This window comes from Alligator mississippiensis, chromosome 1, assembly GCF_030867095.1.
Source record: "Alligator mississippiensis isolate rAllMis1 chromosome 1, rAllMis1, whole genome shotgun sequence".
Taxonomy (NCBI): domain Eukaryota; kingdom Metazoa; phylum Chordata; order Crocodylia; family Alligatoridae; genus Alligator; species Alligator mississippiensis.
In genome coordinates this window covers 291,284,316-291,386,399 of record NC_081824.1, presented here as the reverse complement: position 1 = coordinate 291,386,399, position 102,084 = coordinate 291,284,316, and the positions used below count along the sequence as shown (strand labels likewise).

The following is a 102,084-nucleotide window of genomic DNA, read 5'->3' as shown; positions in this document are numbered from 1 at the left end:
AATGGAAGGGAAGAAAAAAAGAGAAAAGAAAAACAAAAGGAAGATCAGTCCAACATTCGCATGTTGGCAGCAGTAATTCAGCCGCTGAACCCTTACAGGACCAATCTGCCCTGTAGCCCGAGGCCCTTTGTACCTAGGCCACCGGGCCGCACCTACCAACCTCATGGGCCCAATGTGTGCCATTACTGCAAACAGGAAGGACACTAGAAAAGAGAGTGTAAGTTAAGACCTGAAGGACCCCAAGTGACAATCCTGAAAACCAAAAATTCAAGAACCCCCAGCTTGCTACTGTTGCCCCAGACTTTGCTCAGGACCAATTTAACAACTAACGTGATGAGGGAGATTCTACATGTCACCTTTTACAACTATCCTCTGTTCAACCTAAAGAAATTACCCTAAACTGCAATACTCAGGATCCCCTGATACCCTCAGAAATAGGAGGACACATCTATGAGTGCCTGCTAGACACAGGGGCAACTTTTTCCAGTATTTCCAAAGGACACCTTTCCCCAAGTGGAAAACAAGTCACAGTTATGGGTATCGAGGGCAGACCTTTCCGTTGTCCTTTTTCTCAAGCTGTTAATATCAAGATTAGTCCTTTTTCAGCAGAACACTCCTTTCTCTCAGCCAATAGTCCTGTCAACCTTCTAGGAAGAGACCTTCTCTGCAAACTACGTACCACCATACAGTGTACACCCGACGGAATTATCTTAACATTCCCGTCTTCTCAAATCCCTACATTAGCTGCGGTCCTTGTACCCACCCAAAACCCAAGTTTAGAGTCTCTTCCTTCTATTTTAAAGGAAAAAGTACCCTCAGAACTTTAGGGTCTCACCTCCAGCTCAGCAAGACTCCTAAAATCTGCGGATCCTGTTAAAATCCTAATTCGTACCAATGTCGAACCACCTAGAGTACCCCAATACCCTTTAAAAGCAGAGGCAATTAAGGGACTTAAGCCTTTAGTTAAAGACTTTTCTAAACAAGGAATTTTAATTCCCTGTCAGTCACCCTGTAACACTCCTATACTTCCAGGACCCAAGCCGGGTCCAGACGGAAAGCTTGTTTATCGTTTTGTTAAAGACCTCAGGCAAATTAATAAGTATGTCATTCCTCGACACCCCATTGTTCCTAACCCCAATACTATTTTGACTGCAATACCCCCTGACACTGATATTTACACAGTAGTAGACCTCTGTTCAGCTTTTTTCAGCATCCCCATCCACCCTGAATCCCAATATCTTTTTGCCTTCACCTGGGGCTCCTCTCAGTTAACCTGGACACAGTTACCCCAAGGATATGTAGAATCTCCCAGCATTTTTTCTCAAATTCTTCACAAAAATTTACAAGATGTTACCTTTCCTAACTCCTCATCCCTTCTAATATACATGAATAATTTACTCTTGTGCTCTACCTCACCCGAGGCTTCCACCCAAGACACCATCGTTTTACTCACTACACTAGCCGCCAAAGGCCACAAGGTGTCACCAAGAAAGCTTCAGTTCTGTAAATCCACTGTCAAATACTTGGGACATATTCTAAAGGAGGGACAACGATGTCTTAGTGATGACAGAATCCAAGCCATTCTTAATATTCCTTGACCTATAACAAAGTGCCAGGTTAGAGGTCTACTGGGAATGGTGGAGTTCTGTCGCTCTTGAATTCTAGCCTTCGGAAAATTAACCAAGCCACTTGTGCAGCTCACCACAAAAAATGCAGAAGAACCAGTCTTTTGGAATCATAAAGCCGCCCGCAGTTTCAGTGATATAAAGACGGCTTTAATTTCTGCCCCAGCCCTAGAGCTACCAGATTATCGAAAGACTTTCATGCTCTTTGTTCATGAGCGACTAAGAGTAGCCTCTAGGGTACTTACCCAACCCTTGGACACCACCCAACGCCCAGTAGCTTACTTCTCTGGACAATTAAATCCAGTGGCAAAGGGGGGAGTGAAATGCCTTCGTGCAGTAGCAACAGCTACAACAATAGTCGAGAAAGCCCAGGAATTAGTCCTTGGATACCCCCTTATCCTAAAGACTCCACACACAGTGGCCCTTCTCCTCCTCCAGAAAAATACCCAACATTTTTCTCATCAGAAAATAAATAAATATAAGACCACACTTTTAATGGCCACAAATCTAGTTATAGAAAGATGCAATATCCTGAATCCAGCTACTCTATTACCAATACCTAGTGACGGTGAACCAGACTCCCATGATTGCCTCCAAGTAACAGCATTTTCAGACAAACCGAGGGCAGATATTAGTGACATACCCTTAGAAAATCCTGACTTAATTTTTTATGTAGATGGCTCTTCAAAAATAGTTAACAGAGTTAGAAAAACGGGTTATGCAGTGGTAACTCCATTTAAAATATTTAAAGCTGAGCCACTGCCTGGGCAGTTAAGTGTGCAGGCATCCGAACTTACTACCCTTACACGAGCTTGTCAATTAGCATCAGGGTACACTGTAAATATTTGGACTGATTCTAAGTATGCCTTTGAAATCTGTCATGCCACTGGACAATTGTGAAAACAAAGAGGATTTCTAACAGCCTCTGGAACTAAAATATCAAATGCCAAACAAGTCCATGACCTCCTACAGGCTATAAAGTTACCAAAGGCCATAGCTGTAATGCATTGTCCAACCCACACCAAAAAGGGAGATCAAGTCTCAAAAGGCAATGCCCTAGCTGATACAGCAGCCCAGACAGTGGCCCTACAGCCACTCTCTGCTCTGGCCTTCCAAACTCAAATTCCTCAGTCAAAGGCATATTTGGGAATATTACTAGAGCCAAAAATGTATGAGTCTGCTCCGCCCTTAGAACAACAAAGATAAAAAGTGGCTAGAGCCACCTGTGAAAAAGATGGAATGTGGCGATTACCAGATGAAAGGGTAGTGCTACCTAAAGTAGCCCTTAGACCCTATCTACAGCAACTTCACCTAAATGAACATTTAGGTTGTAAAAAACTTGCTGCAGTCACTAACAGGCTGCTCTATGCACCCAGAGTCTACCAGGAAGCAAAAAGACTTTTAGAACACTGCAGTATATGTAAAAAGTTTAACATCAAAGGAGAAAAATCAGGACCCCCTGGAGCCCGCCCCTGGGCCTATACTCCTTTTGAAAGACTACAAATTAATTTTGCTAATATGCCTAAAAACAATAGGTACAAAAATCTCCTAGTAATTATTAATCAACTCACGGGGTGGGTAAAAGCCTTCCCCACCAGAAGAGCTACAGCACAGCAAGTAGTAAAAGTGCTCCTTAATAAAATTATACCCAGGTTTGGTCCACCACGCATCATTGAAAGCGATCAAAAATCACATTTTACTACTGACATAAACAAAACTCTGACCAGCTGCTTAGGCATAGAATGGAAATTCCATACCCCTTAGCACCCAGAAAGCTCAGGACAAGTAGAGAGAATGAATCAAACCCTGAAACAGAGAATTGAAAAGCTATGTGCTGAGACTGGGTTAAAATAGACTAAAGCTCTCCCACTAGCTCTTATGTCTATCAGAACTACTCCCAAGGGAAAACACAAACTCAGCCCATACGAGCTACTATTTAGACACCCTATTCCCTAACATTTCCCTTTACTACCGGCTCACACTTCCTCTCTTCTAGGCGATGAAAAACTCACTTCTTACGTTTTATCTCTACAGTCTCTGTTAAAATCTCTCCATAGGTACGCTGCTTTAAGCCAACCCTTACCTGCCAATGTTCCAGCACATCGCATCCAACCTGGAGACTGGGTGTATATAAAAACTTTAAAACAGTCTCCTCTTAAACCAAGGTGGCAAGGGCTGTATCAAGTCTTCCTCACCTCTCACACTGCCGTCAAAATAGCAGAAAAGGACAACTAGATTCATTACACTCGCACGAAGAAGAAAGAAGATTCAGCAGAGCCTAGGGTCAACTCCAACGCAAGCCTCCCTGACCAGGAAAAGGAGAGGCCAGAAGAAGCCAACGACGAACTTCGCGGGAGCACCACTTATCTGCCTGCCTGCGACAAGGGTAGACCAGAAGCAGACAAAATACCAGATAATTCATAAACTAGCAGCCCACTTTCGGGCATAAAACTCAAGCTTACCCGAAAAACTTAACAGACTGTCATTATAACTCTTGTATTATCATTATCTGTGTTCTTTTCTCTTTTAGGTATATTGAACTCAGCATTTATGTCTACCTGTTGTATTTATCCCCAAAACAAGCTTGCAACCCTCACTAAGGCTAACTATGAAGTCTCAAAGTCAACTATAATCAATGTCCACCTACATTCCATTTCCCCATGCTGTTTGCATCGAGAAATTATACTAAAATATAAACTCAGTGCTGGTACGGCAGTGATGTGTGTAAAGTCAGACCCAGAACTCTAGTTTACAATCCTCAAAAATTAGCCTTCAAGACTTCAATCCTTCACATCTACCAGCCCTAACCCATCTACATCTAGTAATGATCCTTATCTTTAGTTTAATAATAATGTTTACCTCCAATATATATCACAGGCTGCAAGGGCAAAAAACCAAAGTAACTGCTAGGCATGTAGCCATCTCCCTCTCCATGCTCGAGAAGGAATCCCTATGATTCCTACCCCCTTGAAACTAGTAGAATCACTCCTGAATCCATCTAGTAACCCCAATCTCCCTAACGAAACTTAGAAACCGAATAAACGAAAGTACTACTTAGTTGTGCCAGTAGTTGGAGAGTGGTGCTTCCACATAAACTGTTCAGGAAATTCCTGTTTAAACTTAGGTACTAGCACATGTCGTCATTATTATACTGATTCTACTAAAGGAGATTAGCGTAATAATCATACACAAACTCCTACTTTTTGCAGCTCTTACAATGACTTTTACAGCAAGGAAGACTTAACCAATAACATTAATCCTGAATGCAAACCTATCCCCAATTTAAAAAATGCCCTGTGATATTGTTCGTACCATGATACCTCCCGAGAACAGTGCTTTTTCAATAGCACTGCAAATCCTTCCTTTAAATCAAAAGGTGGACGAGGAGTGCTAGAATTAAAAAATAGTAGCCATATACCACCCAAGTATTCAGGCCTCACCGCTTTAGAGGGGCAATATTAAGTCTGTGGCTCTTACGCCTACTATAAAATCCCCGCCAAAGGAAAAGGTATCTGCTATCCGGCACTACTAAAACCCTCTACACGTCCTTCGCCACGCACCTTCCACGGGGCAGGTGGCAAAACAAGAAGAATTTGTCAGAAAGCAGAGATATGCTAGAAGGTAATTTCAAAGAACCGCTTACCAAAGAAAAACTTATTGGGTGCTCCCTAGCCGGTATACTCCCTAGCCGGTATACTCCCTAGAGTAGATACTTCGTGTCTTAGACGATACACCTTGCGCCTCCAAGCTGTAATTAAAATAATGGCCCACGAATACAGTGAAGGCCACAAAGAGCTTTCAAAAGCTGTTGCAGCTTTAGCTGACATTCAAGAAGAACTCCGACAAATGGTAATTCAGAATCGCTTAGCTCTTGATTTCCTCCTCGCTGCCCAGGGAGGTGCTTATGCAGTCATCGGACCAGAATGTTGTGTATGGGTTAACAGCTCTTTTATCATAGTTCAAAACCACCTCAATGATACAGCTGTACATATCCAAAACACCAAAGATATAGCTAAAATTCCCAAAGATACATCTCTTAACTGGCTTACTAGTTAGTTCCCTTCCCTTACGGGATGGCTTAAACCTTTTGTGCTAAGTATAATTAAAATAGCTATAACTATATAGTCTGCCTGTTATGCTGTTTTCAATGTTTATGTTCTTTAAGGCAACAGATTATGCAAAGGCAAGTAAAAATGTATGGTCAGTTCATACAAATATCCAACAACAATCGTCAAAGCCTAACTCCACTAGAGCTTAAATACCTAAAAGTGTATTCCAAAACTTCCTCTGAAAGTTTGGAACAAAGGGGAGATTGTGATGGGCAAGTTTGTTTTTACCCTGAAATAAAATAGTTTTCTGTAGCATACTGTTAGGTTAACAATAATTTAGATTATTAAAAAGTATTAGCCTTGTAGCTAAACACAAGGCATGACCTGTGGCCTAGCAATGCTGCTGACCACAAGGCAGAATGATAGCTAAGCCAGCCATTTTCTTATGCCAAGTGCCTTAACTATTTTGTTAAAAAAAGCAAAAATTAAGTCTGTGTACTGAGTACCAGTTGCAGCTAGAAGTGAGATAAGATAGGGGGGGGCCCAGAAGAAAAAAGATGGTACAGCGGAGTACAGGAAAACAGATTGGAATGTGTAAGATAACACTAACTTTTTTCTTTTTGGAAAAGTACTGATATTTGTAATGCACCATGTAAGGAGATGATTACTATAAATCTTGCATATTCAATAAGCTTGTAGTTTTCTTTGTTAGAAAAAGTATAAAAGACGGCCCCACCTTTCAGTGGGGGCCATTTTGCCTCTTTGCTAGTTTACGGTCATTTGCTCGAGCAAATAAACTGCAGTTAACCCTTTACCCGTGTTGTCTGGACTCTATGCGGCTAGACAACGGACTCTAGGGAGTTTTCTCCCACGACATAACATGTCCTTATTGTTTTATTTAATTTAAAAAAGCATACCTGCTGGGTCATATTTATTTTTTGTTCACAGAATGGTACTAAAGATTCTGTGATAAGAAGTGTTGTATAAATACAAAGTCCCTACATATATTTCTGAAGGTTTAAATAGTGTTATATTTAGTTTACTTTGTTAAAAAAAAGTAATTAGTTTTATATAATTTAGTTTTTCTGCACATAATTTTGAATTTTTATGCACATAATTCCCTGGGGTGTACCTTAACTTTGAGTGATCAAATTTCTCCACCATGAAAGCCTCCCTGAGGGAAAATGCTGACCCTTGCTTTGCCAAGCTGCTTTCTCTAGTCCTTTTAAAACATGGAGAACATGGTCACTTGCTTCTTGCTCTGACCCTCAGCCTCTACAGCAGCATTGCTCTTCATGGCTAGGGACAGACATTACACATAAACCAGTCTAAGCGACCAGAAACTGGCAAACGACCCTCTTTCCTTTTTCATGGTCTGGATGTTCTATTAACCAAGCTATCCTTTCTTCTGCAATTCTGCTCTCTGTTAGTTGCTTCTAGTAACATAGCCAATGGTGACACATCGGGGATGCATGGGCACCCTCGGAGACTGCTGGTGCACCCCCTGATAGGCTCAGCTATTATTTTAAATCCGTAGTAGCCTGTGCCCCTGCGGCTGGGAAATGGCAGCTCTTGCAGCCTCCCAGCCACCGAGGCGCGCAGTGCATCCTGCGCTGGGAGACTGCAGCTGCTGCAGCCTCCCAGCTCTGGGGCTTCCCCACAGCTGCCAGGGCTCAGTCCTGCAGCCAGTGAGACTCAGCCCTGGCAGTACATGGACGCTGGTGGGGACTGAAAGTCTCACCAGCCGCACCACTTGGAGCTGTGGGAGCTTGCTCTTTGATGGTACAGGGGGACCCCAAGATGGTAATCCCAGCAATAAGGTGTGATAGGATCTGATGCTGGATCCCACATGTAGCACGGGCGTGGCTGCACATGTGCAAGCAGGCCAGGCAGCTGCAACACGTGGGGCAGGAGGTGTCCTCGCCCCCCCCCCATGCTCGGAGCTGCCGCGTGGAGCTTTGAGGCGCCAGACCCCCTCATGCCGTGCCGCAGTAGGAGCGCTGCCCCTTTGAGTGTCTGCCCTCTGCGACAAGCGCATTCGGTTCCACCCCCCAGTCGCTCAGCTGAAGGGGGGGTGCAGCCGGAAGTGCTTCCGGGCTGGGGTCGCGCAGGCGCAGCGAGGAGGAACGTGGCCGCGTCGGGACGGTTCCATCCGCTCTCCGCGTGTTCTCCCCTCCGCCCCGCACTGTGGTACAGTCCAGTGAAGGCGGTGGCTGACCGTCCTGAGGGCGGGGCGCGTGCGCAGCTGTTGGTTTCCAAGGACGCGGGGTGGTTGCTAGGGGGGAGCGGCGCGCAAGGCCGGTAACTGCCGGCCCGGCCGCAGCAATGGTCCGGCTGCACGTGAAACGGGGCGACGAGAGCCAGTTCCTGCTGGACGCCGCGGCCGAGGCGCCGCTAGATGAGCTGACGCGCCTCGCAGCCGCCATCTACAATGGGAGGCTCAAGGTGCAGCGGCTTTGTGCAGGTACCGCCGCGCTCTGCCCGGCTCGGCCCGCCCCGTCGTCGGGGAGCACGAGGTTCCCTGGTGCACAGGCCAGATCTGTGTTCTCCGCTTGCGGGCCTCCCGGCAGGCCCAGACGTTTGGCAGCGGGGGAGCAGCGGCAGGCTCAATTGCTGTTCCCCTTTTGCCAACTTTCCAGGCTCAGGGGAGCCCTGTGAGCTGCGTGAGGTGGTCCTGGGCATTAGATCACACCTGCTGGCAGTGGCGGGGCTGGCATGTGGCATCGCTCAGCAGCTGGATTAGTGCGCAGGGCCGGACCCAGTAGGCCACATCACTTTTGCAGACCAACCCTGCACTGGGTCAGGCCTACCTTGCGTGTCAGGGTTCAGCCCACAGACCAGTCCCTGGCCACTCATCTGGCTCATGGGGCTGGGCTGGGAAGTGGAGTGGCACTGATCTAAAATTATTTCACGCTGGGGTATCATGGCATAATGGCTCTGTTCCAAAAAAGTGTCTTTTATCACGTTTTTCTGATTTTAAACTCTGACTTTTTTAAGAAATGGAATCCCTGGCAGAACATGGTATCTTCTTGCCTCTGAATATGCAAGGTCTGACTGATGAGCAGATTGAAGAATTGAAGCTAAAGGATGAGTGGGCAGAAAAATGCATCCCAAGTGGTGGAAGTGTCTTTAAAAGGGATGAAGTTGGAAGAAGAAATGGACATGGTAAATGCATCTTGATATACCTCTCTCTGTATATGAGCACAATTAAGGCAGGGTTTCATGAGCAGCGTAAAATTAATTGATATTTTAGCTAAATGCTCTTGAACATCGTACATGTGGACTTCTGATTTTGTCTCAGAGTTTTTAAACAAGAGAAAAGCAAATAAATATTAGTGTATGCTTTAACTTATACCAGTGAAGTATATTAACTGTTCCTGTTCCTGAACAATTATTTGTTAGCTAGTTGCATATAAGTCTATTTTATAAAAGATTTTATAAAAAGGCAGTTAGAGTGCCATTAGACAACAATTGGGGAGCAACAACCAAAACTACTTGTTTGGATGTACAGGTTTCCCTCGCTTTATGCTATACGTGTGTTCCTGCGAAACAGCCCATAACTTGAATTCGCATAAAGGGAACCCACTTTTATAATGTAACAAATAAGGATATGTTCCAAGACCTTGACTGTACTAACCCCCAGACCCATTTCTACTGGGGCTAAGGGGGCTCAGCCTCCCCAAACACGGGGCTGCAGGCTGCAGGAGGGGCAGAGAGAGGTGTGCACGCAGCTGGGATTGCAGCCCAGCAGAGGTGGCTGGCATTACACTTTGCCCCCAATTGCAGCTGCCCCAGGAGCGGCACTGCTGGGTTGCACCGCATCCCTGCCCACTGACTGGGATTCCACCACACCAATCGTGTAAGAGTGAATTTAACTTGTATAAAAAGGGTCATTGCATAAGAGCAAATTTGCACATACAGGACCTGCATAAAGCAGGGGAAACCTGTAGTCTCATGAGAAATTAAGCTACCATCTTGAACACTATCAGAGTGATGATGATCAAGTAATTATAATCTGAAATCTGTATTGCATCCAGACAAAGCCTTTGTTAAAGTTGTAAAGTTAAATTCTCAAAAAATTAAGAAATGTCAAGGCTAAAAAGCAATTACTGGGAAAGTCCCATTTAACCCTGTTAATCCTGGGCATCAAGGTGTTCCAGCCAGATGGAGTGTTTGGAAAACTCAGTAATAAAGTTGTAACAGAGCATATGCAAATTGTTCATTCAGAGGCTTGGGCAGAAATTCACAAAAATGGCAAAAATACATGTCTCTTGACTCATAGACCACTCCCTTTCAAATTGCAAGTTCCTGAACCAAAGTATAGGCTAGCACTAGAACTTCTCAGTGAACTGGTGTAAGGATTTTTTAATATTGAAAAGATAGCCTGTATATAGTCCGTTACCTTTATTCTCAGAAAAGGCTGGACCATTTTAACTTAGTTTTTGTAAAAACAAGAAAACCTTAGCGTGACATCTTCTCACAGCAGGAGGATTTCAGCCCACATGTTTAAAGTTCAGCAAAGTGGTAAGTAGTTCATTTCATTGGGTCTTAAAATGGAATAGGTAAGGCATCCTGAACTGGGAGTGCACTATCAGTGGATTGGCATTTGCTGCTAGGAGTAACCTTTTATTAGTACCTGAATTTGAAATCTATTAGAAATGTAGACTGTTACTCCAATAAATTACAAATACATTTTAGCTTTTACACTTTCATGTCTCTGAACTATGCACTCAGTTATTCTGCTTTGTACAAGTAAGAGTTAAATGAATTTTGGAAAGATTTTTTTAGGGGTGCACCAATAGATTTTTTGGGGGTCAATAATGATGGCTGATTTTTAAGGAGCCATATCAGCTGATACCAATCCAATTCCGATATGCAGCCAGGCAGCTTGGAGACCAGCGCTGGGCTGGTAAGTCTGGTGTGAAGGAAGGGGAGGGGGGGGGAGGGCAGATCAAAGTCTCAGTGGTGAGGGAGGGAGAGTGGGGCTGGGGCAGGTGCTGCACAGGTGGGGCACAGGATGGAGCTGTGAGCGGCTTGACTGGGTGGGGGGTGGCTCCTGCCGCAGCACACACCCCAGGAGGGCACGGGGGGGTATGTGCCCCTGGATCTGCATGCTGAGGTGGTGCTGGGCTCTTCCTGGCAGGGGGGGCTGGGCTTGGGCCAGGTGGCAGAGGTGCTTCTGTCCACCTCAAGCACAACCTGGCTCAACAGCCCCGCCGGGAAGAGCCTGGCGCCACCCAGCCCATAGTGACAGCACACCCTGCCCAGTGTGCAGATCTGGGGGCACGTTCCCTTCTGGGCTGCACGTAGCTGCAGGAGCTGCCGCGCCCCCCTCCCTCAGTGAGCTCTCTGCAGTGCCCTACACGGGCAGCGCCTGCCCCTGCCCCACTCCATTCCTCACCACGGGCCTCAATCTCTTCCTCTATAATCTTCAGATTATAATTACTTGATCATCATCACTCTGATAGTGTTCATTTATTGGCCACATCAGGCAAAAAAAGCTGATTTCTGATGCAGTCAGTTTTCCCTATATCAGTGTCAATCCGATATGGGACCAGTGTATCGTTGTACCTCTAGATTTTTTTTAACAGTCAAAATAGAGAATTATGTTTAAATATTCTATAGTTACTGGTTGATCAGGCATATTCACTTTATACCTTTATTAACTTTGCTTACATGTTTGTGTTTGGGGCCCCAAACATTTCATAATTGTGTATGCCATGTTGTTCAGATTATAAATTGACCACATATTTTTAGGTTCAATCTGAGGAAAAAACAGTGTTTCCCCCCTGAATATAAGTTGACTGCAGATAAAGTGTTTGAATTGCTGTTACTCTCACAAAATCCCAAAGGAAAGTTAAATAACCAATGAAAGGATGCAAAGGATTAAATGCACTGAATATATTAAAATAAAAACTGCACTGAAAAATAATTCTGATTTGGAATTTTTATAATGTGCCCAAAACCATGGCAGGTACAAAAGTCAAGACTGTTTGGGGCCTGGCTATACATCCACCCTGTGCATAAATCAATTGATTCTTCTGAAGAGGGAAAAAAAAGATTGATAAACAATAGATGCAGGCATGTGTTCTGTTTGATCTTAAAAGTCACTCCAAAACATCCAGTCATGAGGCAAAAACATTTTGTTTGTACACTAATCATTCATAGCTTTAAGAGAAAAATTCAACTGAATGTGTGTCCTACCCAAAGGACAGGTGCTATTACTTAGTTTGAAAAAGCCTCTAAGAAGAAATACGTTGGAAAACAATATGCTGTGTGTGCTATGTTATGTTTCTTTGACATCAAAAACAAGTTAGCCTTCCAAATATAATTACTGCCATTCCTGCATGGAACTACATATATTTATCTATTTTGAGAACTGATTTGTTGTGTGGGTGTATCCTTAACAATTTATTAACTGCTCTGTGGAGTTACCAAATTTACATGACAAGGTTCTTTTCCCCGTTTGACATGAAGGGGGACAAAAGCCCCGGTATCAGGTGGGGGTGGGGCAGGCAGGCACTTCTCTAGCTCCAGCTCTGGTCCCAGCTGCAGCTTCCACCTGTTAGCCTCACCCTCTCTTCCACAGTGCTGCTTCTTCTGCCCCACACCCCCTATCTGCCCTCTACTTCATCGTACCCCCACTGCTTACCCTTGTTCTGAATCTGGCCCTGCTCCAGCATGGAGTATGGAGTCTGTATTTGCTCTGGCCCCAACCTGGCTTAGTAGCAGAGGTGGCAGCAGCTCAGGCCCCAGAGCCAGAGCTAAAGCTGTCACGCTGCCACCACTGCTACAAGCTGCTGGGCTGGAGCAAATACATGCTCCATGCCCCAGCCTGGAGTGGGGCCAGAGCCTACCGAAGCGGAACAAAGGTAAGGAGGCGGGGAGTGGAGATGGCATGGGTGAAGGGGAACTAAAGTTCTTACATATAGAACCATAAAAAAAATGGGCTGGAAGGGACCTTTGGAAGTTATCTAGTCCACCAGGCTGCCTGAGGCAGAATCATCCCTATCCAAACCATCCCATACAAATCCTTGTTTAACCTATTACTAAAACCACACAGTCAACCCTGTCACACAGCTACAAGGCATAGCACCCTAACCTGCCATAGATAAAGCCAGGGTGACAGTGGTGGTCAGTGTCCTACTGCTGCAAGGGTTATTAAAATCTACTTGAGAGATCCAGGGAAGAGGGCCGTACCCTTTGCTACAGAGGAAAGCAAGAATCCCTACAGTTAGTATGGCCACAACTCCTGGATGACCAATTCAGGCTCAACATTGGGAAAAACTTCTTCACAGTCACGGTGTCCAGACTGGAATAAGCTCCCTCCAGAGGTGGTATAATCACCTACCCTGGAAATCATGAAGAGGAGACTGGACAGTCACCTTGCTGGGGTCACATGACCCCAGTTATCTTTCCTGCTTGGTGCAGGAGGCTGGACCCAATGATTTTCCAAGGTCCCATCCAGCCTTACAATCGATGAATATCAATCTCACCATGGGATAATATTCCTTCTCAATCCCAAATGTGGCAAGTGGTTTAATCCTGAGTGGAGGGGGTCTAGCCAGGAATCTGCAGGCCTAAATACCAGCAGATGCAAATCACACTCCAGTCACAATTCTCAGCCTTGGCTGCAGCCAACACCCAGTGCTCCTGAGGAAGGCAGAAAAGCCCACAAAAATAAAAACCTGACACTTTAGCAACAGGAAGGGGAAAAAATTCCTTTCTAGCCCTCTGTGGCAACCAGCAAAGTCCGGAAGCATGGGAAATACTTGTAGCATAGCAGCTACTCCTAGATTATCATTAGGCTGAAACGAATTTATTTACAGTAGGAATTTTTTTAGAATAACCTGTCTGATGCCTTACCGTGTTAAATATGCCTCTCTTATCTCTAAGCCCCAAATGAAAAAATGAAGGATGTTCTAAAAAAGACAATAGAAGAAGCTAAAGCATTAATCTCTAAGGTAAGATATTTTTAAATGACCCGTTTTTCAAAAATGTGATGAATGCTGCCTAGCTTTGCTATTAAAAAATGACTGACTTCTTCATTTTAGTGCAAAGGGCAGTAATTTTCAGTAGTAATGTATAATAAAAACTAGGAAAAGTACAATAACTGTGAAACTACTGTTAATCATTTTCTTAATGGCTTGTTGGCAAGCTGTTTCAGCAAGTGACAGAATGAGATATTAAACTCCAAGTGGATACTGGCAGCACATACTTCACACTAAATGATTAAACCCCATTTGCTTCCATCCACATATTCTTAATGTTTTTGTTGTTGATGCATTCTTTATGTGAATGCTTGTCAAGTTTTCAAGTGAAAAATTAACTGCGTTCCATGAGCTACTTAGATTAAAATGCCTTTTGCTCATTAATATAGGTCTATTGGAATTATATATATAATTATTGTTTCAAAATGTTATTTATGCTGATCTTTTCTTACCATGGGCCAGTCCATGTTAAGCTTTTGATTCTGCCAGAAATCTGTGTACGTGCTTAGCTGTAAAGCTATATGTATCGCACTGATTTCACGTGTGAAATTAAGTATGTTTTATGTTTTTTTGCAGAGCTGTAGCCTAACATACTTTGAATTCATTTTAAGAATATTTGTATATTAACACACAATTTGTTTTACATTGAGGTGTAAATTAAATAGCTTTTTATTCATTTACTCTTCCTTGTAAACCAGACATGCAAAAGTGTATATTTTCCTGTTTGTGGAATATTTCACATCTTTTGATATCAATGCTGTCTTATTTTTTCAGACTTTGGGATTGTTGAATCCCCCAAGTTTAACTCTTGTTATCTTTGCCATTAAGCTAGATCAGGTCTGGGTTAGTCTTCAAGTCTTCTGACTATGACAGAGCCACAGGTTCCTAACTCTCCCTAATCACATTAAATTTTGTTTTTTCTTTTGGGATTACCATCTGTGAGACTTGACCGCAGTCCATCTTGATTGTTTAAAGCAGGTGATGTGGCTGTGAATTAAGGAATTATGTGCTGGTTCCATAATGTCATATGGAGATTTTTAGGTTCCCACCTAGTAAAAGTTTTGAACATTTTCAAACATTTTTCCCTTCAAGAAATTGCAACTTAATAGACTTATTTTCAATTATTGCCCATTCATAAACCTTCTCAGTTTTAGCAATGTGATTTGGAAAGTAGTGACTATGCAATTCATGTTCTGCCTAGAGGCCATTGACGTCTTAGATGAGTTCCACTCTTGGTTATGGTCTTCCATTGGAGTTGTACCCGTGCTTACAGAGGCTGTAGTTTTAGATTGTTGTCATTCAGCCATTCTGACCATGCTGGAAATCTCAGCAGCTTTTAGTTCAATTTATTGCAAGTTGCTTCTGCAGCAAGGGGCCTCTCTGACTGCCCTCAGTAACTTGAGACATTTATGAGCAAGTTTGATCATTGTTCTGTGCATATATACAATGTTTTAGCAATATCATTTTAAATAGAACCAGTTGAAAGCAGGAGTTTGTAAGATGTTTGTTTGTTTTTGTTTTGGATCACTTCAGACCAAAGCAGTTTTTTCCCCCCTGGAATTTCTCACAAACCAGGGCCCCAGTTCTTGCAGCTGCTCAGTGGAATTGACAAATAATGGCTGTAAAATTAACATTCTTTTCAGTTTCATTATGCAGCTCCATGGGGCTTCCAGAGTTTCTGGCTCTGGGGCTGTAACCCACCTTGGATTCAGAAATGTGTCATACCTGAGGTGTTTCAAATGAAACATTTTGGGCTTGGTGAACTTGCGTTTTCTCTTGAACCATTGTGTCCTCAGATCTTTTGTGATTGGCTCTATTTCTAAATATAGGGAAAAATATTTTTATACTACTGATACAGGTTTCTGTATCTCTTGCTGAATTAAATACTGCACTTTTGGTCTCTGTTCTTCAGGAATGTATAAAAGAAATTTCTTCTTTGATACTGGATTGTCACTTCCAGTCCAAATTGTTACATTGTATTGCTGTGTTGTACCCAGAAGTTGCTAGACTTTAATAGTGGATGAAATTGTTTGGAAGACACAGCTTATTAAGTGCTCTGTTTTCCTTTCAGATTGAATTGAAAAATTGTTTTATTATTTTATTATATATTGTGTGGGCAAAATACCCAAAATATGGTCTGCTTAATATAAAAAAAGCTAAGACATCAAATCAAAGAATTGGTCCAGACTGATAAAAATAGAGAGGTGTATTCCAGATGACATTTGATCTTTGAGATTAAGGAATGGTGTACTGCATAAGCCTGTGATTGCAGAGCCAGTGGCCAGTTATGTTTAAAAACTCGTGGTGAGCAGAAGTCCCAGACCATTGGAAAAGGGCAAATATAGTGCCCATCTTTAAGAAAGGAAAGAAGGAGGATCCAGGCAGGGGCAACGCATAGGGGGTGCAAGCGGATGCACATGCACCCCCTGAGCATGGCAATGCACCCCCACTGCTGGTGGCATCTGCAGGCAGTCTGCAATCCCCACTTGCTGCTGCTGCCCCTTGGTCGGTGCTTGCCACTCCGCCGCCGCCATCAGTGGCGTCTGTGGGAGCTCCCCTGTTTTACGACCACCGCGCTCCTGCCATTGCCACAGCGCTCCCACCGTGTCCCCCAGATGCTGGGGGTCATGAGTCATTCATGGATCCAGGGAACTACAGATCAGTCAATCTCACCTCAGTCCCTAGAAAAATCATGAAGCAGGTCCTCAAGGAATCCATTTCTGTGCACTTGGAGGAGAAGTAGGTGATTAGGAACAGTTTACATGGATTCACCAAGGGCAAGTCATGCCTGACCGACCTGATTGCCTTCTATGATGAGATGACTGGCTGTGTAGATGTGAGAAGAGCAGTGGACATGATATACCTTGACTTTAGCAAGGTTTTGATATGGTCTCCCACATACCTGCAAGCAAGCTAAGGAAGTACGGGTTGGGTGAATGGATTATAAGGTGGATAAAAAACTTCCTGGATCATTGGGCTCAGAGGGTAGTAGTCAATGGCTTGATATCTAGTTGGTAGCTGGTATCAAGTGTAGTGAGGGGTTGGTCCTGAGTCTGGTTTAGTTCAATATAGTCATCCATGACCTAGAAGATGAGAGAGAGTGCACGCACAGTAAGTTTGCATATGACACCAAGCTAGGGAGAGTAATAGATAAGGTGGAAGGCAGGGATAGAATCCAGAGATACCTTGACAAATTGGCGGATTGGACTAGAAGAAATCTCATGAGGTTCAATAAGAAGTGCAAAGTCCTGCACTTAGGACAGAGCAATCCCATGCACTGCTACAGGCTGGGGACCAACTGGCTAAGCAACAGCTCTGCAGAAAAGAACCTGGGGGTTACAGTGCACAGTAAGCTGAATATGAGCCACCAGTATGCCCTTGTTGCCAAGAAGGCTAATGGCATAGTGGACTGCATTAGTAAGAGCCTTACTAGCAGATCAAAGGAAGTGATTGTGCCCCTCTATTCAGTACTGGTGAGGCCATATCTGGAGTACTGTGTCCAGTTTTGGGCCCCCCACTAGGCTTATTTAGTCTGGAGAAGAGAAGACTGAGAGGGGATTTAATAGCAGCTTTCAACTACCTGAAGGGTGGTTCCAGAGAGGATGGAGCTAAACTGTTCTCAGTGGTAGCAGATGACAGAACAGGGACAATGATCTCAAGCTGCAGCAAGAAAACTTTAGGTTAGACATTAGGAAGAACTGGAACTGGTTACCCAGAAAGAGGCTGTGAAATCTCCAACCTTGGAGGTTTTTATGACCCAGCTAGACAGTGTTGGGTGGTATGATCTAATTGGGGACAGTCTTGATTTGAGCAGGAGGTTGGACTCGCTAGATGACCTCCTGAGGTCCCTTCCAACTCTAATTTTCTATAATTCTGTCAACTAGTAATGTCCACAAGGAGGCATTATTCTCTTAGTCTCTTTTTTTAACCCACCAGTACTGAACACTGGAGATGCAATATTTATAAATAAAATATTTCTATTTCAGCTTCATTTTATTTCTTTTTATTTGTTTAAATAATTCTAGTTTTGCCAAGCATTGCATTAAGAGTATATCTTGTATGTATTTTGCTGCTACTTGTGTTTCATTTGTATATGAAAACTTATGTCCCTTGTCTAACCTTTATTTGACATTTACTGTTTTTTTTATAAGTTTCATCACAAAAGTTCAAAATAACAATTTTTCCACCCATTTTCTACTGGCATCTGTATACTTTCTTGATCTCTGCATTCCTTGGGTGCTCAGCACATCTAGCAGGCTGGATCCAGCCACAGACCTTCCCTGGATGCTGGCCCAACCTAGTGCACAGGGTGGCCTACAGAAATTCACACAAGTCTGGAAATTTGGTGGAGGAATGCTCCTCCACCCCCAAATTTAAAGACCTTTGGGGAGCCTCAGGGGCTGGCAGGCCAGTTTCAGCCCACAGATTATAAATTGGGCACAATTGCCCTAGATACTATAATTTTTGTTTTAAAATTGTATAGCAGGCATTTCATGGATACTTGAAATGGCCCACCTTTGCTAACCAAATAGAATCAAAAAACAAAAGTTTGTTGAAATATGCAGCTGTTTCAGGAATTAGTGTTTAAAAAAAAAGAATCAAAGGAGACATGCTTTTACTTAAGCTTCTGTTCAACCAGTTGGCTTTACTCAACTCAAATTTCATGAACGGAATGCAAACAGACTCTTTCCTCTTAATTTGTTATTTAAATGTAACAGTGGTTCTTTCCTGTATTTCAGAAACAAGTTCAAGCTAATTTGTGCGTTGGTATGGAAATGGTGAAAGATGCAGTGGACCAGCTCCGAGGAGCAGTGATGATTGTTTATCCAATGGGATTGCCTCCATATGATCCAGTTAGAATGGAGTTTGAAGATAAAGAAGATTTATCTGGAACTCATGTATGCAGCAACATATTTTAACTACTTTATGAGTATCTGGCTTAAGTTTATATTTTCCTAGGCAAGGAAGAAGAAATTCTTCATTTTTACTTAAACTTATTTGAAGTCTGGCCTGTTTACTGATAGTATTTTGTTGGTTTTTAAATATTTTGATTGTACAATATTTTTTTAATGTACAGGCAACTCGGTTAACTAAAAATTAGATGGGTGATCCTGTAATCAGTTAAATTGCCTAACTTAAATTTTTAAGTTCATACTGTTTTATTTGTTTGCCCATCTTTAATAGTTTCTGTCTTTTGTGAGGGAAAAGGAGCAGGGCACAAATCAGTCTGGATAGGCCCTGTATAAATTCTCTTCTCTTTAACATCTATTCTGTGAGGGTGAAATACAAGACACTGGGCTGGATGGACCTATGGTCTGATCCAGTATGGCGTTTCTTATGTTCTTTAGATCATCTGTGTGATGATAAAGTATTTTGAGTTCGCAAGCTGAACTGAGAATTGAGCATAGTGCTATTTGAAGGAAACAAGACACTACATGATTATCAGTGAGGGAGAGTTATGGTTTTAACACTGTTAATAAGTGTAAAATCAAGGGAATTACTTTAACTGGCCTTTTTTGTTTTCTGTCTCAGAAGGATGTTCCAATCGGATTATTATGGAGTACTAATACACAATTCTCTGTATACACAACAATTAAAAGTTTAATTTTTTTTCCTTGCATATTAAAATTATCACAGGCTGGACTTGAAGTTATTGCAGAAACAGAAGCACAATTGTGGTGGGCAGCAAAAGAATTAAAAAGAACAAACAAACTGTCAGATTATGTAGGAAAAAATGAGAAAACCAAAATCATTGTCAAGATACAGAAAGTAAGTACCATTAAAGTGCTTAAAGAATACTGTAAGGCACTACATATGATTCAGCATCAGTTGTCAACTTTTTTAATGATGAGAAGTTGCAGTAATTTGGAATGTGTATCAGGTTAATTTTTAACTGAGGTCTGTGAATAATATGAACCAACACTGATTTAAAAGTTCCAACCAGTACAAGTATTCCGCTTTGTGAATTCCTTTATTCCTCAGTGAATTATTTCCCTTATTTACTCCAGAATGTATTTTTGCTAAGTACAACAAAAATGGTAAGCACCAAAGCCTTAGCTAGCTGGAAAATTCAGTATAGCTTTCTAATTTTAAGGAAATTGCTCTGAAGTTTTCTTCACTGAGTAATCATTATTCAGCTCTGACTTCCAGTGCATTGCATCCTATATGCATGAAATTAATTTCTTTTGGACACCACTGTCCACTAACCATGCCTGCATCCTGCATGCTCTAATGCTACTGCCCCAGGGCATAAAGGATGGAGCAGACAGACTTAACTAGCCTTCAGTTCTTTTGTACTACCTGTAATGGCAAGGCCAGATCACTATATTGTTCAGCTCTCTCTATGCTGTATGACTTTCCTGTTTATGTAAGTAAGTACATGGATTTAGTGTTATACTTGTTCTTCTCAAAATAGTGGTAGGGTCTTCCCTGGTGGTGTGATTATGTAGACACTACGGATAAAACAGTTTCCAGTCCTCAAAATGCCAACACACACATGGTCTTGCAACGTCTTCTATTCAGTGATCTGTCCTCGTGGTTCCTTTTTTCTTTTGCCTTGGAGTTGGGCACATCCCTGATAGACAGTTAATTTGTTCCTCCTTCAAGACGACATAGAAGGTTAAAGAGGCTTAGCTTTAAATTCTCCCAGATCATTTAATAAATGCTTTCTCCAAGGAATAAAAAAGACTACTAGGCCTGAACAAACTTCTTCAGCTACTGCTTCCGTGAGTTGCATTTCAACCCTGAGCTCCCTAGTTAACTATTCAAAGAAATCAATTTTTTTCAGTTACTAAGACTGACAGAGTAGCTAAGTCTTCCTGTGCTTAGTCATATGAAAGAGGTAGGAGGGAACATTTTTTCCCACAGTGTACACAGATCTTTGTCTCCAGGGACTAATAAAATGAATAAAGGTTTTCCTTGGAGCACTCAGACAAAAGATTGCCTGTGGCCTTCTGACACCTTGGCAAAATCCAGTGGTTTTCTGAGCACAGTGCTGTCTGAGCCTTACTCAAGAAGTGCTAAAACCGGTGTACATGTTCCTGTTTCACTGTCCATATCTTGAACACTAACCCCTACTGAGTTCTAAGCACCAATTTTCTTGGCTCTATTCTGTACCAAATTATCTTGCAATCACTGTACAACCTTGCTCACCATTGCTTTCTCTAGCTCTTTTGGAGAAGGAGAACAAAATTGCCAAAGGAATCCAGATAAGGTGGTCTGATCATATGAAGAGTATTCATTTTCCTAAAAATAAGACCTATCAAAGTTAAGCTTCTTTGTCAAAAAGATTATTCAGTATCACATTTTCAAGTTCATGTCTCAGTGAAGGATTTTCAAAACTAAGTGCGTAAACTGAAGCACAAAAATCCAGACTTAAGTATGAGAAGGCTGACTCCCTGAGAAAATGTTGCTGCTGTCTTTGTTTAGCAGCTTCTTATGTAACTTGTTTAATAGGAAAATAGCATTTATAAATAACATTTACCACCTACTTTCAGAAAGGACAAGGAGCCCCAGCTCGTGAGCCACTGATTAGTAATGAAGAGCAAAAACAGATGATGCTGTATTATTATAAAAAGCAGGAGGAACTCAAGGTAAAATAAAATCACGTTATGTTAAGTGATATGCAAATACAAATAAATAGAAGTGGTGATTTTTTGCAGTATTTTCTTTAAAGCTTTCTTTTGTTACTTTTTTTGCAACAATTTTATTTGCAGAAATTAGAGGAAGATGACGACGACTCATTTTTAAATGCTGAATGGGCAGACAGTCATGCTTTGAAAAGACATTTTCATGGAGTTAAAGACATTAAGTGGGGACCGAGATGAAACTCTCCAAACATCCTTTGATTCTTTAAAAATAAAAATTGCCTTACATTAATAACCCTCTGTGTATTAGAATTTCTCCAACAAGCTGAGGTTTCCAGTCTTGTTTTTGGGTATCGTATATCTATTCAAAACTGTAGCAGCTATGGGGTAGCTGAATACAACCTATTGTGCTAATGTTCATAATTCTGCTTTAAAAGAAGTATGTAGTTAATTATTTAAATGCTGTAGTTTTAAAATATTTGAACTGTTTCATAGTAACATTCATATCTAATAAATATGAATTAGATGCCTGTGCTGGTAGTCTTCATATTTTCTTCTTTTTGTATTTGTTTCAAACAGTACAGTTTATCAAAGTTAGTGTGGCTGTAGAAAATCAGTGTTCATAGGCTGCATCTTAAATCTAATACAAAATCAGTGGGTTTGATTGCTGCTTTGCATATTAACAAGGTTAATATTAAGCCAGCAATTTTAGATTAATTGGTTTTTAGGCAATATTTTTATGTTTCACTTTTACTCTACATGCCTGTTTTTAATTTGGAATTACAAGCCAAGATACTAAGTCCGGCTAATTTTATCATTTGTTAGAATTATGAGATTTTTATGTATAGGCTGACAGAAATCCAAATTAAAAGGTAAACATTACTACTAAGTGAGAATGAGATAATGAAAATAACTCTGTGGAGGTGGGGGTTTTGAAATATAATGTACATGTAAGACTGGAAGCCAGATAACAATTCCTTGTTCAAAATTTTATAACAATTATATCTTTTTTTTTCTTTCAACGTTATTATGTTAAAACTAGCCAATTGCCCATCAAGAATGACTGGGATGGAGTCCTGGGCCCCACCCCATCTGGGCCCACTCCCCCCTTCCCTCCTGCTGCTTGGGGTCTGGGCCTGTTTCCCTGCTCCCTGCCGCAGCAGCTGGGGGGAGGGGAGGAGCAGGCCCGGGCCCAGGCCCAATGTGGAGGAGGACTGGGCCCAAGGATGGAGAAAAGCTGGGCCACTGTGGGGAGGGTGGGGAGCAGTGTGCCTGGGCTGAAACTGGTGGCGGCAGGAAGATGGGAGAAGCGGGGGAGTTGCCAACATGGGGGAGATGGGGAAGGAGTGGAACCAGGCCCGACGTGGGGCAGGAGGCCCACTCCTCCTCACCCCCCCCATGGTGGTGGTGGGGGAAGGGGAGGAGTGGGCCCAGGCCTGATACAGGGAAGGATCGAGGCTAGGGAGAAGCTGGGCCACCATGGCGGGGGGAGCAGCGGTCCTGGACTGACCTAGCGTTGGGGAGGACAGGAGGAGTGGGCTTGGGGCCAACATGGCGGCGGGGGGAGGATTGGGACTGGGCCCAAGGGAGGGAGGAGGCCCGCTCCTCTCCTGTCCTCCCTCAGCCACTGCCACGTTGGGCTGGGCCTGCTGCCCTTCTCCCCCGCTGTGGCGGGCCAGCTTGTCCTCAGGCTCAGTCCTCCTCCCCCCCAGGGCCCAGTTACACTCCTCTCTTCCCCCCCCCCCCCAATGTTAGCTCAGAGCCTGCTCCTCCTGCCCCCCCGGCCCCCACCGGGAGAGGGGGACCCCAGCAAGGTGACCGTCCAGTTTTCTCTCGAAGATTTCCAGGGAAGGTGATTGCACAACTGGAGGAAGCTTATTCCACAGTCTGGACAGCCTGTGACAAAGTTTTTCCTAGTGTTAAGCCTGAAACGGTCTTTCAGGAGTTTGTAGCTGTTACTCCTGGTTTTTCCCAAGGGTGCCCTGGTGAACAGTTGTTCGCTGAACCCTTGATGGTATTCCCCTGATTTATAGTGGTAAGCTGCTATCAAGTCCCCTCTCCACCTTCTTTTTTTTAGACTGAAGAGACCCAAGTCCCTCGGCCTTTTCTCATATGACTTGCCGTACAAGTCCCTGATCATACAGGTGGCTCTTCTCTGGACTCTCAAGCTTTTCCATGTCCTTGTTGAAGTGTGGTGCCCAGAACTGGACACAGTACTCCAGCTGTGGTCTCACCAATGCTGAGTAAAGCTGAAGAATCACTTGCTTGGTTTTGCTTGAGATGCATTGGTTGATGCATGCCAGGGTATTGTTTGACCTGCTGGCTGTAGCATTGCACTGACAGCTCAAGTTCATACTATGGTCTATTATTACCCCTAGGTCCCTTTCAGTCATGGTGCTAGTCAGTTTGGCACCACTGGCATATTAGGGATTGTTCGTCCCCAGATGGAGCACTTTACATTTCTCAGTGTTGAACTTCACCTGGTTCTAATCCGTGCAACTTGCCAGCCTGTCTAGGTCTGCCTGTATCTGCAGCTTATTTTCAAGTGTGACCACACTCCCCCATAACTTGGTGTCGTCTGCGAACTTGGCTAGTGAGCTCTTCACCCCCACACCCAAATCATTGATAAAGAAGTTAAAAAGCACTAGACCAAGCATGGACCACTGAGGGACACCACTGGCCACTTCTCACCAGGGCAACACAGATCCGTTCATCAGAACTCTGTGGGTCCTACTCCTCAGCCAGCTTCCTACCCACCTAACTGTCAAGCAGGTAAGCCTGCAATCGTCCAATTTTCCAGTGAGAACATTGTGGGATACCAGATCAAAGGCCTTTTGGAAGTCTAGGTATACAGTGTCGAACTCCTTTCTCTTATCCAGGTGGCGAGTTACTTGGTCATAGAAGGAGTTAAGATTGATAAGACAAGACCTGCCCGCAATGAAGCCATGCTAGCAGTCATTCAGAATCCTATCTTCTGCAAGCATATTGCACGTAGACTCCTTGATGATTTTTTTCCAGGATTTTCCTTGGGATAGAAGTTAGGCGAATTGGCCTATAGTTGCCCAGGTCCTGCAATGACTTCAGCCAGCTCCTTCAGCACTCTCAGATGAAGTTCATCCAGGTCTGCTGCCCGATAAACATCTAACTTTTCTAACTGATCATACACCAATTCCATGTCAACAGTACAAAGGCAGTCATTCCCAACATGCCCATTCTGAACCTTATCTAGTATGACTTTCCCCTTGGTCTGGTGAAATACCAAAGCAAAGTAGTCATTCAGGAGTTCAGGTTTCTCCTGAGTGTTGGTAACCAGCTGTCCTGAGCTGTTAAGCAATGGCCCAATGCTTCCATTTGTTTTCCTCCTGTTCTCTACATACCTAAAGAAGGACTTCTTATTGTCCTTGATTTCTGTTGCTAGTTTAAATTCAGTCACCGCCTTAGCCTTTCTAATCTTCTCCCTGCAAGTGTGGGCTGTTGTTGTATAGTCCTCCTTGAGGACTGTCCCAGGCTTCCATTGTTTGTATGCCTCTTTCTGCTTTGTCAAGAGGACCACAATATCCCTGGTAAGCCAAGAAGGCTTACCAGCCCTTCTGCTACTTTTCCTCCACATGGGAATTGACTTCTTCTGGGCTTCGAGGATCGTATCCTTGGGGAACGACTGCTCTTCATGCACTCCTTTCACCTTCGGTCCCTGGTCCCTCAGTGCTTCCCCTACTATTGCCCTGAGCCTGTTGAAATTCGCTTTTTTGAAGTCCAAAACTTCAACCCTGCTAGCTGATTTGCCTGCCTTGTAAGGGACAGTGAATGTGATGGTTTCATGGTTGCCATCGCCCAGGCTCTATATTCAAATTGCTCACCAAATTGTCTCCTGCACTTCCTGAGTCAGGTAGAGCTCTTCAATACAGGTCAGGAAGCAACGCAAGCAATCTGACTTAGCTGAGTGTTCCTCCCAAGAGATGTCTGGGTAATTGAAGTTTCCCATGATGACCATGTCCCATGTGCTTGTGGCCTCTACCAGTTCTCTAGAGAACTCCAGATTGAGCCCCCCCCCCCCGGTTTGGTTGTCTGTAGTATACATCTACAGTTAGGTCTCTCACTGCAGTCCTCCCATAGTTTGACCCAGAGGGTTTTGAGCCATTCTGCTTTGGAGTCAATGTTGGCTTCCAGCAAGGTGTACTGCTCTCTCACATAGAGACCTACACCTCCACCTTTCTTCCCCACTCAGTCCCTTCTGTCCAGGGTGGCTATGTTCCCATCAAGTAAGGAGACCCACCAGGTCTCCGTAATCACTACTAGATCGTAATGCCCAGGCGAGTAGGAGGGCTAGTTCTTCCTGCTTGTTCCCCATGCTCCTGGCATTAGTGTACAGGCACCTAAGTCCTCCAATTGAGACCCTCAATTTCCTGTCACAGTAAGGGAGAACCATTCCCTTAGCTCTTGCAAGAGTGGCTCTCCTAGTGGCCCCAGCTTCGCAGCTTTCTTGTGCGCCGGTCCCTGGGCATGCTCTAGTCAGCGTTTCCCCCGTCCCCCAGTGATCTTAGTTTAAAGCCCTATCTAAAAGTTCGGCCATCCTGGCCAAGAAAAGGGACTTACCTCTCCGCACGAGGGGAATGCTGTCCCTTCCCAGGAGTCCTTTCTCCCAAAAGTGTGTGCTGTGGTTGAAGAAACTGAAGCCCTCTTGGTAGCACCACCACCAGAGTCGTTGGTTCACTTCTTTGACACATCCTTCTCTCCTAGGTCTATGGCCTGCAACTAGGAGCACAGAGTGAAAGACTACTCTGACCCCTTGAGCCCAGCCCCCAGAGCCCTGTTGAAACTCATGGCCCAGTCCAGATTTCTCCTGGCTGTCATTCGTGCCCATGTGGATGAGGAGCATGGGGTAGTGGTCAGAGGGCCGGATGAGCTTAGGGATCCTCTCTGCAACATCCTGGATGCGGGCCCCAGGGATGTAGCAGACCTCACAGGCTAGGGGGTCCAGATGGCAGATGGGTCCCTCGGTACCCCACCAAGGGGTCTCCTACCACCACCCTGTGTCTCCTCTTGGGGGTGGCAGTTTACTGACTACCCACCTTCTCCGACGTCTCCATCAGAGCCTCCTCATACATGATGAGGTGAGCGTACCTATTGTGCAATGTCAGGGGAGGGGTAGCCTTAGCCCTGCATGTCCTGAAACCTGAGACAGCTTCTACCAGGTAGCTCCAGGTGGGTCTTTTTGGCCAGCCTTGTTGGCCACTTTCTCCTCTTCTCTTCTTCATTCTTCAGGAGACGAGCATGGCTGTAGTCATCAGTCTTCTGCTCATGGGCCCTGATGGCACAAAGTCTGCCTACATCGGCCTGAAGCTCAGCCACCTGGGACTCCAGGGACCTCACTAAGGAGCATACACCACAGGTGGGGGTGACTTTGCTCCCATTCCCAGTTGCTGGCAGTCATTCCAGGCAACCCCCACATCCTGGTGCCAGGGGCTCTGTCTGGGTGGAGGCTGGAACCGTGGGTTTCCTCTGGGTTCAGGCCTCAGTGGTGCAAGGGAAGGGACCACCAGCTGGGGCCGAGGTGGGAAGCTGCGGGGTACGACTTGTCCCCACCCTTGTATGGTAATAGGTTATGCTACTACCCACAAACTGTAAAAAGTCCACATGTAAGTCCAGCAGCGAGCGATGGTGCACCCCATGACTGGCAGCGCTCCCCGCTTAGGCAATGGGCAAGGGGGGCAGGTGGGAGCGCCAGTGCCCCCCCTGTGAGCGCTGACTGGCGTATGGGGACACCAGATGAAGCGCTGCTGACACTTCCAGGAGTGCTGCTGGATCCCCCGCTTAGCGAGATCAGCTGCTGGAGATCTTCCCCCCACCCCCCGGGTCAGTGAGATCGTCCGCAGGGGGGACCTTCCCCTCCCCCCCCAGGTTGGCGAGATTGGCCGCGGCAGGGACCTTCCCTGTCCCTGACTGGCCGCTGGGCAGGGGCATGTGCATGTGCCTCCTCTGACTCAGGTGGCACCAGTCGCCCACATGTAAGTCCTTATCATAATTCTCAAAGTTAATAGCATTCAGGCAGTGTTCAAGAGATTTTTTTTTCTAGTTTATTTGAAATGAACTGGACAGGCGAATCTGAATTATCACACCCTATGAATAGAGGTATTCATCAGAACCTAAGATGTTGTCACAAGCTAAAAAAGAAAAGGAGAAATAAAACCTATTTTGGATTCCCTTTACTAAGATCCAGTGCCTAGAACCAGAGCTTATTTGATTGGAATCACATTTAAAAGGTTAGTAGGAACATGAGGTAGATCATTTGGTTCTGACACATTTAGTTGTCAGGTGACTACTTGAGAGCTATGCTTTTCTCTGTTTTAACTAAAAATAAAAAGTAAATCTCTTGCCCTTTTTCTTGACTTAGAATGCATTTTAAAACAAATAGTAATCTCCATGATATAATTTCTTTATTGAGGAATCTAAAAGTGCATTCCTATCTATATTTACAAAAAATAATTGATTACTTTTACTATAGCAACATATTTAGTAATAAAAATCACACATACTTGATTTCTTGATCCATTTTTTGTTTGATATAAAAAAAAATAGTATGGTGCTAAGACCAGAACATTTAATTATTGAAAATTACCCTATCAATGGCTTTCTGTGTCAAAATAAATTTGTCGGATTTTCTAAATATAGGAGAGGGTGAGAGAGAATTTAAGTTAATTGGATTAATTTTTTCAGTGGTTGCGCCTATGAGGTACAACTCCCTCCTGTGTTGCCCCCCACTTCTGTTCCTTGCTAGCCTTAATACACTTCTGCAGGCATCCTTAAAATGCTCTTTTCCTGTAGATCTTTAGTAGATTCTGCAGGAAATGTATTAGAGCAGCAGTTCCCAAACTGACAGATTGTGTACAACCAATTTACAATCATACAGCCTTAAGTACCACCTGCAAATTTTTCATACACGTAGGTAACAGACTATGTATTTAAAAAACATCAGATTCTTTAGTAATCATAAAGCATTGTTTTATCCGTTACAATAGCCATATAAAACAGCTAAAATTTAAAAATTTGGCCAACGGCAGTCACTTGGCGCAGCCCAGGCCAAGCACCAGGAAGACTGTGGTGCCGCCGCTGGCCCCAGCTGGCAGCAGCAGCCTGCTGAAACCCAGTGCGCAGATCCATGGCTGCCACATGAGAGCTGGGCCGGGGGGGGGTGTGATTCTCGCTGTCCCGCGCTGCGTGGGAGGGCTCTGCCATGAGCCCTCAGAGGCTCCGATCACTGCTGCTGTAGCTGGTGAGTGCGGGGCTTTTTTTCTTTCTATTCAAGTGCCAGGAGGCTGGGCCGGGTGGGGGATGGGACCAGGCAGGGCAGCCATGGGGGCATCTCCTGCAGCTCCCCCCACTGAGGCAGAGGCCCAGGCCACCTTTGTGCCAGCCCTGCCATGGGGTCGGGGAAAACCGGCCCAAGGGGAGAGAGCCCCTGGGGAGCAGTGAGCTGCCACTGCACTCTGCACCATACTACAGCTGCCTCCAGAGCTGCATGGGACACCATGTGCCTGCTGCCACTGGGCGGACAAAGGACGCAGTGTAGCCAGCATGTGGCAGATACATGGCATTGTGCAAGTCTTCTGGGCCAGCAGCAGTGTGGTGCAGAGCCCAGCATGCAGCGGCAGCCTGCCTCTACCCCCCACACAGATCTGGGGGGCATGTGCCCTAGGGCTGTGCAAAATGGCTATTTCATTTTGTTTTTGGATTCGGCATTTTGGAGGGACAGTGATTCATTTTGGTGTTTCAGATCATTGTCCCGTTTTGATTCGGCTGAATCTGTTTTGGAGTTTTGATGCTGGCTGCACAGCGTCCTCTGGCTGCCTTGCCTGGCCCCATCCCCCACCTGGCCCAGCCTCCTGACACTTTAATAAAAAGAAAAAAAGAAAAGCTCTGCACTCACCGGCTACAGCAGCGGTGATTGGGGCCTCTGAGGGCTCGTGGCAGAGCCCCCTCATGCAGCGGGAGGCAGCGGGGATCATCCCACCTTAGCTCCTGTGTGGCAGCCATGGACCTGCGCACTGAGTTTCAGCAGGCTGCTGCTGCCAGCTGGGGCCAGCAGCAGCACCAACTGCAGTCTTCCTGGCACTCAGCACAGGCTGCGCCAAGTGACTGTGGCAGCCAGCTGTAACCCCATGCACAGATCCTGGGGCTCGCGCCCCCCTGGGAAGAGCTGGGGAAATGATCAGAGAGTGGGGAGAAGCAATCAGAGAGCTGAGGAATCGAACTGGGAGCTACACATCAATATCAGAGCAATTCTTCCTGCCCTCTTCCTCCTCCCTCTTCTTAGTTTTTGTTTCCCTGTAAATCCGGCTCCAAAACTCATAAATTCTCCAAAACATTTTGGCGCATTCCGATTCATTTCAGAGCTATTTTGGAGCCTTCCATTTCTATTCGGATTCGGTGTTTTGGGCGCCAAAATGGCCTGAAACACCTCCAAAAAGAAAAGACTGCCAAAATTTTGCACAGCCGTAGCCCACACGCCTCCCCCTGGGTGTGCCCCCAGCCCCTGGATAAGACTCCCAGGCTCTGACCATCCCACCACCCACCCCAGGGCTGCTTTCATGCCAGGCCCTGCCTCTGCCCCCCTACCTCCCTCATCATGGGGGCTTTGATCTTCCCTTGCCTTTTCCCCCACCACACTTACCTACTAGGTGCTGCTACACATGCAGTGCTTTGTTCCTGGCTTTGTGCAGCAGGCTGCTGCTGGGCTCTGGGTGTGTGCACCCCTCCCCTGCCCCCGGCTTTCCACACATCACTTCCAGGTCATCTGCATACCACTGGTGGTACATGTGCCACAGTTTGGGAGCTGCTGTATTGGAGGAAGAAGGGGTCAGGGGAGAAATAAGAGATTGTTTTGAGGGGCTCTTAGGGTGCTATTTGAGGGCTATTTGAGGACTATCAGACATACAGCCTGAGAGTCAGATCCACTCACCAGAGGTGGGTCATCTTGCCATCTGGGCTTTTTGCCATAGCTGCCAGCAGCCAATGAGTTAACACCACTGTAGCTTAACCCCATAACCGTGGCTGCCAGAGCTGCAGTGTCAGTGTAGCAAGCACTCAGGCCAACATCACTGCTCAGTTTAATGTTTTCAGTTGCTTCTAGCAGCTAAAATCAGCTAAATTCACACTCTGGCACTGTCCGTGCTGACAGGTAGCTCGACCTGCAGCTCTGGGGGTTGAGGAGAGGCAGAATGAACACGTTGGCTACTGGTGCCCACACAGAAGGGCCTGTGCCAAAAGCCCTGCAGTCCAGATTTAGCCCACAGGGCCTTAGGAATTTGACACCCCTAATTTAAACCATACAACTTTGTAAACCGGGCTTAAGTCCATTGCATTAAATTTAATGGGAGCTAAGACTGATCCGTGCCTCTGAAACTGAGGCCAGGGTCTAAATATATACATACCCATGTTTGATATTTGGGCCACAGTAAATACTAAATGTCAGGTTTTTTTCCAAATCCTACCTACATGGATACTAATCTATAATGGGAACAGTTGACACAATAACAACTATAAATGTCGTGACCTGCAATAACCTACCCACTTAACCAGCTCCTTGGCATTGCAACATATTCTGAAGGTAAACAAATTTGAGATCTATTGGAACAAGAAGGAAATGAATTCCAGGCTCAGTGGCCCCCGCTTAAAAATTTGGCTGCCGCTGTCCAGACATGCAAATCTGGGAACTGTCAGCGCAAGTCTCTTAGTTCTCTGAATAATTGCAGGGTGCATGTGAGAGAGAAGGTGTTTTCCATATATTTTTACATTGTCATGGAGATTTTAAGTGTTTCGATTGTATAATTGTAAGTGGAAAACTTTGATCAAGCTACACTTAAATGCTCATTGAGCTCACATAGTTGGAATGTGATGTTACTTTGGGATGCTTCATGCATTGTTAATTGCTTGACTATGTTGATCATCATAGTATTAATTAAAAAAATTCAAGGAATTTTGCACTTATGGTAGGGGGTAGCCTTGAGCACAGAGTTCAATTGAACACTAAAAGATGTAGGTTTACTGTATGGTCTTTAACTTGCAAAAGATAAAATACCTTGCCTTTTCATTCTTATAAAAACAATTTGGAAATTAGTTTTACATTGCAAGAAAATGGAGTCAGTTATAAAAGAATTGCTAATCTGCTGTTTCTTTGGGTGCATATGTGAATCTTTTATAGCTATTTAGAAGCTATTACCCAGTTGTAGAGGTCAAAGAAGGTGCAGGAGTGCTCTGAGTTTAAAATATCTATATTTTATTCCTTAGCACCAATACCATCAGAAGGCAGGATGAATTGGGAATGCTCATACTCCATGACATAAATTCTGTCATAAGTCTGTCATTTTCCTTGTTTGGACAATTTAGCCTGAAGTAAGTTTTCTAAACATTCAAATGATTCAACTTGTATATGAATAATTCACTCTGTCATTGCAGGCAAATTTAGTTTCCTTTGTATAACAGCATCACATATACAATCTTTTGGGAGAAAGATTGGAATTACCTTTTTGTTCTGTTCCAATTTATGCTTTTTGCATGGGGGCGGGGGGTGGGGAAACAAATTAATTGCAGCCCCATTAGAGAAGATGTTTTAAAATGCTCTGAAAATTATCAAAAGATTTAAGCGCAATGTACTGTGTATCCAAAACAACTTAACATGAAGCCATGCCAGACAGACAGTATATATGTATTCTAATTCCTCAGAGGGATAGTTACTTGCCTGTTCCTCCTGACTTTTTAGTTTGGTCTGTTATAAATGCATTGAGATCAGTGACCTTGGCATGAAGTTTCCCAGATGTTTTGGATCACTCTTAATGGAAGGCTGAAAGTATCCAAATGAATCCATTCTTTAAAAAAGAGCTTTCATCTTAGGTTAACATTATTTTGAATAGTTGTTTTCTATAGGCTTTGAGGACTATGAGTAACTGAAGTCGTTGTTACAAGGCTTATAATTCTTCTACTAATTTCTTTGATAACTGAAAGTCTACAACGGAGAAAGAAACTAGGATGTGGTACCATTTTATTGTCTTTTAATATCACTAGTGTCCTTTCTCCTTGGAGTTCTCATTACTGTTGGCACACTGATCAAAGGAGTCTAAGAAGTTTTATTATATTTCCATGTCCAATTGAGAGGTGTATCATTGAAAACTTAACCAGAGACTTTTTAATTACCATTGTAGGCTAAATCCCCACAGAGCACTTGAAATTATGCCTTTGAGTCTGTGGTTTACAATATTCTATCAGTGAATTGTTTAAATAAAAAGCAAAAAGTCATTGGGCTTATGGCATACAATATGAAATAAAACACACTGTAGAAACTATATTGTATTGCAGATCTTAAAAATACTGACTGTACAAAGTACATGGATACAATAGCAGCATTATTCTAGTGACTTCTAGTTTCTTTTTATTTAGCTGGAAAGAAGCCAAGAGAATTGATGCTGCTTTGTGTTGTTAATGGTAACAGGTATTTGGAGATCTACTACTGGACTTATTTTTTATGACCAAATTGCATAAGCTTACAGGGAAGAGCACTAAAATAAAACACAGATCTCTGCAAAATTAACTGTTGGAGAGATTTAAAAAATAACTGCTCTTAAGCACTCAATCAGATATTACCACAACCCCTATATTTGCTGAATTTGAATAAACATTTTATTTTTCTTTATTACTAAATTTTTTATTCCTTCTGGGTTTCTGCAGGCATTTTTTGCAAAGGAATATTGAAATTGTTTTTGTTCAAACAAGTATTGCAAGTGAAATTGAATAATCTTAGGATTTGAAACGGATCCTGTTGAGTCATAATCCGCATTTAAGATGAGTAAGTAGCTTCAGGCAATAAACCTGTGCTGACCTTTCCATTTTGTGATTTTTTTTTAAACAATCACATTTTCTTTTTTTTATTTTACTTGATTTTTTTAAATTTTTTGTTTGATCTCTCCCCGCTGTTACGTTGGCAGGTAGGAAGCTAAGCAAAAAAGATAAATCTAATATTTTAATGTACAGTTTGAATACAGGTAATGATTTTGGGGCCTTCCGTTGTGTCAGCTTCCCCTGTCATTTTTGCTGTTTCCCCCCTCAAAAACTGAAGAGTTTAACTATAGGTTTGCCTGGAGACCTAATGAAAATATACTCTGCACTGATGCATGGAAAGGAGTTGGGAAGGTGTGGAGGGCCTTTAATTGATTCTTGTTCTTAGTTCCTTTTTCACTGAGCAAGCACAAGCTTGAAGCAGTTTAAAGACAGCAATTTAATCTGAAAGGAGGTGGTGAAACCTTGTCCAGCTCTTCAATTAAGATAGGATTAACTAGCTCTGAAGAGAAATCCAGCCAAATTTCTGGCCTGAAGACTTTGAATGTGGTACTTGACTTCAAAGGTATGAATTGGGTAGAAACGTGCAGAGCATGAGAGAGCTGCACACGGATACAAATAACTCAGAAGGAACCAAAAACACCTTTTTATCTTCTATATTTCACATACAGTATTTCAGGAACTCCCCACCCTCTGAACTGAATGAACAATAATTCCCCCCAAATCAGAAAGAGGATGTAAACAAAGATTTGATGCTTCTCTCTTATTAGGTATATACTAACGTAACTCCAGGGACTTCAATAGACTTGCTTCTGATTAACAACGGTGAAAATGAGAAGAGAATTAGGCACCATATATTTAGAGGTGTATTATTAGCACCTCCACAAAATGTTGCGCTTTAATGCAGGACATATATTAACAAAAGAGAGAATCTCCAGCAGCAATGACTGAAGATGTGTATTCCAGAATGATGTCTGCCTGTTCTGACCTCAGCTTTCAACGTGCTGGATGGTATTATAAATGGTGTAAAACTTCACGAACAAACCGCTCTGTTGGTAATGTTGAACCAAATTAATGTGTGAAGTTACTGTGTCTTGACAACAGGGCAACTGTCTGCCTGATTCTAGGTCTTTTCTTGTTCTCACATTATACAGGAACAAGTACACCCTGTACAGCAGTTAAACTGTTTTGGATTTAAAAAGAGGAAGTTTATAGCAAAAATAGGAAATTTGGCACTTCCGTAAAAAACCCTAGCAATTATTTTTTATCCTAAGGATTATGTTTCTGAGAATACCTTTCAATAGGGGGTGACTAATAAGAAATATAATTACTTTAAATGTTGCAGTTAGAAATTTTGGAAGGTTTATGAGTTTTCTTCAAATGAGCAGTACAGAAATGCTACTCATCTGACCACTTTCAGGTCATCCATTAAATGTTTTTTTAAATAGTGTGTTGTGATGGATTGGTGTGATTTTTTTTCTTTGAAACATAACCTGTAAATTTTAAGTCTGTCCCATTCCCCCTCCCCCCCCCACCCCATTTCTCCTCCTTCCACTCCCCACAGTTTTCCATATAGCAGTGAGCACTTTTGGTTTTGATGCACTTTCATTTCCTCTGTCTCTTCTCACAATGTCTGGCTGCAAGGCCCTCCCTAGGGGTGGGCGAGTAGGGCAGCTGCCCCGGGCCCCTCACTTTGGGGGGCCCTGCCACGGCCATTGTGTGCCACTGGCTCTGCGTTTTAGCCACTTGCCTTCACCCCCTTCGCAGTCCAGCCACTTGTCATCCCCCACCTCAACTTCCCACAGGCTGATATGCCCCGGGCCCCACACACCCCTAGGCTTGGCTTTGTCTGTCTGTCCCATTCAGCGAAAGAACTGTTACTTCTGCATTTATTAGATCTTCAAAAGAAAATCCAAATAATACCAATGACTCAGTACAGGACTTAGGAACAATATCTGAGAAATTGTAATGCTCTTTGTAACAACTAGGAGGTCAATGAATGTAGTTGACCTGAGTTTGAGAAGAAAAACACAGAGGGAAAATGGAATTATTTACATAACTCAGCTGATCTGAGCGATTATGTTGAATAATAATCTGTATTTTAGGTCTTTTGAATGTCTGAACTTGCGTTGCTAGGGTATGATTCTTCCCTATTAGGTAATCTGCATAACCTATTTGAGTCCATGGACTTGAATTGAAGGTGTTGTCCTACCGTGGCACTGGAAAGGTAATTTTGTCTTAATTCATAATGAGGTTCAGTATTATCTTTGGCCCTGATAGCTCAGTAATTGTTTGTTCCCTAAGGAACTGCCTTGTTTCCCATAGAGTAAGGGAGTGCCACAGTGGGCTCTGTCCTGGGAGAATAGAGGACTTCAGACCCTAAGGCAACACATGTTGCAGTTGGAGGTATGATAGCAACAATTAGAGACAGCATAGCTAGCTAGGTAGCTTCAAACTAGCTATGGTATATATGTACATGCTGCAGTCACACATCTAGTTGCAGTGTAGATGTAGCCAAGCAGTTGGGCCATCTGGATTGTTCCTTATAGTGAATCCCTATGGTGCCTTCCTTTTTTCCCACTAGGAACCCACCCACTTAGAGTCCATCTTCACCCCTTCTTCCAACTCGGAAGCCACCAAAATGAAGGTATGCACATTAGACAGTTTTGATGGGCGGCATGTCCCAGAGACTGGTTGCTCCAAAAGTTTTCTTTAAGCTACAACTTTACTGAACTAAAATAAAACTTGTGCAAATGAGTTCTTTTGTGTTGCTTTGCACGTGCCAAATTCCACATATTCTGACATGCGATTATCTTGAGTATTACCCAAGCATTAAACTCTAGAAGCCACAGGTATATGGGCATCCAAATATGCAATCGTTCAAATATACTTGGGGTTATTAGAACTGAATGGATGTGTGCATTCCATATGGACAGGAGTATGTATTTGAAGGGGCGGCCATCCTATTTTCACACACCTACGGAAGGTGTGTGTATTAGGATAGTGGTGCAGGCAAATATATTTATCTGTATTTATTGGAATCTTAAGTCATGTCATATATTTCATTCCTTAAACACACTGGGCCTGTTTAATGTTTGCAAAGCTTCAGGAAATAATTTTTGTATTCTGAGTTAGGTTCCAAAAGCACAAGTGCCACAAAGCTGAATTCTGTTCAGTGGGACAATACCAGGAATATAACTACATGTTTCAGGGATACAAGAACAGGAAGGAAGAAACTTCTTATCAAGAAGCAAGAAAAAATCCAACACCCAGCTTGCCATCAAACAACTTGGAGGTAAACAGACTGCTTGAAATTTTTTTTTAGCCTAATTTGCATAAAATTAACTTTTCCACCCAGGGGAACCTATAACATCTTTTTATTCTCCTCCTGTGCAATATGAAGTTTCATTTCCACCTGGGAGAAATGTTACAATCGGTGCATTCTCCTTTGCCTGAGGAAGGATGAGTGAGCCTGAAAGCTTGCCACTATTTAGTTGATCTAATAAAAGGTATCACCTCTGCCAACCGTTCTGCATAGGAATATAACTGTTGCCTCAGTAAAGCCCCTTAAGGATTAAAGGCACCGGGCAGACTACCGCTGACTTTAGAGCACTTTGCATGAGGCCTTTGGGAGCCCAAGAAATTCCATGTTAGGCTTTGGCTTCACAAGTATTGCACAATTCTTTTCACCATGCAACTGAACAGGGTTTTTCCCAGTGCAGCTCTGTGCAGCCATGTGATAGAGGGAGAGGTCATATTACAAGGGTTCTGGGTGTTTTGTTTGCAAGCTTCACTGTCTCAACCAAAATCAGTTGAATGGTTTCCAGACCTGCCTCTCTTTGCTCCCCGTCTCCTGCTTACACACATTTCTGCACTTTCCCAATTATTTTAGGTGCTGTCACTTGAAGATGCGGGAGACCTTGGAACTGTTTTTCTGCCGTACAACACCCTCTGTGTTGTCTTCTCCTTCGTGACACCTTTCAAGCATCTGTGCACTGCTCTGCTGATCACAATAGCTTCTTGCAAAACCACAGAGGTGCAGCTGCATGCTTTTGGTTTTGGTGTCAAACAAGTGTTGTATGTGGAACAGATGAATGAACTTCGATAAAAAGCCTGAGTTTTAAAAGGGCTCATTTGTGACTTCCTTCATGCTTTGGCATGGGCATTTCAGATTTGACTAGCTGAGTAGCTTACAGGCTCTCCTTTTATAATATTGTCTTCTTTGGCAGCTTCTTAGCAGCACAGATTGTACTGTTGAGACTTCATCTTGTTAGCTTTCCTGTGGTGCTGCTCGTGACCTGTGCCACACTCGTTATTGTGTCCCTGCCTTTAGCCTGGAAACAAAGTAGACACTGGCTGTGCTTCTCATTGTTTCTCAACTTATGCATCCTGCTGGTAGCTAGGAAGAGTCAATTGCTTTTTAACATTGCTCCTGCAATGATAAAGTTGAACTGGTTTTGTAATGACAATGAATCTCTCAGTTCTGATTAGTTTCTGTTTAATTTGTATATACTGTTGTTTGCCATGAAGTTGTAAGTCATTTGTTGCGGTGTCAGATCTGTTCCTCACTTATGTTGTTTCTCACACTAAATCTTTGTTCAGCCGAGCTATGATTTCAGTGACAGGGAAAGGATCCGGTAACTGTATCTTACTTCTAGTGAAAACACCTAGGAAAATACAATCAACTCAAAGCTGACTAACTGGTATGATACTTAACAACAACTAGCACAGGAGCTGGGAAGCAAACAGGACACCCACTGATAACTCTCCCCAGGCTGTGAAGATTTCGAGGTAACAAAATGAATGAAGCAGAGTTGCATTCAAATTGTAAACAATTAATGAAGAGAAACTCTCCTCAAACAGGAGGAAATTATGACCTTTGTCATAATGACCTCTCCTCCCCTTGTCCTTATCTTAGGCAAAACTGCCTTTTTCTGCCACATCAGCCCAATCTGATTTTGCTTCTTGCATTATTATGACTTGTCACAGTGACTTGAAAATGATTAAATCTAATCTTCCCTAGTTGCAATGAGTATAACAAGCTGCATAGAGACTGCAGTGGATAATGAAACACACTTTCATATAAGGTCCACAGATGCACTTTTACCTACCTGGGGTCTATGGATTTGCCCATAAGTTCCATATATGGCCTCTGAGCAGCTCACAAATTATTTGATGTCTTTTTCCTCATAAGACCCCTGTGAGGCAGGGAAGCAGTCCCATTTTGCTGTGAGTGAACGAGAACATGGGGAGACATGTCTTCCACTGCAAGAAGCACTCAACACTTACCTGCTCTTGCTTTGCATATGACAAATCCAGAAATTAATCGGTGCAGCCAGTTCAGTGAGGGCCTGAGTACACGCCTGGAGTTGCTCTCAGACTATCTTGAGTGCCCTATGTGGCATGTTCTCAAAACCACAACAAACTGGTGGTGGTCCCTAGTTTTGGAGCTTTGTGCACTGAGTAGCAATGAGAAAGCAAAGCATATTTTAAACAACACTTCTGGGCTCACTACAGAGGCAGTGTAGATATGTCCAAAGCAACTTGCCTGACATCATACAGGACATCTGTGGCAGAACCAGGACTCTCAGGCTACTGTCCTAAACACAAGATCATTCTTCTAATCTCACTAATGATACTGCTAATCCTACCTTCAAGGAAGAAGTAGATGCTGTCCTATTTTTCTCCATGTTAAAATGAAATGCTGAAATCCGTGCGTGTTGAGACAGCTGAACAAACCATGCTCATCCGCCAGTACACAAATCCAGAATTAAATGCAGTGAATACTCAGCATGAGGCTTTTCAGCCCCAAGGCCTCTCCAGGCCTGTATGCAGGTCTCTTGTTGGGCTTCAGGATTCTTGCAAGGTCCTGAATGTGCTAATGGAAGTTGCACATGTGATGGATCAGCAATGATTTGCCTAGAATGTTTTGTTTTTTCAAAAGGGTGACAGCCTGCTCCTCATGGAGCCCCAAATAATCCCTATTGCCTGGTAGTCTTTATTAAACCGCATTAGCAAACCCATGAGGATGTGACAGAAGTAGCAGTTGAGACATTTCCAATGCCTTGGCAATGCTTCAGTGAGCCAGCTGTGCAAAAGTACAAGCCATTTGAAAGGTTACAAAAGTGACTAAAGCTGTCTAAAATACAGCATCTTATAGCACCTACTTGAGGTATTACTATGAAGTATTTCACTTCTCATATTTTCACAGGGACAGGGACTTTATAGGTCCTCCAGAATCCTACAGCTCCCTGCTCTCCCCCTGCCCATTGCCCTCCCAAGGGGGAAAGAAGGGAGAGCAGGGTGGATAGTCTGGTAGGCTGGCTGGCAGACTGGCCATCCAGGTCCCACTTCCTGGTTCTGGCTGCTCCAGCACTTGGGTACTAGGGCTGTACGAAGCTTCGGTCCCTGATTTGATTCGGCAGAGATTCAGCCCAATTTGGTGGCCAAATCTCCAAATCTGAATCAAATCGGGACTCTTTAATCTCTCTGAATCAAATCAGAACCCTCTGAATTGATTCAGAGAGATTCAGAAAGATTTGGCGATTCGGACATAGACACAGCTTTAAATGTTTTTTCTACATACCTCAAGGTACCAGGTGGCTCGTGAATGCTGCGATGCTGGGGTGCATGAAGTATCCTATAGGAGTGCAGGGGGCTCCCCAGCGTGCTTGTCAGCAGACCTGGAAGTGGACCAGAAGCACTTCTGGTCCACTTTTGGGTCCGCCGGGAAGCGCACTGGGGGCCCCCCCCATGCTTCCCCAGCTTGGCAATTGGTGCCTCCTGGGTCTGGGGGGGCACCCAGGGTCCCTCCGTGGCCAATTGCTGAGCCAGGGAGGCACAGGGGGGCACTTCAGTGTGCTCCCTGGTGGATCCAGAAGTGGACCAGAAGTATTTCTGGTCCACTTCCAGGTTCGCCGCCAAGCACGCGGAGAGCCCCCCCCCCCCCCGCCCCGCTCCTGTGGGATGCTCCGTGCACCCCAGTATCACAGTGTTCATGAGCTGTGCCTGGTACCTTGAGGTATGTAGAAAAAACATTTTAAGTTGTGTCTGACTGAATCTCAGATTCTCTGAACCAGCATTGAATCTTCAGATTCAGATTTGGCTGAATCGAATTGAGGACAGTGATCCAAATCAACTAATCGAATCACTGTCCCTGATTCGGGCCAAATTTGAATCAAATAGGGCCTGTTTTGCACACCCCCATTGGGTACCCTCCCTGCCACTGCTGGACTTTCCAGCTGTGATCTCCTCTAGCTGTCCACTCCAGTGAGAAGGAGAGGAGAGGTTAAAGGATCAGGATTGGAGACCCTGGCACCTGTGGTGCCTGAAGCTCCTTGGCCCCTACTGCTGGGATTCCCCACTCCCCTGCCCTTTGGCAGGAGCAGGGGAAGCCCCAAGTCACTGCAGCCCCCTGCAGGACTTCCTGGCTGGCAAACCACAACTGCAAGCAGCCACAGCAGCACAGCAGTGTTCCAGCTGTGCAGCACCACAATGACTGATGCCATGGCTGAAATACCTGTTTTAAACCGTTCCAAGCCAGCAAGAAACATTTACTTCTGTCAGCATCCTCAACATTGATTTATAGCAGTGGTTCTCAACCTGGTTAGACTGAAGGTGCCCCTCATTAAACTCAAACAGAAAAATGCCACCTTCAGAAAATGCCACCTCTTTGTTTTCACTTGTGTTTTGACTAGGAAAAATGATAGAGTCATCCTGTTGCAAAGCTCAGAAGCTCATAACAGGTCAGACTGTTTTTAAATATTATTCCTATTTGAAATCTCAGGGTTTGGCTTGTGAATCACGTTTGCACACTTAACAGAGCTAGCATTACCCTCCGGCACCCTTGAAAGGATCTCAGTTCAACTCAGGGTTCTGCGGCACCTGGATTGAGAACTACAGATTTATAGCTTGTTACCCTTAAGGTTTTGTACTTTAAATAGATGTTATCCTTTGAACATTAATGTGTTGCTTCAGAAGGTGGGGAAAGATTATATATGCGATGGGTAAGAGAAAGAAAGGGAAAGCTGGCAGTGCTATTCAGGAAAGGTGGGGAGACTGGTGGAGGTTTATATGGAGAAGATTAGAGCTGTATGTAGGTGGAGGTGGGGAATCAGAGGAGCCAACAAGAAAGCTAACCTGACCACTGCAGGTAAAGTGACACTGAGAAGAAAAGGTTGGTTGAGAACTGGAAAAGCAGCAAGAGCGGAGTGAGGGCTAGGGTAGGAGGGAAGAAGAGGTGAGAAGGAATGACTCTGAGACATGGGGCATGACAGTGCTAAAAGGGGCTGACTGGGCAGAAGATTTGTGCAGACAAAGGGCAGCAACTTAGCAGGCAGTCCCAGTGACTCCAGTTGTTAGCAAAATATTCCCATGGTTGTTACAGTTGCACATGACTATTAAAATATTTGTTCTTCTGAATAATATGCAGGGAAAAGGCCTCTGCCTTCAGACAAGAACGTTGCGTAAGTTGGTACCAAAGTAGTACCATTTACCAAGATGTGGCCCATGATCCCTTTGCTCCTGTCCATATATTTTGTACCCTCAACCTGGCAGTTAGCCCAGAGGCTCTTCAGGGCAGGAACTGATGTTGCCTTTGGTTTGGAAAGGGACAGATCTGATAAAGTTCTTAGAAGGAAATCAGGTGCCTAGGAACCCCTGCTAGTTTACACTATGGAGGTCTTGGGGGGATTAAAAGTTCTCCAGGTGCTAGAATTGCACCTCTGCATGTGTCCAGGACTCTCCAATCTGAATTCACACCCACACCTGGCTGGGTAATTTCACTCAATCCATGGAGAATTATCCCTGAATCAGGGTAAAACTGCGGCAGTGTATGTTACACCTGGTTGAGGCATTATCTGTTTCTACCTTATGCCTCTGTAGCCATGTGCTCAAGGTGAACAGGCTACTACCCTCTGCTCCTGCACTACCAAGTGGCAAGGCACAATAATAACAGCCTATAGGCCAATTTATGCCAAGATAAACTGTCCATCTGCCTGGTATACATTACATACCCCTGTATTATTCACACCATTGTACAGAACCCATCTAAATTACAGTGGAGTATGTGATCATCTCTACATTCCCTTAGCACCCCTCTACTCAAAAACGTACTACAATCTCTTCCTTGTTATGAATGACATTATTGAGCCACACCTGTCACCATGACTCAAAGGAAATAATTGCTTTGCAGGTTTCCAACACCTACTCACAGGGTGGGTCAACAGAAAACTTCTCCACCTGGGGGTGGAGAAAGTGTTTGCTTTTGCTTTTCACCATTAGGGGATAAAGAAAAATCCCGGAAGAGTTTCCAAACCAAAATCTATTCAGTAAACATAACAGCACTAATCAGAGTAACTGACTGATTTTAGTGGTGAAACTCTCTAGTTCCAGCTGAAGACAAGCTGTGGATGTAGTGTGCTGCATAGTGAATATGTTAGTGCACAGAATTTTGGAGCATCCATATTCAATTAAGTAGGCTAATGGCATTCTTTTGTGTGTCTCTTTAATATGTGCTCCTTCCCTTAAAAGGAGACTAATCAGTGTTACGATTTTCCAGTTCGGCGTGCAATTGCTGCTTAGTCATTTGAGCAAGTTCCTTTCCTCTTTTCTAATTTTTCCCAAGCTTGGGTATGACTTTAAAACAATAGGAAATGACAAGCCCTATAGTTTTTTTTTTCTTCTTTCAAAGGATTTCATACTACTTCACTGTACAGAGATGCACGGGGTCTGCACAGGGACAGTGCAGTGAACTCATAAGTATTACCAATAGGAAGTGACATTTTTCCTCCTTTTGTTCTGCTAAATCCCTACAGACTGTAGTTCAAATATTGGAGACATTTTACTTAAAGGCAGGAAGACTGCCTTTTCAGCTTAGATAAATTTCTGATTTAATTTTCTGTTTGATTGAACTAAACCAAACGCGAGCAGGCTGTGAACAATTTTTAGGCAAAGACTGTGAACTTTATCAGACCCTTGCTGAGAATAACTTTAACTCAAATCAGTTGGCTGTACATATATCCTTTAATATTAGCAAATGAAACTGCATTAAAAAATTGTCACAAGGTTCAATTAGAAAAACACCTTAACATGCTGTTAATTCTAAGTGGGGATTAACTTTTTCTTACGCATTTAAAGGTTCTTTCATTCTTGTACTTCAGGGATGCACAAAAGTAACAAATGAATATGCTCCAGGCAGGGGTGGATCCAGGAAAGTGCGATGTATGGTGCACATGGGGAGCTCTCCACTACCCAGAACTCTGGTCTCTGCAGCTGATCGCTTCCATCATGCACCAGTGAGCTCTCTACCATACTCCCCATTTTCAAAATTTTCTATCCACTCCTGGTCCCAGACCAGTATCTTTTAATACTTTTATTTTTATCCTTTTCACTGCAGTTTGACACTGAAGGCTCCTGGTTCCCTTTGGCATTCAGGTACTAATGCATACCTTCTCTACTTGTGGATTTTTTTTTCCAGTGGGCCAGTCACACGCTGGTTGTACATATGTAAAAAGATCTGAAGTCAGGGCCATACGTGTAAAGTAGGGAGCACTTTATTCCTGACCATAGTTCCACTGAAATCAAGGGGCCTGCCTCTGAAGTCAAGGCCTGCTCTCTGTGAGCCAGAAAACGTGCATAGAGCCCCGTGCCTTCAGAGCATGCTGATCTGGCAAAATCATAACTGCCTTGTGAAATGACTGATTTCACTTGAATTTTGTCTTGGAAATGAAAACTGCCAGAACGTTTGTTTCTCCAAAGCTGAAATAAACCAATAGCTGTTTGTTTTAGTTTGTGTTTATTTTATATTATTTTATGTTATAATAAAACAATGAAATTCAAAGGAAACATTTCAAATGACCAGGAATTAAAATTTAGGGGGGAAATTTTCCCTCATAGAAAACTAAAAAATCTGGTTCAAAACAGGCATATTTCAAACTCTTGAATTCTTGAGTGATGCAGCTCTTCTGCCCTCAGCTTTGCCCTTGCCCTTGCGGTTGGATCACAGCCTAGCTCTGTATGTGCTCCCAATGACTTCCAATGCCAAAAAGGGAAGTAGCTAACTACAAAACACAAGGCTTCACTCTGCCTTAGCTTCTAGGCCTTCCGCAGACCTTGGTTACCTCTGGGTTTCCTTTGCATACACCTCCTATGAACTAAACCTTTTGAGTTGACTTTGACCCTACCTTTAGCAAGGTCAGTTTGACATGAAATGTTGGGTTTGAAACAGAAAAGCCTCAGGCATGTGTGTGTAGCTTTTTGTCATTTTTGCCTCACTGATAATAAAAAAAAAATTCTCCCTGATAAAGCACATTGCATTTCCTAAGGGTTATACCGATCTGCACTAATTAACCTGTTAAACAATAAGCCTTGTCAGAACACAAATGCCAGAACACATATGGTTATCCTATACTTTTCTTACTGCAAAGGTGTATTTTTAACTCACACATGGGAGTTCAATTGCACGTAGTCAAAAAGGTAAAACAAAATACAAGTTTTGAATGCTTGTGGACATTATTCCTGAATAGGTTGCAATTTAGAGTTTGAAACTGTCCCTTTTATTATATATATATATATATATATATATATATATCTTTTTATTTTACAAATAATTATATATAGTTACAAATGTTCCTTCACAGAAGGTACATTCAAAAAAAAAAGTTTGTATAATCCAAAATGTTTTATTGTTTAGGAATATAAAATGGATCAATACTTCTAGGAGGGGTCATATCCAACCCACTGTTCATCCAGATTTCTTGTATTATCTGTTCTCTGCGCTCTATTCTTTCAGCCAGTTCCGCTGCTTCTGTTGAGTTATAACCTGAGTAAGGAGTCCTGCAAAATCCTGTGAGTTCATCTGGAAAGTCTGAATCTGAAGAATCTTCCTCCTCGTCGTTCTCACTATTCCCATCTGCTTGATCGCTTTCCGGCTCAAAGTGAGTTCTGATTCTGTGCAGTCTTTGGAAGTCATTAGTGCATGACACTCGTACCACCAAAGCACACAGTGTGAAGACTAAACCAATGCAGACACTGGATACAAACAGCAAAGCAGCTCTTTCAGGGTGATCTGAAATTAAACACAAAAGGCCAAACTTGAAATGAAGGCAGAGACCAGATGCAAAATGCAGGTACTGTTTCCAAAGAGCCCTGCATTATGTCAGGGAAGGCCAGTGCTTTTTTTGGTATATTCTGCCATAGAGAATAAAATGTGTACTGGGGATCTGAAACCTGCCTATTCTGTTGTTTTTTTTAATTACTGTGCAAAAATACTAACACCCTAATAGCACTATGCCATGTTTTATATAGTTAATACTAGTTTACTAGCACTTAAGCACCCACTAGGGCCTCTGCTACTTTTTTCAAACCCTACTGCTTTAGTGGATGTGGCCTAGAAAAAAGGGACACGAGAAGAGAGTCCGTTCTCTGGCTGCAAGCAGTGCACCTTAGGGGCTGTAGTAACCTGTACACAATAGTAGCACTGCCCTTTGCAACTTCCCCTTCCCCCAAAATGTGTCACCTGCAAAATTGCAAATGCTGAGAATCTGTGCCATAATCTGTAGGCATGACTGTGATTGTTAAATCTCATAAGCAAAGCAGAATCAGACCAGGGAGGAAGGCCCTGCAGTGCCTAGGTGTGCTGCAGGTAAAGATGATGATGACTCAGTAAACAGCACCCTTCTTTCCGATTTAGTATTTAATGACTGCCCCATCTGGTACTAGGAGGTGCTGTGGTACCTGTCCCATTTCAAATGTGATGCAACTAAAACCCTAAGTGTGTGTTCATTGAAAGTGTTCATGACACCGTCTGCAAGAGCAAGAACATTAGCTTCAGAATTCCACCCAAATGTAAACCCGTGTTAAAGTCTACCTCTCTAAAACTCCCTCTGTGGCTTCTGTCAGCTGATGATATTACAGTTGTTTTTCCAACGTACAGTTTTCGAGTATCGCTGAGCTAGAACTCCTGTCATGTTCTACCCAAGACGTGGTAGATTTTTTTCTTATTGTCTCAGTGGCCTGTGTGTGTGTAATACAAAATATATGCAGACCCACATTTCCAAAAAAGGATGCCCTGAAGTAGGCTCCTAAATTAGTGGCCTGATTTTAAAATATACTCAATATCCAATTGTTTCCATTGAAAAGACCCATTTTACACATCTTGGAGTCTCTCCCACTCTAAAAGAATCTGGAATCCTTCAAGATGGAAAATGTAATATAGCATATCCATTAAGCTACAATTGCCTCACCTTCAACACTCATAATCAAAGACAAAAACACCACCCTCCCTTCTAATGTAAAAATTGTCCTACCTCGAATGTAGGCAAATGTAGCCAGAGAGCTGCTAACAATAGTTCCATCTTTCTTTGGACTCCTTGATCCTTTTGGGTCAAAGTTGATATCTGTGAAGTGAAAATGCAAGACTAGTTTAGTCGGATTACATTAGGTTGATGTAGTTACTAAATCATGATTTTCTTACAAATAATTCTTGAACTATTTTTTGTCTAACTGAACTTCTGACAAAAGCCAGTGGTATAAGTGCAAGGACTTTCCAAGCATTAGCTGAACAGTTTAGCACACCAGATGCTAAAGTTAGTGAGAAAATTATTGCCAGCTGGCAACCACTCATTGGCTTAGTTATAATTCACTATATAATACAAGGATTGATTGGCAGGTAATTGTGCTTTTATATGCAGTTTCCTTATTTCCAGTCTAAGTTTAATAAATTACTAAATACGAATGAAATCTGTTAAGACATAAGATCTACTGCCACTGTGAATGGCTTCTTCCCAAGGAATTTAAGTGGCTGTAGAAGAAGCACAAGAAGACCATCAGTGAAAAAACAGGAAGCATTTTTGTTGCAAGCTGATCCTTCCTTATTAATATTTGTATTACTGAATGGCTTAAAGCCCAGGTCATGGACCTGGACCCCACTGTCCTTGAAGTCATACCTGGTCTTGTATAAGGTAATACATAGGTAATGTATAAGCAGCAGGTTTTTTTATTCAGAGTGACTTTGGCTGTATGTACAACCACATTGCTTAGCTTGTTTGATCTGAAAATCCAGTTTCAGGCAAAAGCCTTCTCTGTGCTTTAGCACAGCTCCCATTTAAATCTGGAAAATTCAGAAGCTCTGACCTACACTTCACATTAGGGGGGTGAGTTCTGAGGAACATAGAGAATTGTAGGCTCCTGGACACATCTACCAGGTGGTCATTAGGAGGCAGAAAGAGGTACTTAGCCATGTTAGTCTGAAGTCAGTCAGAAGGCAGGCAGTCACTGACATGCTAAGGACCTTGATAAGCTAGGTAACCCTTCACTGACCACATCCATTCAGTTTCTAGTTTCCTTTGATAGGAGCATGAAAGACTCCTGGCTACAAGCTTACTGACGTCACCTCTAAAACTTAAAGCCTTGTCTTGCAGTCCTTTCTCAAGACAATGTCCCATTGGTTTCTACAGAGGTTTGACCTAAGAAAGGGACTCCTGGATCTGGCCCACAATAGCTTATTAAAAAGCAGGTCCTAGAGTTTGTCCCTGAATGGAGTTTTTATTTCAGACTCCCTGTGGACTCTCCTGTGGAGGATTCATTCTGTTAGTGACCGTTTACACAACACTCAGCACCAAGTGCCAACTATTTTAGCACATGATTTCATTATTTTTCACCTGCTCTTATCCTATCCTCTGCTGAGATCAATTTAGCTATTTCACTTAAAATAAATTATGATGGTGATGCTAAATCAGGGGTGCTCAAGCCCATGCCCATGGGCCAGATCCCACCTGCAGATTGTGATCCAGGACAGGGGGCTCTTCAAGGGTCCAGAAACTTGGTGGATGAGGGAAGCAGTGGCAATTGATGCTGCCACCTCTTCTCTGTCACCAACTTTCCAAACCCTGTGGGCCAGATGACATGGCCCTGCATGCACACAGGTCGGTGATAGAGAGCCCAGTTCTGTGAGCTCCAGGGTTGGGGGTGGGCAGCGGGGCCTGATCCTGTACACTCCAGGCTGGGGGACAGGTAGTGGGGTCCAATCCTGCATGTGCCACACTGGAGCCTGGGAGGTGGGGCTCAATCCTGAACCTGTGAGGCTGAGACCAGTGCTAGGGCCAGGGTAGCAGGGCCCAATCCAGCACATGATGGGCTGAAGCTGGGGGACTGATCCTACGTGGGGCTGCGGCTATCATATGGTGTGTGGGACCAGGGCCTGATCCAGCAAGTGACAGATTGGGCCCTGCCCCATGAGCAATGGACCAGGCTCACAGAGTGGATCCAGCCCACAGAGCCACTCTGCACCAGTCACCTGGCCCAGGGAACAAAAAGATTGAGCACCACTGTGATAAACCACAGAACTTACCATATTCGCTATCTTTCTGATTCAGAGTAGGATTTAGATTAGCGACCATGGGATCAACTGCTGTAAGTATGATTTTAGGAACTAAAAAGAGGAAAGGAAAATTGCATAAATGGTAATGTTAAGAATGTTCCATTGTCCCTAAATGTTACCTTAAACACACTGAAGGCAAGACAAATGCTTTATAAACTATGTCCCAAAATAATAATCAGATACATGATTGTTGTTGGTATCATTGTCATTGTCATTATGTTTGTTTTTTTGGTAGTGCCAAGGAGTGAACAGGAAAAAGAATGAGTCAGAATTGTGAGAAACATCAAATTGTGATAAGAACATAATTTTTAGCCACAAGGTATTTGAAGTTCATGCATGTGAGGTGCTTTACTGACAGTGTGGTTGTTTTCACGTAAGGGGTGGTGTGCCAGGCAGAAAGAGCTCCTAGCATAGTGGTTTGAAACTCTTCTTTTTAATTAACTTTGTTCTCATGCACTTTCTTTGGAAGCTTTCACGCTCTTCACAAAAGGATTAAAAAGAGCTAACAGAAAGCACACCGTGTACATGGCCAGAGAGCACACATTCCATGTCAGATGAATGAGTCCTTCAGACATCCTGATCTTGGCGCCTGTTCTCTGTGCTAGATGAAGACAGACTGATGGATTTTCAGGCTGATTTGGGGAAAAAAAATGGAAGAAATTTCAAGTATGAAGCTCACCTCTATCCCCCATACATACATTTGCCAATAAACAGTGTAAAAGAAGGCTGATGGGAAAAGAAAGGGAGGCTGAGCTTGGGGGCTGAGAGTAGAGAGCTTCTCTAACAAATAAAAATAGCACTTCTCACTTAATACAAGTTCTCCTTGTGTTGGGGCTCAGAGTCCAGGTTGTTTCCTTTACTGTTAAAGGACTTTCCCCCCCGTTAGCATTGCAAAACCCATCCATATATAAAAGAGTGAGGTGAGTTCTGTGTTAGCTTGCATATCTGAATTTATAAGCAAGTTCTGATTCAGAATCTTTTTTGTTGATGTGTGAGTTGCACTGCTTGATTTTCAGATCGCAAGCTGGATTTGCTAGGCTGGCAGGTATGAGAAAGACTAATGTGTTTACTTGAGATAAGAAAATATGATCTAAAATATTGGAAAGGCATCAGACGAGGAATCCCATGGTACTGTGTTTATAAATGAGAGCTAGTAAGATATTATCAGGATAACACTTATGTTCAAAAGGGCCAGAGGCCCTATAGTGTCTGTTACTAGAAAGGATGCATATGTTATTATGAGAAGATTGTTACCACAAGGGATGCGTCTCTAGGGAATAATTTGATATCTCTATTTTAGAGAGACAGCTGTTTCAAAAGAGGAGGTAGAAATCTATGAAATGGAATATATTTTGAGAGAGAAAGAGAGACTCAGCATTGCTCAGGGAAAAAAAAGTAATGTTACATTTATATTTCACAGATCAACCATTATGACCACATCAGTTATTTATCTTGAAATTTTAAGATCTCCTGAGAGCAATGTTTTCATGAAAGGGGGAGGTCTAAATATTCTGTCACATACTGGTCTGTGCTTTGGCATTCTCTAGGAGGAAATAAGTAAAGCTAGAACCCTGTATGCTACTCTGCCTGAGTGCCTAGGTACCTTGTCTGGTGAAAATGATTTGGGTTTACTCCTTTCTGACAATCCCTACAAATATGAAGGGGATGAAGGCCAGGGATTGCTCCCCAGGTCACCTTCAGCCACAAGGTATTTGATTTCTCCCTGAGGAGACTTTTCTTTTTCTGGAATAAGCTACTCCCTTTGCTGCCAAGTCTCACTTCTCCCTGTTAAGTGTGTGTAGGGGACGTTTGAAAGAAAATAATTTGTTAATCATTTGCTTCTGTATGGCCCTGATTCAGCAAAGCACACATACATTTGCCTAAGTCTGTTTTTATTCAGCACAGCATAACAGGCAGGCTTCATTAGCCACAGGTAGATAAATGCTACAGTGTATCAGGGTTTAGGAATTTGTGAACTTGTTGGGAATTGTAGTGTCTATGCAAATGAAAGTCAGTGATTACTGAAGCAAAGAAGCCCGTTTCCTTGTCATTCTCTAAGAACGGGTCTACGCAACATCTGACATCACACCCTATGGCCCCCACAGCTGTCCCTGATTTAGTTCCCTGACTGCTGGTGAAAGTGTGCTTCTGTCCACTTAGCTTGGGCCCATTGGAGAGGCTCCTAGTGCCACACGTTGCACCCTTACTATGGAACTGTGCTGACACAGTTGTGCCTGCAGAGCTACTGTGGCAGAGGCTCCATAATGTAGACAAGCCCTACTTATAGAAGCAGGTCTGCACCACTGAATCCTGTGCTCCATCAAAGTCCAGGGGTGTCAAACTCCTTTAACTTTTCACAGGCTAGACGAAGCACTTCTGGCTACTGACCCCACCAGCACAGCAGCTCTGGCAGCATTAAGGGTTAAAATAGCCTGAACATATCCCACTTCTACAGAACTGCATCCCCAATGGGGATCCCTACAGGAGTAGTTTAATGGCAGGGTGAGTGGTGGCAGTGTTAACCCCCCAGATGCTGGCCCTAACAGTGTTGTGGCTTGACAGCCACAAGGGTTATTTCCTCATCCTACAAATGAATTTCTGGTCTTGTAGGTTGGAGCTGGAGGTGAGTCTGCCAGACCATGAGTGAGTCCTCCAAACCTTGACCCCTGTTCAAGTTATTCTTCAGTAATACTAGTCATATTCTTGTTTGAAGTACAGTTCCAAAAAAACCAAAGGAGCTCATCCAGCTCCCACTGCTTAGCCAAGCCTGTTGCATGTCACTTCTAGAATTTTTGATAGTTTCCTATCTCTTGATCTTACTTATCTCTAAGGTCAGATCCCAGACTTCACTAAGGCCTTGGTAAGAGATAAGGCTTTATGGCTAAGAGCTATGGCATTTCCTGTTTTTGGAAAGCACTTTCCAACTCTCAACTTCTTATTCTTCTCAAATCTCTGCTGAGCTCAGACTGCTCTTGAGTATCTGAAACCCTTGTGAAGCCTTCAGTTAATCCTTTGCAGAAAACTTCTCTTCTCCATCTGCCCATGGTGGCACAAGTATTCCATTTCTTTCAAAAATCTTATCTCCACATGTTTCCTTTCACAAAGCCATTCTCACACCACCACTTCTTCCTTTTATTCCTAAAGTCATCTCACTGATATCTGAATCAGCACCAGCTCCTTCCTTCTTGAAAAACACCTTTTATATTCTTCGGACTTCTTAGGGCTTGTGATGTGGTTTGTGAGCTCCATGCAAAATAGTATTGTCTAGAACCTCAGGTTACATTTAGACAGATGTCCCTTTAATAAAAACTAAAAGCCTACTCTGCACATCTGAGGACTATAAAGATGGCAAGCCAGGACACAAGAGTCAGTCCAAGTTGAGAGGCCAAAGAAGAACACACTCTCCAAGTCACTCAGACTGTGGCTGGACAGCTCCCAGTGAACAGGCCTTGTAGACCCGTTCTGGAGGAGGTGATGTTCAAGACTGGTCATGAATCATCAAAAAGAAGAGGAATACTGGAGAGGTAAAGACAAAGGACTTTGGGCAACAGGTAAAAATTAGCCCAGGGAATATGGCATTGAGTGGGGCAAACCTACCAGGTCCCCTAGTGATGCCTAGGGCCCTGGGCTGGGATTCAGTGGAAGCTCAAACCTGGGGCACTAAAGGAGAAAGAGGTGTTACAGGAACAGATAGCTGAGGCAACACATGCACTGGACACAAAGCTGCAGAAAGAAACGTGTATTTTACCAAAGAGAAGGTCCATAAACAGTGACTAAGTGGACTTAAAAAGGAGGGAGAGCCCATCTCCTTCTTTCAGGGCTCTAAAGTTTCATCTCCACAAAGATGAGTCTCCAAATGTCTGAGTCCACAATTTCCTGGTGGGTTGGAATGCCTGTGTAGCTTGGCTGCCTCTTACAGGGGGATGCATAATGCCAACTGAAGAATAAAACCTCCAACTGCTGACATGATTAATTTTTAATGTAGGTTTATGAAGACATTTCTACTAATAATAGGCTTTATAAAATTCACATTTTTGCTTTGAGGCTGCCTCTTTCTTCATATGGTTTTGAATGTAGTAGGTTACTAACAATTTTAAACTAATGGATAGCGTAATATTTCATCATGTGGTAAAGTCTGACCATAAGTGTATGTATTATTTGCATATTTTACTCTGTCTCCAAAATGTGGCTTTTTCATTTGGCTTCTAAATGAAGTGGGATGAAGGGATCCCATATTCTTAGGTCTGGTCCAGGCAGAATTTTGTAGAGGTGTAAACTGGTTGGACCTGGATGTTATATTACTGGGTAATACCAGAGGAAGCTTAGGGGTCCAAACACAGTCAGACCTGCAGGATGATGAGTTAGTGGTAAACACCAGGTAGTACATTTGAGTTCATCAGGTCTAAGAGTGAAAGAATTGCAAGGTTCCATCCTGAGATAAATGATAACTAATTGTGCTATGGTGTTGCAGAGAGACCAGCAAAAGTACTGAGGTGCCAGGTGGCCCCATACCCATGACAGACAGCACTCTCTCCTTCAGGAGGAGGAGGAAGGAGATAAAATGAAATTCTGAAACAAAATTAGAAATAGTCTTAAAGGTATTTTCTCTGCAATGAGGTCTCAGACCTTTGTGGCCTGCTCCTTGTCCTAAATAGGTCTGCAATCTTTTTTAACAAACCCAGGGCGTAAGAAATTGACCTGCTGGTGAATGTCACCATTCTTGTTACCAGTGCAGTGTGTACAGATTCACTTCCATTTGGCTGCAACAGGCAACTTGATTAATCAGTGCAGCAAACACCAAGCAAAATGAAATTGGATTGAATGCCATGATCTCAACTGTGCTTAAAAAATATTTTTTCTTGCATCTGTCTGCCTTTGAATGTTCTTTTACCAAGAGGAGCCCCTACCACATGTGTGTGTGTGTGTGGAATTTCAGGAATTCCCAAACCTGTCCTTTCTCATGGTCACTAGATGATCTGTAAAATAATTAGATCTGAAAATCACTTACTGATGCTTCAGATTGCACAATTTAGTGGTAGTTGGCAGAAAAAGTCCTTATAATATGCCAGCAACACAGAGGCATGTTATCTTCTACCCTATGTATCCTGGCAACGTCACTATACCAACAAATAGTAGCAGTGATGTCACCACATATGAACCTCAATTCTACCACCCTACCAAAGGTGTATAGAATAAAGAGTAAAATGTGATTACTGATGTAATTATAAAAGGATCCAAGGATGTTATTGCTCAAGCTTTGCACTGTATGTATATTATGTGCATATCCCCTCTCAAATAAGATACACACCTTGGTTTGGGAAGGCAGAATGAAGCAAAAAAGATTTTTACAGAGTTTTCCCCGTCATGGCACCAGCTCAGCCAGGGCTGAACCCTCTGGCCATAGGGAACAAGGACAGAATTCCATCATGAGCATCACTCCCTTCCCTTGCTTTTTGGCCAATATAGCTAATGCCAATTCAAATACATCTCTGAGAAGGTTAAACCTGCAGCCTTAAATCCAGCAGGGAGAGGGGGAGTGACAGTGGTGATAGGACTCTACCCCTGCTCCATGTGACCAGAGCAGGGGTGTGAGTACTGAGGAAATAGAGAATTGTAGTCGGGGCACCTGTACCAGGTAGTCACTAGGATACAGAAAGAAGTAGTTAGCCATGTTAGTTTGAAGTTGGTCAGAAGGCAGGTAGCCATTGACATACTGAGGACCTCAATAATCCCTAAGCAACCTGGTGCTGATCACAGTCGCCTGCTGCCATTCCAACATTCCCCTGCCTCCATTCTGGCACAGAAATTACTTTGCTTGCTTAAGACACACACAGGGGACCCTTTGATTCCTGGTCCACCCAAAGTTCAAAATCAACCGCCTGGCAGTGGCAGCAGCACTTCAGGTCACACATTGCTAATGGAGGCACTTGACTTCATGGTTCATTATAATCTACCTGATCCCTTCTGCATTCTTCATTCCACAGGTGTTAATGACCCCTTCTTTTTAATGGTCCTGATGTTCCACCAATCAAGCTATCCTTTGTTCTGTAATTCTGCTGCCATATAGGATCACTCTTCTCTGCTCTTCAAATACATAGTTCGTGTATCCAAGGTAAGAGCTAATCCCAGCTGTCACCTACTCTGGCACCTTTCCAAACACAAAGGTCCAACAGAGGTAAAGCCCAAAAATTCAGTGTCTGCCCATGGGGTTAATTCTGCATATTCCTCGCATGAAAAGGAGAAGCCCAGGTCAGCTCTCTCTGCATGTGCAGTATGTGGCCTTCAAACCTCCAGGACTGCAGAGCCTCAGTGATATTGGCAAGAACTGGTGCCTCCTTCCCACCAACAGTTTACTTCCATTGGCTTCCCCTGTTATCCTTGCATCCTCCCTCACTCCTCAGGCCATGGAGAGAAGAGATGGTGAGGAGGCAGGGGGAGAAGTTAATATTAATTCCAGTCTCTGGAGTCTCTTGGAGAGAGGCCAAAGCAAAGCCCCACGAAAAACTTAATGGAAGCACATGAAGGGCATGGCATAGGTACAATGTACTGTATTGTGAAAGGGATTTAGACTTGACTGCACATCCTCTATTTCATGGTAACTGCTCTGTTTCATGTGAATGCTCTTACACCACAGTACGTGGAGGCTGAACTGCAGTAGTTTAGCCTTTGATGGGCACATCTACATGTGACATTAGGGGGCAGCAATAACCTGCAGAGCTTATTGCAGAGCTTATGGCTCTGCAGTTTATTGCTTCTGGGAAGCTCCCACGCACATGTCTGCCTGTGTGCCTGGGCCGCAGCACATTAAACTGGGTCACAGCAGCCCTGGCTGGCAGGGAGTCTGGGGAGTCCCCTGCCAGCTCAGGGCTACTCTGACCAGGCTCAGTGTGCTGTGGAGGGGCTGGCTGGGGCACGAGGGTGTTTCAGTGTGGGGCTAGCTGGCAGGCAGCCCCTGCACTGAAGCACCCTCATGCCCCACCCAGCTGGTCAGCATCTACACGTGTGCTGCTGTGCACAAAATACTCTGCAGCAGGATAGGACTTGTATTTAAAAGTCCTATCCTGCTGCAGAGTTTATTAGTTTCATGTGCCCTAACAGGGGTCCATGTGTAGATGCTGAAACATTTATTGCATGGTTAATTAGGCAACTGCACAGTAAATGTCCCATGTAGACGTGCCTGATGAGAATTAAGTTACTGCAGCATACCTCCTGTCACAACCCAAAGTTGTGGTTTTTGTTTGTGTGCGCGCTTCGGCACCGCTAAATTATTTTCCCGCCGATTGTCGCTTTCTTTGCACGGTAGAGTTCTCTGCTGCGAGAGAGAACTCTGGTGCAACGGGGGATTTCCCGCCAAATTGCAGCTTCTTTGCAGGGTGCATTTCTTTTGCATACTAGTGATGCACGTTGCAAAGGAGTTCCCGCCATTTATATTTGGATTCACGCCACTTTATTGGCCAGTTCCAAATGTAGGCACACGTGGCGGCTAGCGATTGGCTTGCTAGCCGTACAAAAAGCTTGTGTGGTTTCCGCCCAGGTTGGAGGACTCTACGAACACTAGGAGGGAGGGAGGGAGAGAGAGAGACTCAGTGTGAAGATCTCCAAGCGCTGCGGACCCTCGCGGACCCAACGCGCCTCCCCTAAGCAGGCAATAGAGGCTTAATAACCGAACCTATGGAGCTTTCGCCTCTAGCCTCTCCCCGTCGCCGATCGCAATCCCAGATGTATCCCTTTCCTGTAAACTTCGAACCCATGGAGCCTAAACAACTCCAGGGAACCCTTCGAACCGAACCCGCGGAGCCTGAGCAACTCCGGGGAACCCTTCGAACCCAACCGAACCGGACCCGCGGAGCCTAAACAACTCTGTGGGAGCAATCGAATTTGTCATGGTCCTCTAGCGAGGATCTAAGCGGGAGCTGTTCCTGGAAACCTGTCCAGCCTACACCAATACCATCTTTGGGTGTAAGTAAACAATCTTTTCAATCAACTATTACGCCTCCGTAACTAATTCTAGCTCGCACATACCAAACTGCCCCGCGGTTTTCTCCAGCCCCACGTGCCCGGGCTGCTGGCCACAGCCCGCGTGCGCAAAGATGGGCCCGGCTCGCCCCCGGCCCGCACACCTCCCACTTGCCATGAGACAAAAGGATACATGCAGGCAGTAACCTCAGAGTATCTTATGCATGATATTTTTAACCATCAACTTCATTCCTGTTAGGCACTGTCATTAATAAACTTTTCTTTTAAAAGAGAGAGAATCAGAAAATTCTACTCACGTACAATTTAAGTATAATAAACAATGATAAAAAATAGGGGGGAAAACCTGTTTCTTCTGTTTGAGAAATGGATTTAACTAAGTCTCGATCCTGCAAAAGGATAATTTCAGATTCTTACTGTTAATCAGGCTGTGTCCAGGAGAAAGGAAAACCCTTTGAAGAGCTGAAGGCCTGAGGTGTGCCCATGTAGATCAGGTTTCAGGGCTGGTTCCTGCGTACAGTGCTGTGATTGTGCTGAAGTGTTTTACAAGGGCTAACGCAATGCGATGGTAATTTGTTTGCAGTTAGCTTAGCCACAGGTGAATCATATGGAATGCATTTGTCAAGCTTATATTATAGTGATTTAAATGTATGTCATGGTAAATCTCTAGCTATGCGATTGTAGCCACATCTCTGATATTAGTCCTGGAAGGGTGCATCTACACAAGACACTAACTGCGCAGTAGCCTAATAGCACTGTGCAGTACCATGCTGGGCAAAAACTGTGCTAATACGCTAGTGCACAGTAGTAGAGGCAACCCCCACTTAATGCTGTTTTGCTTAGCACTATTTTGCTATAACACTTGTTTTATACTAATACCTGATTCCACTTAGTGTTCAGTGAGTTTCATTATAATGCCCGCAGTCGCCATCTTGGTTCATCAAAAACTTTTGGTTTCGCTTAACACTATTCCCCTTAATGATTGGTTTTTCAGGAACCAATTAGAAGCACTAAGCAAGGGTTGCCTGTATGAGGCTACTGCACAGTAAGCATCACTAAAAAGCCATGCGGTGGTGCTACTGCTCATAGTTTGAGTTACTGAGCATTCATTTAGCATTTGGTTAACCAAGTACTAATATGACTACATCCTGCTTAGCACCAAACAACTTCAAGGTAAACAGCTATTCCAACTTTTCTCTGAGCCTAACTGCAAATAAAATGAACTGTTCCAAACTGGAGATATTACCACACCTTCAACTCTCCTATGAAATATGAACTTTTATTTCTACTCAGGAGAACTTTTACAATCTTTTCTCCTAGCCTGATGAAAGGTGTTTGTGTCCAAAAGCTTGCAATTGATTTTTGAAAAAAAAAAAAAAAAAAAAATTTAGTTGGTCTAATACACGGTATCACCTCTACCACAAGTTTTGATTGCTTTTGCCTCTAGACCAATATGGCTAAAACCTGGATACCAGTAATTACAGCACATTAATAAATGTAGACACACCCTAAATGTCATAGATTTGCATATGCTAGGAACAAAGGTCAGATCTGAGGATCTAGTCCTGTGCATGTGCACACATATATGCATATGCAGTTCTATATTACAGTTATGCTCTGCAACTAGAGTGAAGTCTTCAAAGTGATCACATATTTGTTCTTACCACATGTGTAGTTGACGTTAAGGTATTTTTTCACTCCAGGAAGGCAGGGACTTCCAAAATCATTGTGGCTGACCACAATCTTACACCTTTGCTTCCCATAACATCTTTTTGATAAAACATCTAAAGCTGTGTAAGACAAACAGTCTGAAAGGAAAAAATATATACAGTGTTTATACATACATATACTTGTGTTCTCAAAGGCAATATTTACTACATGTGTATACATGGACCTGAACCTGCCATTGATACTCAGGCAGAACCCCTACTTGATTTCAGAAGATGTCTGGCCTAAGTAGAATTTCTGAATTGCATCTTAAGACTTGTGTATGTGGAGCAGTTGGTGCATGGTAAGCTAGTATGTGAATTAACAGCTCACTAGCTCCTCCATGCCAACTCACCATGTAAACACTATCAATTAACACTAAGGATGAGGATAAGGTTCTGGATGACTGGAAAAGGGCAGAGTCCCCACCTTCAGCAAAGGGAAGGAAGAGGATCCAGAGGACTGCAGGCCAGTCAGCCTGACCTTTATACCTAGAAAGCTCATGGAGCAGGTTCTCAAGGAATCTGTTGTGACGCACCTAGAAGAAAACAAGGTGATCATCAGGAACATCCAGCATGAATCAAGAGCAAGCCATGCCTGACCAACCTGATTTTTTTCTATTATAAGGAGAGACAGGCTCTGTGGATTGGAGGAAGAGCAGTATACACCTTGCCTTTAGCAAGGCTTTTGACACTATCCTCCATGACATTCTTATTAACAAGCTAATACAGACTAGATGGATGTACTGTAAGGTAGACGCATAGCTGGTTGGATCATTATGTTCAATGAATAGTCATCAATGGTTCAATGTTTAGTTGGGAGGAGGTATCAAATGGGGTCTCCCAGAGGTCTGCAAATAGAATGAAGTCTTTTCCATTGAGCATGATGATCCAACCAGCTAAGTATCAATCTTACAGTACAATACGGTACCACAGAGCTCAGTGCAGACTAATCACTGGAGTATTTTACTTAACTTCTCAAGCTGATTTTGCAGCTTGTTCTGAACTCATGTTGCTGCAGCCAGTACTGAAATACCTAGTTTAAAGGTGGCTTGGGTACATCTCAATTACACTAAAGTCACAGCACTCATTGCACTGTGGACATACCCCTAGGGTACCTTTGAAGAATCAGAAAGGATTTGATTTGTAGCAAAAATAAGTCACATTTAAAAGCAAAGGGAGATTTAAGAAAACAGGGATTTACTGTTGAAATTCTTGACAAAGAAAACTCAAGTTTCAAGATTGGTCTGGAGCCAGAACAAATTTGTCATTGATCGATTTGATGCTCTCAGAAACAGATCACAGGTAAACATCTATGAATAAGTGATAGGCCTAAGATCACAATCAGGAGGTCCAGCATTACTATGGTGTATGTGAGGGGTAGTTGCTTTGTTTTTAGCAAATGATTTGTGGGTGATATTAAAATATACTTTCCTTTTAAATCATTCCCAACTATGCAAATAAACTGTTAATTCCCCAAACTCAAAGACTTTTGACATACGTTGGTAGACCAAAATCTTTAGATTGGGAGGTCTTCTGAAAACCTTACATGTTATGTCTGTCACAGTGAAATTGCATCAACTCACAACTGCTTAAGAGAAGCACTTTAATTAAAAGGACTTGGCTGTTTTAGAGACTCACCCTTTGGTGATCTTGGACCTTAGAAGACTAGAGTAGATTGGGTTGGATATGTTTTGGACTGTTTAGGCAGAAAATAGAATTTATCTTGGCAAGTCTGAGGGGCACCAAGGAATCTTTTGTGGAGATGTAGCAGAAAGCCCCCTTTTCCTCTTGCCTGCAGTTGCTCTCCCCTCCTTGGATATGTTTTTCCTCTTCCACCTTTTCTTCCTTCCTCTTTCTTTCACTTTAAGATAAGGAATTGTGTTTTGAAATTTGTATGTGTGCATTTTGTATCTCCCCTTGTATTTTGGTATTTTTATCTATTTGTGTGCCATAGCATTACTTTTGTAGCTTATATTTTATACTCCTCACCTTTCAACTTTCAACTAAATGTGTTTAGATGCCGGGGACCAACTTTTGGGCTGAATATCTCCAGATCGACCGCTCCCAGAGCCCTATTCAAAATTCATCAACAGACTCCCAAACCTGCACGTACATGCAGACGACCCCTGGGGCTGACAGATGCCATCCAGTAGCCACTGAGGGGGGGAAGTCCCACAAGGGTCAACGACCCCTGGATTGGGCAAACCTGAAAACTGGAGAGTCACCAAAGTCTGCCAGGGACAGATAAAAGGCAGTGAAAAGTGACCCTCAGTGGCACCCTCTTGATCTCCAACTTGACCAGACCTGTCCAGCCAGAAGGACCAGCCGGCAACCCCCTTCTGGAGGATAACACCACGCTGAAAGAAGCCTCAACTGGCCATCGACGGGAGACTTCAGTGCTTGTAGGATAGGTATACCTGACTCTGTAGCTTGCTACTGTGTGTGTGTATGTGTGTGCATGTGTGTGTGTGTGGGGACCAGCCCCAAGGTTTATGATTTAACTCATTACAGTGTTTCAATCCACCTAATAAACTAGAATTTTAAGGATCCCGAGTTGGACATTTGTAGCCAACAGAGAAACTATCAGATGATCCTTGTATGAACTGTTCATGATCACAATACTGCTCTTGCTGCTCTTATAGGTTGAGTTTTGTTTTCTATAACCTCTCTTCCTCTGCAGTTAGTGTTACTGATATGTATGGGGTTTTTTTCATAAGGCTGAGTTTGCTGCTCTGCCTGTTTCTTGAAAATTCAATGATATTCTAATTACACATTTCATTTCAGGGCTGCTTTTTTTCCAATGTGTCGGTCCCTGTTGCTGTTCAAATTAATAGCTCCTTTTATGCCACACCTCCAGTCAAACTTGGATTTGGCTTCCCTGAACCGTTCTTGGCACGTTATATAGCCCTATAGGCTCTTGGCAGCCAAGGCTCTGAAGGAAATTCCAGATCTGCCTGGTATCATGGGTGGATGGACCCAGTCCAACCATTCATGCTAATTAACTGGCTTGTTTTCTTTTGCAGGACAATGTAGTTTCTCTGGACTTTACCTGGAAAGCATTACAACAAAAGAAAACTATTTGATTGCTACCTGTATGCTATCCAATGTTTAGCTACTAAATAGTTTGGTTCACAGCTTCACGTCTAGCTTTTGCGTGTCCCTATCTTTCCAGTATTCCACTAGCCAGTAAGGATGCTGGCTAAGCATGGGGTTCACTTAGGAGTAAATGTGTGTACTGAATATTAAGGATCACATTTTCAAGAATAACTTCAACACATGACCTTGCAAGTTTGCACATATATATTCCTTGAAACAGGCTTGTCTATACTGCAGTTGTGGAAGCAATTTCAGCATAGTATAAAGATGTTCAAAACAGTTTTCAGCTATGGAACTTTTGTCTGATGTAACAGGGAACCCCTGCCCTTGTTGACAGGGTGACCTGAATAGGTAGGAAAGCAGGGGTCAGGCAAGGCAACCAGTGCAGAGGCCCAGGTGGCCTGAACCAGGGATGAAAAGGCCAGACAGCTAATGAAGCAATGAGCTACACCTGGCCCTAGCAGATAGAGGAAGAGGGTCCAATCAAATGACTGGAAGGAGGCTGAGCTGGGGGCTATAAGACCAGTCTCTGAGCAGGTAGACACAGACATCACAAGCAACACAAGGGAGCTACAGATGAGAGGGCTCTGCTGAAAGGTAAGGCCTGTGGGAAACACTACCACAAAGGAGAGAGACTATCTGTTATAAATCAGTTGGCTTGTGGTTTCTTTTTTGCTGTCCCATTTTGGACTTGAGACTGGAGGACTGGGTTGTGGCTATAAGGGTAGAGGAGACCATGAGCGGTGGGAGTGTTTGAGTGCAGTTCCCTGCAATAGGTACTTGAAATCAGCCCCAAGCCAGGGGGCAGAGGCTTACAAGGTGAAAGTGGACACCCCCAGAAAAGGAGGGGGGCTGCCATCAAGGCAAGGCTGATATCCAGAAGGCTGAAGTCTTGAACAATAGGCCAGGGCAGATGGTATGGTCAGAAAAAAAAAGGGGCTAAGGCTGTGACAGCTGAAACCCCAACAAATACTTGGAATCCTACATGAGCACACCCCCCTCCCCCAGTTTAAAGGGGAAGTACCATCGAGAAAGCAAAGGTCCCAAGGTGGGGTTGGCCTGATCAAGTGGACCAGGACCAGCGAGAATACACCCAGCCTCAAGGACTGTTTCCCCAACAACCAACAGAGTAACATCAAAGTCATGGCAGGCAAGAGACTGGAGATAAGGCTGGGCCAGGTAAAGACCAGCAAGTGGGGTGGACCACAAGAGGGATGCAGTCTAGCTGCAGCAGCATGGTGTTTGATGTGGACTCTTTATGGTCTCAGCTCAGCAGGGTAGTTAAGCAAGTGCTTAACCTGAAGCCCATAAATAAGTACTTCTTCCAAAAGCTTAATCACAGGCTTAAAACTAAACTCATACTTATGCCTATTCTTGAACAGGCCTAAAGGTAAGCATGAACTAGATTACTGCAAGTGCATATTAAGTGCTTTCCTGCATGCCCATGGGCTTTCAAATTGTGTGCTGTGAAACCCTGGGGTTTCAGTAGATCATCAGGGGTTCTGCAAAGAGACTGGGGGTAATAGTGGAGTGGGCAGAAGGTGGTGTGCTGCCATTACTAGGGTAGGTTGCCTGGCTCTGCACTTGTCCTTAGGATAGGGGTGAGGCCTCTGTGGCAGGAGATGCAAAATGAAAGGTTTTCATGTCTTCAAGAAGTCTGAATGCTGCTGTCTGAAATAAACTGCTCGTACAAGGTGCCTGACTGACATGTTTGGAGCCTGCTACAGTCCTCTACTGTACAAGGGCATGACAGAAGGAAGGAGTGTAACCTGACCTGAGGGAACCCTCTCAAGGGCCAGAAGACGGTTAACTTGTTAGGCCCCTCTCCTGAGAGAGCCTGAGAGGTGCCAATTCTGTTGGTGGCTTTTGTGAAACAGACATTTACCCAGCTAGAGCAGGACTACAAGCCCCCACAAAGAAAGGCTTCTATTGCAGTAAAACATCAGACCTGACTCTAGCTATTTAATGGATTAAAATGTGTTGTCCCTGAAGGAAGGGCTCTTTCAGCTCCTAATTAGTTGTAGTCAGAAATGTTTAGGCATGCAAATTACACAGCACCCCAGTTGCCATAAATTGTGCAGGATTTAATGAGCAGCTATTCATCTTCTGTTTGCCTAAAGCTTCTCACATTTCAGATGGCTCCCGCTTCCCTACCACACAGAACCTACAATGCAATGAAATGACAAGAACTGGCTAAGTAGTCTTTTTAGTCAAGGCTGGGCTACAAGGTTCTGTCAGGCCTTCCCCCAAATGGTATTAATTTTGCATAGTAGCACCACACTGCTATACATGGAGCTGGTCTACGATACTGTGTGAATGGAATGAAATCCAAGAATAGACCTATTTTGCATGCAGAGTATGTCTATGGGGGAGGAGGGCCTGGACGAGGGGATCCTAACCAACTTCTTACTCCAGAACTGGACCCTAGCTGCTTGTTGCTCTCTTCCCTGACCACTGGCTTACAGGACTGTTTCCAGGCTGTCTCTGCAATAAAAAGAATGAGGAGTTTGCTTTTTAAATAAATTGATGGCAGAAATTTCACACTACTGAATGTGGATGGCTCATGCTTTGTAGAGTCCACACAACACTGCTGGGAATAGGGATTGACAGCGGGTGGTAGGGGACTATGCCATTCTGGAGCACAAATTCAAAAAGAAAGACAATAATATGGTAATTTATTCAGGAGCATGATGCACAGGGACAAGCTTGTGCATCAGAAAAGGCTCAGCCATGTTGTTGATTCTAATGAATACGTGGAATAGATTGTGTTCATGAAATGTGTTTCTAATACCTTTTAAATTTCAGATCCAAATATGAGCAACCAGAGCATTGCAATAGGCTACAATGATTACTGGCAGTCAAAGCATGCCATTCCCTAGAGGTGAGTACAATACTTTATGCTGCTGAAAGATTGCCCTTTCTCTGTAGAGCAACAGTCTATGTGCTTGTGCAGACAGCATCAGCCTTGCACAATTTTAGCCCACTTTGGTCCTGTGCACAAGCAGGTCTAAGTTAAGCATCTAGCCCTTGGGTATTGGCAAAATTCTCAAACACAAGCTTCTCGCCTTACTGTTGCACTTTGGCAAATTCAGCACCCCTATGTAAAAAAGATGGTTCAAAGGAATTTCTTATTTTGTTTTAAAATGGTATCCAGAATGCACTTTCAAATAGTTCAGAAATCTCAGCTTCCACTAAAGGTATCACAGTTGCTAGCCTTTATGATGGCAGAAGACACAGATTTTTTTATTAATTGTAGCAATGACTGGGCTGGAATTTGCAGACAACACAAGACAATTGCTTTGCAAAATCTGAACTACTCTGTTTACCTCAATGAGTTGTTAACTCTGAAGCATAGTGGGATACTTTAAATAGCACCAGTTTTAATATCTTTACTGCTCATCAACTTATCGGTAACATGTGGCACTGTAGCAGGTATTTGGGGAGGGACAATGAAACGAGACATATTTATGTTTGATTGGAACAAAGAATTTCAAAACCCAACTGCTGCTTTTTTTTTTTTAAATCTCAAAATCAGCATCTCTGGATGAAAGAGGTGATGCACCAAAAAGCCTCACCTGCTTTTTGTTGCCAAATTTATGTCTAACGCACCGGTTGGCATGCAGCAAAGGCCAGCCTGGCCATCTTCATACATGTGCTTTTTACACCTCTGAGAGAGTACTGCAACTTGACTGCAAAATCCAGCACTCAAGATCCAACATGTGGTTCTGACCTATTAAACACTAAATGTCTAACCCTCACCACCTTTCTAAAACCAAACCAGCCTCGAGAATAAATATCTATTCTACCTGATGGAAACAGAAAACTGAGCTGAGGCAGGAAGTCTATCTTTTTCTGGCCTATGCTCCTCAGCTAGCACAGGAGGACAAGGAGGGGGAAACCCAGTCCTTTAAATTGTAGTCACTGGAGATGGAAGGGATATGTTCTGTTGGGAGCCCACATACTCTTAAATCTGGCAAGATTTCTAATGCAAGATTTAATATAGCAATGAAAGAATGAAGTTTTTGCCATTATAGTAACATTTAAACCCTTGGCTTACAGGAAGAGTTTTTAACCAGGTGCGCTCAGACTAGAACAGCTGTGTGAATCCTGACTTCATTAAATCCAGAGGGAGAACAGATTAAAGAGGAACTGGCTGGAAAACAAACAACAGGTAAGAGTGTGGATTGTATTTCCATCTGGATCAAAATTGCACTTTTTTTTTTTTTTTTTCCTCAGAGCAAATGTACTGAAATCCATGTGTACCTGTATGCAAGTGATCTCTCATTGATTTCAAGCCATGGACAAACTGACTCCGTGCTTCAAAGGAAAGCCATCCTATCTCCAAGCTGTATTTCTGTGTTTTTAAAGGGAAAATCTACTATGTCAAAGGGATAGGCTAGGAAATCCCATAGTCAAGCACAGCACAGGAGCTGTACCCAGAAGCAGATATAATGTAGCCATCTGAGTGCAGTGCCAGGTGTGTGCCAGTAAGTATGCTGTCTTTGCATGCAGATAGGTGTATGCCCAGTGCCTCAGGTGGCTCCATTATATCTATTCCAGGGTGTAGTAGGCACAGAACAGGTATACTGTGTTTCTGCACTATGCTGTCTAGCTTGATCCTATAAGAATATGGGCATGCCAACCAAGCTTGCCAAATAGCTTCTTATTTCTTCCTTTATTGCCAGCATAGAAGGGAAGGAGAATCCCAAAATGGCTGTCACACTCTTTCTACCTTTGTAGGAGTCTCATTAATCTCCCTCTGGTCCTGGCACCACTTCATACCCTGGCCTTTATTTGCCTTTCTCATGACAGTCACAGTAGGGGTGCAGCAGCTCCTGGCAGTCTCTGTACTGGCCTGGTGCTTTTTTGCTTGCTTTATGAGATGTGTTACAAGAGTGTCTGACATATGTAACAAGATAATGGATGGCACTCAGGAGTAGGCTCCACTGTTCCTGGATTTCATAGGCCAGCAAAGCCCATGTACTCAAAACGTTATGTAGCTTGTCATGTAGCTGCTTAACAAGACATGCTTTTGAGCTTTCATCCTGCTGGGCTCCACAAGATGATGAAAGGGTTCCTTAAATATATCAATTGTCCCTTACTGACTTGTATTTAAATATGTCTACAGATATCCTAGATTCTGATTTCATCACAGTGCACTGTGTTCAGTTTTTACAGTGATCAAGTATATCTAATTAGCATGGGATTAATTACAGCTCTGCAAGCATATTCCAAAGATTGCCTGCAGTGACTTACAATTTTTACTTTACTTGGATGTATTTTTATCACAGTGTAAAGATAGTTATGTGTAGAAATACCTCACACATTAATCAGTGAATAAATGATTCTGGGCCAAATTCTTTCTTAAATGGGAGTTTTGTGTATGGCTTTAACCTCAACAGGAATTGAACACACACAACTTGGCCTTCAGTGCTTTAGAAAATGCATGTGTCTGATCAGTGAGGAGCACCAAACCTCCCTTCAACTGCTTCATGTGTTAATTGGAGTAATTTACAATTTTAGGAGTGTTTGACTTGAAGGTTCCTTGCACTCTCTATGGAAACTCTATTTTGGCACCATCCCTTTATTTTCTTTTGGTCAACAAATTCTCTCTTGCATTTGGTTCCCATTCACATGTTGCTAGGGATTTAAAAATAAAATGTGTGGGAAAAGACAATGACCTACACAAAACTGAGCAGCTATAAACTCCAGGTTTGGCTGAGCCATGTTGGAGTAAGTTAAAAATACTTGGCACCACAAATTCTTCTCAGCAAAACTGTTCCATTATTAAACTGGGATCAACTAATTCTCACTTCTGTCACAATGACTTTAATAACCTTTGTGCAAAAGGGCAGTCAGGTTCTATATATCTTTGTGCTATATTATATAGCAGGCGTTTTCAACCTTTTCTGGTTGGTGTATCCCTGGCAGCCAGCCGAGAAGCGTAGTTCCCTGGTCAATCAATGAGGTGGGGATGTCACCCGCACAAAAACGAAACTGGAAGCCCCCGTGGCGAAACCAGAAGTGCCCTCCATTTCTCCGCACCACTGCTGTGTACCCCTGGGGCTTCCCAAGTACCATCAGAGGTACATGTACCCCTGGTTGATGACCCTTGTTATATAGACACTAACTTCAGTGGGCATGGAGAGAGGCTAAGGTTTAGAGGTTTTGATATTCCAGTGCAGTTACAATGGGAAATAATGCCTCCTGTATCAAGGCCAACCTCTACCAAATAAGCATCTGGAAGAAACTTTTCCTGTGGACAAGCTATTCTATAACAATCTTCTGCAATGTTACTTGTACCTTCCTTTGAAGCAGTTAGTACCACCTAGTGTAGGAAGCAGCCTCTTGAACTAGAACAAATAGAGTATTTGAGAGAGGTAAATTAAATGATTTTTTTAGTTCACTGTCCAAACTAGGAAAATATTTTCTATCCATCCTAAATTAAACTTTTTTTTTTTTTTTTTTTTTGGTGAGTGACTAATGGGAAAAAAATGTATTTTGCATCAAACAAAAGCAAATGTTTGACAAGGAAGGGCTAGATTCACAAGTGGATTTTACCATCATTCCCAAAACTGAGTAGTCAGTGTTAGTATGCTAACATTATACACAACAGCTTGGGGTCAGGGCATTCACCTGCAACTTGGAAGGGTCAGGTTCAAATCTGATCTCTGCCTAATTCAAAGCTGGGACTTGAACATGGGTCCTCTACATCAAAGACGAGTGTCTTGCCATTGGACACTGTGGGGGTATGACTGTGTCTTGCTGGAGGTGTTCCACTATGTATAAAATATTTAAATGTTCATTGGGCCAGAGGGACTATGTAAGAGTGACTCTGTGGTCAGAGGGTGAGGCACTCCCCTGGAAGGCTTGGACATCTGGGTTCCAGTTCCACTGTTTTGACTGGCATCCTAAGTCCTCTTGTAAATGTAGCCAAAAGACACAAAGTTTCTGAAACGTCAAAATGAACTTTTTCATCATTTTTTTTTCCTTGACTAAAACTATCCATCCAATTCAACCCATAGTCACAAGTATCCCCAGCTGCCCCAAGTCTGCACTCTTTTGACCAAGACATTCCACAGAAAGAAAAAGAAATCCATCAAGTTTTATCCAGTATTACAGTCCCTCCCTTGAGGACATAATAAACTAAGCTGCATCAGTGAGCAGCACTTCAAGCATTTCCATCACCCTGGTTAGGATCAAATCCTCAGAGTGCTTGTTGAAGCTGAGTCTTAGGAAGCTGGAGCTGCTTCTAAGAAGCAGTGAATAATCAGTATAGGGCCTGACCCTGCATGGTGCTAAGCATTCAGGCAACCCAGTCACCCAAAGAATCAGGGCTATGGCATTTTAAACTTGTATTTAGATACCAGAGAAGCACATACTTCACAAACATTTTTAACTTTTGAAGTTTCCTGTACTTCAGCTGGGTTCCACTTGAACCAGAGCTCTGAACATTGGTCAATTGCTCTGATAAACTGTTTGCTGAAAAGGAAGAATGGAGACTACAGCAGTCTCTGTTCTTGTAACTAGTTACTTATCAACTATATTCTGTGCAGTTCAAGGTCAACAAAACCTAGAAAAGAATCTAATTAATTCAGTGCCCAGCACCACGGGTGCTTTGACCTAGTACTGAGCAACTGATTGAAAATCCTAGTCCCAACAGAACTGATGGGATTCTTGCCACAGATCTTGGAGAAGCCTGAAGGGGATTTCTTTCCTGGTGAAAAAAATAATGAGTTTCTTATGTCTGCATTATGACACAAAGAAAGTGGCAATAAGGTTCAGCGGTATTATTTCACGGCAAGAGATGTATGCACAAACTTGCACAGGAATAACTACTGCTATGAATTGAAGCTGATTTAGTTATTTTGGTACGAGCCCACATGTGAACGCTCTGATTCTGGAATAAAAGCAGTCAAAATTAGTTTAGCTAAACTGGTTTTGTTAATGACTCTAGCCAAATTGACTTGGATTTTCAATTGTGTTTCTACAGCAAAGTGCCATTGATTTTGGTGAGGTACAGATGTGCAGGCATTGTTCAAAAATCTACCAGGCATCTATCATCTGCATCTGCAGGAACTTAATCACTTTAAAAAATCCATCCCTATGGAGTTTAAGTCTCACTAAAAGTTAATGGATTTCTAAGTGTGTAACTGCTTAGGCACACTGGAAAATTTAAACCTAATAAGCAACATAACTTCTTCCCCTACTGGACATGTGAACTAAGATATTTTCTGAAGTACATTCACTTTTCTGCCACTTATCACTACAATACTTCAGTAACAGTGACAATAGTAAGGTCTCATGGGGACTCCAGAGTCTCTAGCTCTTATTGCTGGATATGGTATTTTTTTGCTTTGGAGGTTGGGGGGTTTGGAGTGAAAGAGGGGTTGGTTCATGTAGCAGATGTCATCCTGTTAATAATGGAGAAACATTATCTAGTTAGTAATATTCTAATGTTTTCATCTGTGAGCTACAAATGAGCCAATACTGGCATTAAAGTAACTTTTGCAGGTGGATGACCCGTAAGAAATAAACATGGTGGCAACCTTCAGGGAGTGTTCACATATTCTATTTAGTTCTGTTTGGATTTCATACTGCACCCAGAACTGTGGTATCTGAGTGAGTCCATCAGAAATTGTGCCTAGATATCTCTTTCACAATACAGGTGTGCCAGCTCCTAAAATGCCAGGTAAGCATGATGGATTTCAGAAGATCAGGGACTTGGGCAGTCTGAAGCCCTGACCTATCAATGTTCAGATTAGATAGTCCAAAGAATACTGTAGTAACAGATACCCTGTTGGCTCAGTCCTTGCACCCCCTGAAGCAGTGGGATGAAAGGGAGTGTTCTGTGTTTATTGCTTTGGGATTGACTGATGTTCAGAAGTGTCTCAGATTGTCTGCATCTGAATTTCTCAATAGTGGCCTTTGTCCACTATTGAGAAGGCCAGCACAAATTTTGTGCCTCACTTGCATCTTCCTGCAGCCCTCCACATAATGATGCTACAGAGGAACTTGAGTGGCACATCAGTGTTTACTCCCTTCTCCATATTGGGGCCTTTCACTCAAATGTCTTGGATGTCACCCTCTGAATGTTTCGTAGTTGGTAGGGTTGGAAGGGACCTGAGCAGATCATCAAGTCCGACTCCCTGCCATGGCAGGAAAGAATGCTGCGGTCAAATGACCCCGGCTAGGTGATTATCTAGCCTCCTTTTGAAGACCCCCAGGGTAGGAGCCAGCACCACTTCTCTTGGAAGCTGGTTCCAGCTCCTAGCTGTCCTGACTGTGAAATAGTGCCTCCTTTATATCTAGCCTGAACCTACTCTCAGTCAGCTTATGGCCTTTATTACTTGTTATTCCCGGTAGTGCCCAGGGGAAGAGGGACTGTCCCATTGCCTGCTGGTCCCCCTTGGCAAGTTTATAGACGGCCACCAGATGCCCTCTCAGCCTTCTCTTGTGGAGGCCGAACAGGTTCAGGTCCCGTAGCCTCTCCTCGTAGGGCCTGCCCTGCTGTCCCCTGATCATGCGAGTGGCCCTCCTCTGGACCCTCTCGATGCTGTCCATGGATTTCGTTTATAATACAAGCCTCCAGTGCTCCTATAGCTGCAGGTTATTAAGGTAACTAATGTTGAGGCAACAGTATTGTAAATGTAATTTTTTTTCTGTCACATACCAGTTGAGACAGTGGGCTTGAAGTTACTGACTGGTGGTTATTTATTTGAGTAGTACTGGCAATATGCTGGAGTCCTATCATCTACTGAAAAGGGCTTTTCCCTGCCTCAAGGTGTTCACAGTCTAAGAACAAAAAAGGTCAGTACTAGTAATATTCAGACTTGTTCCATTGCACTAGATGCTATACAAACACCTAGTGCACAACAGAGATGAAATCTGCCCCCAAAAGCTTACCATCTAAGCACAAGATGGGAGACAACAGATAGTGATAGACAGGAGCACAAGGGAATAAGATGACAGTCGTAGCATATTGGCTATGTGAAGTAAGGTAAGAACAAATAAGGTACCTTCAATCAGAGGTAAGTGAAGACAGAAGCAAGTAAGAGATGATTTAATACTAGCAAATTGCCCATCAAGAATGATTGGGGGGGGGGGAAGGGCAGGTGGGGACAGAGGCCTAGGTCTGGCCCCCTCTCTTCTCCCCCCACCCCCCCCAACCTGGGGCCAGGGCCACAGCAGCTCCCCCTTCCCCTGCCCCCGCCACTTCAGGCTGGGGTCAGTGGTGATCATGGCCGTGGTGGCAAGCAGCCATCAGTCACCCCCGGTCCCCTCCCTTCCTTCCCTCTTCCCTGCTGCCTTCCCCTCTGCTGGCTGTTGGGGGGGGTGCTGATTCTGGCCCCAGTCCCCTGCTGTTATGGTGGTGCTCCACCATGTGGGGCGGGGTGAGGCTGGCACTGAGCAGCCAGCACCCAGTGCCCCTGCCGCCTCCAAGGTGGGGGCCTCCCCTCCTCTATCCCCTCTGTCAGGGCAGTGCTCCAGTCCCTGTCGTCCCCCTCTGCTTACAAGGAGCTGGAGGGTGGGGGGCGGGGAGTTGAGACCAGCCTCTGCTTCGGCCCCTCAGGGCCCGCTGTCATGGCAGCACTCTGCCATGTGTCTCTGTCTGTCCAGAGCACTCTGGCTGCCGAGGCAATCGGAGTATAAATAAAATGTTACGGACAGACAGACTAAGGATTTTATATTATTAGAATAAGTTAACAAGGTTCATGACAGACAGTGGAAGCAATTTTTTAAGCTATTGTTGAACACTTTATAAATGGCGAATGTCATAGCTCATCTACACTTTTGATCTTTTATTTGCCCTTCATTATGGGGGATTTGTTTGTGTTTAAAAAAAAATACATTGTTTTAAAAGCATTTGTAAATTATGTGAAACAGATGCTTTTCTAAAGTGCTCTATTCTGTCTGAAGTTCTCTTTCTAGAGATGCACCCATGGTTTCTTGAAAGAAACCGTGTCAAACCTACCAAACGGAGGGGCGCGGTCCACTTCCGTAGAGCAGATGTCCTTCTCGTGAGCCAGCCTACCGTATGTGGCAGAATAGATGTTAATGAACTTTGACTCGTGACAGTGGAGTTTCAGCTCTTGGTTTTCACATGCCGATTTGGTTTTATATTCAGCTATAACAGAAGCAAACAACAATGCTATCTTAAGAGAGAATTTACTCAGTTGGACTGTTAATGGCTAAAAGCATGACAAAAACCCCCACTCACGCAAGCTCTACCCTTAATGAATCATGGCACACCTACATGGGACACAACCAAGAGTAGACAGGAAATCCTACAGAGCATTCCCTCCATTCAAGATCTCCTGTCCCCCTTTTTAAACAAATAAAAATGTAACTCCTTCCCCTGTCTCTTCTCCCAGTGCAGCACCCTCTATGTTGATTCCTAATTTTTTTGCCTGCCTTTATAATAATGTTCAGAGAGGTAAATCTCATCCCTTGTTGTCTTGCCTGTGGGCACTGTCACATTCTGCACTCACTTCAAATGTCTGCTTCAGTGCCCCCTGCCTCAACCCTTTGCATCTCTGGGTGCCACAGCATATAGCTGGAGCGAGTGCCAAGCTGTGCAATGGCACAAGAATGGTTAGTTTGCTTAGGCTAAATGCTTCTCTCTGCAATAGCCCTTTAACTCCACTGAGGTCTGTGTTTTTACAGGTGTGATTTCGGCTTGGTCCATGGCGAAAAGCTTAGCTGGCATAACTGTGTCATTTGGGGGGGAGATATTGCATCCCCCCTGCCTCCCCAACTGAGAAACGATGCCAGCAAAAATGCTGACATAAATGTAGTTATACCAGCAAAAATGTCCTTTTGCAGGTATTGTTTACTCCAGTGGTTCTCAACCTTTTGTACCTTCCGTACCACCTACCGATCAACACGGCAAACGAACTTCTGGCCTGAACAGGCAAAGATGCCTCCAACCCACCGAGCAGGGGGACAGGCCAAACTCAAAACATGGTACCCGCATACCCCCTTCCTGTGTCTGATATACCCCCAGGGGTATATGTACCACAGGTTGAGAAACACTGGTTTATTCCATTCGTAAAATGCATTTAAGTTGGACAGGCCAAAGCAGTCTTTCACTGCAATAAGCTGTCTCTCCTCTACAGCAGTTCTCCCTAACCCTCTCCACTCGTACAGCATATACCAGCAGCACTGAGCATAGACAAGCCTTGGATCAGCGTTCAACCTATCCTGTTTAATTTCTTTTATGAGACGTGGCAGAATTAGGAAAGAGATGAGAAGGAGCAAAAGGAACCATTATTATTATTATCTGCCATTGTATTGACTAAAAGGGAGACGTTGATGTGAAGTACTGAGCTGGGAATGGAGACTTGGAAACTGTGCATCTACTGACAAGATAAACTTTGCTGTCCCACTAGAAATATAATAGAAATAATCAAAAACAGGTTTTCCGGGGACTCTTCTCCAGTTCCATCCATTCTAGCTTTACAGCAATTACAGTTAGAGAGTGTCAATGCAAAATATTTTAAAATTTGACTAGCTGTTGATTTTGGGTACTTTTACACATGCTGCTGCAAAAGTGAAGAGCAAGACAAGAACAATAGTTGTTAGGCCTGTGCAAATAGGGAAGTATTCGATTCAGAGGACAGTGATTCAATTTGATGATTCAAATCACTGTCCCCATTCAATTCAGCCAAATCAGATTCGGCGATTCAGCGCTGATTCGGAGATTCAGGTCAGCTGGGGAGAGGTAGGTATAGCTGGGTGGCTGCAGGTTCTCCCACAGCTCTTATGGCTGTGCTTGTCTCTCCCCGGGTGGGAGAAGCCATGGGAGAAGCCCCCATGGCTGCCCTGCCAGGCCCCAGCCTAGTTCCGGCACAGCCTCCCATGCAGCCCCTGCTCCCTAATCATCCACCCTCCCTGCAGCAGTCCGGGAATCAAAAAAAGTCCTGCACCCACTGGCTCTGGCAGAGGGAATCAGGGCCTCTGGGGCCTCATGGCAGAGCCCCCCCATACAGCACAGGTACTTGCTGTATGGCTCCCCTCCCCCTACCCCTGCCTGGCACCCCAGCAGCTGCCCCATGGTGCGGGTACCGCACACTGTCTAGGAGCTGGGGTGGCTCCATGTGTCAGCCAGAGCCCAGCAGCGCTCGGCCCCAGCGGTCTCAGCTCCCAGGCAGCATGCAGTGCCCTGCCAAGCTGTGCTGCACCTGTGCCATGGGGTACCTACCATATCAATGCCAGGCAGGGGGGTGATCCCTGCTGTTCTGCACTGCATGGAAGGGCTCTGCCACAAGCCCCCAGAGGCCCTGATCCCTGCTGCCAAAGTCACTGAGTGCAGGGCTTTTTTTAATGTGCCAGGACAAGACTGGGGCAAGCGGGAGATGGGGCCAGGCAGGGCAGCCATGGGGGCTTCTCCCGCAGCTCCCAATGCCCGGGGAAAGGCAGGCGAAGCTGGAGGAGCCGCAGAGAACCCGCAGCCACCCAGCTGTGCCTGCCTCTCCCCAGCGGATCTGAATCTCCGAATGTTTTCCGAATCAAGTCAGAGGCTTCGAATTAGATTCAGACCTTTTTAATGGGTTTCCCGACTTGATTTGGATTTGGAGATTTGGCTGCTGAATTGGGCCAAATCTCCTCTGAATCGAATTGGTGATCGAAGCTTCGCACAGCCCTAATAATTGTTCTGTGACCTGGCAGACTAACAGGTCTGTTCTGTGGACAGTGTCTTGTACAAGAGGGCCCTGGTCCATGACTCGGGCTCCTAGCTGCTATCACACCACAAATAATAACAGCACAAGCTGGTGTAATTAGGACAAGACAACATCATTGCCCAGGACAAAAATACAGTGAAGACTTCTGTGGGTATGGCACACTAACAGAGAAAATGTAACATTCCTAATGAGATGAAAAACTTTAGTCTACTGAAATCTAAAGGTTTTGTGGCACTGCCTCAGCTTGTGCCTAAATGTAATGGGACTGATACCTGTGAATAGAGGCAGATCCAGAGGGGGTGTAGTGTAGTGGCATGGCTGCACCACCTTTATGGTCTGAACTGCAAGGTTGGAACCTCTCTGGGTATGTTTTTAAAGTCCCTAAAGCAGGTGAGAAATCCCCCCTTTCTGCTTTGTGCTCAGAACCATGTATCCTCTCTTCCCTTTTCCCCGCTCTGCTGCTGCTGCTGCATTCCCTCTGTCCCAGAGGTGAGGGAAGCTCTAGAGCTTCCTGCCCACCCCAGTCAATCTCAGGTGGGACAGTGACAGTGATAGCAGGGATGGGCAGAAGGGTGGGTTCCCATGCCCTGCCTGATCCCCTCAGGAGCTGGCAGGGGAGGGGGAACCCCTCTACACATTGCCACTGTTACTGCCACTGTCCCAGCTGAGCCCAGCCCTCACACAGTTTGCCTGAAGCAGGCAGGAGCAGCACTCAAGCTTCCCCCACCCCTAGACAGTGAGCTATGGAAGGGGAGAAGAGAACATGCCTCTTAGAACAGAGGGGAAGGGAGGGATTCTTAGCTACTTTGGGGACTTTAAAAAGATTATGGAGGCATTTGCAGGGGCAGTATGCCTGCACTGCTGGGGTTAGGGGAAGTAGCTGGAAGCTGGGGTTCAACCAGTCCTGCAGCATGGGTTGCTGCCCCTGGACCTCTGTCAGATCCTGGATCTGCCCCTGTCTGTGCATAAGGGCTTTCCTGAATAGGGATCTTTTCTAGAATTGGGACTAAGTATGTTAATGATGTGCTTACAATATAAAGCACTGTCTATCTGTCAGGATAGACTAGACTGTTTACCCCAACCTTTAAACCTTTTATTTAATTCTGAAGACAGAGCTGTCCATTAAATACACTTATTGCTAGTTATTGTAAAAGTCAAATCACAAAGAGAATCATAGATATAAAATATCTAATTTTTAATACCTGAAAAATATCAAGTGGCTTCAGTTTTTTTTAAGAAAATCCCAGTCCATTTACCAATCTTTGTGATTTCTGTAAGCTGCAATGGGAGGAGCAGGGGATGGAGGTTTCTGGGCATGCCCTGTTTACCTTCCCCTCAGCATCCACACTGGGATAGTTGTGCCTACAGTCTGACCCAGTAAATTTCAGTCCTTATGTTCTCATGACCAAGAAAATGAAAAAGGTTTTTAATGACTTGGACTTAACTACAATATCCAAGATACACCCAAAATGAGTACTGAAGAAGTCAAAATAAGATTTCAGTACTAGAAAGTAAGCTGCAGATATAGACTGGCCATTGGTCCAGCAGTTCCTGGATGATGGAGCTCAATGTGTCAGTGGTCTCTCAAAGCTAGCAATTGCTTCTCCAGTTCAAACTTCTTGTCTGCTACTTTGAGGCCCGACACAACTCTGCCCCCATCTGCTTTGCTGCCTCACTCACATTCTAGTGACACCAGTCTCAATGCCCAGTATCCAACTGTCTCCCTTGTTACTTCCATGCTGATTCTTCTAAGCACAGGATGTCCTCTTTGAACTCCCTTGCAAATCCATTCCCTTTACAGAAGTCCCATTTTTGTTAAGCAAGAAATTAGCTGACAAATAAAGGCTGCATATAAAGGGAGTTGGGACTTGCTCGTATTTCATTAGGCAACAGTTAAAATCTTGATTATGTGCCATCCTATTTCCACCATTTTTATGCCTCCCTCACATTTGTAGCATCTCTGCTTTTTTTGAGGTAGGAGCAGTCCTTTGATAAATGTTTTTTTGACACTTAGCCACATTTTGCATACCACTGTAACACAGTGAATTGTGCATACTTATCCTTAAGTTGCTGCTGGGCACAGAGGCTAGTGCTGAAAGCACTTCAATAGGTTGTGAGGTTTGGTTCTAGTTCTCAAGCCATTTTCACCAACTTATCACCATGACACCTAACCCCTCAGTATTCAGATAGTTAATCCAAGCTGTATTTTGTTCTCCATTCCTCTTTTTCTGTGAAAATGTTAGGATTTCCCTCTCTAAAATACTACCTCTTCCATTTTTTTTAACCTTATGTCTTAGATTCTGACAAATTGCACCAGTGGTTAAGTCAGCAGCAGGCGCACACACGCATATTGTACACAAGATGAAGAGCTGAGATAAAGTACAAAAAACCAGTTTGCTATTAATCTTAAGAGCTTTGGAACTTCATCTGGATTTATGCAAAGCTTTGTGCAGTGGCTTTCTAACCAAAACAAATAATGAAATGCACACGAAAATGCACTCGCCTGTTGTGGAAATTACTTACTAGGTTTGCATTTAAAGGAGACAAGGAGGTATTTAGTGGTTCCTGGACATAGATCAGGTCCAAAAACCCGACTATTGACAAGGAGTTGGCAGGCTCTCTGGTTTTGGCATTCATCCAGTACTTTCTAGAACAATGGGCAAAAAGGATAGTCTTGAAAACAAGATACGAGGCTATACAGCAACCAAAGCTTAGTTGTATTTTGTTTTATACATAAGAAAAAATCACTTGCTGGCATTGGACTTTTGTCATAAGTATATTAAGGACAGTGTATGATAGGGGTGAAGAAGCCATGTATATGCTGGGCTTCAAACTCTAGCTGAAAATCTCATATGAATTCATTTTAAGCAGTTCAAATCAAGGACCTGATTGAATCAGGCATGTGCCCAGCTTTAAGCACATAAGCAGACCCATTGACTTCAATAGATACTGCTCATGTCTTTGGATTTATGCAAATGCGAAACACCTTTCTGAACAAGAACTTAAATCAGGTTCAAATTTTACCTGGTTAGCTACCATAGATGTGGTCAAACTACTTTAAGAGAGAGTGTGTGTGTGTGTGTATATATCCATCTCCAAATCTTTATCTACACCAGATTTTTCCCTAATAATACCCCAACCCTGTTGTTTCTATTGCTGTTGTTTCATCAGTAGTTGCAAATAGGGTAGGAATACCACTGATGTTCTAGTAGTTGTTATTGCCACAATAGTCCAGGAAATATGCTAGAGGCAAGAATTCTTGTGGGTGATATCTTTTATTGGACCTACTGCATGGTTAGGATGGTCATAAGCAGGCCTTTGGGTATCACAGTATCCTTTCTCAGGCCTCTGGGATAGGCCAATGTTATAACCATGCTGTTATCTGAGTTAGAATGGATTCAGTTGTAACACCAGCAGCCCATCTACACAAGTGTTCCCACTTTGCTACTACTGCTGGAGCAAATCAGTAACTGCAGTGGTTGGAAAGTAGTATAGATGCTGACAAAAGTTATTTTAATGTAGTTCTATAAGCCAAATATTCTGTGAAAACAGTTCAGATGAAACTATATATTAATCAAGTTCAAATTTGGTTTTCAAATATGGTAAAAAACTCAATTTTTAAGCTCTTCTCCCTAGCATTATTTCTGAGTAATCTCTGTTACCCCTGTGCATCTAGAAAACAGTAATAATGAGACCACCAATCTCTAGATCACCAATTATAATCTAGCCCAAGTCAAGTAAATGCCAGTGTAAATCATGTGGGCCCTTTCTGTCCAATTTCTAGTCAAAAGGAGCCAAATTCATCCTTGGTGCCACTGTACTGACCTTAGTGGAGTAACAGCAGGGATGAAATTGAAGTCAAATATCCAAATGACAGAGGTACCACCATAATTAGCACTGGCTGGGATTCTTGTTTCCAGACTCAGAAGAGCTGCCAGGGACTGAAAAATCCTCTCCTTCCTGCAACCACTACCAGCACAGTCATCTTATAACACTATGGCTCTTTTCATTCCTCTTTGATGGAGAAAGAGAACTTTAAATGCAACAGTTTTCATGAACATTACATTAATATGGAACTGACTGAAAGGGAAGAAAAAACACAGAGAATATAACACTTGGGGTTTTTTTAAAAACATTGGTAATAAAACCTAAAAATACTTCACTGGATTCAGTCAGAACAGCTTCATCTAGGCCCCAGCAACTATTGAGTTTAGTGAGAGTTGTGTGTACTAACACCTGTGCTGACTCCTCTGTTGATACTGGGTATCTCTTTTTTTTTTTTTTTTTGCAGAGGGCACTCACTGATTCTACCAGGCTAAAATGTACGGTAAGCATTCATCATCATTAGACAGGGTCAGGTGATTAACATAGAGGGGGCAGATCTAGCCTGTCATTACCCTTTCAGTAGCAGGCTACGGTATAAAGTGCCCACTCTGCTTCCTCCTTTCCGTAAGATAATAGCATCGTGATTATGCAGAACTCCTCCTCCATTTCAAAGGGAGGGAGAGAATGAGATCATCAGAGTTCTTTTCCAAGAACTGAGTTTACAGTGTGTGTCTATTCTCTTCGACAGTCGGAGCTCTCTGGGATTCAAAGCCAGGCACTTTCATAGCTTACATATTTGCAGTTTTGTTAGAATAAAGACATGCCTTTGATCAATGAAAAGGAAAGCATCTATGAAAATTTATACTATTTTAAAGTGTATTTGTTACCTGACTTGTGTAGTATGTTCAAGAAAACCTGCCCCTGGAAACCTCAGAGAGACCCTGAAGATTCAAGAACCCAAGGAAATCCTTGGCATCACTCCATTCATCTGACCCTACTTTTCTGTAATGGACAGCTGTACTTTCACATGACCTAGAGGTCATTCATGGAATAACTTTAGATCCTAGCTGCAGTACTGCATGTACAAGCCACTTGTAAACCCCTCTGTCACAGCACTGGTAAAGGGTACTGTACTACATGGCTAAATAGTGCTCTTTAACCTAGAAATCATGGGAGCGGAGATTTATATTGCCATGCCAACAGGCATAGCTATCAGCACTAGGACCCTGATTTATCCAAGCATCCCTAGCCTGTTAAAGCACTTAACTTTAAGCACATGTTCAAATCCTATTGACTTCCCATCAGCAATGCCTTGCTGAATCAGAGCCTAATGTTAGACTAGTTTGCCATGATGAATAAAGCTTTTGACAGCATTGTCAGATAGGACTCCCAGGGCTCATTTGAAAGATTCCCTTGACAGGATGTAATACTTTATGAACTGTAAGTTAGGGTAACCATTCTTTAATATACATGTGAAGCAACCCTTAGTATAGTAATAACTTTGGTATTCCTTATGATAAAATACGTTGCCCTGGCCTGATGGTAGGTTCATGCTGGTGATCTGGTTCAAGGCCTGTTATCAGAAGCTCTTAATAAGCAATGTTATGTTAACACGCGGGCATGCTGCCATGTGTGTCTATGGACTTACACCAAAGATAAACTTGGTTCTGTACATCCAGCTGCCAGGGTTAAGAAGTTACGGGCTCCTGTGATTGAATAAGATTGTTTGTTCAGCCCAGTGCTCCTTGGCCAGAAGAACAGTGGTTATGGTAGAGAGTTTTAAGAATATAAAATATTGAGTGAAAAAATAGGTATCTTATGGAGTAAAAAGAACCCAGAGAATGTTTTTCCAGCCTATAAGTATACTGAAACTGTGAGATGTGAATGTGTTGAATCTGCATATGTGAATCTAAAGTTACCGTTTGATGCACCTGTGAATGCCAATGCCGGTGTAGTTTTACTTTGTTTCCAATATATTCTGTGCCTGCTAGTCTGGCAGCATTCTTTCCCACACTTGTGGCTGGTGTCATTTATTTATGAAAGTCCGGGGCAAACATAACAGAAACCTATTTGACTGGTATTTCTGCTGGCCTATTTAGTTCTTTAAAGTATAGCACTTAGTGTTGTGTGCCAGCCTGAAACCCTGTTTAATCTACTTAGCATCATACACAGTTGGAACACACTTGGGTCACACAACCAAAAATCTTCTCCAAAAACATTCTAGACACACAAAACACCTCCAGTATGCAATACCTGCAAGGTGGTAGTTGCCACACAGCTTAAAGGGTCTTTCCTCGCGGTTTCAGACTGCTGTGTACTACACATTTGGTAATCTTGCCCGTAAAATGCTGACTGGACACTTATGGTTGAATGTCGAGGACACTGCAGACTCAAGTGATCCCCATCGCAGGCATAGACAGTGTGATTCTGCAGAAGCCTGGTTAGGTAACCTAGAAAATATTTAGCTGTGTTACAATTAGTACAGGAAATGACAAGCTCATTAGATAATGTGAAAACCATGATCCTTCTCTGGAAAGGGCACGTAAGCAGAACTGTAAACATGGCCTTCAGCTATACCACATGATTCTCTGAGCTTATTAACTCTTACAAGCTTGTCAGAACCAGACCTGAAAAAGGTCTGTATGCTTCAGGTAATGGAACTGGTGATCCAGTAGGTGGCACTCTGACTGCTGAATCAGAATGCTCCAGTCAGGGCACTATGCTACTGGGGGATGTTGGGATGAATGGAGGCCTTGGCAACTGGTGGTCAGTTTCCCAGGATGAAGAAGAATAATGCTTTGGTTTTGTGACTGATTGCCCCTGAAATTTTAACTCGATAAAGCGTTCTAACTAAAGTACAGTGTTACTGGGCCTAATTAGACAGTTCCTGTGCTTTAATGACATGGTGGATAACAAGATTCTCTGTGTACAATTTAGATGTTATTTTCTAAAGTACTCTGGGATCCTTCCAGATGAAAGACGCTAAATAAATGTTATGCGTCGTTAAAAAAAGGTGGATAGTCATAATTGCTAAACTAATACATATGGAGTTTTGTGTTTACTGCCGTTAGTGGCACGTTAGTAATCAAGCACAGCCAGAGGTGGAAATCCATAGGCCAGTGTCATAACAGTTTCAACTATCTATCTGATAGTGAGTTATCTGCATGATGTTTTAAAAAGATGCCTACTCTGGGATTTTTAAATGTTACACATCACATACATGAAATTTAATACATTCCTTGTTCAGCACTATAAGTGCCCTGACTACTTTTCCCTACATATTTGCACTGAAACAAAGAAAAGGGTCACAAAACGAGGGTATCATTCAATTATGGCACAAAATTAAGACTAGTTACCATTTGTTGAGAGAGTTGCATGACTAATACCCTAATTTATTCCAAATTAATATTATCTATCTTTAAAGATATCATTCTAACTCACCCAATGTTAACTTATTCATCTGTTGATGTGTATCCAGCAGTAGGGAACTAACAAGATTGTTGGACCTAATTGTTTTTTCATGTATTCATGAAATTCTATGCATTTCCCCTATAGAAATCTATAGTCCTAATAAAACTAATCACAGAAGTTAATTGTTGTAAACAGAGATAAATAGAATGTTTTAAACCAAGAAAAATACTGCAGCAGTTTCCTTTTACTTCTTCAAAACATCATGGTCCTACAGTAGACTGTCCTGAGTCTTTGTTTGGAAGGACAGCATATAAATCTAATAAATAATACAAAATGAAATGTGATGAGATTTAAAGAAAGCATCTAGCCAATAGAAAATTCTTTACCAAAATAAAAATTGGCTACTGTTTGTTAGCAGAGTCTGATAATTTCTTTCCATTTTTAGATATTTTGTTGTTAAAATTGAGCTTGGCTTTCTATAACAGATGTACAGACTTGTGGAGTATAGCTAAAGATTAAGTTAAAAATAGCCTTCAATAAACACACACATTTATGTTTTTTTAAAGAAATCAAGAAAGTTGATTTAGAACTAACTCAACTTTATACCTCAATCAAATGTATCAAGTATGTGAAGTGGCTCTCAATAGACCCAAGCAAATAATTGATATTTTTTGGTTCAGTGGCTAAACGGAATAAAAAAATATTAAAAAAATAACAGACCCCCCTCTCCCCCCAAAAAACAAACCATAATGTTTCATTTCAGGTTGATTTGAAACAATTTTTTTTCAGCTATCTGCAGAGACATGAATATATTTGGAAAAATGCCCTTTTTAAAATGTTACTAGTTTTCAAAATAAAAATATCATTTTGAAATGAAAAATCAAAACATACAATGTTGAAATGTTCTGACTTCTCTGATTCTTTCTCCATTGAAAATATCTGTCACATTCAATCTGAATTTGTTAATAATTTTATTCCCCTTGAAACTGCATTTTCTGTTTAATAATCTGCTCCACCTCCTCTCAGCCTTTTCTGTGCTGGATCCCTTGCTTCCAGGTTAGTGGCACAGGGCGATCAGAATTATCTTTCCAGCTTTCTATCCCAGTTAACACCTTACCCCCAAATTCTCTGTTTTCAGCCTTTGCCATGCATGACACCTCTCTCTAAGTTAGCCACACAGAAATGGCAGAGTGAGAATTTGTATCCAGGAAAGTAAATCTTAACCTACTTGTTTACATTTTACTTTATTTATGTAGATTACTGTTGGAAAGGTAAAGAGTATGCTTACAGCTGGTAAAAATTTCAGAAGTACCTAAGTTATGCCTCATTTTCAAAATTGAAGGTTTCTGTGCCCCCACTGAATGTCATTTTTGAAAGTTTTAACCTACATTTGGATTTACCCTAAGTAAGTTTGGAGGCACCAGAGGGAAAGACTGGCAAAGTTCCTGATTATACTAGTTGTATGTCTAGAAAGACAGGAATTATGCTTTTAAAAAAAACACACACACCTTCAGATATTCCCAAATGCTGAAGACTTCCAAACCATCAGGCTTCCTTGATTTTCCCTAGATTGTCCTTTTCTTACCCAATAAATACCCTACATGTTATATTAATTTTGAAATATGGGATTTATTTAAGAACTCACAGGGTACATCTACAGGAGATGTTTACTGTGGAATTGCCTAATTAGCTCCATAGTAAACATATGGCATCTATACATGTGGCCCTATTAGGCCTCAGGAAAATAATAAATTCCACAGCAGGTTAGTACTTGTTAATACAAGTACTGTCCTGCTGCAGAGTTTTTTCATACACAGCAACACACATGTAGATGCTGACCTGGCTGGATGGGGGACAAAGGTGTGTTAGTATTGGGGGCTGCCTTGCCAGCTAGCCCAGCAGTGGAGCACCCTCATGCCTCAGCCACCTCCTCCACAGCATGCTGAGCTGGTTTGGAGCAGCCTGGGCTGGTCCCCTGAGCCCCCTGCTGGCTGGGGCTGCTCCAACCTGGCTCAACATGCTGCAATCCTGGGTACACACTCAAATGGCATGCCCAGGAGCAATACACTTGAGCACAATGTGCGCCTGAATTTATTGCTTCACCTTAAAATGCATGTATAGATGTGCCCAGTGGGTATATTTACATGTGCCCTTTACTGGAGAATAGACTAATTAGCTCTGCAGTAAAGCATCAATGTTTACACATGCACTGGTATTAGGATGCAGTAAACTCCTCCTTAAGATAGTACTGCTGCAGACAGTACTATCTTATGGCAGAGTAATTTACTGTGCTGAAACGTGTAGATGCTGACCACAGGTATAAATTGCACCAGGTCAGCCTGGGGGCCTGTTCCACCCTGGTTCAAATTGCTGCTGTCTTGGGTGCATGTGGAGTTTATTGTGTCACTTTAATTGCACATGTAGGTGCACACACAGAGAGCCTGATTTTGCTTTCACTGAAATCCATGACAAAGCTCCAATGACTTGAGGAGTAGCAGGATCAGAGCTTATGGTAGAAAACTCATGCCTAGAACTAAAGCAATTAAACAAAGATATCCAATTTATGAATTAATTTATGAAGGATTAAAAGATCTTCAGAAAAGGGTATGCATTTTTTATGTATATGATGTGTCTGTGTACAAGATACCCTGTCCTCTCCCCCCCCCGAAATGGGATAAAATAATAGAAAAAAATTAACATAAATTTGGTTAGATTTGGTCAACTTTTATTACAATTATTTCAGTTATTTTTAATTACACAACTTTGTGGTACAAGATGCACCTTCCCTTTAGGCCTCCTTGGGGAGGGAGGGCAGAGAATATTCTTCAGTAGAACCCTTCCCATAGAGATCACTACTGCCCGATGGCTGTTTGGTGACTTATATGAAATGATTTGCCATTTTTAGCCTCCTTAACAGACTACTGATATGCTGAGTAGCAGCTTCAGAACCGAGCCTAAGGACCGAATGGACAGGAAGACTGAAGCACATTCCTTGCCTACAGCCGGTAAGTCCAAAACAGGGGAAGCTTGCATTGCCGTGCTTTACCTACAGCCAGTAGACAACACATGTCTATCACTTAGGCCTCCCTCATAGTCACCAGGAGCTTTGTCATAGACTTCTGTGGAGCCAAACTATCATGCCAGTTTTGCAGCCCCTTGCTCATGGGAATAGTGCTGCTGATTTCAGCAAGACTACTTGCACAGAAAAGGCTTTGCTGGAACAGGCCCTCCATTTCATTTGTAAATATTCTTTCTGACCAAGAGCACTCCTCTATTTAAACTGTACAAAATAAGTTAGCCTTCCTGCCAGATGCTTCTATATGGGCATGATGCCAGAGGAGGCAGAGATCTCTGGAAAAGTGCTAAACACACGGAGAACATGGACCAAATTAACAGTTATACTAAGGCTATACTCCACCACTCTAATATACTAAAAGGGGCCCTAAATTTTATTTACTGACACTTTAAGGACTTTTACCCCTTCACTGTAGTATAAAGGAGCCACAGCGTAAATGAGCATCTGGCTCACCCTAACTTATGTGCACTCAGTACCTTGTAAGATTCAGCCCATTATTTGTGATCATTTCAATACTTTAGGTTTTAAGTTACTTGGAAGAAAAAAGTACTATGTACAAAACAGCCCAGTATTCCCTCAAGAATATCAGCTATGTTGTGATTTGGATGAGTTCCCTGGCATCTTAACTGTTACTTTGATCCTGCAAATTCCTAATCCACAATCTAAGCACCTTTCTCCAACAAATGCAACTATTCAATTCTAAAAATACTTTTTAAAAATCTGCTGTGATTTTTTTTTTGAGGCAAGCAGGTACATTTCAATCAGAAAAGAACATTAGGGGGCCTAAGAACAAAACCAAGGCAAGATATGCAGCCTTCCAAGTGCCATTTAAAATACCTGGTGTTATTACAATGCTTGCACATTTGCACACAATGAAGGATAAAAATAGTCATGGAAATTGGCTGCTAAATTTTGATAAGAGAAGTGGTGACGTACTAGTATCTGGGTTGGCTCACTCACATGGCTAACTATGGAGACGTGCACTTTCATTACTACACAGGCATAAACAGGCAATGGGGCACAAAAGGGCAGCATCAAGACTGAATGTCTGGCCTTTTGTAAGGGGTGGTATATAGCTACACGGCCCCAGCAGCAACAAAGGGAAGAACGTTGTTTGATTCAGCATGACAGTCATCTGCCTGCTTCTCCCTTTGCAAAACAGAAATTTCTTCACCCCTTAGGCCAGCTCAGACCCCTGACTACTGCATCAGGAACCCTCATTTGGTCCAATTTTCATCCACCTGGAGGGAAGTAACAATCACATGGAAGTCACTGTCTCCCCCTCAGGCCAGGGGTGGTGACCCAGGCAGGCTATGTAGGGGGTAGGAGTTTAAATTGGCTCTTGCCAGTGTGACCCCATATTCACCCTCCAAGCAGGCCAGTGCCTCTCTGACATAATGTGCTCCTGTACTGTTTACATAATCCTGTGCTGAGATAAATTTTCCCAAAAGCAACAGTTTTAGCTCAAGAGTGATGTCAAATTAGAATAAAACATGCCCTTATTTTTACAACTAACAACAGCTGGAATCATTCTGAGAGAGAACATCTGAGCCACTGGAGTGGACCTGTCCTTCTTTGTGAAGCATGTTTCATTTTCTGCATTTCTTTTAGTTTGGACGCTCAAAATAGATTGTCCAAAACAGGCAGTCAGCTGAGTATGTCTCCTCTGCCCTTGGGTTGCAGTCTGGACCATCACTGTGAAAGGGGCTCTACCACCCAGAGCTCCAAACCCCCAAATAAAGCAGTGTACCTGCCTTAGGACTGCTGTGAGTGTACGCCAAATAGCACACTTGAGAGCAGCACTAAGGAGCTTAGGACAGCTCTAACACAGGTGTGATGGATTTTGGTCTATCCTGACCAGGAACAAGTCAGACATGCTTCTCAGTTGCAGTGCCAGACCCAGCACAGAGGCAGTACTGGCCAGGGCTTTCAGGTCTTGCAGAGCGGTGCTGGCCTGCATTACAGAAACCCCTGGGGACTGTTCATTTGTTTTTGGAAAGGCCTCCTTCCTGTTGGATTTCACAGAAGTGTTCCTATTGGTTGTAAATTCCGTAAAAGGGTATTTAAAAAAAAAATCTAGTCTGAGAGCCATAGCTGCCTAGATAGTGGCCATACATGGGCCCCAGATGCATCAAATTAGGATGGAACCCTAAAAAGGCCTGAAATTGGCTTTTAAATCAGGATTTTACAAAGTAATAAAATGTTAGGTTCTTTCTATTTGATTTCTGGTTTTTGAGCCATCAGCAGTCCCATTTTCAAGCTTTCCTCTGTAGTAGGGAGGGCTAGAAATTTCCTCCTCTTCAGAAATAAACTGAGATTTCTTAACTCCTAGATTTGAGGCTTAAAAGCAAATGACAAATACTGTAATACTGGAAATGAATTAACAAGAGTTGGCCATACTGCACTGGCCTTTTGGCATCACTGGGCCATTAATCAAAAACATTATTATAACTTTTCTCATTTGTTGAAATGATCATGTGGGAATACAATTGCATTCAAAGGCACATATACATTGGTGAACACTTTGAAGTTAAGCTAGAATCATACTACAGTATGATTCATTTATTTTTGTACAGGTCAGAATGGACCATTACACTCATCTAGTCCGATCTGCATAACACAGACCATTAATTCAATGTAACTTGTTAGTAGGACTCAAAACACTGATAAGAAATCTAAGTTTAATCCTTTCCTCTAGAACTGGCCAAATTAGTCACAGGATCCATTGTGTTAACAAAAATCTCAGACTAAAATGCACAGCACACATAAAACACTACACAATTCATGCATATTGAGCTGCAACACAGAGATAACCCTAAATATCACCTCTTTGGCAAGGAGGACCTGGTATCAATTGTCCATAATCCTAGCCAAAACCCCCACCTGGCTTAAAATAAAGTTAAAATTGTAAATAGATCTTTTATTCAAACCACCATTTTTAGAATTTTGTAGCTTTTAATATAAAAATCATGTTAACAGTGAGGAACGTCAGAAAGAGGTACTGATTTAAGTTTGAAAATCTGAAAATTAGAATGATAAAGTTTAAAAATAAGTTTGAAAATCTTCAGTTGAAGCTTTGGCACATCAAAACATGCCTCTTGAAATGGTATGAGACAATAGTTGACTTAATCAGTTTGTGCTCATTATTAATCAGTTTGTCCAGTTTGGGCACGTTGACATGTGCATTACCATAATTACTTTGCATGTTTTAGTACCTGTTATTGCAAGTACTAACTCAATGCACAGCAACCAGTGCTACTGCACGGTAGCACCAGAGCATGCCTTTTTAATAATACTTATTTGCAGTAGACTAATTCTAGTAGAATTACTCTACTGCACATTTACTGTCTTGTATAGACGCACCCATTCAAAACAATATTGCTCCATTTGGAATTAATTTATCCCTGTGCAGGGCACCACCATAGAGACTTAATTCTGTTCTTTAGCCCTCAAAATAAAGCTGAAGTGATCTATATGTTTTATGCAGCCCTGTTGCACTGTGGTGTATCTTGCTTTTAGTGAAGAGGACCACTGTCAGAACAAAACTAAAAGCTCCAACATTAATTCTTCACACATATTAAAAGTAATCTGTTTATTGACAGAATTTTTTTTTAACAAGAAAGTATTCTAAAAATGTACATTCCAGGATCTGACTGAAACGCACGTAGAATTAATAAATTCTGAGAATTAGGCCTTTATGTAGTTTTAAAGGTGCTGACTACAGTTCATCAATCAACCCTGCCTGATGATTAGTAAAGCAATTTGCTATCCATTTTTTAAAATGTGCTAATTCATTCAGATGAAAATAGATTGAAATCCCACACATATTGGTGCTGGAGTCCCAAAAGGCTAATCTATTTGGAAATCTACATAAATCCCTGCAGTTTTGTTCCAAGAATTGTGCCAACAGCCATTAAAAATGTACAAGCAAGATCAACAAGCTCAAAAGAAAAGAACTCTCCCGGTGGTGACTAAGCCATTTATAAGCTGTACTATAAATGCCATGAGCAGCATAAGCAATTGTGATATGAACCATTACGCATAAGTTTCTCCTGAGACACTTGCAATTCTATGTGTGATTTATTTCTTTGTAGCAATAGCAGCCACATCATGCTTCCTCCACTGACACACAAAGGAAATACTGCATTTACCTCAAAAACAAGACAATCTAAAATTGAAGACACCCCCTCTCCCCCAGCAATAATTAGACTGTAGATATGGGAGTTTTAAATTTGTTAAAATCTTCCATTTATAGAAACTAATTATCAGAGGGCTGTCTTAAATTTATCCCTGCTCCCCCTCCTCCCCACACTGCAGCAGGAAAATCAGCGTCAATGGGGTATGCAAAAGGGGGGGGGGGCAGCCAGTCGTGTCCCCACCCCACTTTTCCCTGCAGCCTGCCCCCCTGGCAGTGGCTTTGCCCCTGTAACCTGAGCCCCCTACCACCTACTCCCAACAGTCTCTGCCCTCCTGCAGCCTCTGCCTCCCACTTGCTCCCCATAGCCTCTGGCCCCCGCATCCCATTAGGCACTGTTCCAGCTCGATTCCCTCCCAGGCATGGAGCACATGGAAGCTCCAGCTCCTGCCTAGCCACACAGCAGTGTCCTGGGGCCAGAACTTCCATGTGCTCCATTCCCATGGGGGAACAGAGCCAGAGCTGTGCCTGACAGTAAGTGGGGGGAAGGCAGAGTCCTTAAGGAGCAGGTGAGGTGGCAGATGCTTCAATAGGCAAGCGGGGGTTGGGGGAGCAGGCAGCTCCTATAGCTCTGACTCCATCTCTAACTCAGACTTAGGGTCAGAGTCAGAACTGCAGCAACTGCCTGCCCCCCTCACCACCTTGTACTCAAATTCAAGGCAAAGGGCTTTTCCCCCATGCTGAACAGGGAAAAAGCCTAGTTTTGGATTTGAGTCACTACAGTACTGGGGGAGGGATTTCATCCACTAAGCGCCATCATGGAAAGCTATTCAGCAGCATTCCCCAATCAAGAAACATTTCTCCAGGAATACATAATCCCTAGTAAAAATTAAATTACAATTTTAGGTGGCTCTGTCCATCCAGTATAACTCTGTACAATGGCCCTGTCCATTTAACAAGGGTTTGCTACAGTGCTGAAATTAAAGTAGCTATGGGTTACCATAATAAGTTTAATTACATGGTAATGCAGTACTATAGTAGCATGCAGTATTCTCCACTTGTGATACTGCAACATAGTTTCTGATAAAGCTAAACTTCATTACTTACAAGCAATAGATTTAAGGTACAATTTGAAGTGGGAAAGCAATTCAATGGGATGGACAAAGAAAAGCATCCTATGTAAAGAGCAGCACAAATGAATGAGTGATCTCCATCTGTGAATGTGAGAAAGAAAATACGTGAGTGGACAGGGAAATAAACAGGCAGATGCAGACATGAATGAAGCATGGAATATATTCATGGAGAGGCAGAACAAATTAAATTTAGAAAATGTTAGGGTGAGTTGCTATGCAGTGTCCCTGCTTTCTGAAGTGAGGCACTAATCTGGTGGTAAGTCTGGATCCTTGAAGTTTGGAGACAGAGGATTTGGGCTGATGGACCTGTCAGCATGCTCTTGTTGTGAAGAAGGCTAATGGCATACTGGGCTGCATTAGTATGAGTGTTACCAGCAGAGAGATGGAAGTGATTATTTACCTCTATTCAGCACTACTGAGAGAGGCACCACTTCCAAAAATTAGAGCACCGTGATTATTTTGTTGTATGATCTTTTTCATCCACCAAGTTCCCTACACGTAGCTTTCCAAAACGTGCAGTTCATGTCCCCTTCTGCCAGGAACTAAGATAGCAGGCAGGCTAAACCACCTTCAGGCTGGCCCTGGTTACTTAAGTGGTTCTGAGGGCCAGTGGCCCAACTAATCAGCTGATGCCAGGTGCCGGTGTAAGTATGGCTGCTCACTTACAAGCAGGCAGCCTTTTCAGTGCCTAGCAAGCTATTTGGTAAGACAAATGCTTCTTTGTCTAGTTCTGGGGTTCTTCTGCTTTATTCTTAGTTCTCTGGTTCCTACCTTTGATTCCTAGTTTTCCAGTCTCTTGGTCCTGCCTGGTTGTTCCTAGTGTCCTAGTCTTGATTATATGTGTTCTTGGTTTCCTGTTTACTGCTTCTTAGCTTCCTTGCTTCATCCTTGTTTCAGGCTCCAGCCTAGACCCTGTGCTTTCAGACTATTTCCAGCTCCTTGACCCCCTTCAGCTCCAGGCTCTGGTCTGCCTCTGGTCTGATTCCCTGCCTCCTGTTCCTAATCCACCCCCACCCCTCCCCTTGACTTGGCTTGTGGTTCTACCTAGTGGCTACATAGATCCCAGTCATTGACAGACCTTGACCTCCTGACCTGCTTACTCCTGATTCCCCATCTCTAACTGGGATCCTTATTTTCCTACCCTTCTCTGTTCTTGATCCCCTGGATTGTTACCCTCTAGGATCAAGCTCTGACCACCTATGTCCTGCTTGTATCCTTGACACCTTAACAAGTTCTGCTTTAACAGTCTTACTCAAAATGGTAAACTCCAAGCAGGGGCCTTTTCTGTTCCACATTCTATATAGCTCTGAGCACAATGCCAGTGCTCAACAAGTGAACACCAGTATCCTCACTTGTCTTGTACTTTTATACATAGTCACTAATCTTACTTGGAATATTCTTCACTGACCAGTATTTTTAGATATGCCTCTTTCCACGTCCCAAATCCCAGCAAGAATTGCAACATGGAGCTGACTTTATTATTTCATTTTCATTGTGAGTTGTAAACAATTCTTAAATCCCCATCCAGGCCCCCAAGAGTAGCGTGGGTTGAAGATTCACATTCCCACAATGGCAACATGAGAGACTAGACTGCCATCCAAGGAAAATGACTTTTTGTATAATCATCTTATTTTTAATTTTAGGCATTTTGCCAGGATTTGGTGTTATCTTAACCATTCCGATGGGGATATAGATGTTCACTTTGAAAGCTTACTGACTATAAATTCTCCCTTCTCATCTATCTAGTCTGGAGCCCAGCCAAGGTGCAACAGGAAATGCTAGTTCCAGCACTTCCGACTATTTGGGGAGGTCAGATCCCATGAGTTTTTCCATTGACAGCAATGAGAGCTGGAGAGATCAGATCTTTAATAAGAAAATGGTAAAACGTGGTGTGAAAATCCTCTTTTGATAAGTACAGCAAACCCAGGAGACCCTAATGATGAAGGCCATAGTCACAGTGACCCTGAACTATTTGACCAACATGTGGATTTTTCTAAAAGAAATCACTTCCTTTTTCTCATGCACACAGCTTGCAGATCATCGTTGTCCCACATTGTAACTTTACTACATATTAGGCTTCAGTGGCCAAATTAAATATAGGCATGACTTCACTAAAGCCAAAGTAGAAGATTTGGTGGAGATACAGTAGAAATGACCCTTCAAGTATATGAGGGAAGCGATTTCTTTTCCAAGGTAAACAACAATGCATTTGAATATCATGCCCAGACCACCTTTCAAAAAAGGGTATAATGATAAACTAACCACTAAGAAGGTAAAAATCTTGAGTTCATGGCCATGATATCAATTTGGGCAGTATTTCTACAGAACTGTGTGAAATGTTCATATCAGTTGCAATCAGCTAGAGTTTGAGGTCTAATATTTTCTATCAGATATCTGCATGGTAGAAAAAGCCATGAATCCCAAAGTAATCACCCAGCTGACTGCCTACTCCCCCATCCCATCCCCTCCTACAACTGGCCTCCTTTTCCCTTTAAATCAACAGTCTTGTGCTCCCCTATGCTATCTTGTACATATGGTGGCTGTGACTTCTCATTTGGAAAGATATTGTAGAGTCAGAAAGTGTCCTGTGCACATTCCTTTCTTTCTCTCTTTCACACACTCACAGTTGGTGGATCTTTCCTAAATTGCTAGGATTAGATAACATTCTATAAGGCCTGCTGTGACAGCTGGGGATCCTACAAGGGTTCCTTAGAAAATAGGGAAGTGCCATGATTAATCCCTGAAGATGTCAGTAGTAAACACTATCCTGTGGTAGCTACCTGCCCTATAATTCACCATAGTATATAGTTGTTATAGTATGAGACAAAATTTCTGTCTCCTATTTTTTCTTGGTGACAAGAGGTGTAAATATATGAAGGCAGGGCGAGGATGGTTCCTTCCCTGCCAAAATGCCTTTGTGGCTGGGAACACTAGCACCATCACAAGGAAAAGCCAGCTGTAAACCTCCTCTTACAAAGACTGGAGGAGGAGTTCACCACATACAAAGGGAAGCAGAAGACCTCTACATCCCAAAGATTGAAACTAAGATGACTCCAGGGACAGGGGGAAAATATTTCTTTGAAGGCTTGTGTTTATGATATTTCAACTCCATGAAATCTTGAAAGAGTCAGCCAATTGTAGGATGACTGTAGATCTTGGTTTGGCCAGGACAGTCCCAGATTTCAGAAGCCAGTCCCAGCTGGCCAGTGAAAATTAAAACAAGTGTCCAGAGTGCAGGGCATAAGGTTGGGAGATGAATCCACACGAGATGTGAAATAAGAAGCCCTAGCAGACAGCAAAATTGCCCTGGAATAGATTCACTTGATTAGTGGAATGGCCATTAAAAAGGGGAGATAATTAATAGCTGTGAAGTAAAGGACAATGGGTCATTAACAGGCCATTGACTCCCTTAGCTGCCTGAATAGTACCATGATGCCCTGACCTACCTCTGCCTGCATCAGCACCCCTGACTTGAGGGTGGGATAGTGTCCTGGATTTCATATTGTCCCATATGGTCACCCTAGCTAATTGCCAAACCCTAAGGCAATGAAATTCAGGGTTCATTTTGCAAGTCAAGCTCTGTTTGAGCAGTCCTACTTTACATCTGATGGTCTAACTTCTTCATTACATAGGATTTTACAAGTTAGAGATGAGAAGGGAAAAAGCCCACTGGATCATCGAGTCTGTTCACTTGCAAAGACAGTTGGCAGTCCCCTACTGACAGTAAAATTGATTTAAACTTAAAGGGCATTTTTACATGTGCTCCACAGGTGCCGGGGTGGGGGCACTTTAATTAGAGCGGCTCTGAGAGCCGCTCCAATTAAAGCACCCACAGTGTCTCATGTATCAGTGTCCCCGTTCTTCAAAATGGCAGCAGGGGTGCTTTAAATAAAGCTCATCAAACAAGCTTTAGTTAAAGCACTCCCACCGCCATTTTGAAGCGTGGGGACACTGACATGTGAGACGTGGAGGCAGCTGGAGCACACTAACTACCACACTTCAGCAGACTTGATTAATCAAGTCTGCTCTGACATACTGTGATTAGAGTACATCAGAGCAGCCTCCCTGCACGCCTAGAGGCACCCAAAGGGCCCAAAAGCTCTTTACAGGGCTGCTTACTTCCATTAACATAGGAACTGGCTACATACTTTTTTCAGTCCAGCTTTACTTTGGATAAACTGAAGGACCAGAAATACTGTCATAATCCAACAAGTCTAAGCAATTCTGAAATCTAGCTCATGAATCCAGCACATGAACAGAGATGATAAAAATAAATAAGCAAACAAATATTCTTCAGTTTGCTATAGCCTTAATCCAAAACCCACTAAAGCCTTCCTAGTGAGTCTTCCTACTGATTTCAGTGAGCCTTCAGTTACAATTTCTGTTTTAAAATTAATTCTAAATTAAAGATCCAACAGTACTGGTATTTAATTTGTTGCCAAATGCCACACAATAGATCTTTTAAACAAAACTCTTAAAATGCATAGAAATTCAGATGAAGTGACTCACAAGGCTGAACAAATAAGGCACAACCACGCCTACTTGTGCCTCTCCAGCTCCCTTTAAGACAATACAATATTTTCTCTATGTTTGGCGACAGAGAAAAATATTGTAATTTTAGTTGTTGACTGGCTAGAAATGGAAAAATGTCTGATTAGTGACCAGTTATAGGGCCCTCTCTGTCTTGTGCAGAGGTTGGTTATAAATCTAGAGAACATTACTGAGAGCTGTGTAGCATGCCGTATAAAAAAAATGGGATTAGCGTTTATTAGAATTAGTTTGTAGCTACTTTTATGAATAAAACTATTATCATCTGAAAGTGCTTTCCCACTGAAAAGGCTACTGGCTAGACAGAGCAGGAATGCAAAAGGTGCTAATTCCAACAAATTAGTCCTATGACAGCTGCTTCTCCTCTGACTTATATGTGTTATGTGCTTAGTGCTATAGAAGGCATAAGAAGTTCCTACCCCAGAGATATAACAGTTGAAAGGAGAAATTCAGAAATGTGAAGACGGGTGTGAAACAAAACCTTGATCTGAACCAAACACCTGTTGCAAACAGGTGTATTTCACAGAACAAAATCCCAGACTGTTTTGAGAGAGCTCAGACCAGAACGTGGAAGTTTGGGTCTCCTTTTTACTGAAATTGAAATACTTTTTCTTTAAATGTGGCAAGCAAAATTTGCACTACCATTGGCAAATCAACATCAAGAAAATGTATGTTACGGATGTCGTAACTGTTAGCACTTTATTTTGATATTCATGTTAAGATAGAAGCTCCACTGGCCACAATGAGTCACCAGATCTATACAGGATTCTATCTGCTACCAACAGACTAAAAATCTCTGCATCATTGTGGTTGGTCATCATCATAAATCCTGCTACTTCATTGCAAGGCTAAAATAAAACAGGACTCCAAACAAGTTCTTGCTTTTCTTGTACTTCTGGTATGTGCAGATCCCATAGACATAAGTGGAAACATTTTTTTTCAGAAAGTCTGCAGGATCAGATTATGTTTCTCTGGTGTTTTGGTTTACTTTTCATTGAATTCATTTTCTCTGTTGCAAGGGTAGAAGGCCAAGCTGACTGTTTGAGAGCTATGTTTATTTTTATCTGAACTGCACTCAGAAAAAAAAGTTATTATTAATGCACTATGATTAAAGTATCTCCCAAAATTATGGCCTGCTCTTCCAGCCTCCCCTACTCTACCCTGCAAATCATCCTTCAAACCAGCTCACATAGTTATTTTATTTTGATGGGTACACACCTTTAAGGTTCTTTTGCATTTATTTCCCAAACTTACTTCTTGATAGCAGCACAGAAGAAATGGGCTTTCTGAAGAGACTGAGATGAAGAGAGGATGGATGAGTGATGAATTGGGGTTAAAAGGCCATTCTATATGTAAGAGCCAACTCAGAAGATGGTGTGGAAAAAGGAAAGAAAAAAGAAAACAGAAGAGCTGTAAGGAAATGTAGAACAGAGCCAAGAGGAAACTGCTTTTACTTGTTGTTTGGCCTTCATTTCTTGAAGCAGGGAACCTTGAAACCCCTGTGACTCACTGGAATGCTAACCTTCTCCTGGGAGCACAGACTGAATGTTTATGATAATGGCTCTCAAAAATCAGGGGCTTTACTAGAACAGGTGAATTCTGAGCCACTCTCAGATATTACCATTCCGAGTTACAACATCACATCATCCATTAGGGCAGTGTAAATGCTTCACTGAATACGGTGAACCTGTCTGTGTAAGTGCTTCAGTGCTTTACTGAGTTGCAGGTTTGGACATCTAATGTGTAGTCAAGAGGAAGGAAGAGAGCTATATAGCTATGGGATCAATCCAGAGATGAGAGAAAGAAGCCTAAATTTGTTTTTCAAGCCCTCAGTTTTTAATTTCAAATTTTGAACAACATTAAAAAATGACATTCAGGTAGCAGATATGAGAACAAATATTATCTGTCTTTTTACTTCATAATAGGTATTGTATGCACTATATTTGCACCAAAATATTACTAGAAAAAAATGGGTTAGACAGACTCTTTAAAAAGCATCTTAAAAAAACTGTCCAGGTGGAGATTTATGTGAAATATTGATATGTTCTGTTGCCCAAGGTTATATTAATTTTGCTTGCAATACCTACTCTTTTCTGTCCTCTGAAATGTTGCCTATGGGACCTTTTTTTGTTTGGGTTTGGGTTTTTTTCAGAGCAAATATTCTTCGTTTTGTGAGTAATATTTTGTGAATAAGTGCCTAGAAAAAACCAATTCTGTATTTGAAAGCCAAATTGAGAAACATGTGAAAACAAGGACATGCAAGTCAATAATCCTAGATGATAAATATATTTGATTTGCAGTAACAAACACGTAAAGACTGAAAAATCCATTGTCAGCCCTAGAGGCCAATGTGGCTTTTATGAAAAGAAAAGAATAAATTCTGATTAAAAGTTACACTGCCTTTGTACCATGGGGAGATTCAGAAAAAAAGAAAAATAGTACATACGTGTTTGTCATTTCAAAAGCTGAAAATTTCAGGAGGCAGTGAGGGGAAAATTGATTAAAGTCAAACATGAAAAAGAGGAAAAACCTCCAAGAAATAAACCAGAACATTACCTCACTTTTCCCTAAAATGTTGTTCTTTGGTACATCTTTACATTTGAACCAAACTCAATACTATAAAATATATATACACCCTTGCAAATAAGGGACATTAGGTCATGTGACTAATAAATGGACTTTGAGCAATTTCTAAGGTGAGTACTAATAACATCATGTAATGAATTTAGTAAGGAAACAAGAAAGGGTATATGTACCCTTGTTTCCAACAAAGTCTCACAGCTGGCTGGGAAGTGATTAGAGGAAGTCATCAGAATGAGAGGAGGAGGATGAGAGTAAGCCCAGAGTTTGGGGCTGCTGGAGCAGAGATCTGATGCTAGCATCACACAGAGCGGAAAAATCAATGACCCAAGAAAGTATGCCACTTGATAATCTTGGTATAAAAGTTCAAGATCTATGAAGAGGAGAAAAAAAGTTTAAACAACTCTTCTTCCAAATCTGTGCATTACTAATAATTACTCACTACTGGGCTTTACCATACAGAACACTTCCATGACTTCTTAACTCTTACAGTTTCTTTTTTTGTGACATGGCCTTCATAACAAAATGTGCAGCATGCTGCATGGAGATTTTGCCATGAGAGTCAATGTTAGAATTGTCCCTTCTCAGAAAACTGAATATTAATATGGATTGTAAAACTCTGAAACCAGCTCCTTGACTGGTTTAAATGTGCACAGCCCTACTGAAGCCTGGCCTTGAGGGAGGCATTGCTTATTACAAGTCTTTGTAGCAGTAGTGTACTGCTTTAACAGGGGCAGATCTGTTTTCACATAAACTCAGTATGGCTTATGAAAATCAACTATATGCTTCTGCAAAGGGAAGGCAAGCATAAGGAAACTCAGGAACTTTAGAAGCTCTGTATTTGCATTTGCTGTGGCATGGACAATAATTCTTTAACAGGTGTTTGTGCTAAGACACTTAGGATGGCATTTAAAGGTTTTATCTTACTTCTTGAGACTTTTCTGACAGTCTTGTCCTGCTGTATCTATGGTAAATTTTGCTGCTTCTGAAGTAGTTAAAACCTACTTACATTTTTTGGATCCCCCATCCCTTCTACCCCTTGAAGAAATCAATAACAATTCGATTTCTTTTTCTTTATCATTGCTGATTACATTCTGGCACTAGGAACAAAAATGTGAGCAGACTACAGAGAGGCTGGGGGAATCGACCGGCTCTTGTTGGCAACAAGGTGCAAAGGAAAGCCTAAGCTTGTGGTAAACTTTTCTTCTACGCTCGACTTAATACAGTTGCCTGTATGGCATATTTCTAATGCTGGAATCTAGGGCTACGTGGAGAACTGTCTTTGGTCATTCCATTTATTTGGATAGCTCTGTGCACAATGAAATACTGAATACACACGTACTTTTGAAATTTATCTTGGATTCCTTATCTAAATAACTTCATTTTAAACATGAATGCTCTTTTGTGAGGGGACATTTCATAGATAAACTTTGGGGATACTTTCTACCTCAGCTGCTACTTGAAATTGGAAATCTGAACTTTGTTATTTTTTTATTACTTATAGGCAATTACTAATGTAATTCCACTACTACTATATAGAACTGGGAGTCAAGCCAAAATAACACCTAAGAGTAAGATAACAAGCATTTAAAAGGCTTTTACATGCGAAGGAATCTAATAGGAGTAAAGTAACTTATCTAAATCTTTACTTCTGTTGCCTACATTGGTGCTTGTTTAGTGTTTGGTTTTATGAAGTTTGAGCAGTAATCAAGTCACAAAGTATGTTTTCCTACGTTTGAGAAAAATGGCTACATGTAAGTTATATGCTTGCGCGCTCTCTCTCTCTCGATATATTAGTTAGTTAGTCTATAAAGGTACATGTCTACCCTGCCCTCTAGTTATGCTCAACCATCCACAAGCTTTTCAAGCAGTATTACCAAGCACTACATTCATATTTGTAACGCTGTACTAGGTTTGTTTGTGAGGTCAGAGTGATTTTGTTACTGTGATGGTCCAGAAATGATGCGAGGGGCAAGGGTTCATAGGACAAGATCTTTTACTGGACTCACGCTGTAGCTGGGAGAAAATCAGACAAACTTTTGAATGCAAGAAGTTCTTCCTCAGGTCTCTGATTAGGTCTGATTAGAGACCAAAGGAAGAATGCCTTACATTCGAAAGCTGGCCTTTCTCCCAGCAGCTACAAGTGGGTCCAATAACAGCTCTCATCCTCCAGAAACCCTTGCCTCTCGTGTCATGTGTAATGCCTTTGTCCTGGTGCACTGGCTTAGCTTGTGGAAGGTCCAATGCAGCTGTTCAAGTTTAAGGTCTGCCTTTTGCCCTAAAGACAAGCTCACCTTTGCAGCTCCCAGAGGCGACCCTTTGCCTACCCTTCAGCACCCTGGAGCCAAGCAGCCCTAAGACTTTCCTTTGCACTGAGGTAAGGTGCCAGGGTGTGGTCTTCACCAGGACCCTCACCCTGGCCCTCTGGCTCCCTACCACTGCCATGATGCTGAAAGGAAGACTAGGAGAAGGAAGCTCTTTTTCTCACAGCGCCACATACAAAAGCATGGAACTCCTTGCCGGCAGAGGTTGTGGAAGCTAATAATTTAGTCAGATTCAAAAAGGGACTGGACAAATCCTTGGGGGAAAGGGGCATGGGTAGCTATTGGGCACAGGAGTGAGAGATACAGCCTCTGAATCAGGACTCCCAAGACCTTAAAGACTGGAGGCTGCAAGGGCAAGAGAGGAAGAGCGGAAACCCCCACCATTCATATCCAGTTCCCTCTCCCTTCCAGCCTCCGCCCTCTGCCACGGTGCGACTGGCAAAGATCTGGGAAGTCCATTCCTTCCAAGCCATGATGTTACCAGTAACATTAAGAACTTCATTGTTTGTAAGAACTACAGCAGGTAACTGGTATTCAAGCCCAGCATTTATAAAACACTTAGCCTTATGACAATCAAAGCATTGTATGGCCCCTTCCTTTGCTTTTAAAGGTTTGGGTCAAGCCAAAAGAACAGCACAGGAAAAATTGTGTTACGAGAGCAGTATCCCAGAAGCCAGCTCAGCATTTTAAAAACGAAGTGCAATTCGTAATAATATCTATTCAACGCTAGCATCCTGACTCCCACTGTTTGGTGTTCAGGCACCAAGCTGCTGAAAGGAGTAAATACATTTTTCTAGCATGGGAGGCAAGTTCTGCTCATAGATCCTAGAGAAGTAAAGCTGGAAGGGGTCTCAAGGGATCCCCAAGCTGTGGTACGTGTACCCCTGGGGGTACGCCAGACATCATTGAGGGGTACGTGGGAGAAATTGTCACAGTGGATTTAATTTTCATTACGATAATAACTGGCATTGAAGGGTTTAAAGCATAAAAAATAGGCTGGTAGGGGTGCATGGGCAGCTGGTAAATCTGGAAGAGGGTACATGATGAGGAAGTTTGGGAACCTCTGATCTAGTCCAAGCGGGGATCAAAAACAGCTGGCATGTCTCAGCCACACACACTGTCAGTCTATTCTGTGCTGAAGGAAGGGTTCGCCCAGCCTGCTCACGACCAGGAATCTCAGTTTTCGACAAGCTTCGTGCTCACAGAAGTAAAATCGGCACTAGTGAGTTGCTCAAAAGGACCCTGGATACTGAAGGACGAGCCTGGGCAGGACCGACCTAGGCTCTGAGCCAGCGGAGGGACACTTTGATGCCAGCCAGGTCCATTGCGGGGAGCAGAGCCGAGCCGGGGCCACCTCAGTGCAGCGGGTCTGGAAGGGACCTCCAGAGGGCCTGGGGCAGGGTACCATCCTATGCCAGCCCTCAGCTCCAGTCTTCCCTAAAGGGGCTCACTGCCCTGTGCTGCTCCGAAACTGCCCCTGAGCCCCTCTGGCAGACAGGGTCTTTGGGGTGATGCGGTCTCTCTTATCAGGCCAAGGAAAGAGTTGGAAAAGCTGCTCTTTGCAAGCGGTCGGCCACAAACCCCTTCTTGAGGCAGAGGGGAAGGACAAACTGCTGTAATAGGAGAGCTCACGTCCACCCGAAGCCCCGCGCCTGCTACGACGTCCTGAGTCCAACACGGTACAGCCACAACCCGCGCCCCGAGCCCCACGGACGCGTCCCTCTGCTCTCCGCGCCCGCGCCTGCCTCGCCTCACCTGAGAAGTCGCGGAGCGCGGCGGCGCCCGGCAGCAGCAGCAGCAGCACGAGCCGCAGCAGCCCCGGCGGGACCCCCATGCTGCCCGCCGCCGTCACATGCCGGCCCCGCCCGGGCCCCGCCGGCCGCCCGGCGCCTCGCGGCTGCAGGCGGCGCGGGGCCGGGCCGGGCGGCGCGGGGGCAGCGCATCCTGAGCGCCGGCGGGAGGCAGGGCCCGCGCCGCCCCGCGGCCGCGATGGGCAGCGCGCGGGGCGCGGATCGCGCGCACACCCCCGGGACGAGGGTCACGCGCAAACAGGCATCACACGCACGCACACATCACATCCACGCGGGGATTGCACGCGCGCACACGCACCCGGACCACACACGGGGATCGCA

At 43.3% G+C, this 102,084-nt stretch overlaps 2 protein-coding genes and 1 long non-coding RNA gene across 3 annotated transcripts; 2 read left to right on the top strand and 1 right to left on the bottom strand.

The window, feature by feature from the left end:
• The first annotated feature begins 7,878 nt into the window (after positions 1-7,878).
• CFAP298 (cilia and flagella associated protein 298) lies at positions 7,879-21,781 on the top strand. The gene is made up of 7 exons (XM_006268252.4): positions 7,879-8,138; positions 8,672-8,839; positions 13,571-13,638; positions 18,405-18,563; positions 19,303-19,434; positions 21,162-21,257; positions 21,381-21,781. The coding sequence occupies exons 1-7, from the start codon at positions 8,000-8,002 to the stop codon at positions 21,489-21,491; spliced, it is 873 nt and encodes a 290-aa protein (XP_006268314.1). The 5' UTR covers positions 7,879-7,999; the 3' UTR covers positions 21,492-21,781.
• A 9,527-nt stretch (positions 21,782-31,308) lies between these two features.
• LOC109280305 (uncharacterized) lies at positions 31,309-38,090 on the top strand. Its single transcript, XR_009459074.1, has 3 exons — positions 31,309-31,640; positions 32,970-35,724; positions 36,213-38,090. It is a non-coding gene; the product is annotated as an uncharacterized LOC109280305 (long non-coding RNA).
• A 4,991-nt stretch (positions 38,091-43,081) lies between these two features.
• EVA1C (eva-1 homolog C) lies at positions 43,082-101,827 on the bottom strand. Its single transcript, XM_019476498.2, has 8 exons — positions 101,708-101,827; positions 80,999-81,195; positions 77,444-77,567; positions 72,211-72,363; positions 58,095-58,238; positions 48,427-48,507; positions 46,385-46,474; positions 43,082-45,144 (listed from the first exon to the last, which is right to left on the bottom strand). Exons 1-8 carry the CDS (start codon positions 101,784-101,786, stop codon positions 44,759-44,761), a joined length of 1,254 nt encoding a protein of 417 aa, XP_019332043.2. The 5' UTR covers positions 101,787-101,827; the 3' UTR covers positions 43,082-44,758.
• Positions 101,828-102,084: the final 257 nt, after the last annotated feature.

Bases quoted from the DNA above. Each gene is read 5' to 3' on its own strand.
- CFAP298 (XM_006268252.4), top strand. From the start codon at position 8,000: ATGGTCCGGCTGCACGTGAAACGGGGCGACGAGAGCCAGTTCCTGCTG. The intron at 18,564-19,302 runs GTATGCAGCAAC...AAATTATCACAG, and splicing joins AAGATTTATCTGGAACTCAT to GCTGGACTTGAAGTTATTGC. The intron at 21,258-21,380 runs GTAAAATAAAAT...TTTTATTTGCAG, and splicing joins AAAAGCAGGAGGAACTCAAG to AAATTAGAGGAAGATGACGA.
- EVA1C (XM_019476498.2), bottom strand. From the start codon at position 101,786: ATGGGGGTCCCGCCGGGGCTGCTGCGGCTCGTGCTGCTGCTGCTGCTG. The intron at 81,196-101,707 runs GTGAGGCGAGGC...AATATTTTCTAG, and splicing joins CGCGCTCCGCGACTTCTCAG to GTTACCTAACCAGGCTTCTG. The intron at 58,239-72,210 runs GTAGGTTTGACA...TTTTCCTTTCAG, and splicing joins GGACCGCGCCCCTCCGTTTG to ACTGTTTGTCTTACACAGCT.